Below are 144,179 nucleotides of genomic sequence, written 5' to 3' on the forward strand. Positions count from 1 at the left end.
AGGACAAACTCGTGTATCACTCCCCTTTCTCTGGGAGAGTCCTATGTTGGTGGCGCTACATCGACGACATCTTTATGATCTGGACAGGCACTATGAATGAACTTGATAATTTTCATCTTCATTTGAATGCGGGTGTCCCAGGTCTGCAATTCACTATAACTGTTTCTCCTAGTGAGTTGCAGTTCCTTGATGTGCGAGTCTATGTGATGGAGGGTCTTTTGGCTACGGACCTCTATCGGAAGCCTACTGACCGCAACACTTTACTTATGCATGATAGCTACCACCCACATAGAATGCTTGACTCCCTTCCATGGAGCCAACTCTTAAGGGTGAAGAGAATTGTCTCTGACGAAGAAGCGTGTGCACACAGGATTGACACAATGTGCACACGTTTTTTGGAACGAGGTTACCCGAAACCCCTACTTACTCGAACTAAACGGAGGGTGAGGCTGGTTGACAGGTGCACCGCACTACGGAAATCAACAAAGGCGGTCCCTGAGACTAGGGTTCCGTTTGTGTCCATCTACGGCCGGGATAGTGGCAACATTGCCAACATCCTCAGAAAGGAATGGCATATACTCCAACGGGGTTTGCCAGATATAGAAGAGTTTAAATCCCCGCCGTTGATGGCATACAGACGGAACCCTAGTCTCCGTGATAGACTGGTTAAATCCGATGTAGGTGGCCAGTCACAGATACAAAAACTTTTTGCACCGCGCAAAAACGGGACTTATCCATGTTTATCTTGCTGTAATTGTGGTAACGTTCTCAAAGGTGAATATTTCTCCCACCCTTACAGTGGGAAAAAATATAAAATCAAGGGCTACTATACCTGCAGGTCACGGGATGTGATTTATGCCATCCAGTGTCCCTGCAGCCTTATTTATGTGGGAGAGACCACCATGGAGATTAGAGAACGCATTAACAAACATAAGAGCACCATACGCAAGATGAACATGGATAAGCCCGTTGCGAAACATTTCGTGGAGGCGGGGCATTCTGTTAACCAGCTTCGCTTTAGAGTTATTGACAGTGTGGGTCCCTTACGGAGAGGGGGTGACAGGGATGCGATATTAAGGAAGAAGGAACTCAAATGGATCTACACACTGAAATCCCTACAGCCATTTGGTTTAAATCTAGAGTTTAATGTGGCTGGTATCAGCTAAGATCTGGATTTAATCAAGAAATATTCTTTATATGGCTGATTTCATATTTCTCCTCTGTTAAAGTATTTTTTGCTTTGTTCTTTTAACTTTGTGCCTTAATCACACCGCTTTATAGCATCATGATGATCATTGTGGTTTTTTTACACACACCTATATATGATATATTATTTATCAATGGTAACCTGTGCATAGTGAAAACACTTTTTGTCATCAATACTTAGTGATTTCTGCTCTTCTATTATGCCTGCTGTTCCTATGCGATGCCTATATATATAGGTTTTTCCATATCTCCCTGTTCCTTCCTTGCGCTAGTATTAATGCCAGTGCGCTGTTTATGCCTTATTGCTGCTATCCTTGGTGAGCGTTGTTTGCACGCTGCTTATGCATTGCAGTGGTGCGATCGCCCCCCATGTACAGCCCCACTTGAGTCCTCATGCATATTCCAATCCGTAACGCCAGGTGGGAGTGGCCTTGTGACGTCAGTCGGCCGCCGCCTGATGATGTTAGTTGCCCGGTGTTGACTATGCATTCGGATTCACTTGGGCACGTCACACGTGCGCCGCCGCGTGGTGGCGCATGTGATGACGTATGCAGACATGCGCACTGCCGACCAGGGGACGCTGGAGGGACGGAGGAGCTTTATATGCGATGGCCCTATATGGACACGTTTTGTTACAGCTGGCGAATCTATTTCAGCATATCGGTTCCCATTGATTTCATATACAGGTGTGTTATACATAAATTTGAATCTTATTGGCTGCTTAGCGATGTGGGTGGATCTGTCATGTGCTACTTATAGGCTATGATTTTAACTTGTTAACATGCTTGACAAAGGCTATTCGTAGCCGAAACGTTGCTGCTGTAAACTACTTTTTATGCCTTGTTGTGAGGAGTGTTCCTGAATAAAGAAGTTTTCCTGGCGAGACGCTGCTGTGGCCCTCCATTCTTTTCACCCCCCATAACAGTGTCATCCACAGATCCCCCCATAACAGTGTCATCCACAGATCCCCCCCATAACAGTGTCATCCACAGATCCCCCTCCATAATGGTGCCATCCACAGATCCCCCCCATAAGTGTCATCCACAGACCCCCCGGCCCCCCCCATAAGTGTCATCCACATGACAGACCCCCCCCCCATAACAGTGCCATCCACGGATCCCCCGCCCTCCCTATAACAGTGCCGTCATCCATAGATCCCCCTCCCCTCCACTCACAGTAGTATACATTAATAAATCGGTGCAGGCTGCAGACAGTAACTTTAATTTTAACACAGCGCTCATCTCTTTACTACGGTACCTTACATTCAGCTCCCTCCACCCTCCAGCCTCCAGTAACAAGTGCGGGCGGCAGCGCTCACTCACTGACGTCACGCGCCTGCGCCGCCTAGTGGGAGGAGCAGGCGTGTGACGTCAGTGAGTGAGCGCCGCCCCCACACTGCCTGCTGTTACTGGAGCCACTGACAGCAAAAAAATTAAAATGGCTCGGGACCGGCCGGGCCCCTTACTGGGGTATCTGCTTTACCCCCCTGATGGCGGCCCTTGCCGGCCCATAATTCGATCGGCCCACCGGGATTCTCCCGGTACTCCCGATGGCCAGTCCATCGCTGACTACAACTCCCATTACATCCATGTTGTTATTGTGGAATAACAGAAGGCATTTCCAGGAGTGGGTATAAGAGCCAAAGACTACAACTCCCACCATGTCCAGGCTGTCAGTATGGGATATCAGAGGATGTTTCTGGGAGGGGGTATAAGAGGACTACAACTCCTAGCATATCCAGACTCTTTTTATGGGATATCGGACAGCATTACAGGGAGGGGCTATAAGAAGAGAGGATTACAACTCCCAGCATGTCCAGGCAGTTATTATGGGATATCAGAAGATACATCAGGGAGGGGTATAAGAGGAGAGGACTACAACTCCCAGCTTGTTCTTGTTGTTATTATGGGGTAACAGAGGATACTTCAAGAAGGGGGTATAAGAGGAGAGGACTACAACTCCCAGCATGTCCAGACTGTTATTATGGGATACCAATGGGTACTTCAGGGATGGGGAATAATAGGAGAGGACTATTTCTCAAGCTCACCACTTCTCCACTGATGAGCTCCAGCCCCTCCTACACTGATCACATGACGGTGACGTCACCGCACAGGTCCTTCAGCTCTTGCAGTGTAGCAAATACAGAGCTTGTACACCCGAGCTAAATATGGCCCTGCCATGAAACCGTTGTCCAGTTTGTTCGGTAGCTAATAAAGTTATCGGACGCTTACTGTTCATTTCCCGAAGCCGGGGCAGCGCACTGCATGCCGGTATTTGTAGTTCGATAGGCCATGTTACCTATTAGTATTGTCTACGCTAGGACTACATTTCCCAGCAGATCTCTCAGACTGACAGCCCATTCAACAAAGATGGCAGCTCCCAGGTAGCAGACCTAGTACTTTGTATTATTTCTGTCCGCTTGGCCGAGTTGCTGGCAGGTAAGACATCCTCTTTATAGTGCAGGCAAGCCGTGCACCAGCCCTGTACTGTGCGTGCGAGGGTTTCATGGCCGTACAGGCGTCTGTTCGGAGCGCGCAGTCTGGCACTGCCTTTATGTCTGCAGTGATGACACACAGCTGTGATTTGTCAGTAGTAGATGTGACATGTAGCAGCTCCTGCTCAGCACATTGTATCTGCCCTCTTTCTTTCTTCCTTGTCCAAGCTTTTTGATCTTTCTGGAAAATTCATGTTTGCTTGAGGGTTATGGTTTCAGAAGAACTACTACACCTATCATGGTAATCCCGATCTCCAGGTGCTTATATGAGAGCTGCGATCAGGTTGACCGGGTAGATGCTGAATGTGTTTCATGTATAATCCAGAACTGGGGTTTTGTGGTTCACAGAGCACCTCACCCAGGTCAGAAAGGAGAACACGAGGAGCTCACCGACCCCCAATATTAAAGGGGTATTCTGTTTATGTAAAGACACTAGGATTCAGTGCGTGGATTTGCCGTAGATGCTTTGCAAAGGGTGAAATCCGCAGCAGATATCCGCCATATCAGTTGACATGCTGCCTGTTTAAAATCCGCACCAAAAAAGGCAGATTTCAGAGCACACACGTTTTGCAGAGTACGGATAAGGTTTTTTTTAAAGTCTCGTCCACTTTACTGCTATCATAAATGCTGCAGATATTCCGCACACAAATTCTCTGCCGAAAATCTGCAGCGTGTATGTTACATGTGAGCGTACAACAAAAGAGTGAGGCAGGAGTAATAGCTGGACTTCACGACACAATGCAATCGTGTATGATTAGAAATAGGAGTCCAACCACTTGTGAACTGGTGGCTCCTTTACATACACTACTCGCAAAACGTTAGGGATATTTGGCTTTCAGGTGAAATTTATGGAAAACGTAAAAAGTTCCTGCTACAGTGATATTACATCATAAAAGTAGGACATTTAAGTAGAAGCCGCAATGGTGATTTCTCCATCTCAAACAATTTATTAAAACAAAAGCTGACCCCAGTGGTGGGTATACCCCCACAAAAATGTCAGTGTCTCAGTAACTTGTCATGTGGTCTTGAGCATTAATTACAGCTTGACAAAGACGTCTCATGCTGTTCACAAGTCGACCTATTGTCTGCTGAGACATGGCATCCCACTCTTCTTGAAGGGCGGCTCTCAGGTCATTGAGGTTCTGGGGTACAGAGTTACGAGCCTATACACAGCGACTCAGCTGATCCCATAGATTTCAAATGGGATCCAGGTCTGGAGAAAGTGCAGGCCACTCCATTTGAGATATCTGAGTCTCCAGCAGCCGCTCCCTAATGATGCGACCTCGATGAGCTGGCGCATGGTCGTCCATGAAGGTGAAATTAGGCCTGTGTTGTTCATGCAGAGGCACAATGACTGGATTAATGAGGTTATTCAAGTAGTATGGGCTTGTCACTGTACCATTCACAAAGTGTAGGGCAGTTCTGTATTGACTAGACACACCTGCCCAAACTAACACCACCACCAAAGGCTCGCCTGGTGACAACAGTGGCTGATGCATAGCGCTCTCCTTGATGTCTCCAACAACGTTGGCGGCCATTATTTCTGTTCAGCGAGAATTGACTTTTATCGGTGAACAGTACTGAGGCCCACTGCTCCCTCGTCCAGCATAGATGCTCCCTGACCCATGCAAGATGATGACGCCTGTGCCTGGTGGTATGGTCAGGTACCCTTGCAGGTCATCTAGCACACAGACCACACTGATGTAAACTGTTTTGAATGGTCTGACATAACACTTAGGTGCCTCTCATCTTTCTTAAATGTGCCTGAAGTTGTGTGGCATTCATTATCTGGTTCTGCAGAGCATTGTTCACAATGAAGCGGTCTACAGTGTGGAATGTGGCCAAAGGAAGTACACTTCTATGCCTTTCTGTGACTCTTCCAGTCTCTCTGTATCTCTGTTGCAACCTGCTAGTGACACTCTGTGACACTCTAAGCTTAGTGACCACTTCCGTCTGAGAACATCCTGCTTGAAGCCTCACAATGGCGAGATACTGTTGATCAGTTGTTAGGTGTTGTCTTGGTCTCATGTTGTCAAAATGTGAACAGCATGATGAGGAGGACTGTTTAAATACCAATTCTAATTGAAACAGGAAACTTTGCAGTTAAGCTCCTTGTTAGAGAAGTTAAAGAACAGCAAGTTGTGCAAAAAGTACTGAAACACTGAACAGTTGGACATGTGCATTCAAAAGTTTAGAGAAGGTCACATTAAGTTCACCTGTGAAGGTTAGAGTACATTTTAGGTTCACCCTGAAATTTCACTCACAAGCCAAATATCCCTAGCTTTTTGTGAGTAGTTTATATAGCGGCTCCTTCAGCTGTTTGTGCTATGAGTGCTTTCCATCTTTTTCTTTTACATTTTGCAGGTTTACTCCACTCAATCAGAAATGTTTGGGGATCTGTTTGAAGAAGACGAAGACTTCTCATTCCTTTCAAGCAGTACAGCCACCAGTAAAACCAAATCCAAAGATTCAGAAATACTGGAACCAAGGGGAGAAACTAGACTAAGTGGCCTCAGGAACCAAGGAAGCACCTGTTACCTTAATTCCTTGTTGCAGACTTTACTTTTCACTCCAGAATTTCGAGGTATATTAGGAGTATTATCTATAGTACTGCTAGCATTTCCATGAAGGAAACATTTGTCTCAAGTTTTTCATGAAACCTAGGACAGGGAGGTGGTGGGTAACTCTCTTAGTAGCCATTCCAGGTAAAGAGGTTTTCCGAAACTTTTATAGTTATGACCTATTCTCTGAATAGGTCGACAGTATCTGATTGGTGCGGTTCCAACACCCAGGACCCCCGCTGATCAGTTGTTTGAGAAGGCACCGGTGCTCACAGTAGGCCCACGGCCTGCTTTCCCTAGACTATGTAACGTCACATTCAACGTCGTGTGGCCTAAGCGTAGCTCAGCCCCATTGAAGTGAATGGGGCTGAGGTTCAATACCCAGCACAGCTGCTATACTGTGTACGGAGCTGTGCTTGTTGAGTTGAGAGAAAGCCATGGCACTACTGTGAGCACCGTTGCTTTCTCAAATAGCTGTTCAGCGGGGGACCTGGATGTCAGACCCCCCACCTATCAGATACTGTTGACCTATCTAGAGAATAGATCAGGGTTTGGAAAAACCCTTTAACTTCTTTTTTACATCAACTTGCGTGAATTCCATAAGCAGAATGCATAAATGTCAGTCTGTATTCTGACAAATTCACTGGGAAATGGCAGCAAAATCAAATGGCAGCGTAAATCTATTTCCTGTGTTGAGTGCCTTGCCAATAGAGGTCATCTTCCCTGATACATTGGACTGGATCTGGTTGTCAATATGAGTATTTTTAATCAGCAATAGCATCCAGAGATCTTGGAAGTGGTCACAGATTGAAAATGAAAGTGTATTAGAAAGTTGTAGTATAGATTTAGTATAGAGGTATTTTAAAGACATTTATGAATGACATGCATGTTATTCATTTACACCTTGTCAGAATGGACTCTATTCATGTGTTTTGTGCAAGAAAAGTATATAAAATATAATGTGGTTACATCAAACCAGCAAGTCTGCAAATCCGTTTTAAAGTAATGAGAAATGTCTCATCTGTATCATTGGGGGACACAGACTTGACCATGGATTCTGACAAGGATCATCTGGACATGCTGCGTGGAGGGACACAGGCTGGGTAAGCGCTGTTTTCCCCTTCCTACGGGGTTTAACCTACCCCCCTTAATCCTCCTTCCTGTCACTGCAGGGTTGTCATTACGTCCGAGCCCAGACCCCAGGCTCCGAAGCAGGCGGTCACTTCTGTGCGCCATTTTGCTTGTGCGTTGTGTCGCACAAAATTTCCATCTGGTCAATCAGATTCCCTCTGCTCTGCGTGTGCTGCTCCACTGTCAAGTGGCTCGGCCCCGGACCCAGTCGCCTCTAATGCCCAGCCTATGGTAGAGCCGGAGTGGGCGCGTTCCCTGTCAAGGATGGTACAGGATGTTTCCAATACCAACCTATTATGGAAATATTGGGGCGTTTGTTGGCAAGGCAGTCCTCTGACCAGTCCGACTCTGGGGATCATAGGGCTCATGCCCATCGCGGCCATCCCACAAAACTGGCCGGAACATCCTCCCCCAAAAGGGTGTCTGTGTCTCCCGTCTCCTCGGCCTCTCTTCCTCCGACCAGAGAGTCACACTCTGGCGTGTCATCCGTGGAAGAGGCATGTTCTGAGGAGAGGGGGTCAGATGAGGATATTGTCTCTCCGGAGGGTCAGTTGTCCAAACTGTCCTCCATGGTGAACAATCTTATTACAGCGGTTATTGAGATGTTGTACCTTCATCGGCCAGCTCAGGTTTTTCCTTTAGAAGGTCCCATCGCTCGCACAAGTGTTTCCCCAACCACCAGGATTTTGATTTCTCTCTTTCCAAGGAGTGGGATTTTCCTGATAGACATTTTGCCTTGCCAAAACGCTTAAACGTCCTTTATCCATTTCTAGAGGATTTGATTAGGAAATGGTCGTCCTCACCTATAGTGGACCCGCCAGTTTCCCGCTTGGCTAAACATACTACCTTGACAGTGGTGGATGGGGCTTCTTTCTCTGATATCAGGGATAAGAAACTGGAAGCTTTTGCAAAATCTTCCTTTGAAGCAGTGGGCACAGCATTGCAGCTGGTGTTTGCCTCTACATGGGTGAGCAAGGCTATGAAGGAGTGGGCAAATTAATTTACGTCAGGGTCTCGCCTAGCGAGTCCCCTCTGGGGAATTGGCTGATATGGCCCTGCACCTCTCTCATTTCAGTGCGTATATTTGTGAGGCCTCTTTGGACGTGGCCAGGCTTATGGCCCGTTCGTCAGCCCTGTTGGTGGCTATTCGCCGTACCCTATGGCTCTCCTGCTGGGCGACAGATAATGCTTCAAAGTGGACCCTGACGGCCCTCCCCTTTTACTAGCGGCAGACTTTTTGGTAAGCGCCTGGATGAGATAATTTCTGATGCTACAGGGTGGTAAGAGCACTCATTTACCACAGAACAGGGGGTGGTTTAATAAGTCAAAAAGCGGAAGCCTCTCTTTCGCCCCTTTCTGAGTTTTTCCAGCCCTGAGAGATCGGCTAACAAGTCTGCCCCGGATCAGAAGCACAAGCCTTCCTTCAAGCCTCGCCCTTCCTGGCGTCCCCGTCAACAGGGCTCCAAGTCCTATAACCCCAAGACCTCCGCTGCATGACGGGCGGCTTCCGGCGCCCTCCGATCGGGTGGGCGGCTGGCTTCATCTGTTTTGGCATGTCTGCCTGGTGCTTGGGTGAGAGATGCTTGGGTGAGAGAGGTCATTGCAGAGGACTACAAGCTGAAATTCAGGTACTCCCTCATCCCAATTTTTTTCGGTCGTCTCCTCCGACCTCTCCCTCGGCCGTAAATTCCTTTTTATAGGCTATTTAGACTTCTGCGGCAGGGAGTGATCATTCCGGTTCCTGCGCAAGACCGTTTTCGAGGGTTTTACTCCAATCTCTTTGTGATCCCCAAAAAAGAGGGGGCGGTCCATCCCGTTCTGGACCTCAAGGCACTCAAATGCTTCCTTCGGATCCGCAGTTTCCGGATGGAGTCCCTGAGGTCGGTCACTGCATCCATGGAACCGGGGGAGTACCTGTCCTCGATAGACATCAAGGACGCTTATCTTCACGTTCCCATCTGCGTCATTCATCAAAGATTTCTCCGGTTTGCAGTGAGTCCATTTCACTTCCAGTTTGTGGCCCTCCCGTTCGGCCTGGTCACCGCTCCCAGGGTCTTTACGAAGATTCTGGTGGCAGTCATGTCCCTGCTCCATGCTAGGGGGATTGTGGCAATCCCTTACTTAAACGACATCCTGGTAAAGGGTCCGTCATTCCGGGCGACGGCGGACATCCTGCGCATAGTCCTGTACACCCTGGAGTGCTTCGGATGGATCCTGAACAGGCAGAAGTCCTTTCTTTATCCATCGTAGCGGCTGACTTATCTGGGCATCTGCTTGACACATTTCAGGCCAAGGTATTCTTGCCTCTGGAGAAACTATCCACTCTCCATCTTCAGATTCTCCCTTTGTTACGGCCCTGTCCTCTTCCCATTCGTCATTGCATGAGGGCTCTGGGTCACATGGTCTCTGCCTTCGAAGCAGTTCCCTATGCTCAGTTCCATACCAGAACTCTTCACCGAGACATTCTGTCCAACTGGGACCGTTCCCCAACCTCCTTGGATCACCCCATACAACCCTCTGCCCGGAGCCGCGGGGCCCTCAAGTGGTGGTTGGTCTCTCTGATGCTGTCGTTGGGCCGCTCCTTCCTTCCTTCGGTGGATGGTGTTGACAAAGGACGCAAGCCTCAGGGGTTGGGGGAGAGTGCTGGGAAATCTCTCCGTTCAAGGCGTATGGTCACGCGAGGAACGCTCCCTCCCAATCAACATTCTGGAGTTGAGGGCGATTCGTCTTTCTCTGCGGCATTGGACCGTCTATCTCAGGGGACGTCCGGTTCAGGTTCAGTCTGACAACTCCACGGCAGTGGCGTACCTCAATCACCAGGGCAGCGCCTGGCAGCCATGGCGGAAACAGCTCTGATCCTCAGATGGGCGGAGAACCATGTTCCGGCGCTGTCGGCAGTTGACATCCCCGGGGTCGACAACTGGATCACCTACTTCCTCAGCAGGGAGGGTCTCGATCCCGGCGAATGGGCTCTTCACCCGCAGGTTTTTCGGGCCATCTGCGATCAATGGGGTCAGCAGGACGTGAATTTCATGGTCTCCCACTTCAACAACAAGGTCGAGGACTTCGTCGCGCGGTCCAGGGATCCCATGGCTCTGGCGTGCGACTCGCTGGTGATTCTGTGGAGTTGGTTCACGTTTTCTTACATGTTCCCGCCTCTTCCTCTCATTCCGCATCTCCTCCGGAAGATCAGGTCCGAAGGACTGCCCATCATTCTCGTGGCCCCCGATTGGCCACGCCGAGTGTGGCATGCTTCTCTAGGCAGCCTTCTCGCCGACGAACCCTGGCGTCTTCCTCTTCGGGAGGACTTGCTGTCACAGGGGCCGATCTTCCACCCGAATTTAGGGTCGCTATATTTAATGGCATGGCTGTGAAAGACTCGGGGTTTCTTGGATGCCGCGGTCCAGACCATGATTCGTGCCAGAAAGCCGTCGTCTTCCCGAATCTACCACTGGACCTAGAAGTCCTACTTTAGTTGGTGCGAGCGGCATCGGCTGTCTCCGGTTTGGTTCGCTTTGCTGCGACTCTTGTCTTTTCTGCAGTCGGGCATGGACTTGGGGCTGGCTCTCAGCTCCCTCAAAGGGCAAGTTTCAGCTCTCTTTTATTCTTTTTCAGCTGAATTTTGCTTCGCTTTTGACGGTTCAGACTTTTCTGCAGTGGGTGGTGCATGCTGCGCCCCCTTTCCGTCCTCCGTTGGATCCTTGGGATCCTAATCTAGTGCTCAACACTCTCCATTTTTCACAGTTTGAGCCTTTGCAGCAGGTGTCCCTTCACTTCCTGTCTTACAAGGTGGCATTTTTGGTGGCAATCACTTCCATCCATAGGGTGTCTGAACTCGTGGCTCTTTCATGTCGGTCGGCTTTCCTGATCCCCCATCAGGATAAAGTGGTCCTTTGCCCTGTTCAGTCCTTTCTTCCGAAGGTGGTGTCAGCATTCCATCTAAATGAGGAGATTATTCTCCCTTCATTTTGTCCAGACCCGTCTCATCCTCAGGAGCAGTCGCTCCACACTCTGGATTAGACTCGAACGGCTCGTATCAATCTGTCCCAGACGTCATCTTTCCGGCGGACAGATTCCCTGTTCGTGATTCCAGAGGGGCCGAGTCGAGGGCTGGTAGCGTTGAAGACTTCCATTTTCCGATGGATACGTTTGGCCATTGTGGAAGCGTACCGCGTTAATGACCTAGCCCCACCCTTCCGGGTGAGTGCTCGTTCGGCTCGGGCAGTGGGGGCCTATTGGGCGGTGCATCACGGGGCTTCAGCCCTTCAGGTATGCAAGGCGGCTACCTAGTCGTCTTTGCACACTTTTTCCGAGTGCACACCTTTGTGTCTTCTGAAGCTTCTCTGATTGGCAGGAGGGTTTCTTATTAGGCCCACCCTTGGGACTGCTCTGTAACGTCCCATGGTCAAGCCTGTGTCCCCCAATGATACTGATGAGAAAACTAGATATTTGTACTTACCGTAAAATCTGTTTCTCTTCCGTTCATTGGGGGACACAGCTCCCACCCGTTCTCTTGTTTACAGGCGTTTTCTGGCCTGTGTGGTTCTGGGTTTGTACATATGTTTTTTTTGTCTTGCTTCTGTTAAAGCAGCCCTAAATTAGGGCATTTTAGATACACTCTGGTGTTTCAGATCATTGTACCCCCCCAGGGGTTAATATCCACGCGTGGCTGAGAGACACTGACACAGAAGTTGGTCAAAGCAATCTCTAACTTTATTTAAATCAGGTAAGCCGTATTATACATCTTCAGAAGAGGGCAGTCCTCACTGAGGCTTAAACATTGTTTCATTGGTCAAAAAGGAAGAAGAGATAAGAGAGAGGCGATAATACACCTGCATCTGCGCCGTGAATACCACTTTGGAATGTGAACTAATGTAAACATCTCGTTACCATCGCCATTTTGGAATGGCGGACAATCTAACAATAATACTGCATACGTCATATGTGACACTTCAAAGAGGTTCTTCTCTATAGGCAGTGAATAATATACATATCATCAAGCCATATGATTGGCTTACGCATCTCTACCACACTCTATGGGACACCTGTATAAGGATGAGAAATCAGACACTGCCCGCAGCACTTTGCCCCCCCTCTTCTCTCCAGCCTTGAAACAAAGAGAGGGATGGGGGGGAGGCACTTCGAGAAGAAAAAGTTTAACTCATTACAGTCCTAGATATACAAAATATAGAATAAAATTCACACATCTTTAACAGTCCCCCCTTGAATTTCATTCTCTCCCTAAACCTAACCATCAGTCCCAATGCTCCGCCTCCTTTTCATCAGCTTCCACGACAAGCCATCCCTAGTGAACAACCTCCCGTGACACTGGATTTGAGCACGGGGAAGTCAGATGATCTTTCCCTAACCGGCGTTGACATTATATGGGGGGGGACTGGAGGTTATCAATGCTTCTGATTTTCTGGATCGATGTTTTCATACAATTTTTACATATAGTTTTGAGTCATGATCAACAGTCACACAAGGGAAAACCAGTCTCCTTGAAATCAATCCAATTTTCCTTTTCTTTGAGCTTCACTGTGCATGTGGTCAACAACACTCGGAATGGACCATCAAACCAGGGTTTTAGGACTTTTCTAACGTGTCTTTTTCTACTACCCAATCTCCAGACACAAGTGGGTGGGTTCCTGGTACTTTATCAAAACCTGGAAGTGAAGCAAAAACTCGAAAATGTACTTTAGTCAAATGCTTGTACAAACTGATCACATAATCTGTCAGACAACCATGTTGCATCTGGAGCTGCTGTGGGAAATAAAATCCTATCCTAGGGGCTGACCCAAAAAGGACCTTATAGGGACAAAGGCCTGTCTCACGGTTAGGCGTATACCTTACTAAAAGAGGGCTACCGCAGGCACTCTGTTAGGGCTTTTGAATCTTTAACTTAGTGTCCCGTTCAGTTCCTTTTTCCCTACTCTACTGCTGCTTTGTGGATGGTACGAAGCATGTAAGGCCTGTCCTACACCCAAAACCTTCATCATCTCCTGCATCACTTTACCTGTGAAGTGAACACCTGTGTCACTTTCAATGATCTAAGGTACCCCATACCTGCACACAACTTCGGCCATCATCTTTTTTACTTCTTTGGGTACGGTTTTTGGCCATCCTGAAAACAAGTCACATATCAATACATACTCATACATGCCCACCTTGTGTAGTTGAAGGTAGTCTGTAAACGTTGAAACAGATACAAAAAGCAAGACGTGTTTCTTGGGTACCTTAACCACCTTGCCCACGTTGTTGTGGGCACAACCGTTTATCCTTGAGTATGTCTGACTGTTACAGTGCTGAACCCTGGGGCGTACCATATGCTACATACTAAATCACACATAGCAGTTTTTGTCTGGTGCGTCACTCCATGGGTTGCCTGTGCCATCGGGAATTAGAGGGACCTGGGAAGGCAAAGTTTCCCTTCTTATTTGTAGTCCCCCCTTTTCCATCCACCAGTCCCTTTCCTCCTTCCCCATCTGGTTCTGTAAGGTCTTAAGAACTTTCGGGAGACAGGAGGAGTTATTTCAGGGACCTGAACTGTGGCCACTTAAGACAGGGGTCTGCTTAGGTAATTTGGCAGCCATTTTTGCCGCCTGATCTGCCGTGGCTTTCCCCTTTGCCTCCTCTGCATCTGTTTACAGTGGCCTTTCGTTGCTATCATCACCTCTCATGTTAGTGACAAGAGGGCTTCCATCAGAGACCTCACTGCTTCCCCATTTTCTATGGGTTTACCTGAAGCGATCAAGTAGTCTCTGGCTTTCCATATGGGCCCATAGTCATGGGCTATCCCAAAAGCACACCTGGAATCAGTGTAAATGTTGGCTGTTTTTCCATCTGCATATCTGCAAGCCATCTTCGGAGTCTTTTAGCTCCACTTCTTGAGTAGACATGTGTGGTAGTTCACGTTTAATCACCACTGCCCAACCTGTGTAGTACCTGCCATCCTGGCCATACCTCGATCCATCCACAAAGAGCACATGATCTAGATTACCTAATGGCTGATTTACCAAATCCCACTACCTCTTGTGACATCATCTGCAAACAGTCAGGAGCCTCTTCCTTTAAATCTGGAAGAAAAGTTTAAAGTGCGGTGCCCTAACTCTTCCCTCCCCCCTTGGTCCAGAGGCAACAGGGTGGCTGGGTCCAAAGTATTACACCTTTGGAGAGCAATAATGTCAGGCAACAAAATGGAACACTGCATTCTCAAATAACGGGCAACAAAACAATCATTTGGATTGTACGTTCATCAGGATAGATGTAATATCACCATCATTTTGTGGTTCAGAGCTATCTCGGAGCTTTCATCAAGCATAGCTAGTACAACTACTACAGCTCTGATGCAGAAAGGGGCCCCTCTGGCCATGGGATCAAGTCTGACTGAATAATATGCTACGGGGCGTTACTGCTGGCCATGCAGTTGGGTGAGGACAGCTGAGTCATGGCCACTCACTTCATAACAATACAATCTAAATGTAATAATCTGATAGTACATTGTTGGGGAACACAAAATTGCCAGTTCTAGGCATATAAAGCATCTACCACCTCATCTGTGAGGCGGTAGGGACTAAAGGACAAATAAATCACAGTGGAGTGAGCAGGGGTAATGGGAACCTGAGCCAACAAGGTGTGTGTATTGGGCACGATGTGGGTGTTAGAAACTGTGACTTCATTGACTGCATGTAGGTCATGTACCATCCAATGGTGAGTGGTTTTACTTTTCTCAGCTTCTGGGAGTACTGATACAAACATGGACCAGAGAATTTTATCACCAATGGCCAACAAACAAAGTTCCTGGTCGTTGAGGGCACCTGTAAGCTTCACAGTGCCGTCCTCCTGATGTGAGATACCAGCATGTACTTTTGCAAGCAAATCTGCACCTAGGAGGCAACAAAGGGCGTTACCACTGACCAGCAAACGGGCAAGCGCATCTTGGTTAGGGGCAAATCTAATATGGATGGTTTCTGTTGAAAAGGGAGCGTACTACTTTCCCATCCACTTCTACCCAAAGACTGGTGTGCTTGGAGAGTAAATCAGGGGAGGCCATGTTTGCTGTGCACAACTGTCTTGGCTGCTCCAGTATCAATCAAAAAGGGACTACTTCTTTATCACCCAGAGTGAGGGATATCATTGGGCCAGACTGAATCTGCTAAAAATGTTTAAAAGTAGAGCCGATACTGGATTTCCTGTTTCCTAATCTTGATCTAACTCCCCCCCCCCCCCCTCCCTGTCTTTGTGTTCTCCTTATAACAAAAAAAAACATGGGTGTCTGTGGGGACGGACAGTGATCCGGGCATTGGTCAACATAGAATACAATCCTCTCGTGTGGTGTGGACGAGGAGTGCCACACACAGCACAACGCTCTCTCTTCTGGGATCTGGGTCCCACAGACTCTGCAGGCCCATCACAGGGTGGCAGACTTACTTTTTCCTCACTTTAATGAGGCGTTTGGCATCAGGGCTGAAGCAATGCCAAAGGAGCACTACCTCTGGTTGGCACCACTGAACCACCCATGCCGCTTGATGTTACTTTGCATTTTGGCTTACAGAAGTATCCAACTTTCCCTATCGCGGAATTAATATACTGGAAAACAAACAGGACTTCTCATCTTCCATGGGAGTGTCTTATAACTAGAGGATGGGCACAAGGGCTGTCGTTGTCTGTAACGTCCACCCCTATCCTCCTCCCTCTGCTCTGTCAGCTAAGTCCACCCCTTTCAGTCGGACGCTGTGGTCCTCCCTTTGTCCGTCAGTAGTATGCCAACACTGATGTTTAGCACAACACTTAACATGTAACACGTAACTTCAAACATTGAAACAAACAGATCTGACAATACAGACATGAACACACAAAGGGCCCATAAGAAACTTTTCATTGACTTCGATATAAAAAAATGTACAGCTTGATCAATGCTGTTGGCACCAATAAAAACCCCAAAACTTCCAAGAAAAAATAAAATAAAATCCTCAATGCGCATATTATTTAAAAAACAAATACCGTACTCCATACGCATTCATATATATTTTCATTAACAGCTCATAATCAGTCTTCACACATATTCGCCTCAATTACAACTCAAAGCCACACCCATTCACATTCCACTGAATCATTCATGTCTTCCAACTCACATTGTTTCATCCCAAAACTTGCAGCACAGACAAACACAGCTTTCCTGGAACCAGATAGCCACGCCACACCCAGAATTGCTGATGGTCTGTCGCTGTAAGACAATATACATGTTATATAATCATACAGTCATTTTGTTAAAAGCTGGATTCCCACAGTGCACTGCTTGGGAAAGAAGAACGAAGAAAGAAGATTATTGAACAATTCTTTGTCTTCTATAATAATAATATTACACATATAACATCACTTACTCTGCACGATTCTCTGCCCCCATTTTTCCCTCCCCCCATTTTCCTGCTCCTCTTATCTCAGGAATGTTTCTGTGTGAAGGGGGGGGGGGGGGGGAGTGAATCTCTCTATTTCACAGTTCCTGACACTACTCTGTTTTCTCACTCGTTAAAACTCCCCCTTCAACATCACCGGAGTTCTGATGCCCTCAATCTGTAAGCTCTAACTTCTGTTTCTTACAGATTTTCATCCCTGTTGCCAGCCGGGCGACCTTCTGTCCGGGGCCACACTTTCTCTAACATTCTTTGTCACATTTTAACTTTCAATTCTCCATATCACATCCTATAATCTCCCTCTTTCCTCGCTACTAGCTAGGGGCTGTATTTTCTAATACTGGGACTGACCCATCTTAACAACAGTATTACAAACTGACACACACACAAAACAGAGGAGTGATCAGCACCTTTAACCCTTTCCTCCGCAGACAAAGGATTCACCATCCCCACTGGTTTGCTCAAATCTGACTATCACGTCTGACTAGTCAGCCGGGACTCCCCGCACGTCTTCCCCAAAACCAGGGGTCAGGCCGGGCTCCGTCGCATCTTCCTGGGGGTCAGGTCAGGTAGAGAATATCACCGCAGTCTTCCATTAGATCAAAAAGGTCATGAGAGGTTCTACCATCTTCCTAGGGTCAGGTCAGGTAGTCTCCGCAGTTTTCCATTTAGATCAAAAAGGTCATACGGCTCTACGCATCTTCCTGGTCAGGTCAGCCGGAGTTTCTTTGTCCCACACCTCGGCGCTACAGCGCCCCCTTCCAAACCAGGAGGTTACGGTCCCCTCCCTTTGTCTGTGGTTTTACCGTCTGTGCTCAACTCACTCCTCACATATCACAGACACACATAAAACATATACACACCAGAGTGATCTATGATTTCAGACTATGGTTCTATGGACCCCAGGCTTTCAGCATTACAGCCGACTACTATACTTACATGGGTACCACCCCACAGCGGACTGAGCTATCTGAGCATGACGAAGTAAATAGCAGAAAGGCAAATGAGATAAAAAGTTTTCTCACCTTTCTTTGAGGTTGCAATCCTCTCCCTTCTGCCGTTCGTCAAGCTCAGGGGCCCGTCTTGTCAGCTGTTTGATGCTACGTTCGCCCTTGGGGCCCCACGTTGGGCGCCATTTGTTAAAGCAGCCCTAAATTAGGGCATTTTAGTTTCACTCTGGTGTTCCAGATCATTGTACCCCCCCAGGGGTTAATATCCACGCGTGGCTGAGAGACTGAACACTGACACAGAAGTTGGTCAAAGCAATCTCTAACTTTATTTAAATCAGGTAAGCCGTATTATACATCTTCAGAAGAGGGCAGTCCTCACTGAGGCTTAAACATTGTTTCATTGGTCAAAAAGGAAGAAGAGATAAGAGAGAGGCGATAATACACCTGCATCTGCGCCGTGAATACCACTTTGGAATGTGAACTAATGTAAACATCTCGTTACCATCGCCATTTTGAAATGGCGGACAATCTAACAATAATACTGCATACGTCATATGTGACACTTCAAAGAGGTTCTTCTCTATAGGCAGTGAATAATATACATATCATCAAGCCATATGATTGGCTTACGCATCTCTACCACACTCTATGGGACACCTTTATAAGGATGAGAAATCAGACACTGCCCGCAGCACTTTGCCCCCCCTCTTCTCTCCAGCCTTGAAACAAAGAGAGGGATGGGGGGGAGGCACTTTGAGAAGAAAAAGTTTAACTCATTACAGTCCTAGATATACAAAATATAGAATAAAATTCACACATCTTTAACACTTCTTCTACTGATTTAGCTTAGTCCCTGTAGGAATGGTATAGCTGAAGGGATGAGCTCATACCTTTTTGCTTAGTGTCCTACCTCCTAGTGGCAACAGCTATACCCCATGGTCAAGCCTGTGTCCCCCAATGAACGGAAGAGAAACCGATTTTACGGTAAATACAAAAATCTAGTTTTCTAGTATGGGATACACTGAATTATTAAAGAAAAGTATTTGATGCCTCATACTGAAAGGGGTTGTGTCATCTCATATATTGGTGGCATATCGCTAGGATATGCCCCCAATGTCTGATAGATGCACCTATCTCTAAAATTTACACATGTGGGGTCCCCTCTCCTTCTTTTTGCAGGCTCCTGGGACCCGCACCTATCAGCCATTGGGGGCATATCCTAGCGATATACCCCAATGTATGAGATGGGCCAACCCTTTAAAGCAGCTTTTTAACAATGGACATTTATTACCTATCAACGGGATAGGTGATAAATATCTGACCACTGGGACCCCCACAATACCACTGCCATCGCGGTCCTCCTTACTGCAGTTGTGACATTTGAATAAAGTGATAACACTTGAATGGTGCTAATACATTCAAATTCTGTGGGACTGACGGAGACCGACAAGTACCATGTTCAGTTGTTTTAGTCAACCCCAGTACACATTGAATCGAGCTGCAGGATGGATGCTGAACCATAGCTCATTTCAAATTTTGACCACAGTGAGGAGAAACGGGGGGTCTTGGGGCCCCTATTCTAGTGATTGTGAAATTGTTACAGTGTCTGAACATCTCTAATTCATAGTCCTTTGTATTTGTGTTTCAACAGAAGCCCTGTTTGCATTGAGCACAGAAGAGCTTGGAACTCTAGATGAGAAAGATGTCCCTGATTCCAAGGTATGTTCCTCGTAGGGAAGATTACTTACCTGCTTCCTGGCATTGACTCCTCGCTCTTTCTCCACCAGGCCTGTGATGCTCCACTTGACTCCCTTGCTGAAAACATCCAGTTTGACATCACCTGCGGCCAGTAATTGTTAAACCGGACGTTTTCTGTACAGAGGAGCATTGCAGGCAGAGAGAAGAAGGAGCCAACACCAGGAAGCAAGTAAGTAAGCCTGCCTTTACAGGTCCGGCCAAGTGTGGGGATTTGCCAAACCCCCCCCCATTTTTGCACAACCCTTCAAGGGTCATTTGCCTCAGCATATATCTGGTCATTAAGTGATTAAGTCTTGTTTTTATCGTCGTAGTTGCTTGTAGTCTACTGTATAATCATTCTGTCCTACCTGGAAGGAAAGTAATCTAAGTATTGACTTCCTAATGGACTTTTGCTGGACTTCAGCTCATACACATGAAGTAGCCTGGACACACGCAGAATAAAGCATTAGGGGGGACAGGACAGCAGCCTGAACTGCTTATGAGATCGCTGCAGACTTCCTTTGTAGCTTGTGCCCGTTAGGGGGATATTTCTGACTTAGACGTTCGTGGTATATCCACATGATGTGCCATGAATGTATTATAGATGCAGATCCCACTTCAGGGACACACCTTTCTATAGAAAATAGGATTTCCCCATCCCGAATAGTGAAATGGTGAAAATAAATATGCACGTCTATGGGAGTTGGATAACCAAGCATGCCATTTCTATAGATGTTAATGTAGGAGAGCCTCGTATATGTACGGCGACCACTCCAGTCATTTTCCATTTGGATGTGGCAGCCAATGGTCACATTACCAGGTGGGACAGGGCTCAAGAAACCCGTGCTACGGAGAAAGATGGGGGTCCTACCTTTGGAACCCACATCAGAAATGTATTGCCTATCCTGTGAATATGCCATAAATGTCTAACATTTCAATACCCTATTAAGCCGCACCTGCCAATTATAGTTACCTGCTAAAATAACAGGACTAAAAAGCAGCTTGCACATAAATGGGTTGTCCAGTAGTTTGATGGCTTATTCTCAGGGTAGGCTATCAATATCGGATTGGCAGGGGTCCAATGTCCCACATCCCGGCCAATCCACTGTTAGGCCTCCTGCACACGAACGTGTGCTGCCCGTTGCCGTATTGCGGACCGCATTTGCGGATCCGCAATACACGGCACCGTTCTGTGGGCATTCCGCATCACGGATGCGGACCCATTCACTTCAATGATTCCGCAAATCCAGACATGCGGAATGGTGTGGAACGGAACCCTACGGAAGCACTACGGAGTGCTTCCGTGGGGGTTTCGTCCCGTACTTCCGTTCCGCAAATGGATAGAACATGTGCTATCTTTTTTTGGAACGGGCGCATCGCAGACCTATTAAAGTGTATGGGTCTGCAATCCGCTGCGGCTGCCCCGCGGTCGGTGTTCGTGCATTGCGGCCCACAGCACGGCCACGGGGCGCACACGTTCATGTTTAAGAGGCCTTACCTTGTAGTTTCAGCACCAGAATTACACAGTCCTGTCCATTGTGTAGTGAACAGCAGCAGCATTGCATTTGCACAATAGCAGAGCTGTGTAGTGCTTCAGCTACAAGGCTAACAGCGGATTGGCTCGTGGGGTTGGACCTCAGCCAATCTGATGTCAGTATTAAAATCCTGGAGAACCCCTTTAAGAAACTTTCTCTATTTGCTTTCAACGTGGATAGATTGTAAAAGGAGCAGCAGTGTCCATGCTTGACTCCAATCAGACGTCTCCTCGCCACGGTCATTCTGCACTCCCGGTTCTAGTGATCGATGGGACCCCTAGCATTGAAACAGTTATCTATCATAGAGGTGAAAAATGAAATTGGGGGAAAAACCCCTACAAGGGAAACAGATTCACCATTGGCAGTTACCACTATCATTTGTGTGGTACTTTCTTTCAAGATCCCTTGAATAAGACTGTGCTGCTTAAAAAAAAAAAAAGGCCAGAAAATGGAAACCACAGAAATAGGACATACATTTTTCGCATGTTTGTTCCGCACATTTGCTTGTTGGCCAGCTTCTTCATAAATTATTTTATCCTAATATATTATTTTCCAGGTTCGAATCATTCCACTGCAGTTGCAGCGACTGTTTGCACAACTCCTCCTGGTGGATCAGCAGGCGGCATCAACCTCCGACCTTACAAGTAGCTTTGGCTGGGATAATAATGAGGTCTTTTTGCTTTTAAGTATATATTTTTAATCAATGGATATCTGTATGGTTTCCCATTCACTGCAAAAAAAAAAAAAGCTGGAAAAATGTTCCTTTCCTAGCATTTTCATCTCTTCTTTTTTTTTCTTTTTTCTACAATTAGCATGTAAGAACCTTATTTTGGCTCTATTATAGCTTGCGGTCTACTACAGTATCCGTAATCTGTGTTGTAGTCCTGTAGACACTTTCCCATTGATCCCTATGCTATATCTCTGCTGGGAGACCTGTGAAAGCAAGACATAGCATGGTCCATCAGGCTGCATCTTCCATCCAAAGAGAGGAGGCATCTGGCTTGCATTGTGTGAAAACTTAAAAGGGTTTTCCGAGATCTTTATACTGATGACCTATTTTATGGATAGGTTATCAGTATCTGATTGGTGGGGGGCCGACACTCGGGACCCCCATTGATCAGCTATTTGAGAAGGCACCTGAGCTCGCAATACAACCACAGCCTTCTCTGAGCTCACCAAGCACAGCGCAGTACATTGTATAGAGGCTGTGCTTGGTATCACAGCTCAGTCCCCTTCGCCTCTATGGGGCTGAGCTGCGCCTAGGCCGTGTGACCAATGGACGTGTCGTCACATGGCCTAGGGAGAGCTGTGAGAAGGCCGCGGTGGTACTGTGAGTGCCCGTACCTTCTCACACAGCTGATTGGTGGGAGTCCCAGATGTTGGACCCCACCGATTAGATACTGATGACCTATCCAGAGGATAGGTCATCTGTAAAAAGATCTCAGAAAACCCCTTTAATTGCCCCTATGGTAGACCCCACACTATAGTATGAACGTCCTAGTAGGCCCCTATGGTAGACCCCACACTATAGTATGAACGTCCTAGTAGGCCCCTATGGTAGACCCCACACTATAGTATGAACGTCCTAGTAGACTGCGCGCTGAAGTAACACCTACCACTTATACCCTGCAGAGTTGTGCAAAGCTAAGTTACACACACTCATAGAAATCAAGGGGGAAATAAGGTTTTTACAGTGTGAACCAAACCCTTATTTCTTTGGATGCTGCTTTCAGAGGTTTCCACTACTTTCCTGTGAGGAGACAGGATATGATTCAGGTATAAAATAGCGTAGCGATCAATGGGGGACATTTCTATGGGACTACTCATCTCTGAAGACTATGGATACTGCGGTAGACTGCACGCAAGTATCCATTGTGGTGGAGACCTGTGAAAGCCATGTCCAGAACATATAGCTTAGTCTAGCAAACCACATCTTTCATCCAAAGAGATTGGACGTACAGCTGTGTGAAAGCCCCTCTCGTGATGTGGTCACTATTGTCTGACCACCTACTTTAAGTTGGTTTGGTTTTTTGTTAGTTTTTTTTTTTTTGCTCGTTTTTTGCTGGCTTAGGGTACTTTCACACTGGCGTTTTTCTTTTCCAGTGTTGAGTTCCGTCACAGGAGCTCAATACTGGAAAAAAATGATCAGTTTTATCCTAATGCATTCTGAATGGGAGAGCATTCCGTTCAGGATGCATCAGTTCCTCTTACGTTTTTTGGCCGGAGAAAATACCGCAGCATTCTGCAGTTTTCTCTCCGGACAAAAATCCTGAACACTTGCTGGAATGTCGGATGCGGCATTAATTTCCATTAAAATGTATTAGTGCCGGATCCGGCATTAAGTGTTCTGGCAAAACGGTTGCTTTTCTCCAGTCTGCGCATGCGCAGACCTTTAAAAATGCAAAAAAATATAAATACCAAATCCGTTTTTCCGGATGATACCGGAGACAAATGCCATCCGTTTGCGTCCGGATTGCCACAAGTGTGAAAGTACCCTTTATATTATTTGGTTCCTCAAAAAAAAAAAAACTTCAATATTAGTTACACTGCATAACCAGATTAGTTGTAATGTTGTGCATTGTTCAGTACATCTTATAACTGTTTCCATTACCTTTTCAGTTTTTGTTTCTTTACCCTCGTTTGATTCCTTTGCAGCAAACTGGCCAGCATGATGTCCAGGAGTTAAACCGCATTTTGTTTAGTGCCTTGGAAAGCTCTCTGGAGGGCACTTCTGGCCATGATCTCATCAAGAACTTATATCATGGAACTATTGTTAACCGTATCCAGTGCCAGGAATGTGGACATGTCAGTGAGCGGCAGGTGAGCTCCGCTGAACCCTCAGTGACCACAGCATGGCCGGTCAGAAGTTGTTACCACTGAAAACAAAGAATAAGCAGGTTTCAATATTTAATCAATGAATTTTATTTACCCCAAATACTTCAATTCATTTCTGTAAGCTGTCAAAATGGCACAGGTACTAGTATTTGTACGTAATATATGTGCTCTAAAGACAACCTGTCACCTTCCATTTTGTATCTTAGTTAATAACATCGGTCTGATATGCATGGTATTTCTGGGGACGTGTTGTCAGACAATAACGTTTATGGTGTGATCTATAGATTTCAAAATCCTAAATCCTTACCATTTATATTCTGGCCACTGAGCCTCATAATAGGTTGACACTCCCTATTCTGTAGAGAGCACTTCCCAGCAGTCATCTCGCTATAATACAGGCAGGATTACAATGAAAGGCAACAGATTTTTATTTTTATAGATAGATAGATCCACCATTCACAATAGGTGATGGTCGCAGTTTATGGGAAAAAATAAAAATAAAAATGATGGCTTTCAAAGACGCATGTACTTAAAAAACTGAAAATGCACCTGCTCAGGAAGGCAGGGTAAATGGCCTGATCAGGAACTGGTTAAAATAAAAAAAAATAATGACACCACAAGCTCACATTGCAGCTGCTGGCTTTGTCACGTAATCCTGATGTTCTCACTGAAACTACGGTATATAAAAATACTGGGATTTATCCCTGATAATATTAAATTACGGTATGTAACTGTGTGTGTGCGCCATCTACACTTATGTAACTGTGTGTGTGCGCCATCTACACTTATGTAACTGTGTGTGTGCGCCATCTACACTTATGTAACTGTGTGTGCGCGCCATCTACACTTATGTAACTGTGTGTGCGCCATGTACACTTATGTAACTGTGTGTGCGCCATCTACACTTATGTAACTGTGTGTGCGCGCCATCTACACTTATGTAACTGTGTGTGCGCGCCATCTACACTTATGTAACTGTGTGTGTGCGCCATCTACACTTATGTAACTGTGTGCGCGCCATCTACACTTATGTAACTGTGTGCGCGCCATCTACACTTATGTAACTGTGTGCGCGCCATCTACACTTATGTAACTGTGTGTGCGCGCCATCTACACTTATGTAACTGTGTGTGCGCCATCTACACTTATGTAACTGTGTGTGCGCCATCTACACTTATGTAACTGTGTGTGCGCGCCATCTACACTTATGTAACTGTGTGTGCGCGCCATCTACACTTATGTAACTGTGTGTGCGCCATCTACACTTATGTAACTGTGTGTGCGCGCCATCTACACTTATGTAACTGTGTGTGCGCCATCTACACTTATGTAACTGTGTGTGCGCCATCTACACTTATGTAACTGTGTGTCCGCCATCTACACTTATGTAACTGTGTGTGCGCGCCATCTACACTTATGTAACTGTGTGCGCGCCATCTACACTTATGTAACTGTGTGTGCGCGCCATCTACACTTATGTAACTGTGTGTGCGCCATCTACACTTATGTAACTGTGTGTGCGCGCCATCTACACTTATGTAACTGTGTGTGCGCGCCATCTACACTTATGTAACTGTGTGTGCGCCATCTACACTTATGTAACTGTGTGTGCCCGCCATCTACACTTATGTAACTGTGTGTGCGCCATCTACACTTATGTAACTGTGTGTGCGCCATCTACACTTATGTAACTGTGTGTCCGCCATCTACACTTATGTAACTGTGTGTGCGCGCCATCTACACTTATGTAACTGTGTGTGCGCGCCATCTACACTTATGTAACTGTGTGTGCGCGCCATCTACACTTATGTAACTGTGTGTGCGCCATCTACACTTATGTAACTGTGTGTGCGCCATCTACACTTATGTAACTGTGTGTGCGCCATCTACACTTATGTAACTGTGTGTGCGCCATCTACACTTATGTAACTGTGTGTGCGCGCCATCTACACTTATGTAACTGTGTGTGCGCGCCATCTACACTTATGTAACTGTGTGTGCGCGCCATCTACACTTATGTAACTGTGTGTGCGCGCCATCTACACTTATGTAACTGTGTGTGCGCGCCATCTACACTTATGTAACTGTGTGTGCGCGCCATCTACACTTATGTAACTGTGTGTGCGCGCCATCTACACTTATGTAACTGTGTGTGCGCGCCATCTACACTTATGTAACTGTGTGTGCGCGCCATCTACACTTATGTAACTGTGTGTGCGCGCCATCTACACTTATGTAACTGTGTGTGCGCGCCATCTACACTTATGTAACTGTGTGTGCGCGCCATCTACACTTATGTAACTGTGTGTGCGCGCCATCTACACTTATGTAACTGTGTGTGCGCGCCATCTACACTTATGTAACAGGTTCTCTTTAATGACTGTCTCTGTACTTTGTATACAGGAAGATTTCCTTGATCTTACAGTAGCTGTGAAAGACATGGGCAGTTTAGAGGAGTCCTTATGCAGCATGTATGTGGAAGAAGAAATCTTTGATGGAGACAACCTGTATCGATGTGGATCCTGTAACAAACTAGTCCCAGCTGCCAAGGTGCCTTGCTCTGTTTCCTTTGCTTAAGGAGAATATTCGACCCTATTAAACCAGGCAGACTGCCTTGTAGGGTGGATCACGCTGATTAAAACAATGCCTCATGTATGTCTATACAATGCAGCGTTCCACAGGAAACTGTGCTTTTCTTAATATGCTAATTAGTTAGTTAAAGCACCGAGGGGTCGGCCAGAGCCTTTGGAGCACCAATTGTGGGTACTCCTGCAGCCTTAGCCTCTCCCCTTTTCACCTGGATCTCAGGGGATGTCTCGCCTGTCAGTCCATCAAATCAGATGATTTCCTTCAGTATTTTAGGTTTACTTTCATTTTAGCAGAGAGAGGTTAAATTTGGGTGAGAATCCCCATCTTCTACCAACTGTGAGGAGGAGGAGGAGCTGATTCTATAAAGCATCTGATGGGTAAATAGAGCTTTGTGCTCAGATCTGGCCACGTTTTCGGTGAACAAATCAGTTTGCCTGGTTCGCTGTTTTGTCAAGTTGCCGGTCCATAGAATAGACTTGGAGGATCAATTCCGCTATTCCACAAATTTTGCCTAAAGCTAATTGTAAATGTGATGAATTATTTCACACACACATCATGCTGGGCAATGAATCAGCAACTTAAAGGGGGTTGTCTCACTTCAGCAAATGGCATTTATCATGTGCGGATTCCAACCCAAAATAGAGCATGCAGCTACTTTCTTCCGTGTAAGGGAAAAAAAAATATGCTGCTTCCTATTGAAATGAATTGAATGCTGTTTTGAGGCGCCAAAAAACTCCACTGGACGTAACAGTTTCCTAGGTCTTCATTATCTCATCAGCGGGGGTATGAGTCCCGCGTTCCCCACCAATCAACTATTTCAGAGAGCGCCGGTCTCACAGGAGCTCTGGTGAGTGCTGCAGGCACCCGGCTGCTTTCCAAGGACAGCGCTGTACATGGTATAGTGGCAGTGCTTGGTATTGCAGCTCAGCAAGCTCACAGACTTGAAGGAGCTGAGCTGCAAATAGGCCACGAGACAGATGTACGGTCATGTCCAGGGCTGTGGAGTCGGTAGATAAATGCTCCGACTCCTCAGTTTTTGTTTTCCTCTGTATTTAATATGCAAATGTTTTTGTTTTTTTTCATTCCTTGAAGGAAAGAAAGGCAACATACATGTCATTACCACAGAACTACTGGCTAGGAAGCCGCTGCCTTCTCCTTTGTGTGCTGATCTTCTGCTGAAGATCGGGCAGTGGGAGGATCCAGGACGGGGCATTGATTGTAAAACATGATTTCCCTAGTAGAATCCCATAGTCATGTTTAAAGGTTAAGGGCTCTTTCACACTTGCGTTCTTGTCTTCCGGCATAGAGTTCCGTCGTCGGGACTCTATGCCGGAAGAATACTGATCAGGATTATCCTAATGCATTCTGAATGGAGAGTAATCCGTTCAGGATGCATCAGGATGTCTTCAGTTCCGGTACGGAACGTTTTTTGGCCGGAGAAAATACCGCAGCATGCTGCGCTTTTTGCTCCGGCCAAAAATCCTGAAGACTTGCCGCAAGGCCGGATCCGGGATCAATGCCCATTGAAAGGCATTGATCCGGATCCGGCCTTAAGCTAAACGTCGTTTCGGCGCATTGCCGGAGCCGACATTTAGCTTTTTCTGAATAGTTACCATGGCTGCCGGGACGCTAAAGTCCTGACAGCCATGGTAAGTGTAGCGGGGAGCAGGGGAGCAGCATACTTACCGTCCGTGCGGCTCCCCGGGCGCTCCAGAGTGACGTCAGGGCGCCCCAAGCGCATGGATCACGTGATCACATGGATCACGTCATCCATGCGCATGGGGCGCTCTGACGTCATTCTGGAGCGCCCGGGGAGCCGCACGGACTGTAAGTATACCGCTCCCCCGCTCCCCGCTCCTACTATGGCAACCAGGACTTTAATAGCGTCCTGGGTGCCATAGTAACACTGAAAGCATTTGGAAGACGGTTCCGTCTTCAAATGCTTTCAGTACACTTGCGTTGTTACGGATCCGGCAGGCACCTCCGGCAACGGAAGTGCATGCCGGATCCCAACAACGCAAGTGTGAAAGAGGCCTAAGCTAACAATCTGAGTTTACAAGTTTTTATAGCCTTAGCTGAATGACAGCAGTTTGTCAAATGGTTTACAGCTTCAGTCTTGAGCTATTGACTATACATTCCCGTCACTTATACAAGTGTCTGTAGTCCTGCAAAAAACATATTTACTTAATCAGTTATCAGTGAGAGGCTAGGTTAACCATGGGCGTCGCGTTCCCTGTAACAGCGGAACACAACACAATGGAAAGTATAAGTATTGCCGCTCCTTAACTGTGCGTTGCGTGCCATATAGTGAAGCATATGAAAAGCATGCTTCTTCACGGTCACTTAACGCGTTCGTTTTGCGGTAACGTGACGCACTGTATTCTACTACACCGGGCCCCGCTCACTGTTGTATACGGTAATCATATCTAACTTGTGGGTATTGTTAAAGTATTCCAATCATCTTAAATCTAGCGCTGTACTACTTACTACTAACTTCTTGGCAGTCAGGAGGCCGGGTGGGCGCTTGTAGCGTAGCTCACTTATCTCACTGCGCCAGCGCCGCCCACTTTATGAATGAAGCAGGCACCGGGCCCCGCTGCCATCACAGAAACAGATGCCGACCCCTATTCACTACACAGGGACACTGTTATGGGGGGGATCTGTGGATGACACATAAGATAAGATGCTGTATATATGTCATCCGCATATTCCCCCATAACAGTGCAATCCACAGATGCCCCCACAATGATCCCCCATAACAGTGCCATCCACAGATGCCCCCATAACAGTGCCATCCACTGATGCCCCCATAATAGTGCCATCCACAGACCACCGTTAGTTCAAAACCCACCAAAAGCACACCTTTTGGTTCAAAATATTTTTTTTCTTATTTTCCTCCTCAAAAACCTAGGTGCGTCTTATGGGCAGGTGCGTCTTATAGGGCGAAAAATACAGTAATTAATTATAACTTTTTGTGAATTGGGACATTTAAACTTGCTTTTTTTTATTTTTATTCCAATTTAAATCTAGTAGGAGTCGGAGTCGCTTCATTTTTTGCCGACTCCGGGTACCCAAAATTGCCTCCGAACTCCTCGACTCCGACTCCACAGCCCTGGTCATGTCACATGGCCTAGAAAGAGGGCTGTGGTGCTTACTGAGTGCTGGCCTGTTCTAACTGCTAATCAGTGAGGGTCCCAGGTGTCGGACCCCTGCCTATCTGATATTGATGAGCTATATATAGTATAAATTCCCGGATAACCATATATATAGTATAAATTCTATATATAGACAACGAAGAATCAGGGCAGCACACCTGGTGATGTATAGATGGGTGCCAGCGGTGGGAACACCTTACCAAGGTGTATGGTATAGAAAAAGAAAGGACACCGCAGCACATCCGTAGGTGAAAAATGTGGATCTTTATTCACCCTTGCGACGTTTCAGTCCACTTGCTGGGACTATTATCAAGATCCACATTTTTCACCTACGGATGTGCTGCGGTGTTATATATATATATATAATTTTTTTTTTGAAAGAGCTCCAGTTTGCTCTTTAAAACTAACACTGTGACTTTTTTGTCTCCGCAGTCCGCCAAACTGAGAAAATTACCTCCTTTCCTCACAATTTCTCTTCTGAGGTTCAACTTTGACTTCACAAAGTGTGAGCGGTATAAAGAGACTTCACGATACACTTTTCCTACGCGCCTCAACATCCGCCCATTTTGTGAGCAGGTTTGAGAGGGGTTCACTTTTATTTTGTCTTATATCTTTGTACAAGCACTTTGCACCTGTTTTCACAAAAATTGGTAGTGGAAAATTTTATTGCCTTAATTATTATCATTATTTTATTGTCAGACAGTCCGACATGGCAATTAGTTTCATTCTGGTGTCTGCTTCTATTTATTTTTTATTTTTTTAGACTATAATGCAGAGTGGTAACTACTCGTCAAGTGATATCGGAGTGAACAATGTGCAGAGGAGGGTGTCCTGCCTAACAGATTTTTATGGAATGTCCTGTCAATAATGCATAAATGTTTCAGATGGGGAGTCCTTTACAAGTTGGAAGGCGGCATCAGAAAATGACCTATTGTTTAAATTACATTTTAGGTCAAACATAGGGGGACATTTATTGACTAGCGTATTCCCCGCTGGTCTCAAGTCCCTCTGTGCTCCAAAATTATTTAGGCACCGGCCACTATATAAGTTTGGCGCTTCGTTTGGGACCGAAAACTTTATGCCCTTTGGGTGATGTAGATTTAAGCCATTTTCCACGCCAAAAAACAACGTGGAAAATGATAAATGAGCAGGGCCGGCCCGCACCACACTGCTTTTTCTCTCCACTTTGAGAGAGTGGGGGGAAAGTCCCAAGTTTTGCCGTACATAAGCAGTGTCCCCCAGGTTATACCTATATATACAGTGCTGCCCATAATTATTCATACCCCTGGCACATTTTGACTTAAAGTTACTTTTATTCAACCAGCAAGTAATTTTTTGATGGGAAATGACATAGGTGTCTCCCAAAAGATAATAAGACGATGTACAAGAGGCATTATTGTGGAAAAAAACATTTCTCAGCTTTTATTTGCATTTGAGCAAAAAGTGTCCAGTCCAAAATTATTCATACCCTTCTCAATAATCAATAGAAAAGCCTTTATTGGCTATTACAGCAATCAAACGCTTCCTATAATTGCAGACCAGCTTTTTGCAGGTCTCCACGGGTATTTTTGCCCATTCATCTTTAGCAATGAGCTCCAAATCTTTCAGGTTGGAGGGTCTTCTTGCCATCACCCTGATTTTTAGCTCCCTCCACAGATTCTCAATTGGATTCAAGTCTGGACTCTGGCTGGGCCACTCCAAAATGTTAATATTGTCTGCTAACCATTTCTTCACCACTTTTGCTATGTGTTTTGGGTCATTGTCATGCTGAAATGTCCACTGGTGCCCAAGGCCAAGTTTCTCTGCAGACGGCCTGATGTTGTCGTTGAGAATCCTCATGTATTGCTCTTTTTTCATGGTGCCGTTTACTGCGATTAGGTTCCCTGATCCATTGGCTGAAAAACCCCCCCAAAGCATTAGGTTCCCACCACCATGTTTGACAGTGGGGATGGTGTTCTATGGGTTGAAGGCTTCTCCTTTTTTTATGCCAAATGAAGGAAACATCATTGTGACCAAACAATTCAATTTTTGTTTCATCTGACCATAACACAGAAGACCGGAAGTCGTCTTCTTTATCCAGATGAGCTTTTGCAAAGGCCAAGCAAGCTTTTGTGTGCCTTATCTGGAGAAGTGGCGTCCTCCTTGGTCTGCAGTGTCAGTTGGATTGTCGGCCTTGAGACATTGCCACCAGCAGAGCCCAGATTCACCAGGATGGCCTTGGTGGTGATCCTTGGATTCTTTTTCACCTCTCTAACTATCCTCCTGGCCAGCACAGGTGTCACTTTTGGCTTCCGACCACGTCCTCTGAGATTTTCCACAGTGCGGAACTTTATTGTTTTTTTGCTCAAATGTAAATAAAAGCTGAGAAATGTTTTTTCCCCACAATAATGCCTCTTGTACATCGTCTTATTATCTTTTGGGAGACACCTATGTCATTTCCCGTCAAAAAATTACTTGCTGGTTGAATAAAAGTAACTTTAAGTCAAAATTTTTCCAGGGGTATGAATAATTATGGGCAGCACTGTAGATAACGCAAGATCCACCATTCACAATACGTCACAGCTTATCTACTCCCCCTCCTTGCAGAGTGTCGTCTGCTTAGCTCACGGAGCGTGTCTAGTAAACTCTCTCATAGAAGTTAGAGTCGTCTCCTGACTATAGTTTCCTATGGTCCATGTGGCTACTGTAAAGCATATCTCTGAACTGCTATTAACTCAAGCTCGGGCAAGATGGCCGCCCCCCATAATAGTGCAGAAGATAGAATAACAAAACCTGCAATCTAAAAAAAAGAATATGCATTAGTATCTGGTTTTAATTAGTAAAACATACAGGGGATACTTTCCATTTGCATTTTGTTAAGCTTTTAAGGAATAGTCTCAGCTTTTAAGGAGCATTCTCCTATTGCAGATGCTTGTGTTCTCCTCTCTGGTCATTCACTGCCTCTCTTCTCTCTTTTAGAATCATTTGGAGGATTCAGTGCAGACGTATGAGCTTTTTTCAGTAATCATACACAAGGGCGGATGTTATGGAGGCCATTATCATGTATACATCCGGGACGTAGATGAGCTGGGACACTGGAGTTTTCAGGTAATTGTGTCAGTTGCTAATCACAGACAAGTTATCGTTTTTAATGTAATGGTGCCGTCCACTGGCATAGACATTGGATTTTCTGCAGATCCTGTAGAAATAAGTGGCCTCTGCGGATGACTGACTATTGGAGGGGGTCTGGCAGATGTTTCCTGATTGCAGAGTGGGTTTTAACTCCTTAAAGGGAACCTGTCAACTCCCATATGCTCCCAGACCTGTTGATTTCAGTGGTCTGTCACACCTGTGATGGCGGTCAGTAATTTTAGAGTACTGACCTGCTAAAGCCAGCGATGCAAGAGAGATGAGACCTATGAAGCATGTTGCACCCCACCCGTTCTCCCCTAGCTCTGGGAAATCACTGACCGTTTTCTTTCCTATGCACAGCAAAAAAGATGATCAGTCAGCATCCAGAGGACGGGGCCAGCGTGCTTCATAGGTCTCATCTCTCTCTCATCCGTAACCTGCAGAATTTAGTGAGTCAGTCGATCTATGATTAAGATTTTTTTTAAGCACCGTATTAAGGATTGTGTCTGTGTCTATGTCTTTGTAATAAAGAATTTAAGATTTTACACCACCATCTGGAGTGCCAGAGATTTCTGCTTAATATTCCTGTGTGAGTTCTTAAGCTTGTTCCTTGCACCCTCCAAGATTAAGTAATGGGGACTGCGTGAGCTGTGTGTGTCTTTTATGTAGTTAGGGTTAAAGGGGTTTTCCAAGACTTTTTAAACTGATGACTTATCCTCTAGACAGGTTATCAGTACCTGATTGGTGGGGGTCCGTCACCTGGGACCCCCGCCTATCAGCTATTTTGAAAAGGCACTGGTGCTCCTGTGAAAATACTTTATTTTCTAACTTAGATAAATTTTTGGGTCCGAAGATTTTTTTTTCCCCCCATATGCACTGTACTGTATAATTACCTATATTCTACGGGTCAGTATGAGTACATAAAGTATAATTCATTGTTTCCTTAATTGTTGTTGCATTTTTTTTTTTTTTTGCACGCCGTACATGATTCAGTTTAAAGGGGTTGTCCGGGATTATATTGATGACCTATCCTCAGGATAGGTCAGCAATATGAGATCGGCCAGGGTCAGCTATAGGAAGAGGCTGAAGCACTCTATGAGCACTTATTCCCCTTTGTAGGCCATGCGATATTATGTTCATCAGTCACATGGCCTGAGTGCAGTTCAAGTGAATGGGGCTGAGCTGCCATGGCAAACAGTCACTATCAATTGGGTGTCACTGTGCTTGGTAAGCTGCGAAGAGGCCGTGGTGCTCACTGGAGCTCTGCATTCTTCTCAAGCCAACAGCTGATCGGCGATAGGTCATCAGTGTCAGATCGGCAGGGGATTGACTCCTGGGACCCTCCCCCCCCCATCGATCTCATGTTGATGATCTATCAATGGGTCATCAATATGATAATCCCAGGAAAACCCCCTTAAATATCTTTTGTTTTTTTCCTATAGGTCACTATAATTTTATTGATCTTAACTTATTATTTTCCCACTTGGGAACTAAAAGCTAAAAAAATTTGATTGCATTTACAATGCTTTGGAATACCTTATATTGTAAAGCATTCATTTTTCATTGTGTCTATTATGCCATGCCTTTGTAATGCCCATGGCTCTCATGGTAACCCATCAGCACCCCAGGATCACATCACTGGGTGCCGGTAGGGTGGTTGAAGGAGCCTCCTCCCTCTGTTAGACTCCTTGGATGTTGCAGCATCTGATGGATTAAACTACCAGGGTTGGAGTTCTGGAAGTTCTTAGAGGAATTGAATAATCCTTTGGTGCTTAGACATGTACAGCTCTGCCTTCCAGGCTCTACAAATGTACAAACAACACGTATCCAGAACGTGAGTAAAAAATATATATTTTTACTTTGTCAAGGACACAAATGATTTGCTTTTTTTAATTCGAGTTCCAGATACCTATTATTTTCCGAAACTGCAGCAGGAGCCTGGCTCTATATTTTTACAGCACTCCATCTGCTGATCTCGTCGGTACAGTGACAGTGCCCATAATATTGTAAGGGATCGCTCTCTCACAGGGGGTCAGCAATGACAAACTTCTCATCAAACGAGGGGTTTCCAAGCCCAAACAGTGCTTTATTGTGTCACTTTAAGCAGTACAGATGATCTTTACAGTTATCACTTAACTGGAGGAGGTTCCAACACCAGCACCAGAAAGCATAAACACCTGTCCGTCTGGGCTCTAACTAAGGGTCCATTCACACGTCTGCAAAATGGATCCAGATCCGTTCCGCAACGTTGCGGAAAGGATCCGGACCCATTCATTTTCAATGGGGCCGGCAAAGATGCGGACAGCATACAGTGTGCTGTCCGCATCCGCACTTCCGTTTCGCCAAAAATAGAACATGTCCTATTCTTGTCCGCAGGCATGGACAAGAAAAGGCATTTCTTTTAAAGTGCCGGCCATGTGCGGTTCGCAAAATGCGGAACGCACATGGCCGGTGTCCGTGTTTTGCGGATCCTCAATTTGCGGACCACAAAACACGTGCGGATGTGTGAATGGACCCTAACACATAGGTCTCTATCTCACCTCTAAGCCACTGTTCACACCAGGGACTATTTCCAGCTCCACTACGCCATATGGTCCAGCAGCCTCCTGGCTGTGACCAACACGCAACCTTTAGGGGATCACGTTCCAACAGCCCTCCTGGCTGTGACCACAATGAGCATCTCAGTCTTCCCTCTTTAGACCCCCCCACCCTTCTCCCACTCTGAAGATTGCTTATCGCACCTGGCATCACCTCAGGCCAGGTGATCGTGGGGAAAACACAGCAAATCCTAACATACATCTCCTCTAATAGGTTTACTGCACCATTCTAGGAGACACATATCTTCCCTCTTCATATATGAGGCCTGTCACTGCCTCACAATATATATGTCTCCATGGCATAGATATATACGTCATAGAGCGTTAAGGGGTTAAACAATACATGCATACAGTGTATATGTATGTGTGTGTATATATATGTGTGTGTGTGTGTGTGTGTGTGTGTGTGTATATGTATGTATATATATATATATATATATATATATATATATACACACACACTGACCAAAAATATAAACGCAACACTTTCGGTTTTGCTCCCATTTTGCATGAGCTGAACTCAAAGATCTGAGACGTTTTCTGCATACACAAAAGACCCATTACTCCAATATTGTTCACAAATCTGTCTAAATCTGTGTTAGTGAGCACTTCTCCTTTGCCGAGATAATTCATCCAACCTCACAAGTGTGGCATATCAAGCTACTGAATAGACAGCATGAATATTGCTCAGGTGTGCCTTAGACTGCCCACAAAAAAAGGCCACTCTGAAACGTGCATCGTTTTGCCTTAGGCTTGTTTCACACTAGCGGCAGGGGAGTCCGGCAGGCTGTTCCGGCGGGTGCACAGCCTGTCTGATCCGTCCTGCCGCTAGTTCACGTGTGCCCCCGGACTATAATGGGGGCGGAGTTCCAGCGGCAGCACGGACGGCAGCGCACGGCGAGAGGCAGCCGGACTAAAAGTACTGCATGTCGTCGTTTTAGTCCGGCTGCCTCTCGCCGTGCTGCTGCCGGAACTCCACCCCTGCCCCCATTATAGTCAATGGGGACGGAGCGGCAGTCCGGGGGCACACGTGAACTAGCGGCAGAACGGATCCGACAGGCTGTTCACCCACCGGAACAGCCTACCGGACTCCCCTGCCGCTAATGTGAAACCAGTCAGTATCTGGTGTGGCCACCATTTGCCTCACGCAGCACAACACATCTCCGTCACATAGAGTTGATCAGGTTGTTGATTGCAGCCTGGGGAATGTTGATCCACTCCTCTTCAATAGTTGTGCGAAGTTGCAGAATATTGGCAGGAACTGGAACATGCTGTCGTATACGCCGATCCAGAGCATCCCAAACATGCTCAATGGGTGACATGTCCGGCGAGTATGCTGGCCATGCAAGAACTGGGATGTTTTCAGCTTCCAGGAATTGTGTACAGATCCTTGCAATACGGGGCCGTGCATTATCATGCTGCAACATGAGGTGATGGTCGTGGATGAATGGCACAACAATGGGCCTCAGGATCTCGTCACGGTATCTCTGTACATTCAAAATGCCATCAATAAAATGCACCTGTGTTTGTTGTCCCTAACATACTCCTGCCCACACCATAACCCCACCGCCACCATGGGCCACTCGATCCATTTCAGCAAACCGCTCACCCACACGACGCCACACACGCTGTCTGCCATCTGCCCTGAACAGTGAAAACCGGGACTCATCCGTGAACAGAACGCCTCTCCAACGTGCCAGACGCCATCGAATGTGAGCATTTGCCCACTCAAGTCGGTTACGACGACGAATTGCAGCCAGTTCCAGACCCCGATGAGGACAACGAGCATGCAGATGAGCTTCCCTGAGACGGTTTCTGACAGTTTGTGCAGAAATTCTTTGGTTATGCAAACTGATTGTTGCTGCAGCTGTCAGGATGGCTGGTCTCAGACGATCATGGAGGTGAACATGCTGGATGTGGAGGTCCTGGGCTGGTGTGGTTACACGTGGTCTGAGGTTGTGAGGCCGGTTGGATGTACTGCCAAATTCACTGAAACGCCTTTGGAGACGGCTTATGGTAGAGAAATGAACATTCATTGCACAGGCAACAGCTCTGGTAGACATTCCTGCAGTCAGCATGCCAATTGCACACTCCCTCAAACGCTGCGTCATCTGTGGCATTGTGCTGTGTGATCAAACTGCACATTTCAGACTGGCCTTTTATTGTGGGCAGTCTAAGGCACACCTGTGCAATATTCATATATTTATTTATAAAATTTCTTGATTTGAATTTTCGTTTCGGTTTCTATGTAGGAAGAGAAAAAAAGCAGAGAAGCAGGCGACATGGGGGATGAACAAGACTGTCCTGCTGTTATTCTTGCTACCATTATTGCAGAGGTACGTTTTCTAGTAATATGTACATTGGTAGGTTGCTTAGTCTGTGCAGTCACAGCTATCTGCCACTTCCATCACCTTAGGTGCGCGCCCCTTTTTACTTGAATTGCCTGTTATTTATTCCCCCTCCCCCTTATAAAAAAAAATTCCAGCCTCCTACTAGTGAATCAACATTTTTGTTGGTAAGTTTGGGGCATTTAGGACCTGCCCACTCGAAATCCATCCAGGAACTCGTACATCTGGGAAAGGTTTTTTGAGCCAGGACAAAACAAATTTGCTGGGATTGGCTCAAAAAATTCAGGATAGTCCTGGCAAATTCTAGACTGTGGGCAACTATACCTCTAGATGTTGTATCCTGCTTCTGTGTATAGGCCCAATAAGAGATCTGACACCCAGTGCATGCCCTGACCACATATTTCTAAGCTTTACTATTGTTTTGACCCTTGATGCTTATATCCCATTAGCCTTTTATTTATGCCTATCTTTATTGTATAATCCTAATAAGTATTTTGAAGTTACAAAAATGTATTTCTGTGGTTTCTTTGGGTCTGAAGGGAATATTTTAAGCACTACTTTCCCTTTCAAACTTTTGCACAAAACAGACCTGAACATTAAACAGAACATTAAGGTCTCATGCACACGCCAATTGTTTTGGTCCACATCCGAGCCGCAGTTTTTGCGGCTCAGATGCGGACCCATTCACTTCATTCGCTACAAAAGATGCGGACAGCACTCCGTGTGCTGTCCGCATCCGTTACTCCGTTCTATAGCTCTGCAAAAAAAATATAACATGTCCTATTCTTGTCCGTTTGCCGGACAAGAATAGGCATTTCTAAAATGGGCCGCCTGTTCCGTTCCGCAAATTGTGGAAGGCATTTTTTATTGCATTTTTATTCATTTTGGGCTGCAAATGATTTTTTTCAATTTGGTGTTTATTAAAAATGTTTAGCCGTTTCTGAGATACAAGAGTTAAATATCACTATGTTTACAAGCTGTCACTTTGTGTTTTCTTTGAATCCCGTCATCCGACTGCTCATGTGCAGCTCTTATCTCTGATCCCCTGACCTCATAAACACTTATTTAAGCCATATTGTTATCAATTGGATAATAATGAAGCTACAATAAGTGTTTGTGTGGTCTGGAGATCAGAGATTAGAGCTACACATGAACTGTCAGATGATACGATTCAAAGAAAACAGACTGTTTTATCTCTTGTATCTCAGAAACAGCTGAACATTTTTAATAAAGACCAATAGAAAAAGGATTTGTAAACCCAAAATGAATAAAATCCACTCATACAGGCACCTTTTGAGACATTTTTTTTTTTTAAGACTTGCTTTTTTTTCCCTAGGCTGGTGTTGATAAAATGGTTCCCATGGATCAACTGAGTCAAAAGCTGCTGGAGCACACAGGATTTTCCTGGAATAGGGCTTATAGGAAGCAGCATGGAGCCCTCCGGAAGGTACAAGTATTAAACAGGGATACCTGATCTAGGCACATTGGACCCTTTTCTATTACATCAGTTTATATTGCTGATAAGTGTAAGGATAGGTATATAGACACTTGTTTTTCTCTGTTTGGCTTACATGGTGTATCGAAAATCTATGTACATGGGTTGCCTGGTTTCTGAATTGGTCCTCCAGGGTCCACAGGTGGGAGTACTTGGAGACCAAAGTAAACGGGAAATGGAGTGTATTACCCACGTGACAATTTTGGTACCTTTTCTGTTTTTGCATTGATCTCTTGCATTTTGAAGAACTGTAACTCTTTGTCAAAGTTTTATGGAACGCAGTTAAAGGGGTTCTCCCATGACTAATGTAAATTATGAAAATCAGACATCATCTAGTACATGGCAACTTCTTTCTAACAAAGCTAGACCCAGCCCTGCACCTCACATGGATCTAGAGATCTCCCCATTCATTGCTCTGCTAGATTTATATCAAGCTGACAGCTCAAGAGGAGGGTATTGTCTGCTGCAGCTCAGGGGGCGTGTCCATGCTCTCCCTATCACAGCTCAGGGGGCGTGTCCATGCTCTCCCTATCACAGCTCAGGGGGCGTGTCCATGCTCTCCCTATCTCAGCTCAGGGGGCGTGTCCATGCTCTCCCTATCTCAGCTCAGGGGGCGTGTCCATGCTCTCCCTATCACAGCTCAGGGGGCATGTCCATGCTCTCCCTATCACAGCTCAGGGGGCGTGTCCATGCTCTCCCTATCACAGCTCAGGGGGCGTGTCCATGCTCTCCCTATCACAGCTCAGGGGGCGTGTCCATGCTCTCCCTATCACAGCTCAGGGGGCGTGTCCATGCTCTCCCTATCACAGGTCAGAAGGCAGTTGAAGGATGAAACTGAGCATGTGCGTCCATCCAGGGGCATACCTATAGGTGAAGCAGCTGCTTTGGGGCCCTGACCCAGAAGGGGCCCATCCAGGAGGAGGATGACTAAAAGATTTTGTCAGGGCCCCCTCAACAGTATTACACAATGAAATTATATACAGTGACAGTGTAGAAAACGGATGGAACAGCTGCCGGGCCTGGTCTGAGAGAGCGATCTTTACTAGCCACAGGAATGGGAGCGGCATGAAAGGAAGGGGTTGCGAAAAAATTACTGGGGGAAGGGGGCCCCATTCCAAAAATTGCTGTGGGGCCCAGTCATTTCTAGCTACGCCACTGCGTCCATCTCAGTGGGCAGGTCAAAGAAATAAGGAAAAAAAAAAAGGTGGCGCTATACAGATACATTTTATTGAATAACTCAGTGGCTATGCACATTTTTTAATTACAAGCAATCACAAAAGAATTCAGATCCTGGTGCTGGTTTGAAAGCTGTAGGGTATTTTTTTGTGGGACAACCCCCTTTAAAGACGACCTCTTATGGTTTTATGCAGTTAAAGAGGACCTGTCACCTCAAAATGCAATGCACTGTGTTATAGGGCAGGAGGAGCTAAGCAGATTGATATATATTTTTGTGGGAAATAATTCGGTAAAGTTTAGTAATACATTTTTATCTTTGATTTTGTTCACCACCTGTGAAGAACTAGCGGTACAGGAGGAAGGTGTTATCAGTGCTTGACAGCTATCTCTTATGCACACTTAGGCCTCTTTGACACGGGCGAGATTTCCGCGCAGGTGCAATGCGGTAGGTGACGCATTGCACCCGCACTAAATCCGGACCCATTTATTTCTATGGGGCTGTGCAGATGAGCAGTGATTTTCACGCATCACTTTTGCGTTACGTGAAAATCGCAGCAAGCTCTATTTTGTGCATTTTTCACGCAACGCAGGCCCCATAGAAGTGAATGGGGTTGCGTGAAAATCGCAAGCATCCGCAAGCAAGTGCCAATGCGGTGCGATTTTCACGCACTGTTGCTAGGAGACTATCGGGATGGGGACCCAATCTTTATTATTTTCCCTTATAACATGGTTATAAGGGAAAATAATAGCATTCTGAATACAGAATGCATAGTACAATAGGGCTATACATTCTGTATTAAGAATGTATTATTTCCCCTTATAACATGGTTATAAGGGAAAATAATAGCAATCTACACAACCTTGAACCCAAACCTGAACTTCTGTGTAGAAGTTCGGGTCTGAGTACCACATTCAGTTTTTTATCACCACGCGCGTGCAAAACATATTGCACCTGCGCGATAAAAACTGAACAACGGAACACAATCGCAGTCAAAACTGACTGCAAATGGGTACCTACTCGCACGGGTTTGCCGCAATGCATCCGGACCTTATCCGGACCCGCTCGTGTGAAAGCAATCACTGATAACACCTCCCTCCTGTACCGATAGCTGTTCACAGGAGGTGAAAAAAATTTGAGATATAAATGTTTAAAATACAGGTTTTACTGAATAGTAAAAATATATACGGTAAATCTGCCCAGTTTCTCCTGCTCTACAACATGGTGCTTTCAAATTGCATTCAATTTTGTGGTGACAGCTCCACTTTAAATGCAAAACATTAGATGTATAATGTGTGTTTTAAAGGGTTTATCCACAGGATAGATGATAAATAATGGATCGCGGGGGGAGAGGGTTGTTCAGCTGCTGGGGCCCCAGTCCTGTCTCCCAGTGAAGCATTATTGCTCACGTCTGTATTTGCTTCCATGCTGCTGACTGAGCCCGCTCTACATGGCTAAATCGTGGGATAACCCCTATAATAGTCCAGTAGAAGGAATGGCCGTCAGGTAGAGCATGTTTTGGGGAATAAAGTGGCAGTTTACCATTTCCCTAGGTATAGAGATTTTTGATTCACCCTGTAAGGGGAAAACACCGTGATAGGAGCGTATGGTTTTATGCGCTGCATGTGTGTGAAGATATTTGTATGTGTAGGGCGCTGTTTGCACCCAGCAAGCTGCTGTGATAGTTTAGGGGTGGGTTGCCTTGCTACAATTTTGTGTGAAACCTCTTTACAATCAGTCGTTATTGCTGACACTGTTACCCCTTTATGGAAAGTATGGTAATTGAAATTGCAGTAATAACATGGTACAATTGTGTGCCCCTACACCCTGCCTTACTTCTATTACGTTTTACTTCTCCCTATTTTCTTTCCAATTCTCCTTTACATGAATGAAGTATGTCCATATAAAAATGTCAAGTACAGTAGAAAACGCCTTAAATCTGTGATCCAGTACTTAAATGGCTATGTACACCTTCAGAGGCAATTTTTGTTTATGATTGCATTTTATTCATTTTTTGCTAAAAATCATATATACTTGTTGGCGGGCCGCGGAACGGAACAACGGATGCGGACAGCGCACAGTTTGCTGTCTGCATCTTGTGCGGCCCCATTGAAATGAATGGGTCGTGTGTGTATTCACCCTAACTGTGTGACTGGTACTTTCACCTTTACTTTGTGCCGGTCATCTCATAACCCTCATCTCTGAACTACTAAGAGGTCATAAACACTCATTTAAGCCACATGCTTATCAGTAAGATAAGAACTGAGCTACAATGAATGTTTATAATGTCAGAGACAGGTATAAGAGAAAAAAAATGTAGAGGGTTAATCACAAGACTTGTTTGGAACTAAATCCAAGAAGTCTATATAATTAATTGCAGGGCGCCAGAGGAGGTGAGAGTGGGAAAAAGTAGGTAAAGGAGTAAAGTCAGGTGATTTGATAGGCAGCCTGATGTGGTAAATGGTGTGAACAGGTTCAACACATGCATACGGTATAGAGAAGAAAAAGGGAGAAACCACAATATTCGGCGCCAGTCAAAGAAAAAAGAGGACAATAGCCATATTTATAAGAAAAATGTACTCAGATACGTGCGGAATGGTGATAAATGGAAGTTAGTAAAAAGTCCCACTGTAGGTCTAGAGGTATTAAAATCAATACTTATGTTTACCAGATCGTGGTAAAAGCAGTAAAAGGAATGGATATTAGAATAAAACACTCAGATCCTGAGTGAATATCTTGCACAGAAAATAAAAAAGTGCAGGTAAAAAACTGGTGCTACCAGATATTGGACCCGTGAGGGCCTAAACATATAAGTGGATAAAACAATTTATGTAAATGATATTATTCTCCACTCACTTCACAGGGAGGAAATTTTGAGGGATAAGCTCAAGACACCCAAAAAAGTTTCCTCCCAATCCTGGATCGCTTCAAAGGTTTTTAGGAAGAGGCGGCAGTTCCAGACTTGGTACTTCTTGCAAATTCCTTTTATTGGTATAACAGCAGGAACAAAGAGCTCTACGCGTTTCGGGGCACAATATGCGTCCCCTTCATCAGGAGCAGAATGTTATTACAACAGACATATGTCTGTTTGTCTGTTGTAATAACATTCTGCTCCTGATGAAGGGGACGCATATTGTGCCCCGAAACGCGTAGAGCTCTTTGTTCCTGCTGTTATACCAATAAAAGGAATTTGCAAGAAGTACCAAGTCTGGAACTGCCGCCTCTTCCTAAAAACCTTTGAAGCGATCCAGGATTGGGAGGAAACTTTTTTGGGTGTCTTGAGCTTATCCCTCAAAATTTCCTCCCTGTGAAGTGAGTGGAGAATAATATCATTTACATATATTGTTTTATCCACTTTATATGTTCAGGCCCTCACGGGTCCAATATCTGGTAGCACCAGTTTTTTACCTGCACTTTTTTATTTTCTGTGCAAGATATTCACTCAGGATCTGAGTGTTTTATTCTAATATCCATTCCTTTTACTGCTTTTACCACGATCTGGTAAACATAAGTATTGATTTTAATACCTCTAGACCTACAGTGCGACTTTTTACTACCATTTATCACCGTTCCGCACGTATCTGAGTACATTTTTCTTATAAATATGGCTATTGTCCTCTTTTTTTCTTTGACTGGCGCCGAATATTGTGGTTTCTCCCTTTTTCTTCTCTATACCATATAATGTCAGAGAGCAGAGATAAGGAGCCCGTCAGCTCCCCTAATGACGGGAAAGACAGAAAATATTCAGGCAGCTAGCAGAGCTAGATTCCATATTTTTAATAAAGACCAATTGATTTTTAGCTCAAAATAAGTACAATGCAATAATTTAAAAGGTGTACATAGCCTATAAGAGATCATCCTAGCTCTCTGTATTGTTTTATCTTTTATTTCTAGTTCCTGCAGAACCATACCTCCATTTTTCAGCTGAGCTCAGATGGTTCTATGGTTGGTTTGGCTCATTCAGTGAACGGCACTGATCCGCAGTGTTGTAAGCCAAGTAATACAGGAAAAATGGCCCCTCCACAAAGAAGTTGTAGTCACTGGTTCGACTTCAATGACTCTGCAGTGCAGTGCATCCATGAAAAGGGCATTGAGAAACAGTTTCAGGGAAAGGAGAGTGCGTATATGCTATTCTACCGCAAAAGCCAACTAAAGAGACCACAGGAAGGTAATCCTATGTACGACGGGTGCCCGCTCATGTAGTATCATACTAGCAATATGTATAGTAGGATTTATTTTATTTTTTTCTTAATAGCTAAAGGCAATGCTTGGTATGGAGTCCCTGAATACCTCCTACACCAGATGGATCAACTTAATGAGGAGCTTCAGCAGAAAAGGCATGTTTTAATTTCCAGCTTTCCGTTTCCCTTCACTTGTACTGGTATTGATTCCCTTTTGTGAACAATCTTCACTTGCATTTGTATTCTTTGAATACTCTATTTTGTTAAATAATCTAATATTTAAAGGGGCTATGTCATGATATCAATGTATCCCCCTATAAACAGGTTAGGAGATATACATCTGATCAGTGGGGGCCTGTCCACTGGGACACCCACAATAACAAAAATGGGGGTCGAGCATTCATTCTCAGTGGTACTGCCAGACATAACAGTGCTGTATTTTGGCTGAATTTCTGGGAGTCCAATAGAGAATGAATAGAGGGGCGGCACACGTGCTCAACCTGCCGTTCCATTTATACTGCCCATGGGACACCCATTCTCATGATCCATGGCCCCACTGGTAAGATTATCCCTGTCCCTTATTCCCCATCCTGTGGATAGCAATTTCCCATTTCCACAACCCCTATTAATAATTACTTAAAATTATAATTGAGAACTTAAAATGTATTTAACTATATTAAAATGTTAAACTCAGCACCGTACTGTGAGTGTCAGTGTTAACACTGTATCCTGTGACTAACTGAGTATGCTGCCGGTTATGTGATGAACAAGCAAACAAGCGATTGCTAGCTTTGAGAAAAGGACTTAAAAGTTCAGATTGAGGGACGAGGGCTTTTTAAGGGTACTTTCACACTTGCGTTGTTTGATTCCGGCAGGCAGTTCTGTTGCATTGTGTGCAAACGCATGTCATTTTTTCTGACTGATCAGGCATTTTTTAGACTGATCAGAATCCTGATCAGTCTGAAAAATGCCTGATCAGTCAGAAAAATGCATTGCAATACCGGATCCGTTTTTCCGGTGTCATCAGGCAAAACGGATCCGGTATTTTATTTTTTTCTCATTTTTTAAAGGTCTGCGCATGCGCAGACCGGTAGGACGGCTCCGACATTTAGGCAAGTCTTCAGTTTTTTTCGCCTGAGATAAAACCGTAGCATGCTACGGTTTTATCTTTTGCCTGATCAGTCAAAATGACTGAACTGACGACATCCTGATGCATCCTGAATGGATTACTCTCCATTCGGAATGCATGGGGATATGCCTGATCAGTTATTTTCCAGTATAGAGCCCCTGTGACGGAACTCTATGCCGGAAAAGAAAACCGCTAATGTGAAAGTAGCCTTAGCTGCTTATATCTCAGGATTGGTAGGAGCTAGAGAGATGGGGCTGGTCTTGTTTCAAAACTGGCATTTCAAGCTTTCAAACGACCGGAATCGCTACCTCTGGAGATATAGTTGTTAGAAAACAGGTCAGGACTGAAAATGGTGAAACCTGCTTTTACTTTCACTTTCAGCTGCATTCACTGCCAATCAAATTTCTCACAGCTATACCTTCCGATGTAGTGGAGATAATGTTGTGGTCTTGTTTAAAAGCTTGGAATGCGCTTGACTATTTTCAGCGACCCCATAGAAATGAGTGGTGCGTCCTCCTTCGCTTTGCTGGCTAAGTTTACGAGATGGGTGCGGGTCCCACCTCTGGGACCTGAACCTATCAGACAATGGGGGCATATTCTAGCGATATGCCCCCATTGTCTGAGATGGGAATTAAACTAAAACTAGTTATGTCGCTAAGGAGTTAGCAATGCAGTTTTGTCCCTGGAGTTGTGTGCCAACAGTATTTACTTCAGACTTAAAAATCTACAATAAAAAAGTGATATTTTGGGGAGGGTTTTTCCAATTTTATTGTGACTGTTGGGAGGTTGAAGAAATAGATTTTTGAGTTATTAAACCTGGACTGGAAGAAAACATGAAAAATGTTTGTTTGTTTATGTTTGTTTATTCTTAAGAGTAAGAAAGAATTACAATGGAAATAGATTTTTCTTATTTCCCTAGAAAGCCACACTACACATAATGCGAGAAGTTTCATAACACTTTCTAACATTTTCTAACTTCTTAGATTGGAGTCTGACAGGAAAGCCAATTGCATGAACCTGCGCCTCCACTTGTCGTCTTGCTACCGTTTGAATAATGGTGCTCTGCATCCAGTGACTTCCCAAGGAGATGCTACTCTTGATATCAGTGTGGACCAGCGGGGGACTGTTGGGGACTTGAGGCAAACCGTTTTCCAGGTAATATTGTCATTATACATTACATTCCTCCAGTATTTTAAATTCTGTCTGCTCCTTATTTTAATTTTTTTATTCCCTCTGGATTTTTTTTTATTACTTTGCATTCTTTGCGTGTGCTTTTGAATAAAACAATATTATTTGTATCATTTATACAATATATTTGTATAAAACAATCATTATTTGACTATATAGACAGGAATGAGGGCGGGCACAGATTCCCAGATTTCTTTTTTTGCCTTCTTTCTTTTCAGGAGCACACGGTGGGTGGCATAGTCATTTATCAGAGGTGACATTAACAATGATTCCAGTTCGTGAATGTAGCAAATAAAAGAATGATCTTGGATGGGAATGAGACTCTGCTGATCTTGGCATTTGTTCCATGGGGAGTGGGTAGAGAAAATGTTAAAACTCCATTGCAAGATAAATCATTGGGTTTTGTGTAGAGTTTCATGAGGCTCGGTTTACACGCCGCAGACAAAGTCTGCAGAGAAGCCCTTTCGAAATTACAACTTATCACCTATCTGCAACTGCTGATGCCTGAACAAGCACAAGAACAGGGGTCTTGTGTCCCCCATTTGATTTACACAGCAATCCCAAGCATATACACTGCCGCTCCATTCAAACTCTATGGGTATTCCACAGATAGTGCTGTACTCCGCTATCTTCAGCAGTTCTATAGCTTTGAATGCAGCGTTGGCATGTATGCTTGACTGGCGGTCAAGTCAAATGGGGGACACATGACCCCTGTTCTTGTAATTGGTGGGGATCCCAGCGGTCAAACCCCCACAGATCAGACACTTATCCCCTATCCTGTGGACAGCCCCTTTTAACATGTGGAGTTGCATGAGGTTTTTACTGCATTATTATTTCAACTCTCTCATCAGAGTAAGTGAGATGCAAATCTGCAGCAGTATAAAATCTCTACTGTGTGTTCTTGAATCCACATATCATCCCACATGTATGTACTACACTTTGTGGATTTTTTTAACATGAAAATGTATAAAAGTTTATGATGAAAATATTTTAATAATGTTATTATAATGTATCTGTATTTTTTATTACACTTGTATTGTTACAGCTTTTAGATCCATCAGTAGAAGGACATGTTCTGAGCATTGCAAAACTTCTACCTGCAGGATTGCATGTCTTCCAGGACCTTTGTGGTGAGTGTTAGAAATGCCTAAATATATACGCTTTAAACTGACAACTGGGTGCAGCAAACAATGTATAGAAAGTGTCCAGTCTGTACAATGGTCCATACCATCGAGCCCTTCCTGTAAGTCTCCATGCACAGCTGGTCTTTTTAAAAAGAGTCGGTGCCCTACCTAAGATGCAACCAAGAGATCGCCAGAATCGTACTCTGTACTGACGAGGGGCAAGCACGCGAAACAGCTGTCTACGGAGGGATATTTGGCTTGGCTAGTTTCCTTTGTCATGTCCCAAGGCTTGTTAAAAAGTTGGATTTCGACGAGTCACTTCCACAAGGTGGTGCTTGCGAGATGGTTCTCTTTCCCTGGGAGACACCATATTTTTTGCTTTATAAGATGCACTTTTTACAAGAAAAAATCTTGCTAAAAAGAGCCTGCATCTTATAAACGTCAGAGAGATCCAGCATGGCAGACCCCGTGACTGTTCTTCGTCAAGGAATCAATCTGGCTCCCATAGATAGAGTTGCAAGAAAAAGTATGTGAGCCCTTTGGAATGAAATGGATTTCTGCACAAATTGGTCATAAAATGTGATCTGATCTTCATCTAAGTCACAACAATAGACAATCACAGTCTGCTTAAACTAATAACTCACAGAATTAAATGATACCATGTTTTTATTGAACACACCATGTAAACATTCACAGTGCAGGTGGAAAAAGTACGTGAACCCCTAGACTAATGACATCTCCAAGAGCTAATTGGAGTGAGGTGTCAGCCAACTGGAGTCCAATCAATGAGATGAGATTGGAGGTGTTGGTTACAGCTGCCCTATAAAAAACACACACCAGTTCTGGGTTTGCTTTTCACAAGAAGCATTGCCTGATGTGAATGATGCCTCGCACAAAAGAGCTCTCAGAAGACCTACGATTAAGAATTGTTCACTTGCATAAAGCTGGAAAGGGTTATAAAAGTATCTCCAAAAGCAGTGCTGTTCATCAGTCCACGGTAAGACAAATTGTCTCTAAATGGAGAAAGTTCAGCACAAGAGCACAGCGCAGACTGCTCAATGAGGTGAAGAAGAATCCTAGAGTGTCAGCTAAAGACTTACAAAAGTCTCTGGCATATGCTAACATCCCTGTTAGTGAATCTACGATATGTTAAACACTAAACAAGAATGGATTTCATGGGAGGATACCACAGAGGAAGCCACTTCTGTCCAAAAAAAACATTGCTGAACGTTTGCAGTTTGCACAAGAGCCCCTGGATGTTCCACAGCAGTACTGGCAAAATATTGTGTGGACAGATGAAACCAAAGTTGAGTTATTTGGAAGAAACACACAACACTAGGTGTGGAAAAAAAGAGGCACAGCACACCAACTTCAAAACCTCCTCCCAGCTGTGAAGTATGGTGGTGGGGCATCATGGTTTGGGGCTGCTTTGCTGCGTCAGGGCCTGGACAGATTGCTATGATCGAAGGAAAAATGAGTTCCCAAGTTTTTCAAGACATTTTGCAGGAGAGCCTAAGGCCATCTGTCCACCAGCTGAAGCTCAACAGAAGATGGGTGTTGCAACAGGACAACAACCCAAAGCATAGAAGTAAATCAACAACAGAATGGATTAAACAGAAGAAAATACGCCTTCTGGAGTGGCCCAGTCAGAGTCCTGACCTCAACCCGATTTGAGATGCTGTGGCATGACCTCAAGAAAGCGATTCACACCAGACATCCCAAGAATATTGCTGAACTGAAAGAGTTCTGTAAAGAGGAATGGTCAAGAATTACTCCTGACCGTTGTGCACGTCTGATCTGCAACTACATGAAACGTTTGGTTGAAGTTATTGCTGCCAAAGGAGGTTCAACCAGTTATTAAATCCAAGGGTTCACATACTTTTTCCACCTGCACTGTAAATGTTTACATGGTGTGTTCAATAAAAACATGGTAGCATTTAATTCTTTGTGTGTTATTAGTTTAACCACTTAAGGACCACAGGTTTATACCCCCCTAGTGACCAGGCCCTTTTTTACTAATCGGCACTCCACAACTTTAACTGTTTATTGCTCGGTCATGCAACTTACCACCCAAATGAATTTTACCTCCTTTTCTTCTCACTAATAGAGCTTTCATTTGGTGGTATTTCATTGCTGCTGACATTTTTAAATTTTTTGTTATTAATCGAAATTTACCGAAATTTTTCACTTTCGGTTGTAAAATTTTTCAAATAAACCTACATTTCTATATAATTTTTTTCTCAAAATTTATTGTTCTACATGTCTTTGATAAAAAAAAATGCAATAAGTGTATATTTATTGGTTTGCGCAAAAGTTATAGCGTTTACAAACTATGGTACAAAAATGTGAATTTCCGCATTTTGAAGCAGCTCTGACTTTCTGAGCACCTGTCATGTTTCTTGAGGAGCTAGAATGCCAGGATAGTATAAATACCCCACAAGTGACCCCATTTTGGAAAGAAGACACCCCAAGGTATTCCGTGAGGGGCATGGCAAGTTCCTCGAATTTTTTTTTTTTGGCACAAGTTAGCGGAAAATGATGTATTTTATTTATTTTATTTTTTTCTTACAAAGTCTCATATTCCACTAACTTGTGACAAAAAAAATAAAAACTTCCATAAACTCACTATGCCCATCACGAAATACCTTGGGGTGTCTTCTTTCCAAAATGGGGTCACTTGTGGGGTAGTTATACTGCCCTGGCATTTTAGGGGCCCTAATGCGTGAGTAGTTTGAAATCAAAATGTGTAAAAAATGCCCTGTGAAATCCTAAAGGTGCTCTTTGGAATTTGGGCCCCTTTGCGCACCTAGACTGCAAAAAAAGTGTCACATGTGGTATCGCCGTACTCAGGAGAAGTTGGGCAATGTGTTTTGGGGTGTCTTTTTACATATACCCATGCTGGGTGAGAGAAATATCTCTCTAAAAGACAACTTTTCCCATTTTTTTTTTTATACAAAGTTGTCATTTGACAGAGATATATTTATCTCACCCAGGATGGGCATATGTAAAAAGACACCCCAAAACACATTGCCCAACTTCTCCTGAGTACGGCGATATCACATGTATGACACTTTTTTGCAGCCTTGGTGCGCAAAGGGGCCCAAATTCCTTTTAGGAGGGCATTTTTAGACATTTGGATTCCAGACTTCTTCTCACGCTTTAGGGCCCCTAAAATGCCAGGGCAGTATAAATACCCCACATGTGACCCCATTTTGGAAAGAAGACTCCCCAAGGTATTCCATGAGGTGCATGGCGAGTTCATAGAAGATTTTTTTTTTTTTGGCACAAGTTAGCGGAAATTGATTTTTTTTTTTTTTTTTTTTTCAAAGTCTCCCTTTCCGCTAACTTGGGACAAAAATTTCAATCTTTCATGGACTCTATATGCCCCTCAGCGAATACCTTGGGGTGTCTTATTTCCAAAATGGGGTCATTTGTGAGGTGTTTGTACTGCCCTGGCATTTGAGGGTCTCCGCAATCATTACATGTATGGCCAGCATTAGGAGTTTCTGCTATTCTCCTTATATTGAGCATACGGGTAATAATATATATATATTTTTTTCCGTTCAGCCTCTGGGCTGAAAGAAAAAAATGAACGGCACAGATTTCTTCATTCGCATTGATTAATGTGGATGAAAAAATCTCTGCAAAAAAAAAGGAGGGGAAAGGCGTCTGCCAGGACATAGGAGCTCCACCCAACATCCATACCCACTTAGCTCGTATGCCCTGGCAAACCAGATTTCTCCATTCACATCAATCGATGTGGTTGAATAAATCATTGCCGGGATTTTTATTTTTTTTTATAAAAAATGTTTGCCAAAGCATAGGAACACCGCCCCTCAGCTCATAAGCCTCGGCAAACTTATCTTTTTTTTACTGCAGAGGAGAAATCTCGTCTTGCAGCGCCGCATACACCGACTTTTGTGTAATCTGACAGCAGCGCAATGCTTCTGTCCGAATGCACATCAGTGCTGCAGCTGCTTGATCGCTTGGTCCACCTAGAAGGTAAAAAAAAAAAAAACAGGCCGCAACGCAATAAATTTATTAACATTAACTTTATATAACATTTGAATTGAACATTAACTTTTATAAACTTTTGAAACAGAACAATAACTTTTTTGCTTACCTGTTGTTGTTGTTGTTGTTGTTTTTTTTTTTTTTTTTTTACCTTTAGAGGACAAACCTCTCCTTCCCCATGGGACAATGTGCAAAGCGCAAATCGCCCAGAGAAGTGGCGAAGTACATTATGCACTTTGTCCCAGGTGAAAGGAGAGGTTTGTGGCAGCTCTGTGTGAAAGGGCCCTAAGACCCCTGTGTGCCTGTCCTGTGTGACGCAATCCCTACACTAATAGTGTACCTGAGTGTGGAACTTGCGGAAACACTCCCCTATGCATAGGGCAGGCTGGTCAGGACAGTCAGGACAAAAAAAGGTGGTGTCACGCCTTATTCCACCCCTGCTACAGACACAACATCTTTTTCTTGGGGAACGGTGAGTTGGGGTACCAGGATAGACAGACGGGAAGTGTCTGCCATGTAGCCGGCTCACTACATCAGGGACTTGGGGCACGGACCCTCCTGGATACAGGATTTCCGAAATGATCTCTTCCTGGAATTTTAGGAAGGATCCCGTTCTCCCAGCCTTACTGTAGAGAACAAAACTATTGTACATCGCCAATTGAATCAAATATACAGACACCTTCTTATGCCAGCGTCTGGTGTGTCGGGAAACTAAATAGGGAGCCAACATCTGGTCATTGAAGTCCACCCCTCCCATGTAAAGGTTATAGTCGTGGACAGAGAGGGGTTTCACAATGACTCCAGTTGCCCGTTCAATTTGGACAGTCGTGTCTGCGTGAATGGAGGAGAGCATGTAAACGTCACGCTTGTCTCTCCACTTCACCGCGAGCAGTTCTTGGTCACACAAGGCAGCCCTCTCCCCCCCGTGCAAGTCGGGTACTAACGAGCCGTTGGGGGAAGCCCCGGCCACTAGGTCGCCCGGTGCCACAACATTGAATTCCGACTAGATGTAAGAGGGCCACGCTTGAGTAAAAATTGTCCACGTATAAGTGGTACCCCTTGTGGAGTAAGGGTGACACCAAGTCCCAGACAATCTTGCCACTGCTCCCCAGGTAGTCAGGACATCCGACCGGCTCCAGTTTTGAGTCTTTTCCCTCATAGACCCTAAAATGATATGTATAGCCTGTGGCCCTTTCACAGAGCTTATACAGTTTGACCCCATACCGGGCGCGCTTGCTGGGGATGTACTGTTTTATGCCAAGGCGCCCAGTAAAATGTACTAGGGACTCCTCTATGCAGATGTTTTGATTAGGGGTATACGCATCTGCAAATCTGAATGACAAATGGTCTATGAGGAGCCGAATTTTGTGGAGCCGGTCATAAGCAGGGTGGCCTCTTGGATGACAGGTGCTATTGTCAGCAAAATGCATAAAGCACATGATGACCTCAAAACGTGCCCTGGACATTGCAGCAGAGAACATGGGCATGTAATGTATTGGGTCTTTAGACCAATATGACCGCAATACATTTTTTTTTGTTAGACCCATGCTGAGGATAAGGCCCAAAAAAAATTTAAACTCGGAAACTGACTGGTTTCCACCGGTAAGGCTGGGCATCGAAGCTTTGGCGGTAATAAACTGTGTGGCGTAGCGGTTGGTTTCTGCCACAACTAGGTCATAGAGATCCGCGGTGAAGAACAGCTCAAAAAACTGAAGGTCCGATCCTAAATGAGCCGTCTCCATGCGAACTCCAGACTGGGCGGTGAAAGGGGGCAATACGGGTGCGGCGGAAGCAGGGGATTGCCAATTAGGATTTGCCAGCTCCTCTGGGAGACTAAGGGTTCTACGGGCCTGTGAACGCGGTGGCTGCGACAGGGGAGTTATTGCACGTGCCACCGTACCAGCTGGAACTGCCCTTCTGGTGCTCGCCACTTCACCAGGGAATACGGCAGTGCTGGTAGAAGGTCCAGGATGTGCTGCGCTGCTGGTGTATGCCGCACCATAAACAAGATCAGCGCTAGCACCACTCTGCTGCAAATGAGGCTCATCATGCGGGGTATGCAGAACCCTGACATGGGGTCGGGTACGCCTGACCGTAGCAGGGACCTTAACCTCGTCATCTTCACTAGCGGTTAGAGTGCCACTGCTGTCTACAGGTTCATATTCTGAACCACTGGATTCAGCGGGTGAGGCGTCCCCATCGCTTTCATCCATCACGGCCAGAATCCTGTAGACCTCTTCAGCGGAATACCCCTTGTTTGACATTTTGGGCTCACTAAATTTAGGGGGTATTCCTCTGAGACTACCCAGGAAAAAGAGCAAACCTACCTAGTAAAAAGAAGTGCTTGCGAAGTAAAGCTGCGATAGCTAATAAAGATCCAAAAAGCTCAAAAGTGATCTTTATAGCGGCGCAGCGATTTTTGCAGTGATCAGAATTTTTTATTTTTTTTGCAGTGATCAGAAAAAAAAGCCTGATCGAGCCTGATCGGGCGAACACTGCGTTTTGTAGAGCCTAAGGCAGTGGTGGCGAACCTATGGCACGCGTGCCAGAGGCGGCACTCAGAGGCGTCTCTGTGGGCACCTGCACCCTGGAAAAAGTTTATGGTGCACCAATATGCCTTAGACTTTTTCTGCAATACATCAGTGCAGGGCGCACTATGGACAGCACAGGCAGCACACTGAATGCAGGCAGGCTATTATAGCTAATGATAAAGTACATGGAAGATATACTAGATTGGACTGTAGTATTCAGGTTACATTTCCGTGTTGGCACTTTGCAATAAATAAGAGGGTTTTGGGTTGCAGTTTGGGCACTCGGTCTCTATAAGGTTCACCATCACTGGCCCAAGGTGACCCTAATGTACTTAGATAGATCTGAATGCGATCAGTCTTGATCACTTACAGATACTATATAGTACTAGTGCTGATTAGTGACAGCAATGACGCTAATCAGCGACTAATCAGTGACTGCGGTGGGCTGGGCGCTAAACTACCTAGCAAGTAGCTAACTACCTGGCGGTGATGAGGGACCCTTACAGGGGGGTGATCAATGACAGGGGGGTGGACAAGGGGGTGATCAGGGAGTCTAATATGGGCGATCAGGTGCTAAATAAGGGGTTAATAAATGACAGGGTAATGTCTAATGTGTAGTGTGGTGATTTGGTGCTACTTACAGAGCTGCCTGTGTCCTCTGGTGGTCGATCCAAGCAAAAGGGACCACCAGAGGACCAGGTAGCAGTTATATCGGACGCTATTTTCAAAATAGCATCTGACATAACCATTTCATTGGTCATTTTAAAAATCCACAGCCTGCCAGCCAATGATCGCGGCCGGCAGGCTGCAGATGAACTTGTGAACTACGCGATCCTGTGAGCGCGCGTTCACAGGAAATCTCGGCTCACACGAGATGACGCCGATCGGCGTTAGTGTGACCTGGCAGCGCCGCAGCAATCACGCCTTTTGGCGTTAGCGAGACGGGGGGTGGTTAAGCAGACTGTGATTGTCTATTGTAGTGACTTAGATGAAGATCAGATCACATTTTATGATCAATTTGTGCAGAAATCCACATCATTCCAAAGGGTTCACATACTTTTTCTTGCAACTGTACCTTATATACTCCATTGGACTTCCTATCTTAACCCTTCCCTCTCCGTCTCTAATGATCACACATTTAAAACCACCAACGATTTTATTATCCATTTCTGACAGCATATAGCTCCATTTCTACATCTTACTGCGGTTTTCATGCTCTCACTCTAATCAAACGCAAATAGCTCTATTTCAGCATTCAAACCCATAGGTACTAATGTGTTCATATTAAAGATCCATTTTGTTTCTGCTCTTGACATACTTTTAATATAATCCCCTCTTCCTTTATCCATTTTAACCATCTCCAAGCTAGTTGCTCCACTTGAGCACAAGCTTTTGAACTTTTTTGAGCTTTTGAACCTGGTGATAATTTCAAACATACGGACTTAAAGACCAAATCTAAATAACACCCCCTACAGGAATATTCACCTGCCTTTTAATACCTTCATGAATTTAGTAAGGAAAATAAAAAAGCCCAAAAATCCTAAATATATGACTGATATCACAAGAAAGGAAAAAGAAGCTATTATCTCCATGCAAGAGAATATAAAGATCATCATTTGTCCAGCAGATAAGGGTGGGGGCATTGTTGTTATGAATAGAGAGGATTATGATAAAGAGGCACAAAATATATTAGGGGATGAGAAAACATATAAGCGACTAAAAAGTGACCCTACAGAAAAATATAAAAAAGAACTAAAAATACTAGTTCAAAAAGGGAAGAGACAAGGCAATTTACATAAAAAAGAGGCAGTGTTCATCGAGAATCAACATCCTAGAATAGCAGCCTTTTATCATAATCCTAAAATACATAAAGATATTGAGAAACCCCCAGGAAGGCCCATAGTGTCCAGAATAAATTGCTTAAAGGGCTTCTGTCACTCCACTAAACTCATATTTTATTTTTTTTGTCTCCTTAAAATCCTTATGCTGCGATTTCTCAATATATAGGGCTATTACTCAGTTTGGTTCAGTAGTTATATCAAAAAACGGACTTTTATAATATGCAAATTACCTCTCTAGCAGCAGGTAGGGCGTCTACTTGCTGGTAGCAGCCGCATCCTCCATTCATAATGACGCCCCCTCCTCATGTTGATTGACGTCACATGTACACCCGGCGCAGGCGCACTGAGGATGGAGCGGCCGAGCGAGCGTCCTCCACTCAGTGCGCCTGCGCCAACTGAAGACCGGCGCGAGATTTAAAACGCAGACAGGGCCAGTCAGAGGACGAGCGCATTGGCTGGTCCTGTCAATCAACATGAGAAGGGGGCGTCATTATGAATGGAGGATGCGGCTGCTAGCAGTAGGTAGCCGCCCTACCGCTGCTAGAGAGGTAATTTGCATATTATAAAAGTCCGTTTTTTTTATATAACTACTGAACCAAACTTAGTAATAGCCCTATATATTGAGAAATCGCAGCATAAGGATTTTAAGGAGACAAAAAAAAAAAATAGGAGTTTAGTGGAGTGACAGAAGCCCTTTAACTAGCTCCCTATCTAAATATGTGGTTTAACATTTGCAACCGTGTGCTCAATCGCTCCCCACTTATTTAAAAGACACTAAGCATGTGTTGCAAATCTTGAGTAATATAATGTGGAAGGCAGGGTATATAATAGGTACATTAGATGTCAAATCACTATACACGGTTATTGAAAATAAGGGATGTGATGCGGCAAAATTTTTCTTACAAATAAAAAGGTGAGATGCCAAAAATACAAATTGAATACATAGGGGATTGCATTATGTTTATTTTGCAGAGGAATTATTTTATTTTTAAGGACGATTTTTACCTCCAAACATGGGGGACCACAATGGGGGTGAGGCTTGCATCGGGGTTCGCCAATTTATATGTGGGGTTGTGGGAAGAACATTTTATACATCTGAATGGCGAGCTCCATGCGGGTCTCGTCCTCTGGCGGCATTTTATTGATGACGTGATTTTTAAGTATAAGTATAAATAAAAAAGATTTTTATCTAGAATTTACACCCAGTTTTAGCCCTAAAGAAATACATTTTTTAGATTTAACTATTTATGTTGAGGGGGATAAAATATGTACCAAAACGTTTAATAAACCAACCGATGCTAATAGCTTTATTTCTAAAGAAAGTTGTCATCCTTCACAATGGCTCGAAAACATACCGAGAAGTCAGTTTTTATGCATTAGAAGGAATTGTACCCAGATAGAAGAATATATAAAAGAAGCGGAATACATGCAGAAGAAATTGATTGAAGGGATATGCTAAAGAAAATTGATAGAGCAAAAAATAAAAATAGGGCAATTGAACAGACAAACCCTGTAGGAAGATAAATGAGATAGAAAAATGAACGAGAAAAAAGAAAAGAAACCATTCCACCTATTATTATCTCTTATATATATAAAAATGAGTTTCTGTCTGTCTATCTGTCTGTCTAGACGTTCTTTATGCGCGACCAAATGACTGGACCGATCTTCACCAAATTTGGCACACAGGTACATCAGGTGTCCGGGAAGGTTTTAGACCTGGTCTTAGCTCTCTAGGACGTACCTTTACTGAGATATTCCCAAAAAATGACCCCCCTTCCCCCAATACAAGCCTGCAATTCTTTCTCTTCAAAGCCCAACTGCCATAAACACAGTTTTACTCCAGGTTTCCATAACAACCCAGCCATATTTCTTTACTGCTTAAAGGGGCGGTCACAGTGAAAGTCACAGTTAAAGGGGCGGGCACTGTAGAGGTCACTGTTATGGGGGAAACTTGATATTATTTACGACACACGGAAACATAAAATTAAATAGATGAAATATACCCGTGCGAAGCCGGGTCCTTCTGCTAATACCCTATAATGGTCAAACAAAACATTTTAAAAAGATTATTAATAGATATTGGGGCACTCTGAAAGAAGATAAAATAATTGGAACTTATATTCCAGATACTCCGAGATTTGTGTATCTGAAGGCAAAAAACATAGGTAATATGATAGCATCCACAGGGGCATGTGTAGCTATAGGTAGTAAAAAGATAGAAAATAAATGCGCTGTAAAAGGCTTCTCTCCATGTAAAAGATGCATAGGGTGTAAAAAAATCCCAAAATAATAATAAAAAACAAGTTGGATCATATAAATACAAGATTAGACAACACATTACTTGCCATAGGCGGGGGGGGGGGGGGGGGGGGTAATATATGCGATCACATGTCCATGTGGAAAAATCTATATTGGCCGTACAGAAAGGCAATTAAAGAAAAGAATAAGAGAACATATGTATAATAATCTGAGAAAATTTGAGGGGTACCCACTATGAAGACATGTAGAGAAACACGAGTGTAAATTTGGAGGGTCCACATTTTGTGGCTTGGAGATGGTTAAAATGGATAAAGGAAGAGGGGATTATATTAAAAGTATGTCAAGAGCAGAAACAAAATGGATCTTTAATATGAACACATTAGTACCTATGGGTTTGAATGCTGAAATAGAGCTATTTGCGTTTGATTAGAGTGAGAGCATGAAAACCGTAGTAAGATGTAGAAATGGAGCTATATGCTGTCAGAAATGGATAATAAAATCGTTGGTGGTTTTAAATATGTGATCATTAGAGACGGAGAGGGAAGGGTTAAGATAGGAAGTCCAATGGAGTATATAAGTAAGTAAGTAAGGTATGGGAGCCAGATTGATTCCCTGACTAAGAACAGCGTACTGTTCGAAATGCGTTGGAAATTTGGCACTCACGACTCTCCGTGGCTCTAATAGTGACGTCACTAGTTGCTCCACGTGAGCGCGAGCTTTTGAACTATACGGAGCGGCGCCACCGGCCGGGGTGCGCTCCATGCTATAGATACCTGACTGATATTCCCGGAATTAAAACCCACAGAGAAGGATAAAGAAAACATTAGCCACGGATACAGTATCAACAGCAAGGTAATCTTGGATTTGGATTGACATGTGTTAGTGGCTGCCTGTAGTGGGGCAATCGGTGAGATTATCGGAGAGGAGGTGCGCGGTATCCTATATACTATTTGTACTGTGAAGTTTTCTCTTTAAGCAGCAGGGAGTGCGGTACTGGTGCGATACCGCAGCATAGACAGACAAGGTGAGCACAAGCGCCAGTGGAATAGTGTTAGTATTGAGCATATAAAGTTAAGGAAGCGGTAACCTATTTTCACAAGAGTAGGCAGTTCACACCAGCCGTTGTCCAGTCCACAAAACCTTAGCAGACTCCGATAAACCAATGATTTCTCTGTTCATATGAAAGACAGACTTGGTGGGAATTGCCTACTCGTCACAGTAAGGCTCCATTCACAATTCTGTTCCGCATTCTGCGGAACCATTCATTTCTATGGGGCCGCACGATGTGCTGCCGAATCCGGAAATGCGGATCCGCACTTCCGTTCCGGAAAAAAATAGAACATGTTCTATTCTTGTCCGCAATTGCAGACAAGATTAGGCATTTTCTATTATAGTGCCAGCGATGTGCGGTCCGCAAAATGCGGAATGCACATTGCCGGTGTCCATGTTTTGCGGATTCGCAAAACACTTACGGACGTGTGAATGGACCCTAGTTGTACGAAAGGCACCTCCTCCTTACAGAAGCTCAACTATTGTTATATATATATATAGCATATACAGTTAGCTGTAACTTAACCATGTCAAGTAAGTTATTTGGGTTATATATTTGGGAGGATGTGCAATATGTCTCCAGGTTGCTTTATTGCAGTTGTCGATAAATTTATTAGACCTATAAAATGTATAAAGCAACCAGTTAGATGTACTGTATGATTGTTCTGATCAATACAGGCAGCTTATGTACAGTCGTGGCCAAAAGTTTTGAGAATGACAAAAATATTAGTTTTCACAAAGTTTGCTGCTAAACTGCTTTTAGATCTTTGTTTCAGTTGTTTCTGTGATGTAGTGAAATATAATTACACGCACTTCATACGTTTCAAAGGCTTTTATCGACAATTACATGACATTTATGCAAAGAGTCAGTATTTGCAGTGTTGGCCCTTCTTTTTCAGGATCTCTGCAATCCGACTGGGCATGCTCTCAATCAACTTCTGGGCCAATTCCTGACTGATAGCAACCCATTCTTTCATAATCACTTCTTAGAGTTTGTCAGAATTAGTGGGTTTTTGTTTGTCCACCGGCCTCTTGAGGATTGACCACAAGTTCTCAATGGGATTAAGATCTGGGGAGTTTCCAGGCCATGGACCCAAAATGTCAACGTTTTGGTCCCCGAGCCACTTAGTTATCACTTTTGCCTTATGGCCCGGTGCTCCATCGTGCTGGAAAATGCATTGTTCTTCACCAAACTGTTGTTGGATTGTTGGAAGAAGTTGCTTTTGGAGGGTGTTTTGGTACCATTCTTTATTCATGGCTGTGTTTTTGGGCAAAATTGTGAGTGAGCCCACTCCCTTGGATGAGAAGCAACCCCACACATGAATGGTCTCAGGATGCTTTACTGTTGGCATGACACAGGACTGATGGTAGCGCTCACCTTTTCTTCTCCGGACAAGCCTTTTTCCAGATGCCCCAAACAATCGGAAAGAGGCTTCATCGGAGAATATGACTTTGCCCCAGTCCTCAGCAGTCCATTCACCATACTTTCTGCAGAAGATCAATCTGTCCCTGATGTTTTTTTTTGGAGAGAAGTGGCTTCTTTGCTGCCCTTCTTGACACCAGGCCATCTTCCAAAAGTCTTTGCCTCACTGTGTGTGCAGATGCGCTCACACCTGCCTGCTGCCATTCCTGAGCAAGCTCTGCACTGGTCGAACTCCGATCCCGCATCTGAATCCTCTTTAGGAGACGATCCTGGCGCTTGCTGGACTTTCTTGGACGCCCTGAAGCCTTCTTAACAAGAATTGAACCTCTTTCCTTGAAGTTCTTGATGATCCTATAAATTGTTGATTGAGGTGCAATCTTAGTAGCCACAATATCTTTGCCTGTGAAGCCATTTTTATGCAACGCAATGATGGCTGCACGCGTTTCTTTGCAGGTCACCATGGTTAACAATGGAAGAACAATGATTTCAAGCATCACCCTCCTTTTAACATGTCAAGTCTGCCATTTTAACCCAATCAGCTTGACATAATGATCTCCAGCCTTGTGCTAGTCAACATTCTCACCTGAGTTAACAAGACGATTACTGAAATGATCTCAGCAGGTCCTTTAATGACAGCAATGAAATGCAATGGAAAGTTTTTTTTGGGATTAAGTTAATTTTTATGGCAAAGAAGGACTATGCAATTCATCTGATCACTCTTCATAACATTCTGGAGTATATGCAAATTGCTATTATAAAAACTTAAGCAGCAACTTTTCCAATTTCCAATATTTATGTAATTCTCAAAACTTTTGGCCACGACTGTACATTTACCTGCGGTGCACTGTTCTGGTTAAGTGACTGTATGCTTGTATCATTTGAGGAACACAGGACACCATGGGTATAGCTGCTGCCACTAGGAGGCGACACTAAGCAAAAAAGTGTTAGCGCCTCCTCTCAGCTATACCCCTCCTGCAGACACTGAGCTAATCTGTTTCTAGCTTAGTGTCTGTAGGAGGCAGACCTTCCTGCTTTAGCAGGGCACCTATTTGCCATTTTCTTTTATTATTCTCTTTTGTTATTTTACCTTTTTTTCACTTTAGGCATGGGAAGCAGAGACACTTGACCTCTCTGTTATCCGGGTGTCCGTTGTGCTTCCATATTTTTTGGTGCACACATGTAATTATTATTATTATTTTATTTTTTCTCTGATTCCCTCATGGAATCTACTCCTTTTCTAACTGGTGGATGCATACGGTATTTCTTATCAGATACATTTTTTCATATACATTTGTTCTTATAAGCAAACCTTATGTTTCATCATTTTTCTAGATGCTGAGCAAAATCTCGTGAGTGTTGGAGTGCACGATGGATGTGATATATTTGTTTGGAATGGAAAGCAGGTAAGGCACAGCTTGAAATGTAATTTGACCAAGGTTCCGGCAGTCTGGCATATTTTGTGAGAATTCTTCTTTAGTAGGCAAATTGTACCTAAATGGATATTCCTATCTTGTAAAGTGAGGATATGGCGGTACATTATGATGGGTGGTGGTCTGACCTTTTGGTGCGCTCACCAATTAAGGTCACAGTCCCCGTACAAGGAACCTGCAGCACAGCTCCGTTCCACTGAATTCCTTCAGTTTCAGGGTCTGTGTAGGACCAGAGGTCAGACCCCCACTGATTATAAAGTGATGGCATATCCTAGTGATATTCTATCCCTTTATGAGATGGGACTATCCCTTTAATGAGTAAAATTAAGGCTACATGCACACGCACATTGTTTGTTTCTGTATCCATTATTTTTATTTACTTTTGAGGATAGGATGCGGACCCATTCATTTCAATGGGTCCGCAAAAAATGCGGACTGTCCGCATCAGTATGTCCGTTCCGTAGCCCCGCAAAAAAAATAAAACATGTCCTATACTGGTCCGTTTTAGGCGTTTTTACAATTGATCCGCAAAAAAAAAACGGATTGCATAAGGATGTCATCGTATGCATGTAGCTTAAACAAAACCCAAAAAACTTTTTAGACTTAATAAATACATGTTTAATCTTGTAGCCTGATGAGCATCAGCATCCACAAATTGCGGATCCACAGAGCACGGATGCCGGCCATGTGCATTCCGCATTTTGCGGAACGCACAGGGCCAGCGCTATTCCTTGGACTTGCTTCATATTTTTTGTGTTCTGTCCGCATCTTTTGTGGCCCCATTGAAATGAATGGGTCCGCACCCGTTCCGCCGCAAAAATTGTGGATGCATATTAACAAGTGATGACCTGTCACAAAGGATTCTGAATGGATCACTTTTAGTTGAAAGGGTTGTGACACATACTCCATTTGACAACTGCCAGACCAGTCCCAGATATAAAGTTGCGGAAGATGGCAATGACGGCCATGACCCAGTAGTATATATCGCTTTTGAATGCTGGGGCTTTGGTGACAGCCAGAAGAGGCAGTTGCCCCTCTTCATCCTGCCAGCCTTTCTCAAAGAGCATGATGAATAAGGCCTCATGCACACAACTGCATTTTGGATCCGTGTCAGGTCACAGATTGCACACAGACCAGTTCATTTCTTTGGGTCCGCAAAAAAAACAGACATCATTTGGATGTCTTCCATGTGCTGCCTGCATCCGTATGCCTGTCCTGCAAATGATAGAAGGTGTCCTATTGTCCGTTTGCCGACAAGAATAGCCATTTCTATTAATGGGACTGTGAAAAAAATAGAAGGTATCCATATTTTGTGGACTACAAAACGGATATGGTCATGTGCATGTAGCCTAATAAAAAAAATGAAAAAAAATCATTATATTGATTGCAAAAATTTAATTTTGTTGTCCTGCCCTAAAAACTACCAGTGCACAATCTTTGACTCCTTGATGCTGCATCGTTTTACGAGGCAGCTTTATGCTCTGTCTGAAAGAGTCAACAATTAATCTTACTATCGGCTTTTGTGGTGTTGATGTGTTCCTGTGTTAACCATATGCACTGAAACCTCCTTTCATTTGCAATGCAGGTTGGCGGTCTGTGTGTGCAGAGCGGAGCCGACTGTGCTCCTCTTCTTCTAACAATCATGCGTCCATGTCAAACCGAAAGCAGCAGTTGCTCGCAGAAGTACTCGGAATGTCAGAGAGTTTTCCCGTCCAACTTTCAGTTGAGAGACCTGCAGCAGACATTGGCCGGTAGCCCCTCAAAAGAGTCATTGTTGTGCTCCCCTTCCACAGAAACCAGTGAGGGGTGGAGTGTTTTTGCCATGGAAGATATGAACAAAACCCTCAAAATGTTGGGCCTCCGAGATGGAAGCTCCCTTCTTCTACTAGATTCCCATGAAGAGGGGTAAGAACTCAACCCAATTAGGATGGTGTATACACAGACCACGTTTATTTGATAGGAAAAGTTCTTTACTTACGATGGTTACCATCTAAAATAAAATTCTTGCTTTTCAAAGGATAACTTTTCATTTCAGAGAAATGGTTCTTGCTGCGGGAAAAGAGATGGCTGTTGACCCGAGCTTATACTACATCCAAGTCCAGGACTGGTACAGTACAGGATGTGAGAAGAGAATCGTTCAGATTACTGCAGACCCTGATTCTGTGAGTCACTAAGATTTTATATTCTTCATCTGTCCGTTTTCCTCACTGCTATAGTGATTGACTTCCAGGTGATCAGTATAAGTCAGTGTGAAGACACGAGGAAACCATTAGTCTTTTGTCCTCAGAGCTTGCCATCTACAGTTTAGGAAATGGTGAAGAATAATGGGAAGAGTCTTTTGAACTTTTTTCTATTTTTTTTGTTTTCAGACCATGTTAAGTCTCCGCAGAAAAGCAGCTGAACTGTTGGGGCTAGAAGGGGAATGCGGTAAGCAATTCACTTCTCTGTTCACACTTTGGCAGGTTTTCTTTTGCTGTGCATGAACCTCGCTCTTAGTCTTATAGGTTGGATTTTTGTTTTTCTATATTAGGCGAAGCCTGCCTGAGACCTGTGCATAAAAGCGGAAAGCTGCTCCCACCGGGTGAGATGCCAATGCTGATGGTCCAAATTATTTGACACCTCCTAATTGTTTACAACCCAAGGCCTCAGGCACAACCGTGTCTGTTTTGCTCTCTGCAAATCGCGGATCCGCAAAATACAGATGCCGTCTTTGTTGCATCCATGTTTGCAGACTCCTTGACTTCATTAGGTCCGTGGACAAGTAATAGGACATGTTTTATCTCTTTGCGGAACGGACATAGAGATGCGGAAATCATATGGATCATCTGTGTGCTTTCTGCACCCGTATGTTTTGCAAAGTGTGTACCATGGATCCTTTGAAAACAATGGGTCTGCAAATAAAAATGCAGATGGCACACACGCCACGTCCGTTTTTAAGGATCCAAGCTTTGTGGACCACAAAACGGATACAGTCGTGTGCATGAGGCCTAAAACTGCACATTTTCTAGCAGTTATATAAGATATGGACAGAGATGGATACTAGTCAGAAAATAAATAATTCTGTTTAATAACATTCACAGGACGCTTGAGCAGTGTGATGTGTAGTAATGTTTAAAGACTGCCCTATAATTGGGCAGATTATCGAGAACGAACGTTCCTTCAAACAATCTGCCCGTATAAATGTGCTGCCAATCATCCGATGAACAAGGGGACGCTCGTTCAGCGGGTGATCCTGTTGTTCGTTCAGGCACACCAATTATCAGTTCTGGGCAACAGATCATGCAGTCTAAACAGCGATCTGCTGCCCAGACACAATTATTCTGTATGAGGACGAGCAATAGCGATCCTTAGTTCTAATACCGTGAAGGAGATCGCTTCATGTAAATGCAGTGATCTCCTTCACTGAACGAGCTGCTGACTGTCGGGAAGGAACGATTCCTTGCCAACATTCATCTGTAACATTGTGCAGTGTCTTAAGAGTAGTGAAAGGAAGATAATGCAAACTGAAAAAAAAGCTGTAAGTAAATAGTCTAGAGAGAAGGTGACACTTAGAGGACCTGTCACCACTCCTGACATGTCTGTTTTAATAGCTTCAGGCATTCCCCATGTAATAACAATTCTGGAGCATCTATTCTTATGGCTCTATGTTGTGCCATTCCTCTGTTATTTCTACTAGAAGTTATGAATGAATTGCTATTAGCCTTCAGTAAGGGTACAGAGGGGAGGTAACCAGTTGGGGGTGTGTCCCTGCACAGTCTGAAAATGGCAGCACTGATTGGATAGAGTCAGACTGTGCAGGTACACACCCCCAACTGGTTCCCTCCCCTCTGTACCCTTACTGCAGACTGCTAGCAATTCATTCATAACTTCTAGTAGAAATAACCGAGGAATGACACAACATAGAGCCATAAGAATAGATGTTTCAGAATTGTTATTACATAGGAAATGCATGAAGCTATTAAAACAGACATGTCAGGAGCGGTGAAAGGCCCTATTTAAAGGAGTATTCCGGTTTTCAGCATTAGTTGACAGGAAGCAACACATTATCACTTACTAATAGTGACTGCTTATCTATAATGCTCCGTTTTTGCCAGATTCCATCTTGGTCACTGGACATTTTCCGCTGTATTGGTTTCCTATCCCGATTACAACACTTTGAAACCTGAGGCTTGGGAAGGTTTGCAAGGCTCTGCTCTGTCGACATCTCTTACCTGCTCATTCTCCTGGACCCGGTCTTGTAGACGTGATGTCAGCAATGATGCCGTGTGGTAGAGCTGGGTTTTCCCAGCAGGGCTTTGAGCAGGCTTGGATCTGTGACATTCGAGTTAGAAGGGGAAGGAAAGGCAGAGACCTGATGCCTCAGACACTCCTGTTAGTCTTGCACTGGGATGGAAACACAGGGTGCGGGTCGCATCTCGCAGATTTATTTGTGCAACTGAAAAACCCCTTCAGAGGGGTTCTCCAGGACTTAGATAGGTCCTCCCTGTCAGATCAAAGGGAGTCCGACACCCGGCACCCCTACCGATCAGCTGTTTTAGGCAGCCGCTGGCAGAGCACAGAGCTAGAAGCAGACGGCACTGTAGCTCTGTGTGCGGGGCCTTCTGCTTCTGTTCTGTACACTGGCTGCAGAGTGTCAGACCCCCACAGACCTCTAAGGATAGGTCATCAATAGCTGTAGCTCTGACTACCAGTTTCATTTATATGTTTTAAGCTGTTCCTTACCACCTGTCTCTCTTTCTCCAGTTTCTGAGCACAGCACAGTGCAGGAGGCTGACATTAAAGCTGGGAGAATTTTGGGTCTGTGTAGAGGCAGAGCACCCAACCCTTCCGAGGTATGGCGTTCTACCTGCACCATTGTGTATTGTATAAATCGCAGATTAAAGTTATGGTCCCCTATTAAAGCATATGAAGGTCATTGTGGAGGTTCCCTTCCAGCTGATTACTGGGGGTTGTAGAAGCTGTGTAGATAAAGAAGTGAATGGAGAGATCTGCGCACGTGCCCTTCCAGCTCTCCATTCATTATCAGCCTGAATGTGGCGGCCAGAGGCAGGACCAGCGTCTATAAGGCATTTATGGCAAGGTGGGAATACACTTTTAAACAGTGTAGGAAGCGTCTCATATAAACGGCATTATTTCTATACAGGTCTTTCTCTCATTTGTTCTCGCAACTGATCTTCAGGAAGGACAGGAGCAAGACATTATCCTGGATGAAACCGTGACCGTGAAGGAGGTAGGTGTCCAGATGAATAGCTTTCCCAATTGCTTTGTATTGCTTGATATGATGAGACAGATTTTTTAATAATGCTTTAGGTCATGCTCCTACTACAGCCTAATAACACACACTTAAAAGCCGAAACTGAAAATTAGCAGGAAAAAATAGAAATGGTGTTTTGTTTTGTTTTTGTTACCTTTTTTTGTATATATAGCTATAGTAGACAGCACTACCAGCAGATTTCTGTACCCTCTTGACTTGACATGACTATGTATTAAACCTCATCGAAACTGAAATATGCAGGTTTAAAGAGTAAGTGCAGACCCGTGCCGATCTCTAAAATGAGGAGACAGAATGGCACGTCTGAGTGCTCTCTCTCCTCGCCACTGAAGACAGGCTTAGCTCATCTGAGGCTAGTCGCAGGTATGCGGTAAGAGGTCCGGCAGAGAACAGCCTGCCGGAGCTCTCCGGATCTGTAATGGAATGCCCGCCGGCCCCATTAACTATAACGGGCTGCGGCGGAGATCCGGCTACCCAGAAAACATGCCGGGATTCGGCTGGAGATAAAAACGATGCATGTAGCGGTTTTTGTCCGGCCGATTCCTGACATTCTATGCCAGAATAGCCTTCCTGGAAGGCTGTACCGAATATGTGAAAGTAGCCTGAGCAATTCTGTCTCCTCATTTTAGCTCTTGGTCTTCCACCAAAATGTCACTTTAACTTCTTAAAAGCTTTTCAAAAGTCCAGTTAGGGTAGGTTCAGATATGAGGAACTAGCAGTTTACTAGCATAGCCGGATTCTGCCACACACCACCGGATCACTATTGACTATAATAGGATCCAACCAATTTCCGGCATAAGTGACTGCTACCGGCAGTACAAAAAGTGGTATTTGTCCAGCCGAAAGCCAGCATTTATGCCGGAAAGCGGTCTTATCCCTGTTGGATCCCATTATAGTCAGTGGGCATCCGGCAGTGCGCGGCAGTACCCAGTTATACCGGATATGCTAAACTTCCGTAGTCTGTTCCTCGGCTGGAACAAACTACAGGAGTCGTTGCTGCATGTGTGAACCCACTATTAATCTATTAAGGCTGCATAGAGATTATTTTATCTTTTTAGTTTCTGTAGCTAGAATGTTCTTTCATTTATATATAGTCTACTTTCCATAGTCCTCTCTAACCTTTCATTTATATGCTCCTTTATATGTACACTGACCAGCCATAACATTAAAACCTCTAATGGATAAGGGAAAAACATTATGTTGCAGTGGCACCTGTCAAGGGATGGAAAATATAAAGCTGTTTTTCCCAAATTCAGGTTTTTTATGCCATTTTTAAAGGTAACCTGTCATGTTGAACATGCTGTTTGAGTTGCAGAAAGCATGTTATGGAGCAGGAGGAGCTGAGCAGATTGTTTATATAGTTTTTTGAGAAAAATATTGAGTATAACTTGTCATTTATACATTTACATTACTGATCATTCTGGGCTTTGAAGTCCAGGAGGCGGTCTGATCAGTGATTGACAGCTGTCTCTGTATGTATATTCCTATAGGGAAGGCTGTCAATCATTGATAGGACCTCTTCCTTAACTACAAAGCCCAGAATGACCAGAAAGATAAATATATAAATGACAAGTTACTAAAGTATACTGAGACTTTTCTCCTAAAACTATATATCAATCTGCCCAGCTCCTCCTGCTGAGACACCATGTTCAACATGACTGGTTCCCTTTAAGTGCAGAACGACAAGACATTGGGGCACATTTATTAAGTTGGGCTTTTTCCCTAGTCGTCTCCATGACACCACACCCTGAGACTGACTTCCTCTGATAGGACAGGAAAAACACAGAGAGGTTTAAATCCCAGCCCTTCCCCTCCATCACCAGTGTATTTCCTGTCCTACCAGGATAGGAAGCAGGAGAGGTGCATGGAGGCTCTGTTGGGGCCCACCTGTAATGCTCCTATGCAGGCCGAGGTCGGGTCCGTAGTGCGGCTCTCCCTCCTCTTCTGGTGGCCTGTGCACGGGCGCAGACGGTTGCAATCCCATGTGAAGATTCCCCTGCAGCAGTTCAGGCGGGCTTCATGCAGAGGGGAAGGAAGATGGCGGCCAGAGTGACACTGAGATGTGTTCCCTCCGGCCGCCTGGCACATTACGTCAGATACTGGGGGCGGGGCCGGACGTCATGACGTCATCTCCGGGCGTCGCAGGTCCTTGCAGGTCACAGGATGGATAAAATGCCGCAGGACCTGCCCAGTGGCGTCCGGACAGCGCGACCCTTTCTACAGGAGAACAGTGCAGGAAACGCGTCTGTGAACTCCAGGGCTTGTCTATTCAGGATCCTTTCCTCTGTATTTTTCAGGACAAGTTAGTGTTTAAGTTAGATCCCAGTTTTTTGCCAAAAGTTGTTTCTACTTTCCATAGATCACAAGATATAGTAATTCCCTCGTTTTGTGCCGACCCCAAAAATGAGCAAGAGGGTATCTTTCATACCTTGGACGTCAGGCGTGCAGTATTAAGGTATCTAGAAATGACAAAGGATTGGAGAATTGACAAGAACCGGTTTGTCCAATTTTGCAGGCCAAATAAAGGTAGGAAAGCGGCGAAAAGTTCTATTTCCCGCTGGATAAGAACAGCTATTTCAGAAGCCTATAAATTGGAAGAGAAGGGATCCCCTTATTCACTTCGAGCACACTCTACAAGAGGCATTGCTGCTTCTTGGGCAGAGAGATGGTCAGCCTCCATACAACAGATTTGTAGGGCGGCAACCTGGAAAGCATTACAAGCTAAACATTTTTTCTGGTGAAGAAATGGCCTTTGGGTGGAAAGTCCTTTGAGCTATTGTTCGCCCCTAATATATTCTTTGTTATTTCTCAGGGTGTGGTGTCATGGAGACGACTAGGGAAATGAGTATTACACTCACCGGTAATCCGGTTTCCTGGAAGTCTCCATGACACCACATACTTCCCACCTGTTTATTTTAGTTCATAGATTGAATATATTTTATTTTCCTAAATCTAAGTCACTTATTATCCCTTTATCCTGGTTACGTTGGAAATACACTGGTGAAGGAGGGGAAGGGCTGGGATTTAAACCTCTCCTGTCCTATCAGAGGAAGTCATTCTCAGGGTGTGATGTCATGGAGACTTCCAGGAAACCCGATTACCGGTTAGTGTAATACTCATTTAGACGCCAGTCGTTAATAACCCCTATACCTGGCGGTGGATCCGCCAGAGTTATGAAGAGGCGCCGGCCTCTACATAACTTCGGCGTATTCACTGCTGATTCTAAATGTAAGACCGCTTCCTAGCTGTCTTCGATTTAGACCATTTTCTACGTCTAAACCAGGCGTAGAAAATGATGAATAAAACCAGCTCGATCAGATACTGTTGACCACTCGTAATGTATTTCTCTGACAATATTCATTGAGATTATTTACTCAAAAAAGTTGTGTTCTTATGCAAGTGAGTATACATAGTCCTCAGTGCTGGACATCTTATGACCTATGTTTTATTTCAGTGCTTGGATCAAATGCTGCAGAAAGCCGGCTTACCAAGTGAGAAACATTTAATTTATTTTTTTCATAAAAAATGTACATTAAGATTTCCTCCAGTCTCCACAGCATGATGATTTTGTGCTTATAACATGACATTGTCACCTTATACATGGAACCGAGCTCAGCGCCTTGTTTAACGCTGACCTTTTGCATGTTTCTCTACATGAGGTTATTATAAAGGTGCAGGTATAAAGATTCTACAATAAAATCAAGATAAAGGACGGCTCTGCCTCTTGGTTTGAGATGGTCAGGTGCACCTATCTGATGTCGCACTCAAAGCACCAAAATATTATAACAATAGTAGATGGGCACTCTAATATCCAGAACCACCGAGTAATTTGTTCATAATATTTAATCAGAGTAAAACAAATAATAGCAATATCATAAAATACAATCAATGAATCCAATATCTAAAATAGGCCTACAAACAAAATATGAACAATCTTATATTAATTCTAATAGCCGCTATAGATGGGGTAGATAAAACTAGTAATAAGCTGCCACCAGAACAATCTCCGGTTACAATGGTTGAATAAGTCGGGCGGGTAATAGGCACCTGCAAATAATCCCCAAGTGATGTGTTACACAAAGAAATATATAAACGTGAAGTGCAATATAATGCAATAATCCAAGTGCAATATAATACAAATAAAACCAGGAAAAGGGGGTATAATAGAAATAAATAAAAATTATAAGATGCTGGTGATCACTTTTCCGTGAAAAAAGAGACAAAAAAGTCAATTTAGATTGTGCAATGTTGCTGTATATGAATAGGTGATAGTCAATCACTATTTAAAGTGCATATGCTGCCCGTATTCAACAAGATTTTGTAGTGGCTATTCCACAACTGTAGCTAATACCTCCGGGTATAGCTATTTTGTTCCAATGGTCTGGTCAGTGTTAAATGCTCTCCATAATCAACCAGAGAAAATGCAGAGAAAATAAAATGTCAATTATTTAACAATCGCTGCACCTTGTAGTAATACTCACGCTTGATGGTATATTCCAATCTGTAGCGTGGCTGTAAGAAGGCTTACCTCACGTATGATATAAGGAGGTACCTTGCTAGTATGTCTTGACTCTATGGTCCGTTTTCGCTGTTAACCGCAGTTGTCCAGAGCCGACCGTGGTTCCCAGGTCTCACTCTGATTGAATCAAGGGCAGAATCTGGATGCGTCTGCACTGGGCGTTTCTCACTGCTCCATGTGGTTGGTTTAATTACTCCAGCTGATTTCTGCTATCCATGTGTTACCAGACTATGGCCAGTAGATCTGGTATTAGTTTGGTGGAAGCGCTTTTTCTAGATATCAATCATCATATTGAAAATCTAGTTCTGCCGGTTTTCTGCCAGGATTAGTTTCTTATCCGTCCACGCCAGACGCGTTTCGAAGGTTGGACTACCTTCTTCCTCAGTGGCTTTGGTAAGAACTGCCTGGATATCCGGCTTTTATTCCTCTGGCTATCAAAGAGGGTTGTTTATTAACCCTGGAGTGGATCTTGTGGATCTGGTAGTCATTTAGTCATATAGTTTTTTAATATGGTTCCTATGCGGTTTTTTATGCGGTTTTTTATTATTTATTTCTCTGGCTATCAAGAGAGCTCTTTATTAATCCTGAACAGGATCTTGTGGATCCAATAGTCTTTTGGTCAAGCAGCTTTTTCACCATAATTCCTATGTGGTTTTCTGGTGCGTTTTTTTAGTGCGGTTTTTTCTGCGTTTTTTTTCATGCGGTTTCTTACAAAAATCTCATAAATTCTTTTATAACCACACATAACTCTATTTGCAATGAATCGCTTTTGTGGGAACTGGTTATATTCTCACATTAACTCGCTTTCCCTTTGAAGGTAGGAAATCAAACATCTGAGCGACATCTAAATAATTTATATATAATTATACATATCAATGGTAATGCATAAGATGGACCCATGCCCTAGACAATATAGGATCACCTATAGATTTGGCGTATCTGGTAGGTGGGTTAATCTCAGTATGCATTACCTGATATCTATCATAAAAATATAAAATAAACATATATATAATTTAATAAATATCATAAAAAGTTTTTTAGCTAAAAATTTATTAAAACATTTCTAAATTTTATTTCAAGAGAGAGACATACATGTGAGTAAAGCAGGGAGGTCTGTGGGAGAAATTTTGCAGAGGGTTCCCACTTAGAGACTTAGGTAGTGGATTATTAACCCTGTATGGTCCATTTATCGTATACTCTATTCTGGTGTGCAGTAGTAGTCAAGGGAATACTAGATGATTTCATGTAAGAGGAATACTCGTGATGTATTTGGGTTGGAAGCCTTCCGACCAGGAGGGGTCACAGTGCTGATAAACAGCCAAACTGGTACCCCCCGTGATCCGGAGGCATCCAACCCATTATAGGAATCCGAAGATCTCGAGTTCGGCATTTAATCCGGCTGGTGCCAGACTGCCAAACTCGAAAATTCTTCTTGACTCCACCCTTGACATTCGGGCAATATGATTGCCTCCCCTCCAATGTCGATCCAGCTGTTCAAAAGCTGCGAATTTCAAGGTTTTTGGATCCTGGTTATGAATCAGTTTAAAGTGTCTGGACAATACATGCTTATCATAGCCCTTTTTAATATTATTTATGTGTTCCGCTATTCTTTCGGAGGATTAAGAGGAATTGTACTAGTGAGGATAAATTTGAAGAGGAAGCAACTAATATGAGGAATCAATTCCTGGCTAAAAATTATCCAGATGCAGTGGTGGACAAAGCCCTACAAAAAGTCAGAGAAATGGATAGGAACCAGTTTTTTATACCTAATCAGATTGATACAGAGACTAAAACCAGTGAAGAAAAATTCCGTATAATTTTACCTTATAATACACAGCATAAAAAAATTGAGCGGATTATTAAAAATCACTGGCATCTGATCCAGAAGGACAAAATCATAGGCCCCTTAGTTCCCTTAATACCGGAGATAGTATATACGAAAGCACCCAATTTGGGTTTGAAAATAGCGCCATCAATTAAACAGAAAGTAGTGACCAAAGGATCCACTAACAATTGGCTTAAAAGCAGTGGTTTCCACAGATGCGGACGCTGTGTGAACTGTAAAACTACATCCTTTGCTAGAAAAACCACAAGAGTGAATTCAACCCAAAATACCTTCTCCGTTGAGATTAAAAAACTTTTAACATGCAATAGTTCAAATGTCATATATATAATAGAGTGTATGTGTGGCAAACAATACATAGGTAGAACAAAAAGACCATTAAAAGTAAGAATAGCGGAACACATAAATAATATTAAAAAGGGCTATGATAAGCATGTATTGTCCAGACACTTTAAACTGATTCATAACCAGGATCCAAAAACCTTGAAATTCGCAGCTTTTGAACAGCTGGATCGACATTGGAGGGGAGGCAATCATATTGCCCGAATGTCAAGGGTGGAGTCAAGAAGAATTTTCGAGTTTGGCAGTCTGGCACCAGCCGGATTAAATGCCGAACTCGAGATCTTCGGATTCCTATAATGGGTTGGATGCCTCCGGATCACGGGGGGTACCAGTTTGGCTGTTTATCAGCACTGTGACCCCTCCTGGTCGGAAGGCTTCCAACCCAAATACATCACGAGTATTCCTCTTACATGAAATCATCTAGTATTCCCTTGACTACTACTGCACACCAGAATAGAGTATACGATAAATGGACCATACAGGGTTAATAATCCACTACCTAAGTCTCTAAGTGGGAACCCTCTGCAAAATTTCTCCCACAGACCTCCCTGCTTTACTCACATGTATGTCTCTCTCTTGAAATAAAATTTAGAAATGTTTTAATAAATTTTTAGCTAAAAAACTTTTTATGATATTTATTAAATTATATATATGTTTATTTTATATTTTTATGATAGATATCAGGTAATGCATACTGAGATTAACCCACCTACCAGATACGCCAAATCTATAGGTGATCCTATATTGTCTAGGGCATGGGTCCATCTTATGCATTACCATTGATATGTATAATTATATATAAATTATTTAGATGTCGCTCAGATGTTTGATTTCCTACCTTCAAAGGGAAAGCGAGTTAATGTGAGAATATAACCAGTTCCCACAAAAGCGATTCATTGCAAATAGAGTTATGTGTGGTTATAAAAGAATTTATGAGATTTTTGTAAGAAACCGCATGAAAAAAAACGCAGAAAAAACCGCACTAAAAAAACGCACCAGAAAACCACATAGGAATTATGGTGAAAAAGCTGCTTGACCAAAAGACTATTGGATCCACAAGATCCTGTTCAGGATTAATAAAGAGCTCTCTTGATAGCCAGAGAAATAAATAATAAAAAACCGCATAAAAAACCGCATAGGAACCATATTGAAAAAACTATATGACTAAATGACTACCAGATCCACAAGATCCACTCCAGGGTTAATAAACAACCCTCTTTGATAGCCAGAGGAATAAAAGCCGGATATCCAGGCAGTTCTTACCAAAGCCACTGAGGAAGAAGGTAGTCCAACCTTCGAAACGCGTCTGGCGTGGACGGATAAGAAACTAATCCTGGCAGAAAACCGGCAGAACTAGATTTTCAATATGATGATTGATATCTAGAAAAAGCGCTTCCACCAAACTAATACCAGATCTACTGGCCATAGTCTGGTAACACATGGATAGCAGAAATCAGCTGGAGTAATTAAACCAACCACATGGAGCAGTGAGAAACGCCCAGTGCAGACGCATCCAGATTCTGCCCTTGATTCAATCAGAGTGAGACCTGGGAACCACGGTCGGCTCTGGACAACTGCGGTTAACAGCGAAAACGGACCATAGAGTCAAGACATACTAGCAAGGTACCTCCTTATATCATACGTGAGGTAAGCCTTCTTACAGCCACGCTACAGATTGGAATATACCATCAAGCGTGAGTATTACTACAAGGTGCAGCGATTGTTAAATAATTGACATTTTATTTTCTCTGCATTTTCTCTGGTTGATTATGGAGAGCATTTAACACTGACCAGACCATTGGAACAAAATAGCTATACCCGGAGGTATTAGCTACAGTTGTGGAATAGCCACTACAAAATCTTGTTGAATACGGGCAGCATATGCACTTTAAATAGTGATTGACTATCACCTATTCATATACAGCAACATTGCACAATCTAAATTGACTTTTTTGTCTCTTTTTTCACGGAAAAGTGATCACCAGCATCTTATAATTTTTATTTATTTCTATTATACCCCCTTTTCCTGGTTTTATTTGTATTATATTGCACTTGGATTATTGCATTATATTGCACTTCACGTTTATATATTTCTTTGTGTAACACATCACTTGGGGATTATTTGCAGGTGCCTATTACCCGCCCGACTTATTCAACCATTGTAACCGGAGATTGTTCTGGTGGCAGCTTATTACTAGTTTTATCTACCCCATCTATAGCGGCTATTAGAATTAATATAAGATTGTTCATATTTTGTTTGTAGGCCTATTTTAGATATTGGATTCATTGATTGTATTTTATGATATTGCTATTATTTGTTTTACTCTGATTAAATATTATGAACAAATTACTCGGTGGTTCTGGATATTAGAGTGCCCATCTACTATTGTTATAAAGATTCTACAGTCCAAATCACAAGAAAAGTTCTGGTCTATAGTACAGGCTGTAAAGATCTTGGCTTTTTATTTAGATGAATTCATTATTTAATTGAATGCATGTGAATCTACATTTTAAAGGCTAAGGAAACCGTAAAGGGTTTCTGTCACCACAATTTTTGCTATTAAACAGGCTGACATTATACATGTGCAAATGTCACCTGAACTTAACTCTGCTATTCTTTTTTTTTTTTTTCAGTGTGCCCCCGTTTTGTGTGCAATTATAACTTTTATTATATGCAAATTAGCCTCTATGAGCAGGTGGGGCGTTGCACCTGCTCCTAGAGGCTCGGTTCTCCCACCCCATGTCACGCTCTTCTACTCTTGATTGACAGGGCCAGGCCAGCGTTGGTCTCCTGCCGGCCCTGTCTGCCGGGGAAATCTCGTCTGCGTCGTCCCATTCAGTATTCGGCGAAGGCACAGTGAAGGAAGGACGCTCGCCGGCTGCCTCACTCACTGCGCCTGCGCCGAATACTGAATGGGACGATGCAGATGCGAGATTTCCCCTGCAGACAGGGCTGGCAGGAGGAGACCAACGCTGGCCTGGCGCCCTGTCAATCAAGAGTAGAAGAGCGTGACATGAGGTGGGAGAACCGAGCCTCTAGGAGCAGGTGCAACGCAATCTCCCCCCCCCCCCCCCCCTACTCCTAGAGGCTAATTTGCATATAATAAAAGTTATAATTGCATAAGAATGGGGGCACACTGAAAAAAAAGAAGAGTTTTTTTAAAATCATTGGATTATACTCATTTTGGGCATAAATCAGTTTTGAATTGGTCTTACTCTTTATTAAAATTTTTCTGCCATTTTTGAAATACAGGGTTTAAAAATCAGTCTTTTTGCAGAGTATATGACTTCTTAGTCCCGTCAGCTGACAGCTCATGTAAGGCTTAATCTCTGAACTCCTGACCTCTTATTATAGCTAAACTTTTATCAAAGCAATAAGAATATGGCTTAAATGAGTGTTTATGAAGTCAGGAGATCAGAGATAACGCTTCACATGAGATGTCAGCTAAGGGGACTGAGAAGTGAAATAAAGACTAATGTTTTTTAGCCCAAAATGAGTAAAATGCAATAATAATCACTTTCCTCAAAGGTGTCCATAACCTTTAACCTTTTATAATGTTCTCTTTTGTGAATATCAAACATTTAAGAACTGAATATATGTAAAGGCGTTGTGCAAGATTTTGACACTGGTGGCCTGTCCTCAGGATGTAACTAATAATATCAGATTGGCAGGGATCCAACACCTCACCCCTCTGCCAATCAGCTGTTGCCTTGTAACTTTGGCACCGTCCCTATACAGCTGCGTCCATTGTGTAGCGTACAGAGCTGGTTACTGCAGCAATGCTCCCATTCTCTTCAAATCACATGCACCACATGTATTGCTAACTAACGTGGCTTCATAAGGGATGTGTGTAAAGAATGGGAACCTGCCTTTAAATCCGATTCATTTTAGATTCATCTGTAAATATCATACACGCTGGATATGAAAGAAAAATGACGCAGATAGAAATGTCGGATGGCTACAAATCCTCTGCATGCAGTTGTGTCTCGGGCAGTATGTAAATGATTACAGGTGTGGAGTGCATAAAGGTGCTTCCCCGCTGCCCTATACCAAGGTTCTCATAGGCTACTTTTGAGTAGTGCACCTCTTGGTGAGAGATCATGGACTGCTAGACATGCCTGTATGGCACACTCAAAGACGTTTTGCCCAGTTGGCAGACTCTCAGTGTGGGCACATCATTGGACTGAGAGAAGCAGGATGGTGATTTCAAAATATTGCCCACCATCTAGACCAGGCATGCTCAACCTGCGGCCCTCCAGCTGTTGTAAAACTACAACTCCCACAATGCCCGGCTGTAGGCTGTTCGGGCATGCTGGGAGTTGTTTTGCAAAAGCTGGAGGGCCGCAGGTTGAGCATGCCTGATCTAGACCGTTGTGACATAGCTTTTAGGAGCGGTGGCTCTGGACAGCCCAGACAGACCACCAGTACAGGGGGATCATTTGATCTGGCAAGCATCAGCAGCTCCCACAGTTTTGTTGTCCACAAGACACAGGCAGCACCTTCATTACACACCCCTGGCTCAGCCTGGACCATTTCCAAACCCTTAGTAGAAGGATATTTGGTGTTATGGCGCCCATTCCGTGTCCCGCCATTGACAGACTGTTGCCATCATTTGCAGTGGTGTCTTGACCAAGAAACCTGGACTGCTACAGACTGGAGCCAGATCATCTTTAGCAATGGATCCAGGTTCTGTTTATGATCCCACAATGGTTGTATTCGAGCATGGAGGTGTCGTGGTGAGCCCTTCAATCCTGCTGTGATGTGACACACTGCTGGTGCGGGGGCCATCACATGTGACAGTCGGTCACCCCTAGCAGTGATACAAGGGACACTAACAGCTCAGTGATATGTGCAGGGCACCCTGCAGCCACAGATGTTCCTCTCATGACGGGCCTTCCAGCAGGATTATTGTCACCCACACAGAACATGGGTTTCCCAGGAATGTCTTCGCCACATTGGAAAACTTCCTTGGCCTGCCCGCTCGCCAGGTTTATTGCCAATTGAGCATTTATGGGATTACCTTGGACACCAGCATCGGCAACCTACAAGTGTGCGGGATCTACAGGCTCTGCTTCAACATCTGTGGGCAAATATGTAGCAGGACACCATACAGAACCTGTATACCTCCATGCCCAACCATATCTCATCTTGTATCCAGGCTAAAGGCGGCCCAACAGGGTCCTAGAGCCTCTTTTCAATTGTACAATTTTCCCCAATAAACGTATCCTTTCCCTCTAATATTGTAATCACATAAATCATCATTACATTCACACATAGAAAGTTTTATATACGGTGTACACTTTGTCTGTTTGCCTTCTCTGTCCTAAAGGTAGGCCATGAATATCAAAATCCTGGCCAGCCCTTTAATATGTTCTATTTAGTGACTATACAGTATGGTTTCACAGTACTACATACATGCATTTATTAATATGACATGAGTAATTTGAATAATACCTTTCTAATAGCACTTATTAATGTCTTGAAATTCAGAACCATAATTCAGTTCAGACTTGATATGAGCCTTTTTTATTAGGTGATGCTGGTTGGCACCTAAGAAGGATGGACTGGTGCTATGAAGCTGGAGATGCTCTGACTGAAGAGGTAATAATGGCACCAAGTGATGTTTTTAGTATATATTCTGGCATCACCTCTTTTTTCACTTTTGTATATTCTTCCTTTTAGGAACTTGATTGCGATGGCGGCACAATTAGACTTTGCTGCAGAGAAAAACTTCAGTCTCTTGCTTGTTTCTCCTTTAAGAGGACCTGTCACCACAAACTGCGGTGCAATTTGCAGGCAGCATATATAATACAACATTATGGGAAAAGATTTAGTAAAATGTGTAATTTATACATTTATATCTCTGCTTTTTCTAACAGAAGACCACCCCTGTGAACACATCTCTGTACATGGGAGAGGTGTTATCAGTGACGGACAGCTATCTCTGTATACACACTTACACAGGGAATGCTATCAATCACTGATAACGCCTCCCCGTGTACCGCTGTCAGTGACGGACCGCTATCTCTGTAAACACACTTACACAGAGAATCCTATTAATCACTGATAATGCCTCCCCCGTGTACCGCTGTCAGTGACGGACCGCTATCTCTGTATACACACTTACACAGAGAATCCTATTAATCACTGATAATGCCTCCCCCGTGTACCGCTGTCAGTGACGGACCGCTATCTCTGTAAACACACTTACACAGAGAATCCTATCCATCACTGATAACACCTCCCCCGTGTACTGAGATCTGTTCACGGGATGGACTTCAGTTAGAAAAAGCAGAGATATAAATGTATAAATTACACATTTTACAAAATCTTTTCCCACAAAATATATATTAATCAACTTAGCTCCTCGTGCTCTATATAACGTTCTGCCTGAAGATTGCATTGCATTTTGTGGAACCAAGTCTCATTGTGCCACCATCACACTATCACCTCCATTACAGCTAAAAGTGCAGATATTTTTATTGCCCTTTTATGAAAAGTGTTACTGGTCACACTGTTAACCCAATATTTGTCAAAGGGGTTATCCCAGGAGCAGCATTTATCGCATATGCAAAGGGTTAGCGATAAATGTAGATTTGCTAGGTATCCAACCACTGGGAGCCCCAGTGATTCTTTTTTTTTTTTTTATCAATTGTCTTTTTATTGACGATTTTCCAAGAATAAACATGTACATATAATGGAAAAAAAAGAAACATGACTTTGGAGTGCATTATTCCTGATACAAAGATATATCTAAGGGCATTTGAGCATAAAAATAACATACATTATGTTTATATGCATATATATCCTTACATTGAATAAGCTTGAGAAAAAACATACGCAATGGTCATGAATGAATATTACTATAGTGCAAGCCTATAGGCTATTAAAGTAACAAAATATCTATATTTGCAATAACTATGCAGAATTATACAAAATTTACTGTAAGAAAGATTTGGACATACAAGGGGGAGTGACAAGACCAGACACATTAGGGTTAGGATAGATGGGGTAAGGTGTAAACTTTGTTAGATTGAGACATCAAACACCATGTCCCACTGCTTCCAGACTCGGTCAAATCTATCCACCGAGGCAAGCAGTGTAGCCGACATATATTCGAAGCGTCTGACTTCTAATACACTATTTATGAGTTCAGCTCGTGACGGGCAATCTGTCCTTTTCCAAAACCTTGCTAACAAACGCCTAGCAGCAGTCAAGATGTATAACATCAACCTTAGTAGGTGTTTCTTCAATGGTATGTGTGGCATATTCAGTAAATATATGTAAGGATCTAAGGGGAACCTTATTTCAAATAAGCTGTATAGGACTTCCTGCACCATAGTCCAGAATGGGGTTAGAATCTGGCATTCCCAGAAAATATGAATATGTGAACCCTCCTCCGTATTGCATCTCCAGCAACGATCCAAAATATCAGAACTAAACTTATGTAGTAATTGTGGAGTGTGGTACCAGAACATCATTATTTTGTAAGTGTTTTCCCTATGAATAGCACAAGTTGATGTCATCGCAGCTCTCTGCCAGATTATCCTCCAATCATCCACTGAAACAGGACGGCGTAAGAGCGATTCCCAACTAGACATGTACGAATGGCGGATAGATGCAGAAGAGCCCGGGAAGGAGAGGAGCACATATATTTCAGATATAAGACCCTTAGTAGACTCTGAAAGCTTACGTGTCTTCTCAAAAGACGTGGGGATAGATACCGGTTTTGAATGAAACAACGTGTTAAACAAATGCTGGATTTGCAAGTACTGATATCTAGTAACTTCCATAAGTGACCTAGAATTTCTAAGTTCATCAAATGAAAGTAATTGTAGTGTTCTATAATCAATCATATCTGCAAACCTAAACATTTTCTTGGCAAACCAAGGTTTAAAAAAGAGTACCTCTGACCCAACATTGAGAAGCGGTGTAAACAGAAAAGATGTCATGGAAGATTTCTCAGAGACCAGAGAGAAACGGTGCTTGAAATATTGCCATATTTTGTATGTATGTAGCATTGGCCCTAATAATTCTGGTAATTGAACTTGGGGAATTGGGGACCACAACAAAGAGTTAGGATGTATCGGAGCAATCCACAATTTTTCAATTTCCATCCACCTGGAATAAGCATAGAGTTTAGACCATGCCGGTAATCGTCTAAGATGTGTGGCCCAGTAATATTTGGCAATATCTGGAACTGCCAACCCCCCTTGAGATTTCAGGGGGGCCATAAGGGTACTACTAGCTATCCTATGTCTCTTCCCATTCCATATGAATTTAAATATACCAGCCTGCAATGCTCGTAGCTCCGTCTTTGGTACATGCACCGGAAGGGTCTCAAATAAGTAGAGCAGTTTTGGTAAAATAGACATTTTAACTGCCGCTATGCGGCCAAACATGGATATGGGAAGAGACATCCATTGAGCCAGCCCCAGTGATTCTGAGAATGGGTCTTCTGTGGGAGCGATGGAGAGTGGTCTCCATTCACTGCTAAAATCCACCTTCAGTGAACACAGGTTAATAGCTCACTGAGAGATCCGGTTACATGCTGCTTGTAGAAGTCTATGGAGAAGGGAGGAACAGGATCTGCTCTTCCTTGTGTGCTTTGGATGGCAGACATCATAGCAGCAAGATGTCCTTAGAAAGTAATAACTCCAGTGTCTGAGTAGGCTGCTAGAAGAACCGGGTCCCCCTAAGGGCAGGCCCGCATGTGACTGAAATGCTGCTGCAAATCTGCAGCAATAAAAGAAAGCACACCTAATGGTGCGGTATTTATTGGAGACTTCATCGCAGAAACGCTGCTGATTTTATACCGATTTCACTCTCTGCATTGCAAAAAGTAAAATCTGTGATGAAAATACACAGCATGGACGCTGTAGATTTAACATCTGTAGCACAGAACAGTGAATGAGAGTTTGCTGGTACTGTACAACCTTGCAGTGGCAAATCTGCAGCATTTCAGTCTCGTGTGAACATACCCTAATTATTATCTATTTTCCTCCTTTCTCTGTATTTTCAGGACTCTTCATTGAAAGATTTAAAAATTCGGTCCGGGGACATTTTTGTTATAACAGAAGGAAGACTTCCGCCCAAGGTCAGTGTTTGTTAGCACTCTAATATCGCAGACAGCTTTGTTCTATCCTGGACTTTCCTATCGTCCATATTACTACTGCTAAGAAAATCTCATTGTATGTGATAACTTTCTCCCAGGGCTTCCTGAAGTTAGGAATATGGCTGTACTGTACGAAGACGCAGCAAAATTCCATGAATCATGTCGTGTCTCATCCAGCCGCACTGCTGATACACCCATCTGGAGGTAGGTTCGTTAGGAATGTTTAATCTATCAAAAACTTGGCAGGGGGGGGGATTTACTAAGACTGGCATTTCATACACCAGTGCCCTGGAGTAAGATGCCACAAAGACACAGGCCCCTTACTAACTGTGTGGCATCTTCATCTGTCCATGCACCAGAATAACCAGAGCTACCATAGAACAAATTATAGTAAGGCCTCATGCACACGGCTGTTGTTTTGGTCCGCATCCGAGCCGCAGTTTTGGTGTTGCTCCGTTCCGCAAAAAAAAAATATAACCTGTTCTATTCTTGTCCGCGCTTTGCGGACAAGAATAGGCAGTTATATTAAAGGCTGTCCGTGCCGTTCTGCAAATTGCGGAACGCGCACAGACGTCATCCGTGTTTTGCGGATCCGCAATTTGTGGACCGCAAAACACACAACGGTCGTGTGCATGTAGCCTAAATCTGTAGAGCTAGGAGCCATGGGAGGTCCCGCACCTTCTGCTTAGGGGGAAAAAAGTGCCGTGAGTGGCAGGAACGTCACAACATTTTTGTCAAATTATGTTTTTGTAAAAATTTGTGTCTTCATGATGCGGATGTTTTATCACAAAGACAATGATAATTCCCCCCATGTTGTTTTTCTTTTCCTATTTTATCTCAGCAGCACTAAAACAATAGCCTTCTCTTCCTTCATCCATTTTTGTCCCATAGTCCGTTTCAAGGCTTGTCTACATGTTAGTGCCCGTACGAACACTTATCAATCATCTGCCTGAGTAAAGGCGCCGCTGATTACCCGATGAACGAGTGAAACGCTTGTTCACCAGGTAATAGGTTGGTGTGGACACCTAAATAATTTTTTGCGTGCAGCAGATCCTACCGTCTAAACAGCCTCTACTGCCGGCAAGCAATGATTCAGTATGGGGACGAGTGATGGCATTACCGATCGCTCCTCCTCCCTTCACTGATGAGCAGGCGATTGTCAGAAAGGAATGCTTCCTTCCGAAAAACTGTCTGAGAAGTGTGAAGGGGCTTTAAGACAGACCTTCCAGAGTGGGCGACCCACAGTGGAGACCATACTTGCCTGGTCCTGGCCGCTGGGTTCAGAGTCTGGCGCTCCCGGGCCGGCTTTTCCTCTCCTTGTCACTCTTAGATCAACATCTGTTGACAGGGGAAGCACGTGACTGCTGCAGCCAATAACAGGCCTCAGAGGTGACTTGCTTCCCATGGATCAGGTGCCTGGGAGCATCAGGCATCGAACCCTGCAGCGGGGAGCAGGTAAGTATGATCTCCACCGCTGGTCGGCCACTCTGCAAGGTCTGTATTACTCTTGGATAACCCCTTCAAGCTGCATTTTCTCTGACTGGGAAGCAGATTGTGGCAGATATGTCTTTGATAGAGACCGGTCAAATTAAGCCCACCCGGTAGTTGATCCACTGGCAGAGGTGTAGGGGAACATGAGAAAGGGTTGTCCAGGATTAGAAAAACATGGCTGCTTTCTTCCAGAATCCTTGCCACACGTGTCCACGGGTCATGTCTGCTACTGCACTTCAACTCCATTCAAGTAAATGAGACTGAGCTGCAATACCTCATACAACCTGTGGACAGGTGTGGCACTGTGCATTTATGACACTTTTTGGCTCACCACCTGTGAGCGGCATTACTACTACTTTTTATGCAGTGAACAACCTAATTGGGTCATTCAACAATTTGCTGTTTCTCTGCTTTTTACAGAGAATTCTCTACAGGCAGATGTGGAGTCTGAGTTCTGCTTTGTGTGCCACATAGAAATATCCAAAGATGCTTCACTACAAGACCTTAAATTTCAGGTATCTACAAGTCGGCAGCAAGTCCTTGTGTATTGCATTGTGGAGCTCACAAATAAGCTTGACTAAGGTTACTTTCACACTTGCGGCAGAGGATTCCGGCAGGCAGTTCCGTCGCTGGCAATCCGGACGCAAGCGGATGCGGATCCGTCTCACAAATGCATTGCAATAACGGATCCGTCTTTCTGGTTGTCATCCGGAAAATCAGATCTGGTATTTTTTTTTCTTCTCATTTTTAAAGGCCTGCGCATGCGCAGATCGGGAAATCGGATCCGTTTTTCCGGAACACTTGGGGCATCCGGCATTAATGCATTTTAATGGAAATTAATGCCGGATGCGACATTCTGGTAAGTGTTCAGGATTTTTGGCCGGAGAGAAAACGGTAGCATGCTGCAGTATTTTCTCCGACCAAATACTGTAAGAGGGACTGAACTGATGCATCCTGAACGGATTACTCTCCATTCAGAATGCATTAGGATAAAACTGATCAGTTCGTTTCCAGTATTGAGCCCCTGTGACGGAACTCAATACCGGAAAAGAAAAACGCTGGTGTGAAAGTACCCTTAGTGTCCATGTTGTCTTAGTATTGTGCGCTATGACTTTCAGATGTTTATCCATTTTCATACTTTCTCTGTTCAGATTATGACGTTAACAGTTTTTGATGCTCTTGGGATTCCTTCTCCTGAGTACCTTCGTGTCTGGACCTTGGACAACAAGGGTTTAGGAAAATTGCTCCGGCTAAATCACGTGCAAATCAGGTGACCTGTTCGAGCATATGCACATCAGACAAAGGGGTTTCCCATTAAGACAGTCCCTATCCATATGCCCGTGAGGGCAAATGGACATCATGGAAGATTCCTCCCCACTCAAGATCCCGCTCCATGAACCAGAACAGAAAGCTGCTCTGTAACAGGGAAGCAACCCTTTTAAGGCATCTAAAAACTGGGATTCAGCTCCTTGGGATCCCCTTTATTTCCGCTAAAGAATATTTCATTGGTGGGAGCTGAGCATGCTTGATCTCCATTTGTGGAATAAACAGTAGGACATGTTCCTGCTGCTGCAGACTAGCAGATGAGCTGATCTGAAGTGGGGGGAACTTAAGGGGGTTTTCCTAGAGGTAAATATGAATGACCTTTCCTTAGTGTAGGCCATCAATATCAGATTGGTACCGGATCCGCGCTGATACTTTTGAACTGAACTGAACTGTCTGGTGTGAACTGTTTCCAATCCGGGTGGACTCCTAGCAGGTTTAGTGCCTCAGTTCACACCCTCCTTGTTTCCTTCTCCAGGGTCACAGACTGCCGGCAATGCTGCCTCTCTGTGCACAGCCGTAGCACGAATAGTGACGTTCCACAAACGCAGATTGCGCAGAATAGACATTTATTTACTTTCAAGATTTTGCATATAAAACACCACTTCAAACCGCACAATAGCAGCTTTTACACATCGAGATAAAACTAAGAAGCCCGGGTTTCGCTCCGCTTCATCAGGGGCAAAAACACCGGGTCAGGCTTTTTAGTGAAGTTTTATGTCTATGTGTGGAAGCTGCTATTGTGCGGTTTGAAGTGGTGTTTTATATGCGAAATGTTGACCGCGATCTTGTAAGTAAATAAATGTCTATTCTGCGCAATCTGCGTTTATGGAACGTCACTATTCGTGCTACGATTGTACACTAGGACCACAACACAGAGAGGCAGCATTGCCGGCAGTCTGTGACCCTGGAGAAGGAAACAAGGAGGGTGTGAACCGAGGCACAAATCCTGCTGGTTCACACCAGACAGTTCAGTTGTTCCAAAGTATCAGCGTGGATCCGGTATTTATATTTTGTTGGACAGTGGAAACTTTGGACCTTTCCCTTTGCGGATCCAGCAGCAAAGATTATCCACGTTGCTCAGATGAGGACAAAAAACTTTTTTCCTGCTAATATCAGATTGGTGGTGGTCCGACTCCTGGGACTCCTTCTCTTAGGCCTCGTTCACACTTCAGTGTTTGGTCAGTGATTTCCATCAGTGATTTGTGAGCCAAAACCAGGTGCTGCTCTAAACACAGAACAGCAGATCTTTCCCTTCTACCTCATGTCTGTGGAGGCTCCACTTCTGGTTTTGGCTCACAAATCACTGATGGAAATCACTGACCAAACACTGAAGTGTGAACAAGGCCTTAGTATACCAAGCACAGTGCCGTACATTGTAGTGGCTATGCTTGATATTGCAGCTTAATCCCATTCACTAGAATGGGACTGAGCAGCACAAAGGCTGAGGAAGTGCTTGTGCGATCTCAGTGACCCCCTGACCGGTGGGGGAGCTAAGAGAAGGACTTCTACTGATCATTTATGGATGCCCTAGGACAGGTCATCTGTATTTAACTCTTGGAAAACTCTTTAAAAAGTTAAAAGTCTTGACCATATTAATACTACTTTCTCCATTCTTTGCAGTGACTGCAAACTAGGTTCTAACACAACACTTTGTGTGGAGCCGCTGCAGGTGGAGGAGATTCTCGGGTGAGTATTGCATTACGCAATGGAATATTAGAAGGCATATAGTATGAAATGAAAAATTCTCAAGTTTCCATCTTGATCATTTAGACCTCAAGATATACTTCTGCGGATTCAACTTTCCGTCCCAGGGGAGTGTCGATACTTCCCACCTGTGGACATCGCTTGGAATATTTCTAATGGATGCACAGCATCTGCTCTGCGTCAGAAGATTGCCACCCATTGCTCTTTGCCCGTGGACAAAGTTGAGATTGCAAAGTACTTTCCAGATAAACATGAATGGCTTCCGATATCCAGCTGGGTGAGTGTATGCGTATGTGTTTTTGAGGATATGAAAAAAAACTAGCGTTCCGGTCCATTCATACAATTGCCCACCCATTGTCAACCCATTCGTTTCATCTACAGTATACCCAATGACCATCCATATAATAATGTTTCTTCCCTTCACCATGGTTTTATCCACAACAGAAACCCAATGAGTGTTTTGTAGAGATTTAATTAGACTGCTTATGTATGTCTGAGATGTTGCCCTCCACAGACTCAGCAAGTTTCTAAGAAAAAGAAGAAAAAGAAAGCCGATAACCTGCAGGTGGCGCCATATAACCTAAAAGATGGTGACATTATTGGGGTTAAGGTGAGTTGCATCTGTGATCAGACTATTTGTATGTATAATTTTGTGGAAAGGGTTCTGGGTATTGACTTGTTGGGTTTTGGCAGAACCTTTTCTTAGATGACAGAGTGGACTTCAGCTCAGAAGCAGATTTTATTGCTAAGGAAAAGCAAAGACAGATTGCAGAGGACAAGAAGAAGAGGTAAGAGTCTGGGGCCTTTAAAGGATTTAATAATTCAAAATGTCCACCAATTTCAAAGATGCCGGAACGAAAAAAAAAATGTTATGGTATTGTACATCCGCACATACAGTGTGATACCAAACATCATTCTGACATGTCCTATCATTACAGGTTTATCAGTGTGATCACGTCAGTTTGCTAATTCCTTCTTTCAATGGAGCTGCATAAATTAGGAGAGGAGATATGTACATTATAGCCACTGCAATGGATCCTGCAAGTCAGGACTTACCTGACCCTGCAAAAATACAGTCAGGTCCATAAATATTGGGACATCGACACAATTCTAAAATTTTTGGCTCTATACACCACTACAATGGATTTGAAATTAAACAAACACAATGTACTTTAACTGCAGACCGTCAGCTTTAATTTGAGGGTATTTACATCCAAATCAGGTGAACGGTGTAGGAATTACAACAGTTTGCATACGTGCCTCCCACTTGTTAAGGGACCAAAAGTAATGGGACAGAATAATAATCATAAATCAAACTTTCACTTTTTAATACTTGGTTGCAAATCCTTTGCAGTCAATTACAGCCTGAAGTCTGGAACGCATAGACATCCCCAGACACTGGGTTTCATCCCTGGTGATGCTCTGCCAGGCCTCTACTGCAATTGTCTTCAGTTCCTGCTTGTTCTTGGGGCATTTTCCCTTCAGTTTTGTCTTCAGCAAGTGAAATGCATGCTCAATCGGATTCAGGTCAGGTGATTAACTTGGCCATTACATAACATTTCACTTCTTTCTCTTAAAAAACTCTTTGGTTTCTTTTGCAGTATGCTTTGGGTCATTGTCCATCTGCACTGTGAAGCGCCGTCCAATGAGTTCTGAAGCATTTGGCTGAATATGAGCAGATAATATTGCCTGAAACACTTCAGAATTCATCCTGCTGCTTTTGTCAGCAGTCACATCATCAATAAATACAAGAGAACCAGTTCCATTGGCAGCTATACATGCCCACGCCATGACACTACCACCACCATGCTTCACTGATGAGGTGGTATGCTTAGGATCATGAGCAGTACCTTTCCTTCTCCATACTCTCCTCTTCCCATCACTCTGGTACAAGTTGATCTTGGTCTCATCTGTCCATAGGATGTTGTTCCAGAACTGTGAAGGCTTTTTTAGATGTTGTTTGGCAAACTCTAATCTGGCCTTCCTGTTTTTGAGGCTCACCAATGGTTTACATCTTGTGGTGAACCCTCTGTATTCACTCTGGTGAAGTCTTCTCTTGATTGTTGACTTTGACACACATAGGCCCCTTTCACACGAGCGAGTTTTCCGCGCGGATGCGTTGCAGGAGGTGAACGCATTGCATCCGCACGGAATCCTGACCCATTCATTTCTATGGGGCTGTTCACATGAGCGGTGATTTTCACGCATCACTTGTGCATTGCGTGAAAATCGCAGCATGCTCCTCTTTGTGCGTTTTTCACGTAATGCAAGCCCCATAGAAATGAATGGGGTTGCGTGAAGATCGCAAGCATCCGCAAGCAAGTGCGGATGCGGTGCGATTTTCACGCATGGTTGCTAGGAGACGATCGGGATGGAGACCTGATCATTATTATTTTCCCTTTATAACATGGTTATAAGGGAAAATAATAGCATTCTGAATACAGAATGCAAAGTAAAACAGCGCTGGAGGGGTTAAAAAATAATAATAATTTAACTCACCTTAATCCACTTGATCGCGATGTCGGCATCTCCTTCTGTCCCCTTTACTGAATAGGACCTGTGGTGAGCATTAATTATAGCTCAAGGACCTTTGATGACATCACTCCGGTCATCACATGGTACGTCACATGATCTTTTACCATGGTGAATCACCATGGTAAAAGATCATGTGACGTACCATGTGATGACTGGAATGACGTCACCACAGGTCCTGTTGCTGCACAGAGATCAGATGAAGCCAGAAGGAGATGCCGGGCCGCGAACAAGTGGACTAAGGTGAGTTAAAAAAAAATATTATTTTTTTTTTAACCCCTCCAGCGATGTTTTACTATGCATTCTGTATTCAGAATGCTATTATTTTCCCTTATAACCATGTTATGAGGGAAAATAATACTATTTACAGAACACCGATCCCAAGCCCGAACTTCTGTGAAGAAATTCGGGTTTGGGTACCAAACACGCGCAATTTTTCTCACGCAAGTGCAAAACGCATTACAATGTTTTGCACTCGCGCGGAAAAATCGCGGGTGTTCCCGCAACGCACCCGCACATTTTCCCGCAACGCCCGTGTGAAAGAGGCCATACACCTTCCTCCTGGAGAGTGTTCTTGATCTGGCCAACTGTTGTGAAGGGTGTTTTCGTCCCCAGGGAAAGAATTCTTCGGTCATCCACCACAGTTGTTTTCCGTGGTCTTCCGGGTCTTTTGGTGTGGCTGAGCTCACCGATGCGTTCCTTCTTTTTAAGAATGTTCCAAACAGTTGTTTTGGCCACGCCTAATGTTTTTGCTATCTCTCTGATGGGTTTGTTGTGTTTTTTTCAGCCTAATGATGGCTTGCTTCACTGATAGTGACAGCAATTTGGATCTCATCTTGAGAGTTGACAGCAACAGATTCCAAATGCAAATAGAACACTTGTAATGAACTCTGGACCTTTTATCTGCTCATTGTAATTGGGATAATGAGGGAATAACACACACCTGGCCATGGAACAGCTGAGAAGCCAATTGTCCCATTACTTTTGGTTCCTTAACAAGCGGGAGGCACATATGCAAACTGTTGTAATTCCTACACCGTTCACCTGATTTAGATGTAAATACCCTCAAATTAAAGCTGATAGTCTGCAGTTAAAGCACATTTTGTTCGTTTCATTTCAAATCCATTGTGGTGGTGTATAGAGCCAAAAATGTTAGAATTGTGTCGATGTCCTAATATTTATGGACCTGACTGTATATTGTAGTCCCCAAAACCTCTAAAAGTGCACAGAGTAGCTCTTCTGTATCCAGCTCCTCTCCCCTTTCTCCACAAACATCATTAGGGTCCATTCAAACATCTGCATGAATGGGTCCTCATCCATTGCGCAATTTTTGCAGAATGGGTGCAATCCCATTCATTTCAATGGGGCTGCAAAAGATTCGGACAGCACACCATGGGAGGAGGGGTGTTTAGACGTCGGTAGGCGTCACATAGCGGTGCTCATACTGAAAAAGCCCGCCTCCTGGTGCTAGAAATTGCCTGCCAGCAAAGGAATAAAAGTATGATTTTATCAACAACCGTAGCGCCGACAGTGAGGACAAATGTATTGTTTTAAACTGCAGGATCACCCCTACCAGGCTATGTGTCTGGTTTAATAGGGGTGATCTGGCATTTTTTATTTATTTTAGGATTGCATTTTTATTATTTTGGGTTAAAAATCTTTTTTTCACTTGGTCTTTATTAAAAATGTTCAGCTGTTTTTATGATACAGGGGTTATAAATCATTCTGTTTGCAAAGTATCACTTCTCAGTCCCTTCAGCTGGCAGCACATGTGAAGCTTTATCTCTGACCTCCTGACCTCATAAACACTCATTTAAGCCATATTCGTATCCATATTTCGCATCCAATTTGAGTTTAGCTATAATGAGTATTTATGAGATCAGGAGATCAGAGATAAGACTTCACATGAGCCGTCAACTGATGGGACTGAGAGGTGATACTCTGCACATAGACTGATTTCTAACCCCTATAACTCAAAAACAGCTGAACATTTTCTATGTACACCAGGAATGACCAACCTGCGTCCCTCCAGCTGTTGCAAAACTACAAGTTCCATCATGCCTGGACAGCCTACAGCTATTAGCTTGCTGGGAGTTGTAGTTTTGCAACAGTCTCAGGTTGGAAAAAATTATTTTTTTCATGAGTAAAATGCAATCGTTAAAAAATAAAATGCCCCGAAGGTGTCCATAGCCTTTACAGGGCTTCTGTCACCCCACTAAACTCATATTTTTTTTTTTTTTGTACTTATAATCCCTATCCTGCGATATATCTATACATTATGTTATTAATCATTTTCGTTCAGTAGATATTTCAAAAAACATACTTTTATAATATGCTAATTACCTGTCTACCAGCAAGTAGGGCGTCTACTTGCTGGTAGCGGCCACAAAAAACCGCCCCCTCCTCCTGTTGATTGAGAGGGCCAGCCGCGATCTCCTCCTCCGACTGGCCCTGTCAGCATTTCAAAAATCGTGCGCCTGCGCCGATGACGTCTTCTCTTTCGGTGACGTCATCGGCGCAGGCGCACTGAGGGAGTGCTGAGGAGACGAGCCTCCTTATCTCAGAGCGCCTGCGCCGAATCAACACAGGCGCGCGATTTTTGAAATGCTGACAGGGCCAGTCGGAGGAGGAGATCGCGGCTGGCCCTGTCAATCAACAGGAGGAGGGGGGCGTTTTTTTGCGGCTGCTACCAGCAAGTAGACGCCCTACTTGCTGATAGACAGGTAATTAGCATATTATAAAAGTACTTTTTTGACATATCTACTGAACGAAAATGATTAATAACATAATGTATAGATATATTGCAGGATAGGGATTATAAGTACACAAAAAAAAAAAAGAGTTTAGTGGGGTGACAGAAGCCCTTTAACGTTTTTAGTAGACCTTCTTAATAATTGCCAAGATTTCCACTTCTATTTTCCCTTTCTCTTTCACAGTTCAGCACTTTGCAGTGAAAAAGTTCGTCCAAGTGTGCGGAAGACGGAAGCATCTCTATCCATCCGAGTGGGAGTATTCAGATAACAAAGACTTGCTCCAGAGCTTGGGGCAAACAGTCTGGGATACGGTTTCCCTTTTTCTCAGGGATAGACATACACTGTCAGTGGAAGGCAGTGTGATTTGTGGTATCTAGGTCTCTCTTCCCCTGGAGGTCGTGATCTCTATTTGCTGTAGACCAGTGCTTGTCACAGAACTCTTCTGCAAACCGTCAGGGACATTTTTTTCCTCTGTGGATGTGCCTTCTCTTTTCTCATCATCTCCAAATTACTTGTCACGGTTCTTGTCCGGTTGCTGCTCTTGGGTGAAAAGAGAAAAGCACATTGCTGTATTCATCAGCTCTCATTCACTGTGGCTTCTCGTGATGGTTCCATTCATTCTAGGTTTGCTCGGTGAAGGTTTACATTCCTGCTGGGGGGAATAAGCTGCTCTTAATCGTGGTAAACTGCACCCTGTTATTGGATTGGAATTTTAAGGGCTTGTTAAGACACTTGCAGGCTTGGAGATCTTGTTGCATAGGGTAGGTAACATGTAAAACGAGTCGTCTTTTACAGCGCAGCTGATATCTGTTGGTTTTATAAGTCACCCATAAGAATTTCCTTAATGTGCCTTTATCTGGTTAGCTGTCCCTTCCACCCTGCTGCAGACATTAGTGACCTGTCTTTGTCAGATTGCTACCATGTTGTACTATTCTGTGTCCCACAGAAGGTTTATGAAAAAGAGACAATCTAAAAAACTGTTATTTCTGTATTATGGGATTGATGCGGATAATAGCACTGATGATATGCAGGTTGAGTGTTTCCTCGTGTAAGACTCGTTAGGGTTCTGAAATGGTGGATTTTGAGCTTATTGGTTCCCAAAGTAGAAGCCTTTTTCAGACTCCTCTCACTACATTAAATGGAATCTGTCAGCAGATTTGTACCTATGACACTGGCTGACCTGTTACATGTGCACTTGGCAGCTGAAGGCATCTGTGTTTGTCCCATGTTCATATGTGTCCGCATTGCTGAGAAAAAATATTTTTTATTATATGCAAATGAGCCTCTTGGAGCAACGGGGGCGTTACTATTACACCTAAAGGCTCTGCTCTCTCTGCAACTGCCGAGCCCTCTGCACTTTGATTGACAGGACTAGGCAGTGGAAACATCATCACATCTGACCCTGTCAATCACAGTGGAGAGGACTCAGCAGTTGCAGAGATAGAGCCTCTAGGTGTAACGGTAACGCCCCCATTGCTCCAAGAGGCTCATTTGCATTTATTTAAACACCATTTTTCTCAGCAATGCGGACACATATGAACATGGGACCAACACAGATGCCTTCAGCTGCCAAGCGCACATGTAACAGGTCAGCCAGTGTCATAGGGACAAATCTGCTGACAGATGCCCTTTAAACATTTTTGCACAGGGTGGCTGAGCAGTGAGTGAGCTCCAACCTGCCTGCAGACAAACACTGGGTGAATGATGATCCTCATCTCTTGGCCAAAGTAGAGAATGGTTTTTAAAAGACCCCATACACATTAGTGCATTGTTGGCTAGATGGCCGTTTACACACACAGATCTTTTGTTATACACATCAACTATTGGTCTGATTGGACAGAAATTGGTCAGATAATCTGTTGGTGTAATACAGGCTTAAGAAGTAGGAACAGCCTCTTTACCATTATAAACAACCTTCTATAATGCTGTGATTTTTATTTTATTTTATTTTTTGTTCATTGCTTTTTGCCAAGACTATACTTCCCAGTATGTGAATCGCCAGAGAAGTCCTGTTTGGACTGGTGGATGATTTTTTTAAGGCTACTTTCACACTTGCGGCAGAGTGATCCGGCAAGCAGTTCCATCGCCGGAACTGCCTGCCGGATCCAGCAAAACGTATGCCAACTGATGGCATTTGTAAGACTGATCAGGATCCTGATCAGTCTTAAAAAAACCTGATCAGTTAGAAAAAATGCATTGAAATGCCGGATCTGTCTTTCCAGTGTCATCCAGCATGCACAGACCGGAAAGGACGGATCCGGCATTCCGGTATTTTGAATGCCGGATCCAGCACTAATACATTCCTATGGAAAGAAATGGCGGATCCGGCATTCAGGCAAGTGTTAATTTTTTTTGGCCGGAGATAAAACCGTAGCATGCTGCAGTTTTTATCTTTTGCCTGATCAGTCAAAAAGACTGAAATGAAGACATCCTGATGCATCCTGAACGGATTACTCTCCATTCAGAATGCATGGGGATATGCCTGATCAGTTCTTTTCCGGTATTGAGCCCTTTTGACAGAACTCTGTGCCGGAAAAGAAAAACGCTAGTGTGAAAGTACCCTAAGATTAGCACCATGCAGCTCTGGATGAGAGTAGGCCATATAACATGCTAACACTCGAGCCATGCAAAATACGATTGGTGTTCAGGCTAGAGCTTAAACTTTGGGTGAACTTCCCTTATTCTAGGCAACGATCAGGACATTTCTCCATAGAAATACTAGCTGCATTAAAGGATTTTCCTACTTTAGACTACTTTACTTAACAGTGCAGACCATAGTATCTGACTTATAAAGGAGGCTTCCCAGCATAAGCTTTGCTAGCATATCAACGTAGGGCTATGGCCTTGTGGCTCTGTTTTGAAAAAGAGAAAAAGCTGTAGCCCTTGGTATATATCAGTATGGTATCAATGCTTATGGGGGTAGAACCCCAAAGAAACAATGATGAGCATAAGGGCTCATTCACACGATCAGGAAACATTATCTGACCGCTGGTGCGTTGTATTGTACTGTACTCAATCATCGTGTGAGTACAGTAGCATAGACCAGTGGTCACATAGGAACTCTGCATCGGAAATGGCTGTAATGCTGTGAGTTTGGGTCAGAGGAGCCGGCGTCTGTCCAGGAGATGTCCAGCGTGGCGCTGGTCGTGTTTCCCAGATGGAGCGCGGTCGTGTGCATGAGCCCTAAATTAAAGGATCATTAAGTTACACTTCACTCTGGATTCATTTCTAAGGCAATTCCATTACTAGGAGTGTGTCTGAATTTATATTTAAACCCACATAGGAAAGCTGGAGATGACGGCATGACCAGATGTAACTGATGTCTGCAAGTGGAAAGACCCTTTTCAATAGGAGCAATATACTGTATGTCTGGGAGGTGTAAAAAAACTGACCATTTCAGTTAAGAGATTGGAAAATAAACTTTTTCTCTGTGATAAATGTCACGTGTCTATCATTTTTCTCTTCCATAGCTTAAAGGGATTCAAAAGTTTACATGAAGTATGGCTAATCTACCTGCAAGTGTTTGTATACCCGTTATCATTTTTTCTGATTGACAATAAATGTTAGCCTCCTCAATAATTAAATATATCTTTAAATCAACTCTGAATTGACTGTTCTCCCTTGGTTTAAAAGGTAAGAATGCTGACTACCTGCAGTTACCACTAGAGGGAGCAAAGCACTTACTGCATACTTATGCCCTGAACTCCATTATTGTACTAAGCTCCCTTTAGTGGCAGTTTCAGGTAGTGAAAAGGATTATCTTTAAAACCCATGTCTATGGAGACTATCTGATCTCTGTTCCAGAAAAACAAACATCCCTGTAAAGAAAACAATCCATGCAGCATGTTTTAACCTAAAAATATTAAGTAAGGAGGAGTTTCACTTTAGAAAAGCAATTTTCAAATATGCTATCAGAACATTGTGATATTTGGTCCGGTGGTACCTTGTCAATATATAAAAATTATAATCCCCTTTTTGTGTCTGGTTTGATCTAATTCCCCCCAGACCTCCCCTCTGTGTCCCTTTGGTAATCGTTGTCAAATGTTATATTATATTATCTATCTTATGTTTGATTCTGGTTGAAATAATATACAGAATGGAATAATACATTTTAAACATGCGACTTCCTGTTATTTCAACATCATTATGATTGGAAACTAACTTTACAGCCTCACTGAATCTTCTAAATCGCATGGTGGAACGCTATTTGCGTTCCAGAGTGACTTCCGGTTTTCGGAACAGCATTATATGTGTCACTTCCGGTTTTATACATCATTTCCGGTCTGTGGAACGCATATGCGTTCCAAATCGGCGTTTACATGCTTTCTCAATGGATTTATCAATTGTGAGGTATCTTATGACTGTACAATGTGTCTCTCTCCAAATGTGGTATCACCAAGCCTACGGGGCATGCTATATATACTGGGAGAGATTACTTTGAATATCAATTTTCATCTATTCTGGGAACTAGACTGTCTAAGAGGGGAGGGATTAAAATGGAGGTGGACACTTTATAAGGCGCTGATTTTGATCAGGACTTAGGGACACCGGTCATCTATAGCCTACATCTGGGCTTCTATTCCTGGAGGGTCTCGATTGAGGGACGCCAAATTTTAAAAATCTCTATTATGAGACACTGTTGTTGGAGTATTGATCTCCACTTCCCCTGACGAACCAGTCAGAAGCTATACTGACTGGGGAAACGTAACGTTGGGATCTGTGTTTTTGTATTTGTATGTGTTTTTCTAGTGTGTCTGTCATGTCATATATTTTTGGTCAATTAGGATAGGGTGATATAGGGAGAGCTAGTCTAGGCACGAGGACGGGGAACCTCTACCTTCAAGGGGTGTCCCAGGGCTGAGTCTGTTTAGGGTCACGAAGGGATTTTTGTAGGATAGGATTGTCTCTCCCACTATTGGATATCACAGTTTTGAGCTGTACTCCTGTTATTACAACCTACAGACCACAACGATTATCATTAGTGCTAAATAATCATCTGAACGCTTCCTCCACCAGCACTAGATCTCCATGGAGCACTACACCTATTGATATCTGAACTAACCATCTTATTCCATTTTTTCTGGTAATTCAGCAAACCGTGAGTAACCAATTAACCTGTCTATAGTGGTTCCACAATGTTTTTATAGTCAGGAGATACATATCTAGTATTTCAGCTAACCGTGAATTTTCACGGAACATGTATTATGTGAACCCACGTTAATAAGGTCATCAGTGAACTATATTATATTGTTTTCTATGTTTATTGGTCCACAGTTGTGTCTCACACATAGAGTACTTCATGTGGCGGTTTGCTCACCAGTCCTTTATATACGTCTATTGTTATCTCCTATATAGGTGTAACTGTAGCCACTTTCTATATACCTTTTTGCCACTGTATGACAGTGTTTGTATTGTTTGTCGACCTTCCTTGTATTTGTGGTCCGGCTGTAGGCCAGGTTTTAATAGATTATTATTAAAAGGTATATTTTAATTGGGAAGGTGTTCCAGACTATATATCAGAACATTGTGGACTAATAGAAGAGATTCCTATTCAACTATTAGGCTGGGTTCACACCTGAGCGTATTGGGTATGCGCATTTTGCAGGCGTTTTTTTCAGGCGTTTTTGAGGCGTATTTTGGGGCGTTTTTGTATTTAGGAAACGCTCGTAATACGCGCGTTTGTGTGATTGACAACAGAGGCATCCAATGAAAAACTGCCTTGAGGTGTCCAATGAAAAGAGACTTCCTGCGGAGCTATTTCCTGTGTAGCTGACGCGGCTGGGTATGACATGGTTATGGGGGATCTGTGGATGATGCACGGTTATGGGGGATCTGTGGATGATGCACTGTTATGGGGGATCTGTGGATGATGCACTGTTATGGGGGATCTGTGGATGGCACTGTTGTGGGGGATCTGTGGATGATGCACTGTTGTGGGAGATCTGTGGATGGCACTGTTGTGGGGGATCTGTGGATGACGCTGTTATGTGGGGGATCTGTGGATGACGCTGTTATGGGGGATCTGTGGAGGACACTGTTATGGGGGATCTGTGGAGGATACTGTTATGGGGGCTCTGTGGAGGACAGTGTTATGGGGGACCTGTGGAGGACACTTATGGGGGACCTGTGGATGACGCTGTTATAGGGGATGTGTGCTATGACACATAGGGCCATGAGGGGGGCCAGCATAAGACACACATATAGCATCTTATTCTGGTCCCCCTCATGGCCCTATGTGTCCCCTCATGTGTCCTAAACTGCGCACATAACTTGCTTTGTGTGTAAAGTATTTTACTACTGTCTGAAACAATCTCTCTCCTATTGATAAAATGGCCAGCCTCTGTACTCCCTTTCACTATGAATGCACTGCAGCGAGCGGCAGCGAGCGGGCCGGCCGGCGCGTGACTGACGTCACTTAGTAACGCTCCTCCCACTTAATTCAGGAAGCAGGAGCGTTACTAAGTGACGTCAGTCACGCGCCGGCCGGCCAGCTCGCTGCCGCTCGCTGCAGTGCATTCATCGTGAAAGTGAGTACAGAGGCTGGCCATTTTATCAATAGGAGAGAGATTGTTTCAGACAGTAGTAAAATACTTTACACACAAAGCCAGTTATGTGCGTGGGGCCCCTTCATATATAATCGCAGCGTACGTACGCGCGTTTTTAAATGAGCAAACAAACGCCCATTTAGGCGCGTTCCCGCTGAAGTCTATGGGCGGGAACGCGCGACAATACGCCCCAAAGAAGCTCCTGTACTTCTTGGGGCGTAACGCTCAGGTGAGAACTATGCCCATAGGGAATCATTGGTTCTTGCCTGTTGAGCGTTTTACAGCGCGTAGGAACGCGCTGTAAAACACTCAGGTGTGAACCTAGCCTTAGCCAGAGTGAAAGAAGATGGTGTTGCTGCATGAAATTAATAATATAATGGGGACCGAGAAAACAGGATGCATACAGCCAGTATCTGTATTTTAAGGAGGAGAATTGGTCAAATGGTATAAATTTAGGCTTCTGGGCCACAATGCAATGTCTGTAACGAGGTCCCCAGGTACCATGTATAACACTGCAGTCTTCTAGGCCTTTAGGCTGTCTCCAGTGCCAAGGCGTGACTGCTGTATTTGCACTCCTGCCATCATGTCTTATTATAACTATATCTACATTATTAGGAATTTGCATGTGTGTAATACACATAGAATGTATTGGGAAAATAGGGTTGTCTGGTGACCTTTGACACTTAGAGTATATTCACATGTTATAGATTAGTTATAGAAATTTCTGCAACTAAAAATCAGTTCCAGTCATCTGAATGGTTGTTATATTGATGGCAGGCACATGGATTTTTAAAATCCCCATTTCTGCTAGAAAGCTGCAGCATATGAATATATTAAAGGGGTTGTCCAATCCTTTTTTTTTTTCTCTTAAATTTGCCCCCTAGCCAACAGGACCTGTGGAGAAATCTACACTCACTTGGTCCCCTCCAGTTGATTCCAGCTCCTGGGCGGTCTTCACTGGACTTTCAGCCCCCGTCTGTGACTTGCATGGCCAGGGTCACGTGTCCCTCTGCAGCCAGTGACTGATCTCAGCAGTGACATGTCCCCTAATGGCATGTTACTGTTGAGTGACATGCCGCTTAGGGGATACTTCACAGCGGAGGCCAATCATTGGCTGCAAAGGAACACATTGACCCCCATCCATGCAGGAAGTCAAACAAACAGGGACCAGATCCAAGCAGCGGGGATCAGGGGAGTATGGCTAGGGGGTACATATAAAAAAAAAAAAAGCAAAAACTGGACAACCCCTTTAAGATGCTTATACTGGTAAAGGTGGGTTCACACCAGCGTCAGGGATTCCGTTATGTCTTTCCGTTTTAACATGGTTATAACGGAATGCCCAGACAGAATGCAAAACGGAAGCCTTTAAAAAGGCATTCTGTTTGCTTTCCGTCCTAATAGAAGTCTATGGGAAAGCATAACGGATCCGTCTACTTCCCGTAATGCAAGACTGAAAACAAAGTCCTGTCGACAGGACTTTGTTTTCTGTCTTGCATTACGGGAAATAGACTGATCCGTTTTGATTCCCATAGACTTCTATTAGGACGGAAAGCAAACGGAATGCCTTTTGAAAGGCTTCCGTTTTGCATTCCGTCATAATACAAGTCTATGGGCAGAAGAACGGATCCGTCCTTTCGTCTTATGGATTATGTTATAATGGAAAGCCATAACGGAACCCACCCTAAGAGAAATGTTGACCTGACAGCTGATGAGAACAGGAGGGTAAATAGGGGAGGTGTACCCGATGGGTCCTAAACAACTCAACTAGTTTAGGCTCGCACTCAGTATCTGCACTGCCATCCATCACGCCGTGCAGCGTGTACAGAGGCCTTTACCACCGACCACCTTGCAATAGGAATAGTGCAATACCAGCACCTATCATATCCATCCATTCATCCATCCAAAAGACTTGATAAAGGGGTCCCGGAACCCCGAAACACGTCTATTTTGAAAATGACACAACAATAAGGCTTCTTTTATCCATTTGCTGGTTGTTCCCTGCGCTTGCCTCAACTAGTTGTGTTATTTGGAACCCATCAGGTACACCTCCGCTACTCACCCTCCTGTTCTTGTGATGTTCTTCTGACTGGGTGGCAACCTTTTGTCCAGAGGATTCCATCTAAACGCGTTGGCACTGGCTGCAACAATCTCATCATCTCCACCTATGAATCCTACATTTCCAACACACTCACCACTATAATACTGGTGAGCACACAAACATCCCTTTAGGGATTGAGATGTCTTACATACTTACCCTATGAGCGCCTTCTCTCTCGCCACTATACGCTGACAGCTGATGTTGAAGGAAAGCGGGTTTCGAACATGGCGAATTTAAACACCCATTTAGCAAATCAGATACATCTGGTTTTTGGTGTAAAAATGATGCACGACAGGCAGATTGCAGTGTTTTCTGTGACATTTTGGAGCCACGCCATAGACCAGTGGTCTTTGTTTAATGCCACATGCACACAAAACACGGATGCTGCCTGTGTCCGCTTCACAATTTTTGGAACGGAACTGGCTGCCCATTATAGAAATGCTTTCTTGTCCGCAAACGGACAAGAATAGGACATGTTATATTTTTTTGCGGTCCACGGAACGGAGCAACGGATGTGGACAGCACACGGATTGCTATCTGCATCTTTTGAGGCCCCATTGAAGATAACAAGCTGCAAAAAATGCGGCTCGGATGCAGACCCAAACAACGGTCGTGTGAATGAGGCCTAAGGTTAAAAAGTGAGATTAGACCTGGATTATGGCACATTTATTGTTCTGCGACCCTTAGAAATGTTGCAATAAAAGTGGCATCCTGCTACAAAATGCAGTTGCAGTACTTGAAAACTGCGCCATTTCATAAATTTGGTGCAACCACACAATGCAAATCCTGACTTAACAGTGACATGAAAACAATCTCAAATAATAAAAGTCCCCCTCCCCCCAATTCTTTTCTTCACGGGTGACATGAGCTGCCACCAGAGGCAGCAGGGACAGCACTCCGTGTGCTGTCCGCATCCGTTGCTCCGTTCCGTGGCCCCGCAAAAAAAAATATAACCTGTCCTATTCTTGTCCGCGCTTTGCGGACAAGAATAGGCAGTTATATTAAGGGCTGTCCGTGCCGTTCCGCAAATTGCGGAATGCACATGGACGCCATCCGTGTTTTGCGGACTGCAAAAAACGGAAATGTCGTGTGAATGAGGCCTAACTGTATTGCCCCTATAAGCACCAAACACAGTGACCTCGTCCTGACAAATATTACCGAAATAAGTGATTAGTCAACACAATTGTTGGGATAAAAACTGTTTATTTGTTACAAATACATAGTAAATATTTTATAGAAAATGTATACAGTTACAAAGGTGACCTGGATAGAACATGGACAAAGAGAAAGCTGTGAGGATCTCTCGCCTTTTCAGTGTGGACTGTGTGAAAGTTGAGGAACAAATTGGGCAATAAAATATATTAAAAGAGAAGAGGAAAGACCACAGTGAGCTCATTATTAGCAGGGTAACGGTAATATATTAGGATCTCCTGATAACGCCACTACCTACTCACTGCTAATGTATTCATCGTCTACCAAGAATACCATTATCGACCAAAAGGCGGTTTCTTATGTTTGCACGGTGCAGTGTAAAAAGGAATGATGATTGAGCAGAATGGCATGAATTTTTAGCTGAGCGTGGAACCAAAGTTTAAAGACAGAAGGAGCAGTGAGAGGCGCCAACAGACACGAGCTGTAGCCTATACAAAAGGTAGGAAACGGTAACCGCAGGAGGAATCGGAATGTTCGCTGCTGCTTCTTTTTCTGGGAGCTACAATAGTCCTGTGTGATTGGGGGCGTTCAGTGCATCACGGTCACCATTGCTGCACTGGAGGATCTCCTCTGTGGTCAGACACTCACAATTCGGTGTGCAGGAGGATTTTAGCTTTCTTCATGTTTGTGACCACTGTGGGTTAAGAAGAAGAAGAAGATAAACTATTAATCCCTGAACAGGGAAATTGCAATGTTGTAACAGCAGCGTTCCCCACAATAAGGCCTCTTGCACAGGAACGTTTTTTGCGTTCCGTATAAGGAACCATTCTTTTCAATAGATCCGCCAAAAAAAAAACGGAAGGTACTTCGTATGCCTTCCGTTTCTGTATTTCTGTTTTTCTGTTCCGTTTAAAGATACAACATGTCCTTTTATTGTCCGCATAACGAACAAGGATAGTACTGTTCTATCAGGGCCAGCTGTTCTGTTCCGCAAAAAAACGGAATGCACACGGACGTCATCCGTGTTTTTTGCGGACCGCAAAATACTGAAAAAGCCATACGGTCGTGTGCAAGAGGCGTAATGCACATATATATTAAATTAATACATACAATCATAATTAAAAAAAAACTTTACTTTAAAAAAATGTACTTAGAGAAGTATACTTACAGTTATTACAACATAACTTCACAAACACTTCTTTCTAAAAACTGCAACTGACACGGTCGGATTAAAGTGGACCCGTCAGCTCTCCTGACATGTCTGTTTTAGTATACAGTACTTGCATTCCCCATGCAATAACAGTTCCGGAACATGTGTCATTCCTCTGTTAAGCCTCATTCACACGTCAGTGTTTCTCGGACGTGTGATGTACGTGTTCTCCACGGACAACACACGTCCCTATTCATTTTAAATGTGTGAATTCACACATCAGTGTTTTAGCTCGGTCCGTAGGTAAGGTTTTTTTTTAGCACAGAAGAGATTCTTAGAAAATAATTTTTCAGCTGTTCAGTAAAACACTGACAGCAAAACACGGACACACGGATCTTTCACGGACGCATCACGGACCACCTGCTCACAGATTTGAGCACGGACACGGGGCTCTATTCCTCCTACAAACTTATGAATATACACTGACAGCTGGGTGCTGGGAGTGTGTCCCCCGCAGACTTCATGTCCAATCAGTGGCACACACAAAAGGAGAATTGTAACGCCCAGTTGGCAGTTTATTCATAGACGGCTAGGAAGAATAACCGAGAAATGGCGCAGTACAGAGTGAGAAAAAAAAGATTCTCCAGGATTGTTATTTTCTGAATAATATCTATCATCTATCTCTAACCGTGGCATTGATGCAGCATGGTATAGAACAGGAGGAGCTGAGCAGATTGATGAGAGTTTTATGGGGAAAGATTCAGTAAAACGTGTAATTTATACATTTTGGTGTAAATCCACTCGGATTGCACGGCATTGTGTGCCGACAGGTCCTCTTTAAAGACAAAATAAAGGTGTCCTGATGGGAAAACCCTTTCTATATGTTCTATTAGGGTATCAAAAAGACACCAAGGGTGTTCCCCCAGTCCCCTCTATGAGCCACAGCCCCTAAAAAGAAGTCTCATTTGCAATGGCAAACTTGCATAAATGGCCACTCTGAAGGCTTACTATCAAATATTACAGAAATGACTGACTAGCGGCAGCTTTCCCCGAGAAAATCAGATTTTTTTCTGGGGCACTTGGAATTCAGACCCACTGCAGTCAGCCGATGACCGCCCCCGCCATACTAGGGCTGTCCGCAACACATTGTTAATATCCTTTCACTGGAGGTTTTGCGGTTAAAACAGGAATTTCCACTTGTTAAACCTGTTTTTTTTCCTTTGGAGATACAGTATATATTGTATAATACTCACACTCTGGAATATCGCCAGCTTCGTAGGCGTACAGTCTGTTTGAGTATCTTCCTGCAAGATCTGTCCTGACGGTCATTGATGGATCTGCATTACAGAAAGTACAATAGTCAAGACTTGGGGTACTTTCACACTAGCGTTTTTCTTTTCCGGCACTGAGTTCCGTCCTAGGGGTTCAATACCGGAAACGAACTGATCAGGCATATCCCCATGCATTCTGAATGGAGAGTAATCCGTTCAGGATGTCTTCAGTTCAGTCTTTTTGACTGATCAGGACTGAGATAATACCGCGGCATGCTACGGTTTTATCTCCGGCCCAAAAAACGGAATACTTGCCTGAATGCCGGAATTTTTTTCCATAGGAAGACCGCAAAAAATTTTTTTTTAAAATAAATGCCGGATTCGTTTTTCTGGATGACACCGGAAAGACGGATCCAGCAATTCAATGCATTTGTAAGACGAATCAGGATCCTGATCAATCTTAGGCCTCCTGCACACGAGCGTTTTTTGTTTTTTTTTGTTTACGGGCCATTTTTTGCGTTCCGTATACGGAACAATTCATTTCAATGGTTTCGCAAATGTACTCCGTATGCATTCCGTTTCCGTTTTTCCGTTCTGTTGGAAGATAGAACATGTCCTATTATTGCCCGTAAATCACGTTCCGTGGCTCCATTCAAGTCAATGGGTCCGCAAAAAAAACGGAACGCATACGGAATGTACTCCGCATGTCTGAATCATGTTGGAACCATCTATTGAAAATTGTATGCCCAGCCAAATTTCTTCTATGAAATTACTGTATACTGTATATGCCATACGGAAAAACGGAACGGAAACACAACGTATCCATCAAAAACGGACTGCAAAACACTGAAAAAGCCATACGGTCGTGTGCAGGAGGCCTTACAAATGCCATCAGTTGGCATACGTTTTGCCGGCGACAGAACTGCTTGCCCGGATCACTCTGCCGCAAGTGTGAAAGTAGCCTTAGAATCGCCCGTAAAGTATTAGTAAATGATTCGTTGCTTAATAAAACTCACCCACAAACATGACTCTGGGTACATAGAATCCATCTGGAGACTGGTTCTCATCGGCCACGGGGTGCTGTAGAGACAGAGATCTACATGAGCATATACGGGACCAGGGTACATGATTATCTAGGTGCAGATCACTAGAATTAGAGGACGTCCAGGTCTTATAGGTATGTCTGAATACAGCCCTAATCAAATTTATATGGTGTAACTGTGGTATGTGAATGTGCATTAGGCCGAATGCACATGGCCGTGGAACACGGACGTGAGCGGTCCGTGGTATCCCGGCCTGGCATCCTGCTGAGAGCAGGAGCGCACAGCGTCGTTGGTTGCTATGACGCTGTGCGCTTCATGCCGCCGCTGCACTATAGTAATACACTGGTATAGATCATAGTGCAGCGGCGGCATGAAGCGCACGGCGTCATAGCAACCAATGACGCCGTGCGCTCCTGCTCTCAGCAGGATGCCAGGCCGGGATACCACGGACCGCTCACGACCGTGTTCCACGGCCATGTGCATTTGGCCTTACTATGTGATGCCTCATGGTTCTCAAAATGTTTACCACCGGGTTCATTCTGGCATACAGCATTATATCATGTACCAGGGCTACATAAGGCTCTTCATTATGTGATACATAGTAGAGGAAAAACCATAGACTTACCACAACGTTTAACATGACAAAATCCTCTTGTGCCAATTTCTGTGCCATAACATCAGCAGCAAAAGCTTTCTTCAGTTCTACATGGGAGAGAGAAATCGTAAGGGTCTTGCTAAAAAGCAATATAGGAAAAGCTTTAATATGTACAAGAGGCTGCAGTGTGCCCAGCGTGCGCTATAGGTTAAAGGGGTCATACAGTGATGTAAAGATTAGAAATCAGATATCATATAGTACATGAGAATCAAGCAAGCTTAGAACCAGCCCTGTATCTCACATGGACTCAGAGATCTCCTAATTCATTGCTTCAATTGCTCAACTAGCATGTGTCCATCTCAGGGGCCGTGGCCATCTCAGGGGCCGTGGCCATCTCGGGGGCCGTGTCCATCTCGGGGGCCGTGGCCACGACTCAGGGGCCGTGTCCATTCTGCTGCAGCTCTCTCCCTGTAATGGCTGGTGGTGGCAGCAGGAGATTTAATCTGAGCGTGCGTGACCACCTCAGTGAGGTGGACAAGAAATAAGGAAATGAGCAAACAGCAGGTGGCGCTGTACAGATATATTTTATTGACCAACACGGCGGCTATACTAAATTTTTAATTACATGCAATTACAAAAGTGTTCAGATCCAGACGCTGGATTCAAAAATGTAAACTGCGTTTAAATGTAGATGAAATGGTTCTATATATACTCCCCAAACTGGACACATCATTGTTATCAGGGGTGTAACTACCATAGCGGCAGACCATGTGACTGCTATGGGGCCCAGGGCAAGTGGGGGCCCAGTTGGGATCATCTCCTCTTCTACTAGGGGGGGGAAACTTGGTCAGGACTCTACCCTCTAAACTTCTAAAGGAACAACTTTTAGCAAATGAGGCAGAGCAGGGGTCACTGAAAGGGGTTTAGGCGTTACCCCTTCTGTCCTGTGGGGGGTCCTGGTTTGATCCTTGCTATCGGGCCCTTACTTCTCTATGTAGGCCACTGATTGTTATTGAGCATAAAGTCTGTCTCGTTAATGATCAGAAAGATTTCTCACAATTTGGGAGACTATTATAATTGATTAGGCATAGGGATATATGAAAGGTGGGCTTCTATAAGCCAAAATGGAAAGTCACTAAGAAAGAACAGTTCTGACAGACCAGACCAGCCATTTATTACATGGACGGCCATTCATTTGAATGGTCAACATGTACAAAAATACTAAACTTCCTTACATCCCAGCAACAGGACACCTTAGATCTCCTTGATTCAGCTGCACTCGCAGTTTGAATTTGGACAAGCCTTTAATAAGCTGCTGGTACCAGATCTGCTGTTCAGGGGTTTTCTGAGATTCTGATATTGATAACCTATCCACAGTTTAGGTCATCGATTTCAGATTGGTGGGAGTTCGACACCCAGGATCAGCTGTTTGAAGAGGCTGCGATGCTCGGGTGAAGTCTGTGGCCTCTTTCTTGGCCAGTGACTTCACATTCATCGGTCATGTGGCCCAGGCGCAGCTCAGTCCCATTCAAGTGAGTAGGCCTGATCTGTAGTACCAAGCATGGCCACTATCCAGTGGATGGCGCTGTGCTTGGTAAGCTGCGATAAGCACAGCAGCCTCCTCAAACAGCTGATTGGCGGGGGTGCAGAGTGCCGGACCCCCCCCCCCCGCCAATCTGATGTTGATGACTTATCCTAAGGATAGGCCATTAGTATCAGAATCTCAAAAAAAAACTTTAAACAGCAAAACTTAGATATTCAAAACATAATCCTGGACATATTAATTAGATAACCTGCAGGATGTATAAAGTTACAGAAGGCATAATCTGCCAGGATCTGTCAACAGCAGCTTATTTCATAGTTTCCAGGCAGAAAGTTCCTGGACCTTTTAACTATAGCAATCTTCTTTACAATCCCTCTACTGGAATCAGGTTTACCTTGGCTGAAGGGACAGTCTTCCAAGTGATGAATCACCATAAGGGGTTTTCTTCTGCAGAGGGAATTGGACAAGTAAATTTAGGGGAAAATACTTATATATTTAGTATAGGATATATATAGAATACTGAATACATTATTAAAGGGGTTTTCTTTGCTAATGATATTGATGACATTATCAGGATAGGTCATCAATATCAGATCGCTGGGGTTTTCACTCCTGGCACGCTACCTATCAGCTGTTACCTTCACCAGAACTACCACTGAAAGTGGAAGAGGAGGCACAGCGCTGTTCAAAGTGTAGTGGCCATGTCAGGTTACTGCAGGCCAGCTCCCATTAAAATGAATGGAACAGAGCTGCAGTAACCCAGTATGGCCACTACACTTTGAACGGCGCTGTGCTTCCTCTTCCACTCTCAGTGGTAGTTCTGGTGCCAGCAGCTGCAGGTAACAGCTCATCAGTGGGCGTGCCGGGAGTCGGACCCCCACCAACCTGATATTGATGCGTAGCATTGTTAGCCCGTAAAACCTCTTTAACATAACATATCATTACTATTTTATTCTGATTTCAAAATGCTGAAAACGATCACCGGTATGTGATATAAATAATTACATAAAATACGTGGGCAAAAGCAATGTCAATTTAGAATATTCGACTCCCGCTGGACCAGAAATGGGGAGCTTATCTCCTATATGTAATATTCCGTTGCTCCTAAGCACAGTGCTAACCTTTGCATTGTCACTATGAACCAAATCTAATTTTTTTTCTGTACAAAATGAATTGGTTCTGCATTTTCTGCTTTGTTTTATTTCATCTTATAAGGCATGTACTTACAGTTCCCTAGACTTGGCCAAAGCTTCTTCATAGGTCTGAATCCACTCAATGCTGTCACCCCAGCCTGCAAAGAAGAACCACCATTAGTAATGCCTGCTGGGCACTGGGGTTGAGAATGAATTGTATTAGCCTCAGCTCTCTAAGAGTCTTGATATTGATAGGACTGGGCTTTGAAGGTTCACATTGTCTCGCTCCTATCACCTTTGCAATACATAGTAGAACAAAATAATAAATTATAATTCATTGTACTACATAGACACTCGCCTCTTGCAAGGGTTTTGACTTGTGGAGCAGAGGCTTCTGCTTCGGGTTCAGCTTTGGCTGTGCTGCCGGCATCTGGTACTGGCTGCTTTTTTGGCTTTCTTGTAGCCGCCTCTCCCAACGCTGAGCAGAGGAGAAGGAGGCAACAAACAAACAGGTTGGTCTGCATGGTGTCTGTAAGGGAAAGTATAATGCTCAGTGAACAAAAACCGGATTAGAGCACGTAACATTACTGAGCAAACAACAGTTTATGACATGTACAATATGCAAACAATGCGCAGTGCGATGGATTTATCAATATCCTATCATTCTACTGACTATTAATCAGCATGGGTATGAACCACTGAGATGGGATCTCGATTTATTGATCACCGTACATACATGTAGTTGCCCCATCATGGGCAGAGATGTTAGTGAATGCAGTCTTTGTACAGCACAGCGGAACCTGTTGACGCCATATAAATGCTTGTTTGATTGTAAGGCCCCCATGCACATGACCGTATTTTGGTCCATATTTTTTGCGGATCGCACACGGACCCATTTAAAAAAAAAAAAGACGCATGTCCATACATCACATAGAACATGTCCTATTCTTGTCCGTTTTGCGGACAAGAAAAGGCATTGTGACAATGGGTTTTGCAGATCTGTGGTTTGCAGACTGCAAAATACATACGGTCGTGTGAATGCCCCCCAAAAGTCATTGTAAAGCACTGCGGAACATGTGGGTGCTATATACATAAAGATTATTATTCATATGTATGCATTTTAGAACCTACTAGGATTTCCTATTTTTTTTTTTAGAAGTCCAAATCCTGAGTGTTTTATACTAGGCTGGACCCTTTAGAGAATTCATATAGCAATACAAATTCAGCTGATATAATATGCTATTTTGAACTAAAGAATCTGCATTGGTCACTTTTTTAGAAGTAGAAGTCAAAAAGCAGTGGAGATCCTACTTGTATTATTAGAGATCTTTTCTCTGTCTGTGTTCACCTAGACGTGGCGGTTTCCATTTAAAGGGGAAAGCATGATGCAAAGCTGTACCCATCAGGGTGGGTTCACACTTGGGTTTTTGGGGCATTTTTTTTTAAGGCAAAGTAAGAACTGAATCCATTAGGAAGGAGAGGTTACAAGTTACATTTTTCATTCTCTTCCAACCCACTTCTGTCTTTTGCTGAAAAAACCACCACAAAAACCTACAGTATGTGATTAGCACTGCCGCTGGATGGTCCTCGTTGACTTACAATGAGGTCCATCCTTTTGATGGAGTGCTGTTTTTCAAGTCAGACCTGACAGAATCTGCATCAGATGTCAATGTAGTGAAAAAATGCAAAAAACAATATAATGTAGATTTTTAACCTAAAAGCCAATACTTATCTAAATTCTGGAGAATCAACCACATCATGGTTGCGGCTGTAATCATTATGTAGAGTAAATTATGTAGCCAATTAGTTATGATGACTAATTTATGTCCTGCAGATAGGTATGTTCATGTAGATAGACACCTATTAATATACACCTCATATAATAAAGAGTGCAACAAAATAAGTGAGTGCAGAAGAGACGAGGATAATTCTTGCTCTCTGCAGAAGGTTACCTGTGCAGGCTTCTTGCAGCCACTCACCTGAGGTTCTGTACTTTCTCTGTCAGTGTCAGGAGACCACCTGGAGGATCAGTGCTGTAAGCTTGGAGATGAGGACCTATTTATACCCAGGTTGCCAGAAATCAACGTCAGCTTTAGAACCAGGATGTCCTGATCCCTGGAGCCGACTGACCCAACCCAGAGATCAGCTCAAGAACTGCCCCCAACACACCTTTCCCTTAGCTTTAGATTGCTATTGTTTGTCTAGCTCAGATATGCAGGGGACACACCCGGCCTGGCTCTCTGTCCTGGATGTGTCCTACACTTATTGGCTGATGGGTACAGTGGTTGGGAGACTGGTAAAGCAGATATGGCATCATGACATGACGTTATAGATGTTTCCTCAAGGTATGCCTGCAGTGTTCAGCCATTAGTATGATAATTAAAGGCATTTTCCCACCATTCAGGTTATTTTTTTGCCTATCTTAAGGCATATGAATAAAGCATTTAAGTACATAACATGAGACAATAAAGACAGAAAGTACAATAAACATGAGCTTAATGACTAATAGATTGGTATAGAAGGAGAGAGGACCCTGCCCTCGAGGGTTTACAATCTACAATCTAAAGTAATTGTCAGACCCCCACCACCAGTGTTGGACTGGGGTTCCTTGGGCCCACCAGAGGAAATTTATTTTTGGTGCTCAAGCCATATATCATCAATAAAGTCTAAGACTAGTTTAACACCTCTGGTGTTACATTTTTCATCTGGCTGTTCCAGTAGACATAGCCGGGAATCATCCGGACACAAACCGCACCATGCAGCGGTTTGTGTCCGTCCAATCCTCCACATTGTCTGCCAGGATGTGTACGGATCTCCGCCCCGACCCCATTATACTAAATGGGTCTGGCAGACATTTGTCAGCATGCTGCAGCGAAAGATCCAGAGAATTTCACCAGGCTGTGAAAGTAGCATAATAGGTGAAATACACCCAAGTGATGGGATCCAAAGGCAGCTCCAAATGGGATTTTTCTCTTGGACGTTTGGAGCCCACTATGGCTTCAGAGCCTGGGCCCATAAGAAGATCGTCTTGTACTCTCGTGGTCCAGTCCGACCCTGCCTGCCACAGTTGTAGTTATGGCCCAAATCTGCTCTGCATAAAGAAAGAAAACCACTTACCTATTCACCAGCACTAATGGTCCCATCCCTGCTGCTTCTTGTCTTCTGTGGAGTGGACCAGATGTGTGATGCCCCAACCATGGTCATTTGTACCGCTGCAGCAGTCTACAAGGGTACTGAAGCAGCGGGGATGGGACCTCGGCGCTAGAAGGAAAGTGCCGCTGAATAGATAAGTGTTCTTCTTTTGGCATAGCAAATTAGGGGCCATGGGGGGAGGACAACCACTTTAAAGAAGAAACTACTTGCTGTTTAGATGTATTCATTACCATGTAACCCTCAACCCAAAATTAATTAATGACTAATTGTATTTCAAATAAAGAAAAAAAGCAACTCACTCCTTTTGCAAACAGCTCCATTCCAGGAGCACATCCAGACAACCAACGATTTTAATGTCCAAATGAAAGACGCAATCAAACAAGAAACAAGTGTTTGCTCTTTTGTCTTTTCTTTTTTCAGCCAGTTTACTTGGGCCAGTTGTCCGGAGTGAACATTCTTCCAACCCATCACTAGCCCAAGTAAAAGGGCCTTTAAAGGTTTTAGCCAGGAGTTTTACACTGATGATCTTTCCTCAGGATAGGTCATCGATATCTGATTGTCCCCCACAGATCAGATACTGATGACCTGTCCAGAGGATTGGTCATAAGTGTGAACTCCCAGAGACCCCCCTTAAAGGGGTTTTCTGGGATTTTAATATTGATGGCCTGTCCTCAGGATAGGTCATCAATATCTGAATGGCAGGGATCTGACGCCTTGTACACCCACCGATCAGCTGTTCTGCAGTAGCTTCAATACCGGAACTACAACAGCTCTGTCCATTGTGTAGTGGACACAATGGTCTAAGATTTTAATATTGATGGCCTATCCTCAGGATAGGTCATCGATATCTGATTGGCAGGGGTCTGATGACCTGTACACCCACCGATCAGCTGTTCTGCAGTAGCTTCGATGCCGGAACTACAACCGCTCTGCTCCATTGTGTAGTGGACAGAACTGGTCACTGCAGTGCTGCTCCCATTCACTTCAATGTGAGCAAAGCCTGGATATATGGTATATTATTTAGATTTTTATCAACCCTGAATCCTACCTAAGGTTATACTTTTGGTGTGCCAGTAAATTTAATTGTAGTAATGCAGTAAATCTGAAATAGAGGTTTTTAAGTATTCCAGTAGCACAGACAGTATATTGAAACAGCTGTAACTTTGGATAATATATACAATGTGGGATCAATTTTCCATGTGTGGTGGGATTGTTCAGTGATCGGTAGATTTTGGTCTGACGTGTTTCATTTTATCGGAGAGGTTACGGGTGTGTTCCCTCTCAGAACACCCCAATTAGCATTATGCTTGATTGGAATAGATACAATCCCAAGAAGGGCTCGAACACTGATAGGTCACATTCTATTAGCTGCAAGGACAGCAATTATTAAAAAAAGGAAGGACCCCCATCCTCCTTCAATGACCAAGCTGATTAATTTTTTACAATATAATCACTCTATGGAGGAAATGATCGCAATCAAACTAAACAGATATGAGGCATTTAAAGTCTCGTGGGACCTATGGAGGAAGCACACCCAAAAAACCTCTCCGACATAGCTGGACGTATTTTTATGCCAAGACTACTAAAGGGACGAGGATGATGAAAATAGAAGAGAAGTCTTATACTTTCACACTCGCGTTTAGTGCGGATCCGTCATGGATCTGCACAGACGGATCCGTTCAGATAATACAACCGTCTGCATCCGTTCAGAACGGATCCGTTTGTATTATCTTTAACATAGCCAAAACGGATCCGTCTTGAACGCCATTGAAAGTCAATGGAGGACGGATCCGTTTTCTATTGTGCCAGATTGTGTCATAGAAAATAGATCCATCCCCATTGACGTACATTGTGTGTCAGGACAGATCCGTTTGGTTCAGTTTTGTCAGATGGACACCAAAACGCTGCAAGCAGCATTTTGGTGTCCGCCTCCAAAGCGGAATGGAGGCAAACTGAGGCATTCTGAACAGATCCTTTTCCATACAGAATGCATTAGGGCAAAACTGATCCGTTTTGGACCGCTGGTGAGAGCCCTGAATGGATCTCACAAATGGAAAGGGAAATCTCAGATATTCCCTCTGACTCTCGATCTTGAACAGTTGTCGGAATTAGGTGAAATATAGCATTCTCCCTACAAACTCGGACCATACTTGATACTTGAAAGGTTTATAAGGCCTCATGCGCACGACCGTGACGTTTTTTTGCGGTCCACAAACCGGGGATCCGCAAAAAAATGGAAGCCTTCCGTGTGCCTTCAGCAATTTGCAGAACGGAATGGGCGGCCCATTGTAGAAATGCCTATTCTTGTTCGCAAAACAGACAAGAATAGGACATGCTATAGTTTTTTGCGGGGCCTCGCAACGGAGCAACGGATGCGGACAGCACACGGAGTGCTGTCCGCATCTTTTGCGGCCCCATTAAAGTGAATGGGTCCGCACCCGAGCTGCAAAAACTGCGGCTCGGATGCGGACCCGAAAAACGGTCGTGTGCATGAGGCCTTACTTTAATTTTGTTTTGTTTATGTTTCTCTTCTTATATGTTTCTATGTGACAGTTTAAATATGTAATGTGAAGATAATCATATGATAACGAAAGATGATATATCTTTATTACTGCTGTAACAAATGTGAAGCTGCTACATATTTGTTGGATGTAAAACTTTAATAAAAGAAAAAGAGTAATGTTAAAAAAAAGAATATATGTCTATATAGTATATTTATTTTCTGTTCATATTCACCTGTTGTATCAGTTTCTGCTATTTCTATTGCAGGTGCTATGAATTAAGCAGGTGCTTGTGTCGGGTGGAGCACACGGCTCCATTTGACTGAGCTTTAAAATGCAGTCGTTTAGGCTCAGGGACCAGGATGCAGATAAAGTTCACCGATAAAACAGTTCTCAAAGTGGGAAAGGACTAATCAGCAGATTACTGGAGTGAGAATTGTGGAGAAACTGCGGGAAGTTGTCTACTTACTAAAACCCTGTGAATACTAAATTACTCTTCTCAGTCTCTGTTAATCTAAATTAATGAGACAGATAAAGTTACTGCACTAATAGCAAAATAAAGAACCAGCAAGGTGTCTGGAATATTACAGTTCCTTTCCCGAGTAAGGGCGTGTTCATGTCGGCATTGAGTTTTCCGTCCCGTCAGAGGAGCAAGAGAACGAAAAAGAAAAGTGTTGATCCCCATTGTTTTACACGGGGGCTTTTTAGCATCTGTTACGCACAGTTAGTGGGGGTCATTTATCATGTGCGTCTGTTTTTCCGACAATGCGATTAGACAGGCGCAGTTGATTAGCCTGTTATTATATAGCATAGTATATACAAGGAGTCGCCCAGCAGGGGATGAATAAGGCGAGGTGTCTTTCTATTCATCAGGGCTCAGGTGGGTCCTGTGCAATTAGACAACTCGTTGGTCGGCTCACAAATTAGGCTCAAATGTTTAGCGAAAAAACACATATTAAAAAGTTGCAGCCATATACCTACACGTTTTATGTTTTAAAGAAAAGTTGAATGTCTAGCAGAAGATGCAACTTTTTAAATAAAATTGTCGCAGGGCCACACATGTCATAGACTAACAAAACTACGCTACCCCTGGAGTGGAGTAAAAATAAGACAAATTTTTTCGCCAAATTCTTACTTAAATTAGCCATACCCAAAAAATTCATCCACACCATGAAATCTAACGAGTCTAAAAAGACTCCAAAGCAGGAGCAGCATGATTAGTAAATGCGGCTTAAACAATTAGGCCCCTTGCAGACGAGCGTGTCCGGATTAGGTTTGGATGCGTTGCGAATGAGTTCAGTGAAAAATGGACGATTTGCCTGTGATCGCGTTCAGTTGTTCAGTTTTTCTCGCGCGGGTGCAATGCGACTTAATGCGTTTTGCACGCGCGTGATAAAAAACTGAAGGTATACAAACAACATCTCTTAGCAACCATCCTTCTATGGGGCCAGCGTTGCGTGAAAATCACAGAATATAGAACATGCTGTGATTTTCACGCAACGCACAAGTGATGCACTCATGTACACAGCCCCATTGAAATGAATGGGTCCGGATTCCGTGCGGGCGCAATGAATTCGCATCACTCATTGCACCCGCGCGGAATACTCGCTCGTGTGAAAGGGGCCTATTCCGGACACTCTTGTCTGCAATGGGCCTTAGTCTGTCCAAACGAGGAAAAATTAGACAAAAACAGGCGCAAGCCACTATAATAAATGACCCCCAGTGTCTGCTCATGTAGGTTTCCATTATTTTTAGTGCAAGAAAAAACAAATCCAAAAATAACAGACATATAACTAAATGAACATTTCTGAACATTTCTCTTTTTTTTATAGTCAGTGAATGACAGAAATGGAAGGCGTTCTGTTTGTATCCTTCATTCAATCTGTTTAACGGATCCATGTTTTTCTGTTCCACTAACAGAGCAGAATAAGGGAAAAGTCAACACAGATGTGAACACGCCCTAATACTACATTCTCATGACACCAGTTGAGTTCTTTAGGTGGTCATATACAGGAGATAACTTTTTTCTATTTTTAAGACAATGGATGTAATTTATTAAGACTGGCGATTTATGCTGGTCTTAATCCCCATGCGCTGGGCCCAGATGCCCCAAAGTTATGTAGAGGTGCAGGCCTCTACATAACTTTGGCACTTGGTGCCACAAGCTGTACGGCATGGTTTAAACTATGCCAGCTCCCTTGCTGGCTTAGTTTAAATCCATTTTCCACTGGCATAAAAAATAAAAAGTGAGACGGGCCGTCCGGCCCACCCTCTTCCCTTTTTTCCACCACCTTGGAAAAGTGGCGTGAGCGGGGAAAAGAGGCAGATTTTGTTCAAAACCCCTTTGCAACAAAATCTGCGCCTTTAATACACCATATAGTGGCTGAGATTTTTTAATAAAAGACCCCCTATGTTCCGTTTTTTAAAAACAACAAGTTGTATGCGTGTTCAGATCATTTGGAATATATATGTTAAAGTTTTTTTTGTTTTTTTTGGAGATTCTGATATTGATAGACTATCCTTGGCACAAGTTGGGGTTCAGCACCCAGACTCCCACCAATCAGCTGTTTCAGGAGGCTGCGGCACTCTGGTAAGTGCCGCGACCTCTTAATAGGCCAGTGATCTCAGGCTCATTGGTTACATGGCTTAAGTTCAGCTTAGTCCCTTTCAAGTGAATGGACCTGGGCTGAAATCGTTCATCCAGCATCAAGGTCGGATTGGCCATAGACCCTTCAGGGAAATTTTCCGATGGGCTGATGCCCAGGGAGCTGCCCAATCCCTCCTCATGGCCATGGGTTGGAGCATAATAATCTGATGTTCTCAGCGTTAATGGTAGGGGCAACAGGTACTTATACACCTGGCTGGCAGTCACACGGGCCCTCCTGAATGGCAGCCAGGGCAGCAATATTTTCTGCTGCACTGTGGCATTTGGTTCCAATGGGGAAGTATTTTGTTTTGCGCTGTAGTATTGGGTTCTGCTGGGGCAGTACATTGTGCTTCACCGTGGTATTTGGTTCTGCTGGGGCAGTATATTGGTCTGCACTGTGGTAGTGTACATTTCTGTACCTTCTGCGTGCTTTGAGAGGTGCTTTACCAAGACCTTTTATAGCTTGACTTGAACATTTGAGAAAACTGACACTGAAGACCTGAAAGGTAAAATCTTGATCAGCCTGTTAGTAATTTTTATTTGATGTGCGCTGTGACACAGTGAAGGGTATGGTGTGGGAGGACAGGTATTTTCCTCCCAGCGTGTGCTGCTGGCCTGATTTGCAGCCAGGTGGGGTCAAACACCGGACTGGATTTTAAGTGCCGGTTCGGGTTTTGACAACACCTAGCTGGGCTCAGCAGCAAGGTGTCTCTGTTTTGAGATCTGAGGCATGGTGCCGTGCTAGAGGGCTGAGAGCCGCACGCTGGGGAAACAGGCCTCCTAAAGCCTGTTGGGGATCACTGGAGATTGTACCATCGATAAGGTGATTTTTTTTTTTGTTCTGTGGACTTTCCTTTGTGTGAACTAAAACTAAGACTGGAAAATGTCGTTTTGTTTTGCCTACCAGAGCGAATCCCCACAGCGCATAGAAAGGATTCATTTGGCATTGAAACCTAGCATTTTATTTGCTATAGGTTGTAGGGAGTGTGGATTGAAATCTCTTAAAAGACCAGTCCAGCTTTTACACAACAGAGAAAAGAGAATCACAACAATTCCTTATTGGACCAACTCTAGTTCTTCATAATGCATATAACATAGGCCGTATTATCGCAAATTACAACACAAGTTCAGTAGGAAGGAATTTTTTTATACTTTCAGATGAAATTATACAGTACAGTATGTAACAAGGTATGAACAGCGCTTAGCTTAAAGCAGTAAAGAAAGTAAGCGTGTTCCACAAATTTGTGATTTTATTTTTTTTATCATATTTTTGGGGGTTGATAAAATCAGAATGGCAGCCCTATTAGACTATAGTTGTAACAATTGAAAAAAAAAAGTTACGTCCTGAGGCCAGAAACTCTCCCATGTGGTGCATGCAAGATAATTTTGGAATGATTTAGTGACTTCAAATACTTATGATATTATCACGGTCGGCGTGGCTATCACATACGTGACACAGAGGGAGGGAACGAGGAAGGCCCTGCCCAAGTGAGAGGGAAGATGGTGACCCCTGACTCACCTGGCGGCTGGCACCTGGCTGCCCTGACGTCCCTAGACGGGTTCCTCACCCGTACGCCGATCACGTGCCTAAAGCCCTGGCTTTCCCTGAGCTGAGCCCTAGGTAGTGAGCAGGGCGATGGGAACACTAGTCCGCACCACTAACTCTAAGGGAAAACACCAAGGGGAGGACAGACAACACAGACTCAACATATAATCCCAGGTGGGCGACAACAAGAGACAACAATAAGCCAAACAGGGATCCGGAGGGTAGCACACAGGAACAACAACCAGGATTAACCACTCCAGTGGGTCAGTATAGATGTCCAGGCAGGAAGCTCTATAACTGGCAACTAGAGAAGTGTGAGGGGAGAATATAAGGAGGTAGGGAGTGGCAGACAAGAAACAGCTGAGGAGGAGAAGCTACGGATCCCTGAGAGAGACAAAAAGGATAGCAAGGCAAACACAGAAAACAATAACTAAGAAACACCGTGATCTTTAGATATAAAGCGCGCAGCCACCCGCTGCGACTTCCTGACCCCGGGTATAACGGAGTCAGACGTGGCTCTTGATACCCTCGTGACAGTACCCCCCCCTTTCACGAGGGGCCTCCGGACACTCAGGACCAGGTCTCTCCGGATGAGAGGCATGGAAAGTCTGAATTAACCTGTTGGCGTTTACCTCTGACGCTGGAACCCACATTCTTTCCTCGGGACCGTAACCCCTCCAATGCACCAGATACTGAAGAGAGCGGCGGACCCGACGAGAATCAACAATTCTGGCTATTTGAAACTCCAGATTACCATCCACAATAACAGGAGGAGGTGGCAGCGGCGATGGTTCTAGAGGTGGAACATACTTCTTGAGTAACGATTTATGGAAGACGTTATGGATCTTAAAAGTCTGAGGTAGCTCCAGGCGAAAGGCCACAGGGTTAATGACGGCTACTATTTTATAGGGACCAATGAACCTAGGACCCAGTTTCCAAGAGGGAACCTTCAACTTAATATTCCTAGTAGACAACCACACATAGTCATTCACTCCTAGGTCCGGACCTGGCGACCGTTTCTTATCGGCCATGCATTTATATTTACCACTCATCTTTTTCAAGTTAACTTGCACCTTCTGCCATACCGATGAAAGAGATGAAGAAAACCTTTCCTCTTCGGGAACCCCAGAAGACCCCCCCTCTTTGAAAGTACAAAATTGGGGATGAAAACCGTATGCACCAAGGAATGGTGACTTGCCAGTGGACTCCTGATAATGATTATTTATGGCAAACTCAGCTAACGGTAAATATGATGACCACAACTCTTGGTTTTCAGACACAAAACACCTTAAATATGTTTCTAGGTTTTGGTTGGTACGCTCAGTCTGTCCATTCGACTGAGGATGGAAGGCTGAGGAAAAGGACAAGTGAACCCCCAAACGGGAACAAAAAGCCTTCCAAAACTTAGAAATAAACTGGGTTCCCCGATCCGAAACCACATCGGAAGGGACCCCGTGAAGCTTCACGATTTCACTGATAAACACCTGAGCGAGAGTTTTATCATTAGGAAGTGCGGGTAGCACAATAAAGTGTACCATTTTGCTAAACCTGTCTACTACTACCAAGATAACTGTTTTACCCGCCGACAACGGTAAGTCAGTGATGAAATCCATTGACAGATGTGTCCATGGCCTATTGGGGATGAAAAGTGGCAATAAAGACCCTGCTGGACGTGTATGAGAGACTTTCGCGCGTGCACAAGTAGAACAAGTAGACACGAAATCCATTACATCCTGACGCAACCTTGGCCACCAAAAACGACGAGATAAAAGCTCCAAGGTTGCTTTACTACCCGGGTGTCCAGCAAGTGCCGAATTATGATGTTCTTTTAATAATTCAAGACGCAGGTTTAACGGTACAAACAATTTCTCTGAGGGACAAGAGGCTGGGGCGTCCCCATGAGCCTCTAACACCTTTCCCTCTAGAACAGAGTGTACAGCAGAGACAACCACTCCTCTTTGTAAAATAGGTACCGGATCACAAACATTACCCCCTCCAGGGAAACTACGAGATAATGCGTCTGCCTTGGTATTTTTTGCCCCAGGACGATAGGTGATTACAAAGTTAAATCTGGTAAAGAATAGCGACCACCTAGCTTGTCTAGGGGTGAGACGTTTAGCCGATTCTAGGTACAGAAGGTTCTTGTGATCCGTAATCACCGTGACGGGGTGGATTGCTCCCTCTAAGAAGTGACGCCACTCTTCAAGCGCCAGTTTAATCGCCAACAGTTCCCTATTTCCAATATCATAATTCCTCTCCGCAGAAGATAATTTTTTGGAAAAGAAAGCGCAAGGACGCCATTTGCCAGGAGACGGACCCTGAGACAATACAGCTCCCACTCCCACCTCTGACGCATCTACCTCGACAATAAAAGGCTGGGAGACATCAGGTTGAATTAGAACAGGTGCCGAGGTAAACCTCTCCTTTAGAGAGGAAAATGCATCTTTAGCGGCGTCAGACCATTTGGAAAAATCCGTCCCCTTCCTAGTCATGTCGGTAAGGGGTTTAACGATCACTGAATAATTTTTAATGAACTTTCTATAGAAATTAGCGAAACCCAAAAACCGTTGTAGGGCTTTAAGTTTCTCAGGAAGATCCCAATCTAAAATTGCCTGGACCTTCCCAGGATCCATGCGGAAACCTGAAGCAGATAATAGATATCCCAGGAACTGTAATTCCTGAACAGCGAAGACACATTTTTAAATTTTCGCATATAATTTATTCGTCCATAGGACCTGCAGTACTTGCCTGACATGCACCTCATGTATTTTCAGATCAGCCGAATAAATTAAGATATCATCTAGGTAAATGACTACAAACCTGCCAATGAGATGACTAAAAATATCATTAACGAAATGTTGGAAGACAGCAGGGGCATTGGTCAGACCGAAAGGCATAACTAGATTTTCATAATGCCCCTCAGGGGTGTTAAAAGCTGTCTTCCACTCATCCCCTTCCCTGATACGAATCAGATTGTAGGCCCCCCTAAGATCAAGTTTGGAGAACCACTTAGCACCCGCAATCTGATTAAAAAGGTCAGGAATGAGAGGAAGAGGGTATGGGTCACGGATGGTTATCTGGTTTAACTCACGGAAATCTAAGCAAGGACGCAGGCCCCCATCTTTCTTTTTAACAAAGAAAAACCCTGCAGCCACGGGTGAAGAAGAGGGTCTGATGTGTCCCTTAGCCAGGCTCTCGGAGATATAATCTTTCATGGCTTGTCTCTCGGGACCCGAAAGATTATACAACCTGGATTTGGGTAATTTTGCCCCGGGAATCAGGTTAACCGGGCAATCATAAGGACGATGAGGTGGTAGTTTCTGACAACCCTTTTCAGAAAAAACGTCCTCAAAGTCCGAAACAAATGTAGATAGGGAAGCTATGGAGGCGATTAAGCAATTGTTATTTAAGCAATTCCCTCTGCAATGCTCACTCCACTCCAATATCTCCCTGGCCTGCCAATCCACCACTGGATTGTGCGCCACCAACCGGACCCAATACCACCGGAGAGGGAAGGCCCTCCAGAACGTAACATGCAAGACACTCATTATGGTGGTCCCCTACCCGAAGGTGTAAATTACGAACAATGTGGGTGAGGTTTCTCTGAGACAGAGGAGCAGAATCTATAGCGAATACGGGAATAGGTCTCTGCAGCGTACAGAGAGACAAACCCATAGTGCGGGCAAAATGGGCATCAATCAAGTTTACCCCTGCTCCACTGTCTAGAAAAACAGAAATAGACTCCGTCTTAACACCAAAAACAATGACCGCTGGTAACACAAATTGAGATGTTCGTATGGAGGAAACGTATACCCCCCGGCTGACATCCTCCGCACAGCCCGGGGTTAGTAGTTTTCCTACGGTCTTTTGTTTTTGAGAAAGGAGGGACAGACATTAATGAAATGACCCCTCCCCCCACAGAAAAAACAAGCCCCCCCCCTACGGCGAACCTTGGGAGGACGGACCTGACGAGAAGTTCCGCCTAGCTGCATAGGCTCATCTAAGTCAGTACAGGCTGACTGTTGCTTGGGAGAGGTAACCAATTGCTCCGGAATTTTCGATCTCTCCCTAAGACGTCTATCTATTCTGATAGAGAGGGACATAACAGCATCAAGGGAAAGGGGGGTCTCATACAGCGCCAGTGCATCCTTAACCCTTTCAGATAACCCAGAGCAGAACTGACTCCTGAGAGCCGGGTCGTTCCACTGAGTATCCGTAGCCCACCTACGGAACTCTGAGCAATATTCCTCTGCTGACCGATCTCCCTGTAGGAGTCTCCGTAACTTCGACTCAGCCAGGGCGACTCGGTCAGGGTCATCATATATGAGACCCAAAGCCCCAAAAAATCCCTCCACTGACCGAAGAGCCTGAGAACCAGGGGGTAACGAGAACGCCCAGGATTGCGGATCCCCCTGAAGCAGGGAAATGACAATCCCTACCCGCTGTTCTTCATGACCTGAGGAGTAAGGGCGCAACTTAAAATATAATTTGCAGGCCTCACGGAACGTTGCAAATTTGTCCCTTCCCCCAGAAAATCTGTCGGGAAGAGCAACCTTGGGTTCAGTGACAACCTGGTTACCCATAGCAACCGCTGGGGGTGCGGTCTGCTGCATTTGCTGCTGTTGTTGGAGAACAGACGCCTTCAATCCTGCCACCTCCAAAGACAGGCTTTGAAGCTGTTCTGCCAAGGCATCAATAGGATCCATATTGGATTCTAAGTAGAGAGAGAGAAAAAAAAAAAAACAATTTAAAAAAAAAATATTATTTTTTTTTCTCAAAAAGTAAGGGCCAGTTATAATATCACGGTCGGCGTGGCTATCACATACGTGACACAGAGGGAGGGAACGAGGAAGGCCCTGCCCAAGTGAGAGGGAAGATGGTGACCCCTGACTCACCTGGCGGCTGGCACCTGGCTGCCCTGACGTCCCTAGACGGGTTCCTCACCCGTACGCCGATCACGTGCCTAAACCCTGGCTTTCCCTGAGCTGAGCCCTAGGTAGTGAGCAGGGCGATGGGAACACTAGTCCGCACCACTAACTCTAAGGGAAAACACCAAGGGGAGGACAGACAACACAGACTCAACATATATTCCCAGGTGGGCGACAACAAGAGACAACAATAAGCCAAACAGGGATCCGGAGGGTAGCACTCAGGAACGACAAGCAGGATTCACCACTCCAGTGGGTCAGTATAGATGTCCAGGCAGGAAGCTCTATAACTGGCAACTAGAGAAGTGTGAGGGGAGAATATAAGGAGGTAGGGAGTGGCAGACAAGAAACAGCTGAGGAGGAGAAGCTACGGATCCCTGAGAGAGACAAAAAGGATAGCAAGGCAAACACAGAAAACAATAACTAAGAAACACCGTGATCTTTAGATATAAAGCGCGCAGCCACCCGCTGCGACTTCCTGACCCCGGTTATAACGGAGTCAGACGTGGCTCTTGATACCCTTGTGACAGATATAGTAGGATTAATTAAATATAATAAAATTTTGGATATACTCAGGTTTCAAATATTTTTTTATAAAAGCTAGATGGCTACAGAGGGGACGTCATGTATCTAGACAAAGGAATTCCTTTGGTTTGGTTTTCCTGCCTAGAGTATTCTAATTCCATCCATATGCGCAGTGTCAAACTGGGGTGCCAAGGGCCCACCAGTAAAATTTATTTTGGGGGCCCGCCGAATGGATACATTCAAATATAATAAATAAACAAGTTTTTTTTATATTAACATAGGCTGGTTGAGGTGCTGTACATTAAATATATGTATGTAGTGCAGTAAGTCTACTGTGTTATGTGCCACTTGTGCAGGGGGTGGGAGACTAGGGGCCCACCTTGCTCAGGGGCCCACCGGGGGATTTCCCTGTACCCCTGTGGACCAGTCCGAGCCTGCATATGCCTACTATGAAGATATACATCACACTTTGTTACAACACATTACGAACCTATTGACTCCTTTGTATTTTTAGGTTGTAAGGGTGACACCCAGGTGTTTGCTAATAAAAGGGGTCTTCTGCCGTTTGGGGTCGGAAGAAGAAAACTGAAATACCACCAAGAGTCGTGTCTTTTCATTCTTTTGCCCCTAGACTAAATTTTAAGATTTGGAGCATTGCAGACAACATGGTTAATCCCTTGTTTAGGGAATCCATACAAAAATTCTACCATGACAATTAAATAAGGTCCAGGATATTGTGTTTTACACCAGAATTCTAGCATACGTCGCACCTGCTTTTTGGTGTAGATCAATTTACATATACTTATTATTGCTTTGCGCCAAAATAAACAGACGTTTGCACTTTGCTAGACACTTTTGTAAAGTCGTGTGGTTCGGGGGAATTAATGAAATACGCCAGATTTACTAATGCCATGTTCCAGTTTTTTGGCACAAAAATGGTGTAACATTAGTCCAGCTTTGAAAGTGTCAATACATCAACTCAATCACACAGCGTGGATCACTGTGATAAATTTGGTATATCTTGTGACTGTCTGTTCTAGGCTTACTGTATTAGACAGCATTAATAAATATGTCACATAATGTCTGTAAAGCGGAAATTGAATTGTAAAGTAAAAAAACATAGTTTAATTTGAAGAGCGACACAATAAATATTGACTTATGTTTATATGTATTACAATATGCCAATAAAGGAAGAGCATTATCTGGTACTTGGCTTAGTGCCATACAGCAACTCACTTAGGTTACTTTCACGCTAGCAGCAGCCTTATCCGGCGGGGGAACAGCCTGCCGGATCCGTGCTGCTGCTAGTGCACTGTGCGGCCTGAAGGCCATTCCGGCCCCATTGACCATAATGGGGGCTGGCCGGAGGTACGGCCGCAGCATGGCAAACATGCCGAGAGGCGGACGGAATAAAACTAAGACATGTTTCGGCATGTTTTCCATACTGCGGCCGGACCTCCGGCCCGCCCTCATTATGGTCAATGGGGCCGGAGAGGACTTCCGGCAGCACGGATCCGGCAGGCTGTTCCCCAACCGGAAAGGCCTGCCGGAGAAGGCTGCCCCTAGTGTGAAAGTAGCCATAGGATTTTCAGCAGGGTTCAGTTATTTGTCACAATAAAAATAGGTAATATACAATATGGAAAATTTCAAATCAAGTCAAATGAGTCTAGCAAATATAGAGGAATAAGAAGATCACATAAGTAAAGTCTGTCATTTTGGATCACCAATAATTTCCAGAATGAAAGCTTATCCAGAGGATAGGCCATCAGTATAAAACAGTCAGAAAACACCTTTAAAGGGGTTGTGCGGTGTCAAGATATTGATGACCTATCCTCAGGATAGATCATCGATATCAGATCGGTGGGAGTCCAACTCCTGGCACTCCTGGTAGCGGTGATCGGGTGAGTGATGCTTCCGCTTAAAAATTAACTGTGAGTCTTCTCCTTGGTAGAGGCGGTTAAGTGTAATTACAACTGCTCGTCTACTGCAAATGAGACATTGCACAGGAATTTTTGAAGAGGAAGCAGCCAGTGCCATTACCCCTTCAATCAGCTGATCAGCGGGGTTGCCTGGAATTGGACCCTCATCGATCTGATATTGATGACCTATGCTGAGGATAGGTCATCAATATCTTTGCACTGCACAACCACTTTAAGAGTTTTCTGGGATTACATAAGCTTTCAGTTATCCCCCGTAGCATGCATGACCAGTTAAGAAATGTATACTTGCCTGCTCCCCATTGCTCCGGTCCTGCACTTTGGCTCCCACTCAATCATTTTATGGTCCAGGCTTGTTAGGTATGGACATGGTCACCTGCACCTCTGCGCCCAATGGCTGGCTTCAGCGGTAACTGGCTCTTAGAGACACATCACTGCTAAAAGCCAGTCAATAGCTGCAGCACCACAGTTGACCATGTCCATACCCAACTGGAAGTAAACAAGCCGGAACCAGAAGATGACTGCAGAAGTCTGGGTGGAGGACCAGAACACAGGGTGCAGGTAAGTATGAATTTTTCTATAGTTCATACATGTTACAGCGGATAACTGAAAACATAAGTTATCCTGAAAAACCCTTTTAAAGGGGACCTGTCACCTGCAAAACGCATATTAAACCGACCACAGTACCTTACAGTATCCCCCAGTGTGTTGCTAATCATATTTTTTTTTTGCTCTTTGCGTTTCTTCATACTTGTTAAAAAACGCTGTTTTAATGTCGGTTGGCGCCGTCTCCGAGTCAGGCTTAAAGTCAAGGGGGCAGCGGCCTCCTTGCTTCAAGTAAAGCTAAGCCCGCCCCTTACCCCTCCTCTACAATTAGATGGACATGCTGCTGGGATCGCGCTCTTCTAGCGCATGTGCGGTACGCTGCCTGATACAGCATGACGGCCGGGCGCGTGCGCAATCAAACTGTCCGGAGCATCCGCAGTCAGCAAAATGTAGGCGGGTGAGTGAGGATCGCGCTGTAATAGGCAGCATACCGTGCATGCGCTAGAAGAGGGCAATACCGGCAGCATGTCCATCTAATTGTAGAGAGGAGGGGTAAGGGGCGGGCTTAGCTTTACTTGAAGCAAGGAGGCCGCTGCCCCCGTGACTTCAAGCCTGACTCGGAGACAGCGCCAACCGACATTAAAACAACGTTTTTAACAAGTATGAAGAAACACAAAGAGGAAAGAAAAATATGATTAGCAACACACTGGGGGATACTGTAAGGTACTGTGGTCGGTTTAATATGCGTTTTGCAGGTGACAGGTTCCCTTTAAGTGTTTTATAGTACAGTAATCAAATGTCATTTTCTTCGTACACAAATGAAAACCTGACTGTGCTATGAAAGCTGACCATACGCCTTAGATAGCTGATGGACAAACGAGACAACAGCTATTCCTTCCAAACCCGCTTGCATGTGTTCTGAATGGGTAGAGGGGGGTAATATCACGTCTAATTAGGCAGGTAACAGACGTGCGGCACAGAAGGGAGGGAAGGGGAGTACCATTTCACTAGGGAAAGGGAGTGGTGACCCCCTAACTCACCTAGCACTGGCACCTGGCTGACCTGACGTCCCTAGACGGGCTGTTGACCCGTACGCCGATCACGTGCCTTGTCCCTGGCTTACCCTGAAATAAGCCCTAGGTAGTGAGTAGGCCGGTGTGAGCACTAGCCCTCACCGGTAACACCTAGGGTAACAACAGGGAAAGGACAAACAACACAAACACAATCCCCGAAGGGAGACAACCAAGGAGACAACAACAGGAGTGAACTGGAGATCCGACAGCACCACAGCAACTCCAAGTCCACCAGAGGTCAGAATAGAAGAGCTGGTGGTGGTAATATTATGGTCTAGGAAATGTTTTGGTGGCATTCTCTGGGCCCACTCATCCATGTGGAAGGCATTCTCAACCAATTTGGATATGAATTCATCCTTGCAGATCACGTACACCCATATATGCTGATTCTCTTCCCTAGGTTGGATGGGATCTTCCAGCAAGACGATGTGACGTGTCACACGGCTAGAAATGTCCAACATTGGTTGGATGAGCATGACCAAGACTTCCAAGTACTACCCTGGCCCCCTAATTCCTCTTATATGAAATCAATTGAGCATCTGTGGTACCACCTCAATTGTCATGTTCGCTCTATGGATGTTCCCCCACACACCCTCCAGCATCTGTGGGATGCACTGCAGTCAGCATGGCTCCAGATACCTGGGACAACCTACCGGGACTTTATTGAGTCACTCCGAGCCCGTCTAGCTGCTCTCTGCTGCACATGGTGGTTACTCTGGATATTAGCTAGTGGTCATAATAATGTGACTCGTCTGTGTATGAGTCCTTGCTGTATTATTATAATTCAGGAATATGGAGGATGGACTACTTGAGTGACCTGTGTGGATTTTATCTATGTTTATTTTAGATTTATTGCTAAGCCTGGTAAAACTGCAGTATCAGTTCTGCCACATTTACTTTAATGTAATCCTTAGGTTTTTTCTTTGGCATTTTGTCATAGTTTCCTAAATGCGACATGCTTGTGCCAGAGACATATTTAGTTTTGACATTGCCTTAGGCTCCGTGAATAGGCTCGTTATTGGTGACCGTGCACCCAATGGGACACATTTAGCATTTTTTCCATGCAGACATACAGTATCGCATTAGAATGAAAGCACAGAAAATTATTCCCTCTGTAGATCTCTGCTCTTTAAGGCCTCTTGCACACAACCGTATGTATTTTGTGGTCCGCAAAAAACGGATCCGCAAAAAATATGGATGACATCCATGTGCATTCCGTATTTTGCAGAACGGAACAGCTGCCCCTTCATAGAACAGTACTATTCTTGTCCGTAATGTGGACAATAATAGGACATGTCCTATTTTTGAGGAAAGGAAATACGGACATACGGAAATACGGAGTAACTTCCGTTTTTTTTCCCAGACCCATTGATGTGAATGGTTCCACATACGGTCTGCAAAAAAATGGACACGGAAAGAAAATACGTTTGTGTGCAAGAGGCCTAAATCTGGATCAAGTATCCGGACCCATCTTGGTCACCCTGGCAGACGCCATAGGTTTGATTGCCGGCAGATCACTCTACATCCACTTAGATCTCATGTCTACGGGCTGCACAAGGCTGAGTCAGCACTCGAGCTCTAGAACATTCAGCATAGTGTGTAAGGAGGCATCCTGCTCCGCTTCCAGAAACACAGACGTGTCAGTGGAAATGTACACAAAGAATGGGGTGTGTTAAATCACAGTTAACATGCCCAGAATACTAGCTGTGACACAAAGTGAAAGCCACAAGCACATACACACAGATTATTGCGGACAATGGCCCAGCTTTGAAAAGTCCTCAGTGTTTTATCAATCATTTACTTGATTATATAGAAGAAATGGTCACAATAATGGATATGGTAATATAAAGCTGCGTAAAGCATAGGATGAATGAGAAAGCAATTAATTCCTTCTGATGATAAAGTTTTGAAAAGAAATTGTCCTAAGAAATTATGATTTTTTTGCTATTTTTTCTATTGTTGTTGATGTTTCCCTATTAAAATAACGAATCACCAATAAACTAGCACAAAACCCGCCAGAAAACGGCATAACCTGTGGATTTGTGATTTAGGGGTTGCAGTCATGGTACAGATGCAATTTGGGCTAATTTCTATGGGATCATCTCTACATTTTGATGCCTCTGCAATCCTGGCGGTGAAAGCTGTCCGAGTAGCCATACCCTTAGGCCTCTTGCACACGGCTGTTGATCAGCCGTTCCGTGCATTGGGGACTGCAATTTGCGGTCCCCAATGCACAGGCACTATCCGTGCGGCTGCCGCGATGGATCCAGACTCCGTAGTCCTTCCTTGGGGTTTCTTGCCTCCGTTCTGCACCGCACCTTCCGGATTGTGGACCCATTCAAGTGTTTGCGGGCCAAAATACGGGCCATGACCGGCAACGGTTGTGTCCATGAGGCCTGAAGGTGAGGTCACACATAGCTTTTTCTAGCATTTATGAGGGATCTTGCTTTTTTTTATTTCGTGGCTTTCACTGAGGAAGAAGTCAGCACCTTTTGAGACTTCGAAACGCGTCTGGGAGGAATCTGGACCCCATATTACCACCACTTTGGCGTACGCAAGAACATCTGCAACTTTACCTCCTTATGAACAACCTCTAAAGTGACTGACTCGTCCTATACAGGAATCTATGCTCGCAAACTTCCTGGAGCGATACAGTTCCATCTTCAGCTTGATCGGAGCTAGTGAGAAGTCGAGCACGTCGGACGCTGAAGGAACGGCGATTAAACGAGCAAACCGCACTCAGAGGTTGGAGGTAAGGGAATAAGATAGCTCAACAATAGGTGGGACGCCACCTAGAGCTAAAAACTCCAGATTTTTCAAAATTTTGATAAGCCTATGAACTGCTACATAAGAATGAATGTGACTCTTTCAACTATTCGAGCCAAAAACTCATAACCAAATCGAATAGTGTATTAGTGTATAAGTGCATCATAGTACCAAGAATCGACGATTATATAAACCGAAGATTTGGTGACTATTTAATCGAGAGCTTCAGTGAATTATCGATAATTAGATCTTCCTGTGGTGAATCTATTAAGCACCTATATGCTGTCTGACCTATTTCTATACCTCAAGTGAATTTTACCTTACCGTCATTAGTGATGTTTTATCCTTTTGTTTTTTAATTTCTGTACAATTTACGTATCTTGTATGACGTTTTAAAATTGTGAATCTATCAGGAGAATTTAAATAAAGGAATTTGTTTTGAGCAATCCTCCAGTTATATGAGTGCCATATCTTTATTACTACAATTTTAATTAACCCTTTGGTGTGTTGGAGTTAACACATAGATATTGTGCACCACCCTATCCTACTGATTGGTAGAGCCACTCCATCCTGTGAACTTTTTTTTTTTTTGTTTCAGTTTTTTGCAGCATATTATAGACAAAAAACAGCAGCACCAGATTTGCATGGATGGAAAATATGAAATGTAGGACAAACAAGCTTTTTTGTAGCAGCATTTTGTTTCAAACATTTATATATTTTTTGGGGTGGGGGGATAAATTGCCTTGTTCTTCTCGCCGCAAGTAACTCGAGACTTGCTTAGACTCGTGCATGGGATGTTACAATTCGGTTCTGCGCATAAATTACTGTTTCAAAGTCGAAAGCTGAACTGGGACACAAACCTAAGTATGGCTTCATATTTTGAAACAGTAATTTATGCGCAGAACCGAACTGTAACGTCACAGGTATGAGACTAAGCAAATCTCGAGTTACTTGTGGCGAGAAGAGCAAGGCCTCAGCTGAGCCCATACATTTTACGGGAGCACATATTATAAACAAAGTTATAAAATGAATCGGGTTCAAATAGAGCAGTCCAAATCCGATTTGCTCCAACCTTTTTTTTTATACCTCGTACCTCACATGTCTGTACACTGCTGTATATACCATATATCTTAACACACTGCATCTATTGTATCTTGTACCTTGTATATCAGTACACTTTTGTATATAATATACACCATTTACAATTTAGGGATATTTGACTTGTGGGTGAAATTTTAGGATGAACCTAATATACACTCTAACCTTTATAGGTGAACTTAATGTTACCTTCTCTAAACTTTTAAATGCACATGTCCAACTGTTCAGTGTTTCTGTATTTTTTCCCACAACTTGCTGTTCTCTAACAAGGAGCTGTCACGCCTTGCCCTGTGAATGTGCGGAGATCTGTCAGACTGGCTGCACATGTCTGACTTCTTTGTTTGTTTTGTTTTGGGTTTGAGCTGGATCCACCTTCCCTCAGGTGTACTGGGTTTCATTGTCAGTGAGGCTATTTATCCCTCCTTCTCCCAGTGGCCTGTGCGGGTTATTGTTCTTTCCTGGGAGCTCTTGATTTGTGGCGGATTGTCTGCTCCAGCTCTGCTCAAGATAAGTCCTCTCCTTCATTTCCCTTTGTGTGTTTTATCTAGGCCTCTAGGGAGATGCTTGCTTCCTCCTGATTTGAAGAAGCAGGTTGCCTCTTCCCTTTTCCCTGCTGCTTAGGGTTTGCCCAGGGTGTTTAGGTTTAGGCACGAGGGCATGTGCATATCCACCCTAAAGGTATGCACATGGGCACAGCAGTTTAGGGAAAGCTTTTAGGGATCGCTAGGAGGTGACCCTTTTCTCCCTAGCTTTTGGGCCTAGTCATTTGTTCTGTTTGTTTTCCCGTGTTTGGTTATTTCCCCGCTTACCTACCTATCGTGACAGGAGCTTAACAGCAAAATTCACAGGTGTTTGATCCATGAATCGCCCAATTCGCCCAATCCTCCTTCACATCATGAGACCAAGACGACACCTAACAAATTATCAATAGTATCTCACCATTGCAAGGCTTCAAGCAGGATGTTCTCAGACGGAAGTGGCTATTGAGCTTAGAGTGTCATACAGTGTCATCAACAGGTTGCAACAGAGATACAGAGAGACTGGAAGAGTCACAGAAAAGCATAGAAGTGGATTTCCTTTGGTCACATCTCACACTGATGACCGCTTCATTGTGAACAAAGCCCTGCGGAATTGGATGATGAATTACACACAACTCCAGGCACATTTAAGGGAGGTAAGAGGCAGTCAAGTGTCACGTCAGACCATTCAAAACCGTTTACACCAGCGTGGTCTGCGTGCTAGATGACCGGCAAGGGTACCTGACCACACCACCAGGCACAGGTGTCATCGTCTTGCATGGGCCAGGGACCATCTATGCTGGACGAGGGGCCAGTGGGCCTCAGTGCTGTTCACTGATGAAAGTCGATTCAGGTTGAGCAGAAATGATAGCCGCCAACGATGTTGGAGACGTCAAGGAGAGCGCTATGCATCAGCCACTGTTGTCACCAGACAAACCTTTGGTGGTGGTGGTGTTACAGAGTGGGCAGGTGTGTCTAGTCATTACAGAAATGCCCTACACTTTGTGAATGGTACAGTGACAAGCCCATACTCCTTGAATATCATAATTAATCGAGTCATTGTGCATCTGCATGAACAACACAGGCCTAATTTCATCTTCATGGACGACAATGTGCCAGCTCATTGAGGTTGCATCATTAGGGAATGGCTGCTTGAGACTCAGTTACCTCAAATGGAGTGGCCTGCACTTTCTCCAGACCTGAATCCTGTTGAAAACCTATGGGATCAGCTGAGTCGCCATGTAGAGGTTCGTATCTCTGTACTCCAGAACCTCAATGACCTGAGGGCATCACTTCAAGAAGAGCGGGATGCCATGTCTCGGCAGACAATAAGTCGACTTGTGAACAGCATGAGACGTCTTTGTCAAGCTGTAATTGATGCTCAAGTCCACATGACAAGTTACTGAGACATTGACCTTTTTGTGGGGGTATACCTACCACTGGTGTTGGCTTTTGTTTCAATAAATTGTTTGAGATGAGGAAATCACCATTGCTTCTACTTAAATGCCCTACTCTTATGATATAATATCACTGTAGTGTGAACTTTTTAAGTTTTCTATAAGTTTCACCTGCAAGCCAAATATCCCTAACTTTTTGTGAGTAGTGTATATCTGTACACACTGCATCTATTATACCTCGTACCTCACATATCGGTACACTGCTGGGTATACTACATGCCTGTGTCTGCTGTATCTACAGTAGTATACTGTATAATAGATGCAGTGTGTGTGTATGTATATATATATTGTATATAGAGCAGTGTACTGTTGTGAAAAGTACAAGGTATAACAGTGCAGTGTAGACAGATATATGTGGTCAGTTATATATTATGGTTATTGTGTGGGGTACATGAGGTAATAGTGGTTGTAACTGTCTGCAGTACTAAATATATGAGTGAGATGGCTACAGCTGGGGGGGGGGGGGCCTAGTGTGGCATGTGAGAGGACGCATCTGTTAAATTATCCTGTAATCCCTGCAAATAACGGACGAAAAGCTCCCTGAAGCAATCCCCACAGTACCTGGATCACAGCGATCCCCTGCAGTCCGAAAATGACCCGCCACAACAAGAAGGAGAAGGAGGTAAAGGAGAGCGGGCCCGCGACACGCGGGAAACAAGATGGTGGGGGAGCGGGAGTGAGAGCTGCAGAGGTGGCGGCGCGGCTAGAACAGTTCGCCCGTGTGGACCCTACCCGTATCCCGGCTACTAGCTGGGATATATGCAGTGGCTACGAACAGGTAGGCTGACGCCACTTATGCAATGGGTCAGGATATGGGTGGATAATAGTTTGTTCGTGACGCCAATTGCAACGTGCGCAGGGTACAATCACAGGGCCCTTCAAAGGTGTTATAACTCATGTCTCAGGTTAGGAATGCCAGAGTGGCGTAATGTCTCTGTATAGTAGTGCCAATTGTGTCAACGGTGTCTCCTACCTGGGTACAGCTGGACTCCTGGCTCACTTGCAATAAAAGTGTAGTGTAGTGATAGGAGGAGTAATAGAGGGATTTTGCAGCAGTAATTGAGATCCAGCCCTTTGGTAAAGTTCAAACTCGTCTTTACTGAGGGTAAATTTCATCCAAGCAAGGTACAGCTTTTTGTCTTAGGTCCCAGCAGGCTTTCAGCAATGGTTGGCAGGAATTTATCTTCTGCTCTATCAACCTGGACCTTGCAGGAAAGGACGTCTGCTTTGTAGCTCTAAATATGTGGCAGGAATTTGGCTTCTGCACTACTTTCTATCTTCTGCTGTAAGGGGACTGACTAGCTGAGGAGGAATATGACTTTTCGTGGGTCTCTGGACTTTACTCACAGTTATCTTCTCAGGGTATGCTTTCTTCCTGGAACTGGAGATTGTCTGCTGTTTCATCCAGCCGAGGCTGCAGGGCTCTGGCTTGGGATTTGATCAATGTCTTAGCCGAGACAAGATCCTGAATTTCTTCCCTATATCTGGGAGCTCCTAACACGCACAGCCTTCCCCAACAGGGGTGGCTGGCACACTCCCTCAAACTTCATTCTCAACCTAAGCTGCAGGATGTGGGCACAGCCCACTCTGCTCACAGAGGGGGAGCTAAGCTGGAATGAACAATTCCAGCTTAGATGTACTAAACTGAAACTAGCTCCTTACTAAAGCATTGCTGCCACCTGCTGGTGAACATGGAAATTACAACAATAATGGTATTTAACTCCTTTCCGACCGCCTAACGCACGGATGCGTCCTGGCGGTGGTCGATTCATTTCTCCTGGACGCATCCGTGCGTCATCTCGCGAGACACGAGATTTCGGTCTGAGCCGGCCCACGCAATTTCGTCAGCAACCTGCCAGCCAATGATCGTTGCTGGCAGGCTGGCGATTTTCAAAAAATCTAATCAGAAGCCATCTAACACCTTATATTTATAAATATAAGGTGTTAAATGGCTTCTGTGCTCCTCTGCTGGTCCTTTTCGTCGGTTGGTCCCGGCAGAGGAGCACACATCACAGTGAGTAGCCACCAAACACCACACTTAGCCCCAGATCACCCCCCATCACCCCAATTAACCCCTTGATCACCCCTGTCAATCACCTAGTGAAATGGAAAAAAGTGATCAGTGTAAACTGTCACTTTTTTTTTTCACTGGTATTGACTGATAGTTTTAGGATAGTTTTAGGCCCCTTGGTTAGGTAGTTAGCGATCGTTTAGCGCCCAGCCCACCGTACCGCAGTCACTGATTCGCTGATTAGCGTATCGCTAATCAGCTTTTGTACTTTTATAGTATCTGTAAGTGATCAAAACTGATCACAGTCAGATATATAATAGTATTAGTGTCACCTTAAATCGCCCTCCACCCAAAACGCAGTGTTTGCCCGATCAGGCCTGATCGGTCGCCCACACATGCGTTCACCCACGCCCGCCCCGCCGCAGTGACAAAACTTTTTATTTATTTTTTTGATCACTGGACAATCATTTTACAAGCGCTGCGGCGATAAAAAAAAATCAGTTTTGATATTTTTTTATCAATCGCAGCGGCCTCCGGTACTTCGCTAGCCTCCCATTTGTAAGACAGGCTTGCTTTTTTTCTTGGGTAGTCTCAAGGAATACCCCCTAAATTTAGTAGTCCAAATGTCAAACAGGGGGTATTCTTCTGAAGAGGCCTACAGGCTTCTGACCCAGTCGGATGAGGAATGGGAACCCTCATCTGACGAATCCAGCGGGTCAGAATATGAACCTGTAGAAAGCAGTGGCAGTCTGACCCAAAGTTCGGACGAGGAGGTTGAGGTCCCTGATACCACCAGGCGTACCCGGCCCCGTGTCGCTAGACCACAGGTTGCGCAGGATCCGCTTCAAGGGCAGCAGAGTGGGGCTGGCGCTGTCGGATTACGTGGTGAGGCATACACCAGCAGCGCAGCCCATCCTGGACCTAGTACCAGCAATGCCGTACAACATGGTGAAGTGGCGAGCACCAGAAGGGCAGTTGAAGCTGGTACGGTGGCACGTGCAATAGTTACCCCGTCGCAGCCACCGCACAGACAGGCCCATAGAGCCCCTAGAGTCCCTGAGGTGCTGGAAAACCCTGATTGGCAGTCCCCAACTTCAGCCGCACCTGTAGTTCCCCCTTTCACCGCCCAGTCTGGAGTTCGGGTTGAGACAGCTCAGATCGGTTCAGCACTGGGATTTTTTTAACTGTTCTTGACTGCGGAGCTCTTGGACTTAGTTGTGGCAGAAACAAATCAGTATGCTACTACATTTATAGCCGCCAACCCGGGAAGCTTTTATGCCCAGCCTTTCCGGTGGAAACCAGTCCAAGTTTCCGAAATTAAAATTTTTCTGGGCCTTCTCCTCAACATGGGTCTAACCAAAAAGCATGAATTGCGGTCATATTGGTCCACGAACCCAATTCATCACATGCACATGTTCTCTGCTGCTATGTCCAGGACACAATTTGAGACCATCCTGCGTTTCCTGCACTTTAGCGACAACAGCACCTCTCGTCCCAGAGGCCACCCAGCTTTTGACCGGCTCCACAAAATTCGGCCCCTCATAGACCACTTCAACAACAAATTTGCAGATTTGTATACCCCTGAGCAAAACATTTGCGTAGACGAGTCCCTTATACATTTTACCGGGCGCCTTGGCTTCAAACAATACATCCCAAGCAAGCGCGCCCGGTATGGGGTCAAATTGTATAAGCTCTGTGAAAGGGCCACAGGCTATACTCACAAATTTCAGATCTATGAGGGTAAAGATCAGACCCTGGAGCCGGTCGGTTGCCCTGACTACCTGGGGAGCAGTGGGAAGACAGTCTGGGACTTGGTGTCACCCTTATTTGGCAAGGGGTACCATCTTTATGTGGACAATTTTTACACAAGTGTGCCCCTCTTCAGGCATTTGTTCCTAGAACAGATTGGCTGCTGTGGCACCGCGCGACCTAGTCGCCGGGGCTTCCCCCAACGGCTCGTTACCACCTGTCTTGCAAGGGGGGAGAGGGCTGCCTTGTGTAACGAAGAACTGCTCGCGGTGAAATGGAGAGACAAGCGTGACGTTTACATGCTCTCCTGCATTCACGCAGACACGACAATACAAATAGAACGGGCAACCAGTGTCATTGAAAAGCCCCTCTCAGTCCATGACTATAACCTTCACATGGGAGGGGTGGACTTCAATGACCAGATGTTGGCTCCTTATTTAGTTTCCCGACGCACCAGACGCTGGTATAAGAAGGTGTCTGTATATTTGATTCAATTGGCTGCATATAATAGTTTTGTTCTCTACAGTAAGGCTGGGAGAACAGGATCCTTCCTCAAATTTCAGGAAGAGATCATCGAGAACCTCCTGTATCCAGGAGGTTCCGTGGCCCCATCCACCAGTGTAGTGAGCCGTCTACACGAGCGACATTTCCCCAATGTCGTTGCTGGTGCCTCAACCCAACCGTCACCCCGAAAAAGATGTTGTGTCTGTAGCAGGAGTGGAATAAGGCGTGACACACGCTATTTCTGTCCTGACTGCCCTGACCACCCTGCCCTACGCTTAGGGGAGTGTTTCCGGAAGTACCACACACAGGTACACTTAGCATAGGGATTGCATCTCACAGGACAGGCACACAGGGCTATTAGGGCCCTTTCACTCACAGCTGCTGCAAACCTCTCCTTTTACCTGGGACAAAGTGCATAATGTACTTCGCCACATCTTTGGGCGATTTGCGCTTTGCACATTGTCCCATGGGGAAGGAGAGGTTTGTCCTATAAAGATAAAAAAAAAAAAAAAAAATCACCGGTAAGCAAAAAAGTTAACGTTCTGTTCAAAAAGTTAAATAAAGTTTATATGTTCCGTTCAAATTTTATTATAAAGTTAATAAATTTATTGCGTTGCGGCCTGGTTTTTTCTTTTTTGTTTTGTTTTTTTTACCTTCCAGGTGGACCAACCGATTGACTAGCTGCAGCACTGATGTGCATTCTGACAGAAGCATTGCGCTGCTGTCAGATTACACAAGTCGGTGTATGCGGCGCTGCAAGACGAGATTTCTCCTCTGCAGTAAAAGATACGTTTGCCGAGGCATATGAGCTGAGGGGGAGGCGGTGTTCATATACTTTGGCAAACACTTTGTATATAAAAAAAATAATAAAAAATCCCGGCAATGATTTATTCATTCACATCGATTGATGTGAATGGAGAAATCTGGTTTGCCAGGGCATACAGGCTAAGTGGGTATGGATGTTGGGCGGAGCTCCTATGTCCTGGCAGACGCCTTTCCCCTCCTTTTTTTTTTTTGGCAGAGATTTTTTCATCCACATTGATCGATGCGAATGAAGAAATCTGTGCCGTTCATTTTTTCTTTCAGCCCAGAGGCTGAACGGAAAAAAAAATCTCATTACCCGTATGCTCAATATAAGGAGAATAGCAGAAACTCCTAATGCTGGCCATACATGTAATGATTGCGGAGACCCTCAAATGCCAGGGCAGTACAAACACCCCACAAATGACCCCATTTTGGAAAGAAGACACCCCAAGATATTCGCTGAGGGGCATATTGAGTCCATGAAAGATTGAAATTTTTGTCCCAAGTTAGCGGAAAGGGAGACTTTGTGAGAAAAAAATATATAAAAAATTTCCACTAACTTGTGCCAAAAAAATAATAATTCTATGAACTCGCCATGCCCCTCATTGAATACCTTGGGGTGTCTTCTTTCCAAAATGGGGTCACATGTGGGGTATTTATACTGCCCTGGCATTTTAGGGGCCAGGGGCGTAACTAGAAGTGACTGGGCCCCACAGCAAATATTTGTAAGGGCCCCCCAGCGCGCTTTGCACCTGCCTCCTCCTGTGTAAACCCCACTCCTTTGGCACAGTGTAGCGGTATACTGTGGGGCACAGTGGATGCAATATGTGTATAACATAAACATATTTCACATGAAAACTTACAGTTACTTGACCCTTGGGGATCTCGGAAACCACTTCAACACTTGGCCGGGGGCTCGGCGGAGCTGATGTTGTGCTTTATCCTAATGAGAAAGATTTCATAATAAGGATTTGGAGAAGGGGCAGTGGGGTCGCAGGGCAGGGAGAGGCTGGTGCTGCTACTAGGGGGTCATACCATAAAGCCCACCATAATGCCCCCCCAGTAGTAATAATTCTCCTTATAATGTGACATTGCAAAAATACCCCCTTGTAATGCCCCCAGTTGAGCTAATGTCCCCATAGTGCCCCCATAATGTCCCAGTATAAAATACCCCTATATAGTGCCCCCAGTAAATGCCTCCATAGTGCTCCTCTCCCCTCTTCCTGCTAGTGCCCCCCATAATGTACCAGTATAAAATGCCCCATATATAGTGCCCCAGTAGATTCCCCTCAGTGTCCGGCCTCTGATAGGCTGCCGGCCTAGTGTCCCCCATAATGCCCCCCCATCATGTGCCAGTATCAAGTGCCTCTCTCCCCCCCCACCACATGCCCCAGTATCATAGTGCCATCTCCCCCCCCACAAAAAAAGTGCCAGTATCAAGTGCGTCTCTCTCCCCCCCCCATGTGCCAGTATCAGGTGCCAACCCCCCCCCAGGTGCCAGTATCAGGTGCCAACCCCTCTCCCCCCCATGTGCCAGTATCAGGTGCCAACCCCCCCTCCCCCCCAGGTGCCAGTATCAGGTGCCTCCCCCCATGTGCCAGTATCAGGTGCCTCCCCCCATGTGCCAGTATCAGGTGCCTCTCCCCCCCCCATGTGCCAGTATCAGGTGCCAACCCCCCCAGGTGACAGTATCAGGTGCCAACCCCTCTCCCCCCCATGTGCCAGTATCAGGTGCCTCTCTCTCCCCCCTTCCCAGGTGCCAGTATCAGGTGCCTCCCCCCATGTGCCAGTATCAGGTGCCTCTCCCCCCCCATGTGCCAGTATCAGGTGCCAACCCCCCCTCCCCCCCAGGTGCCAGTATCAGGTGCCAACCCCTCTCCCCCCCCCATGTGCCAGTATCAGGTGCCTCCCCCCATGTGCCAGTATCTGGTGCCTCTCCCCCCCCATGTGCCAGTATCAGGTGCCAACCCCCCTCCCCCCCCCAGGTGCCAGTATCAAGTGCCAACCCCTCTCCCCCCCCCATGTGCCAGTATCAGGTGCCTCTCTCCCCCCCCCCCCATGTGGCAGTATCAGGTGCCTCCCCCATGTGCCAGTATCAAGTGCCCCCCGCTCCCCCCATGGCAGTAACAGTCGGGTATTAAAAAAAAATAAAAAAAATAAACACTTCTACTTACCTCCATGTCAGCGATGCAGCCTCTTCCTGTGTCCCGCCCTGTATGTCCATATATGGAGTCAGTGCTTGTATTTCAGAAAAGGTTTCTGCTGGGATTCGAACCCACGACCTTCTGTATGAGAGGCAAAGCATCTAACCACAAGACCATAAGAAAAACCTAAGTGTACATCTATACACATGACAGCTGCTCATATATAGAGATATAGCAGAGCTGAGTGTGCTGGGACAGCTGTCATATAGAGATATAGCAGTGCTGGGTGTGTTGGGGCAGCTGTCATGTGTATAGATGTACACTTAGCCAGCTATAACAGTAGAAGTCTCATTTTTTTTCCGATCAGTTGTAATGCAGCCTTTATGGTTGTGAGGGTACATGCTTTGCCACTGATACTTTGGAGGTTGTGGGTTCGAATCCCAGACACATCAGAAGACTTTAGGAGACAGTAAGATTAGATCACATTAGCGAGGGGACCTGGTCAGCTGCTCTGAAGGGGCCCTGAACAGTAAGACATCGATATTTAAAGGGCTTCTGTCACCCCACAAAACTCTTTTTTTTTTTTTGGATAGTTATATTCCTTATAGTGCGATATAGGAGAATATAATAGTCTTACTTACTTTCATGCGGCCGATTCTTTAGAAAACGAAGTTTTATAATATGCAAATCAGGGCTCTACCAGCAAGTAGGGCGTCTACTTGCTGGTAGCCGCAGCAGAAATCCGCCCCCTCCTCTTGTTGATTGACAGGGCCAGCCGTGATCTCCTCCTCCGGCAGGCCCTGTCAGTATTTCAAAAATCGCGCGCCTCTGGTCATTCGGCGCAGGCGCTCTGAGATGAGGAGGCTCGTCTCCTCAGCACTCCCTCAGTGCGCCTGCGCCGATGACGTCTTCTCTTTCGGTGATGTCATCGGCGCAGGCGCACTGAGGAGACGAGCCTCCTCATCTCAGAGCGCCTGAGCCGAATGACCAGAGGCGCGCGATTTTTGAAATACTGACAGGGCCGGCCGGAGGAGGAGATCATGGCTGGCCCTGTCAATCAACAAGAGGAGGGGGCGGATTTCTGCTGTGGCTACCAGCAAGTAGACGCCCTACTTGCTGGTAGAGCTCTGATTTGCATATTATAAAACTTCGTTTACTAAAGAATCGGCCGCATGAAAGTAAGTAAGACTATTATATTCCTTATAGCGCGATATAGGAGAATATAACTATCCCAAAAGAAAAAAAAAGAGTTTTGTGGGGTGACAGAAACCCTTTAACGAACTTGAAAATAAACTGTCACACATGACGCCGGGCCCCGAAGCAGCTGCTTCCCTGGTAGTTACGCCACTGTTTAATGTCTAAAAATGCCCTCCTAAAAGGAATTTGGGCCCCTTTGCGCATCTAGGCTGCAAAAAAGTGTCACACATGTGGTATCGCCGTACTCAGGAGAAGTTGGGGAATGTGTTTTGGGGTGTCATTTTACATATACCCATGCTGGGTGAGATAAATATCTTGGTCAAATGCCAACTTTGTATAAAAAAATTTGAAAAGTTGTCTTTTGCCGACATATTTCTCTCACCCAGCATGGGTATATGTAAAAAGACACCCCAAAACACATTGCCCTACTTCTTCTGAGTACGGCGATACCAGATGTGTGACAATTTTTTGCAGCCTAGGTGGGCAAATGGGCCCACATTCCAAAGAGCAACTTTCAGATTTCACAGGGCATTTTTTACACATTTTGATTTCAAACTACTTCTCACGCATTAGGGCCCCTAAAATGCCAGGACAGTATAACTACCGCACAAGTGACCCCATTTTGGAAAGAAGACACCCCAAGGTATTCCGTGAGGGGCATGGCGAGTTCCTAGAATTTTTTTTTTTGTCACAAGTTAGCGGAAAATGATTTTTTATTTTTTTTTCTTACAAAGTTTCATATTCTACTAACTTTTGACAAAAAATAAAAACTTCCATGAACTTACTATGCCCATCACGAAATACCTTGGGGTGTCTTCTTTCCAAAATGGGGTCATTTGTGGGGTAGCTATACTGCCCTGGCATTTTAGGGGCCCTAATGTGTGAGAAGTAGTTTGAAATCAAAATGTGTAAAAAATGCCCTGTGAAATCCGAAAGGTGCTCTTTGGAATGTGGGCCCATTTGCCCACCTAGGCTGCAAAAAAGTGTCACACATCTGGTATCTCCGTATTCAGGAGAAGTATGGCAATGTGTTTTGGGGTGTCTTTTTACATATACCCATGCTGGGTGAGAGAAATATCTCGGCAAAAGACAACTTTTCCCATTTTTTTATACAAAGTTGGCATTTGACCGAGATATTTATCTCAC

The 144,179-nt window shown here is 44.3% G+C and overlaps 2 protein-coding genes and 1 long non-coding RNA gene across 5 annotated transcripts; 1 reads left to right on the plus strand and 2 right to left on the minus strand.

Moving 5' to 3' along the window:
* Window positions 1-3,444: 3,444 nt before the first annotated feature.
* Window positions 3,445-96,805, plus strand: USP40 (ubiquitin specific peptidase 40). Of its 3 annotated transcripts, none has more exons than XR_005780481.1 (33): window positions 3,445-3,644; window positions 6,065-6,284; window positions 19,407-19,474; window positions 21,584-21,697; window positions 23,683-23,847; window positions 26,266-26,412; window positions 30,039-30,182; window positions 32,565-32,693; window positions 37,567-37,650; window positions 38,999-39,109; window positions 44,226-44,499; window positions 44,587-44,668; window positions 46,625-46,796; window positions 47,875-47,959; window positions 62,404-62,474; window positions 64,087-64,406; window positions 64,537-64,663; window positions 64,871-64,928; window positions 65,032-65,082; window positions 67,245-67,333; window positions 67,645-67,731; window positions 71,228-71,264; window positions 80,012-80,079; window positions 83,501-83,575; window positions 83,692-83,797; window positions 85,505-85,599; window positions 86,236-86,354; window positions 88,031-88,096; window positions 88,181-88,391; window positions 88,629-88,724; window positions 88,808-88,902; window positions 93,583-93,742; window positions 96,683-96,771. XR_005780481.1 is itself a non-coding variant. In XM_040440158.1 (33 exons), the coding sequence occupies exons 2-33, from the start codon at window positions 6,086-6,088 to the stop codon at window positions 96,717-96,719; spliced, it is 3,729 nt and encodes a 1,242-aa protein (XP_040296092.1). In that variant the 5' UTR covers window positions 3,445-3,644; window positions 6,065-6,085; the 3' UTR covers window positions 96,720-96,805. The 3 variants fall into 3 exon arrangements, 2 of the variants coding, with proteins under 2 accessions (XP_040296092.1, XP_040296093.1); XM_040440158.1 differs by having other exon boundaries at window positions 88,821-88,902; window positions 96,683-96,805; XM_040440159.1 differs by lacking the exon at window positions 96,683-96,771 and having other exon boundaries at window positions 93,583-94,910.
* Window positions 77,364-96,807, minus strand: LOC121007889. The gene is made up of 4 exons (XR_005780482.1): window positions 96,376-96,807; window positions 93,736-93,740; window positions 87,260-87,268; window positions 77,364-77,374 (listed from the first exon to the last, which is right to left on the minus strand). It is a non-coding gene; the product is annotated as an uncharacterized LOC121007889 (long non-coding RNA).
* Window positions 96,808-103,228: 6,421 nt separating this feature from the next.
* On the minus strand, window positions 103,229-112,065 carry LOC121007831 (anterior gradient protein 2-like). Its single transcript, XM_040440070.1, has 8 exons — window positions 111,909-112,065; window positions 110,288-110,458; window positions 110,024-110,087; window positions 109,191-109,243; window positions 107,284-107,360; window positions 106,632-106,695; window positions 105,598-105,681; window positions 103,229-103,888 (listed from the first exon to the last, which is right to left on the minus strand). The coding sequence occupies exons 2-8, from the start codon at window positions 110,451-110,453 to the stop codon at window positions 103,839-103,841; spliced, it is 558 nt and encodes a 185-aa protein (XP_040296004.1). The 5' UTR covers window positions 110,454-110,458; window positions 111,909-112,065; the 3' UTR covers window positions 103,229-103,838.
* Window positions 112,066-144,179: the final 32,114 nt, after the last annotated feature.

The sequence above is a fragment of the Bufo bufo genome, chromosome 7 (assembly GCF_905171765.1).
Source record: "Bufo bufo chromosome 7, aBufBuf1.1, whole genome shotgun sequence".
Classification (NCBI taxonomy): domain Eukaryota; kingdom Metazoa; phylum Chordata; class Amphibia; order Anura; family Bufonidae; genus Bufo; species Bufo bufo.

Excerpts from the sequence above, each read along its gene's own strand:
- USP40 (XM_040440158.1), top strand. The coding sequence starts at position 6,086 with ATGTTTGGGGATCTGTTTGAAGAAGACGAAGACTTCTCATTCCTTTCA. Across the intron at positions 88,097-88,180 it reads CAGGTGGAGGAGATTCTCGG|ACCTCAAGATATACTTCTGC; the intron begins GTGAGTATTGCA and ends TTGATCATTTAG. Across the intron at positions 93,743-96,682 it reads CTCAGGGATAGACATACACT|GAAAGCTGGAGATGACGGCA; the intron begins GTCAGTGGAAGG and ends AAACCCACATAG.
- LOC121007831 (XM_040440070.1), bottom strand. The coding sequence starts at position 110,453 with ATGCAGACCAACCTGTTTGTTTGTTGCCTCCTTCTCCTCTGCTCAGCG. Across the intron at positions 110,088-110,287 it reads AGTCAAAACCCTTGCAAGAG|GCTGGGGTGACAGCATTGAG; the intron begins GCGAGTGTCTAT and ends TCTTCTTTGCAG. Across the intron at positions 109,244-110,023 it reads TTGGCCAAGTCTAGGGAACT|AAGAAAACCCCTTATGGTGA; the intron begins GTAAGTACATGC and ends TTCCCTCTGCAG.